Here is a 116,192-nt window from a genome sequence, read left to right as displayed (position 1 = left end):
GCCATTATTAAGCACCCAGGCTGGCCAGGCGCCGTCACCACCCTTTCCTTCCCGCGGTGGCAGCCTTGGCACACAGGGCGCACGTGTGTCCTAGGATTGTGAAAGAGGCAGAGCTGGGATGCGAACCTGGGCCATTTGGCTCTTGCCGGCTGCGCTAGGCTGAGGAAAACGCGTTCTTGAACCAGGCTTTGAAGATTGAGAAGGTTTGATGGGTGGAGATAACTGAGCGAGCTCTGCCCCAGTTCGCTGTAAGACCTTGGGAAGTCGTTTGATCTTTGAGGGCCATACTTTCCTCCGACGTGAAAATAGCTGGACTTAGGAAGACTGAGAACTAATATGTGAGTAGTGCTTTGCAAAGTGTAGAGCACGTTCAAATACGTTGTCATAGATAACGCCTCACAATTAACCCACCAAGGAAGTGTTTTTATTAGCCTCCCTTTATCAATAGATGGAGAAATTGTGTCCTAGAGAAGTTTATAAGATCAAGGAGCAGGGGCAGAGCATTAATGTTGAATAAATCAAAGGCTTGTAGGATAACTGCCTTGGATGAGCATAAAACTCTGAAACTGAAACATCCTGTGACCTCACCTGAGCTCCTAGCTATTAGTTTAAAACCATACTTTTGCTGGATCTGCTTGCCCCTTCCCAACTCCCAACAACTGTGTCCCAGCAACCCAGATCACCAGGCCACAGCAGTTTTAACTGTTATTATTTTTTAAATGGTTCCTGGTTTGGGTTGGACCAACTACGAGGAGTCCTTTAGGCAAAGTCAAAACTGGGAAGTAGTCGGATAGGGGGTTGCCTGAATTCTGAAAATTCCAGCTGAATGTTTTGGGTTTTCTGAGCAACAATTATTTTGAGGGCATTGGTGATAAATAATAATTTGTGTCCTTCCTATTGACAGGTTCACCTTCTAGCAAATTACTGGAAGGAACATGAGAAATGTAAGTAGGGATTTTGAAATCTCAGTTAAAGGAACCGAAATTGTTTATTTGTAGAATAATGGCAGTTAATTTGGTGATACCATTTCTAGGTGTACAGTAAATTGGCAGGTGCTTATCAAATGCCCATTTTTGAGGGGTGTATTTACTAATACATGCAGTGAGGTCTAGGCAGGTGGCAGTCCGTCACCACAGACACTGACAGGTACCCTGAGAGATGCTATTTTTGTTCAGTCCCCATTGGCCTGTGAAAGGGAAGAGGGGCCAGGTGTTTTCTACTGTCTGTGATGTGTGTCAGGTGTTTTCTGGGCTAGGTCTTATCACCTATCATGTAACCTTGTTCTTCCTCACAACAAACTTAAAAGGCAGGAGGTTTTTTTTTATCCTTTTAGAAATGAGAGTGAAGCTTAGGAACGTTAAGTAAACCAGCCCTCTTGGTGCCGAAAAAACTTTTCACTAAACCACACTTTTCCCGTTGTTGATCGATCCAGGTTCAGAGTCTGTGAATATTTAATGAAAAGCTGCTTTTGCCAGGTGTCTTTGAGTATTTTATTGAATCCTCATGACAACCCACCATGCTTTTTGCTCAGTTCAGCTGATCACCTTAAAATCAACTAGGAAGCCTTAAAAAAAAGAAAAGAAAAGAAAAGCCCAACCACTCCTACAGGGCAGGAGATAAGCATTTATAAATCCATGGTGATGTTGTAGTCCCTCTTTCTAAATATAATGTGGTGCTCTGGAGACACCAACAGCAGTAATTCCTTTAATACAATCCTGACATCTCGAAAGGGGTGGTGCAAAACAAAGTGAATTGCAAGAGCACATTCTTCCACTGACAACAATTAAATCTGAAAATGTCACTGGTTTCCTGTGATAAGTGCACTCAATATTGATTAGTGGGACTAACCACTGATCTGACACTTGGACCAATTAGGTGTTACTTATGGAAAAACATCTGGTGGAGATTCCAGCATGTCCAGTAAGAAAGGTGATTGGTAGTTTGTTAAAAGGCCTTTGCCTTCAGGTGCTTAAATCTGAGCATTGAGGGAAATAGTGACAGAGGCAGCCTTCAGTCTTTTTTTTTTAAATTTTTGGCTGCATTGGGTCTTCGTTGCTGTGCGCAGGCTTTCTCTAGTTGCGGTGAGCAGGGGCTACTCTTTGTTGCGGTGCGCGGGCTTCTCATTGCGGTGGCTTCTCTTGTTTCAGAGCACGGTCTCTAGGTGCGCGGGCTTCAGTAGTTGTGGCTCGCAGGCTCTAGAGCGCAGGCTCAGTAGTTGTGGTGCATGGGCTTAGTTGCTCCGCGGCATGTGGGATCTTCCCGGCCCAGGGCTCGAACCCGTGTCCCCTGCATTGGCAGGCGGATTCTTAACCACTGCGCCACCAGGGAAGTCCCAGCCTTCAGTCTTAACCCTCCTCGAACCAACCTCCACAACTCAGAGGTTGTTTTAAAAATATAAGTCTGATCAGGTCATTTTTTTTTTCTGCCTTTACTGGAAAGGCACATATTTTTGTTGTTGTTTTGTTTTTATTCATTCCAGACTTAAAAAAAATTTTTTTTATTGAAATATAATTGATTTACAATGTTGTGTTAGTTTCAGGTGTACAGCAGAGTGATTCAGTTATACACATGTATATCTATTCTTTTTTAGATTCTTTTCCATTATAGATTATTACAAGATATTGAGTATAGTTCCCTGTGCTATACTGTAGGACCTTGTTGTTTATTGGACATTTGTACAGCCAAGAAGTAGATCAGTGGTTGCCTGGGGTGGAAGTGGGAACAGGCATTGACTGCAAACAGACAGGAGGGGTCTTTTGGGGTAATTGAGATCTAAAACTGGATTGTGAGGATGGTTATACAACTCTTAAAATTTACTAAAAATCATTGAATTGTACACATAAAAGAGATGAATTTTTGTAGCATGCAAATCATACTTCAATAAAACTGTTAAAAAAATAAAATCCCTTTTTTGTTCCCCATCTCTTACCCAGTCAAGGCCCTGAATGCTTGGAAGATGTCCACCCTCCAGCCTCTCCCAATGTGCCCACCATGTTCCTTGCATGTGAGCCATTCTGGGCTGATTGCAGGTCTTTGGATAAAGATTTGGTCATGTCGAGGCCTTTGCACATGCTGCCCCTCAGCTGGCCTCTCCTTTCTGTCCTTATCTGCCTGGGAAACACTTTACTCTCTTCCTTCAAGACTCAGCTTGAGCATTTCCTCTGCCAGGAAGCTTTCCCTGATTTTTGGAAGCCAAACCAAGTGACACTGCTATTATTTTAAATTAAAAATTTACACACCTGGTACCCTCACCAAACTGAGCCCTCTAACCATGATCTGTCCATGTCTAGAGCCCAACAGGTGTGACGCATAGAAAGATTGTTGAAGAAATACCTGTGTTGTCAAGATCACCCTTTAGAGCCTACCGTATCCACACATACAGATGGGGAGTGATCCATTTGTCTGTTCATTCGTGAACATTTAGTGCCAAAGTACTTATCCCTCTGGATTCAAAAATGATTAAGATGAGACACTAGTCCTCAAGGAGTTCCCCATCCAAGTCCTGACCCTGCTCTGTCTAAACGGAGTGGTCTCTGGCAGGTTACTTAATCTTATGTAAAATGGGTGTGGAGTAGTACCTGCATCACAGGTATGTTGAGAGGATTAGATGGGTTTTTACTGGTAAAGATCTTCAGGCAGGACCTGGCACAGTAAGTGCTCAGGGAATGTTAGCTAGTCCTACAGGGCGTGGTGGGCTAAGGGATCAGGGGACAGAATCTCGGGGAAGGTATCACCTGAGCTGGGTTGTGAAGAATAAGTAGAAATTACTTTTTTCTCTTTACCCTGAAGCATGTTGAGTGAAGTTTTAGATACTTTGTTAAAAAAAAAAAAAGACTCTCAGCTTTATTGTTAACTGGGAAAGACATGGGGACAGACAGGCTTAAGTCATTTGTACACACACAGGCAAAGATGAAGGACTCTGACCTTGGTGGAGGTACCCATTCCCATGGTTTGCCCCAGCCTCAATTTCCTAAGAAATCCTGTAGAAAAGTGTGATGCAAACTGGAACTTATGTGCTGAATTCAGCCTGCAAAAGTGTTTTGTTTGGCTGGTACTGTGGTTATAAAATTTTTTGAAGTAATATTTAAATGTTACAAAAAATAATCTGGATTTCCAGCTTTTCTTTTTTAAAAAATTAGAATATGTGGGGACACTGGTGCCTACACGGTGGGCAGCACTTGGCTGGGGCTGCTAGTTTTGTTTCCTTTAGATGGCATTTGTCCTCTCCGGCTTGCCAGTCCCCACTGTTTACAACATGCATGCATCTGTGCTGGCATCTGGCCACTGAAAGCATGTAAGTCTGTGACTGCTGCTGGCTTGGAACAAACTCTTGTTATCTATATAGTGTTCATCACCGAACAGAGCTACTGCCCCGGATACCTGTCTCCTTACTTTGTGGTTTAGAATGGACAGTCTAGGGCAAAGGATTCCTAAGAAATCATTTTCTTCTCCCAGTGCCAGCCCCCTGCTGACCAAAGCCATACTTCTTCTTCTTCTTCTTTTTTTTTTTTTTCTACCACCTTTGCTTTATTGCTAAGCACTTCAGACAGACTTACTGATTTTGGCGGTGCCTTTTTTTTTTGGCTCACGTTTTATTTATTTATTTTTTTATTGGAGTATAGTTGATTTTCAATGTTGTGTTAGGCCATACTTACTCTTAAACATGACCCGTCTTTCCAGGGCTTGGGAGCATGTAAAAAACAATGGATATGGAGTAGAAGGCTTGGATCTGTTTTTTTGTTTGCTTTTTTAAAATTTTATTTATTTATGGCTGAGTTGGGTCTTTGTTGCTGCATGCAGGCTTTCTCTAGCTGCGGCGAGCGGGGGCTACTCTTCGTTGTGGTGAGTGGGCTTCTCATTGCGGTGGCTTCTCGTTGCGGAACACAAGAAGCTCTAGGCGCGTGGGCTTCAGTAGCTCTGGCACGCGGGCTCAGTAGTTGTGGCTCGTGGGCTCTAGAGCGCAGGCTTAGTAGTTGTGGCGCACGAGCTTAGTTGCTCCGAGGCATGTGAGATCTTCCCGGCCCAGGGATCGAACCCGTGTCCCCTGCATTGGCAGGCGGATTCTCAACCACTGTGCCACCAGGGAAGTCCCTAATTTTTAAAATTTTTAAAATTCTTCTCCCGTGCCAGCGTGGCTTGCAGGATCTTAGTTCCCCGACCAGGGATTGAACCTGAGTCCCCTGCAGTGGAAGCGTTGGAGTCTTAACCACTGGATCACCAGGGAAATCCCCCTGTTTTAAATTTTTATTATTAATTTCGCTATATCTTTATTTTTCTGATTTTCAAACAATGCATAAAAATACATAAAATGGAAATTTAGCCCCCCTCAAAATCTGTCCCCCCACACCCCATAATCACTATTAGCGGTCTGCTATATTTTTTGCACTTTTTAAAAGCTACTCTGCACTAAGTGCTTGATGGATGCCAGGCTCTTGACTGAGCTCATTACGTATGTCTCTTTTGCTCGTTGCAGCAACCCTATGAGGTTATTATCATTCCATTTTACAGATGAAGACACAGATGAAGACCTAAGATGAGTCTTAGGTTAAGTAATGTATTCAGGGTCGCACAGTGAGGGTGCAGTGGAGCATGTGTGTGTTCCAACACATTTCTTTCCGATTCCAGAGCCCTTTTTCCTAACCATCTCAGGGTGAAGCCTCCCTAAGAAGACCACCAACTAGGAACTAAACATACTCCCCTGGAGAATTGTATTCATAAAAGTCTCCTCCTTCTGCATTGTTCTCCATTCATTAGATGTTTCCTGAATGGTGCTGTGCAGGGGTTTCAGAGGTGCTCTCGGTGCCTGCCCTCTGTGACTTCACAGGTGAAGATTATAGATGGATCAGTGAAGTATTGGAATTATGTGCAATTTACAGTGGTAATAGAGAGGAGAGAGCAGTTCTCGGTGGATGGGAAGGGAGGTGTCAGGATAAGTGATACTTAAGCTGTGTCTTGACAGATGAGTTATTGTTTAACAGGTACATGGGGGTAAGAATACTTTGGCATAGACAAAAGCATGATAAGCTGGAACACTGGTTTAGTTGGTGAACTGAAATAATATAGCATGGCTGTAGGCTAGGACATGGGGAGGCAGGCAGGGTGCCGAGTGCGCAGGGCCTTTGGGTGTTGTTCTAAGACTTTGGGGTTTTGTCTGTAGCAGGGGAGCTGTTGCAGTGATTCTGAAAGGGGAGTGACATGACTGGTTTATGTCCGAGGTAAAGTCCTACAGCAGAGTGAGGATGGATTGGAGCAGGTGCAGCTGGAGGCAGGGAGGCCAGGCAAAGAACAGTTGCAGTTGGTTCATAGGAATGAGTGTGGAGATGTCCAGTAACTGAGCGCAGTGATAACCGCTGACATTCACTGAGCTCTTCCTGTGTGGTCAGATTCTGTGCGAAGTGCTCTGACTGGGTTCTCTCATTTAACTTCCACAGCTCCGCCTAAGCCAAGTGTTGTTGTCCATCCCCCTTCTACAGGGGAGGAAGCTGTGAAGATGGCTTGTATAAGGTCACACACTGGCTGAGTGGTGGAGCCAGAATTCAAATCCACGACTGTCAGAATCTAAAGCCCTAAGGCTGCAAATCTGAACCTAAGCTGCAAATGTCAACACCTGTGACTAGTATGAGGCCGACTGTCCTGAGCTTCGTACAGCAGGACCTTTGTATGAAGTGCAAGTCTGGTTGATTCTACATCTAAGACACATCCCAGATCTGTCCTCTTACGTCTGTCCCTCCCCTCAGATGAAGTCACCCTCATTTCTTGCCTGAAGTCCTATAGCAGACTCTTGTCCCTAAAACCTATTCATACAACTGCCAGACAGATCTCTTTAAAAAGTAAGTCGAACCACGCCGCCTTCCTCATTTAATCACCCCCTTGCTCCTCATCAGTCTTTTTTTTTTTTTAATATTTATTTATTTATGTATTTTGGCTGTGCTGGGTCTTAGTTGCGGCATGCAGGATCTTTGTTGTGGCATGCAGACGTCTTGGTTGCAGCATGCAAACTTTTTTTATTTTTTTTTGCGGTACACGGGCCTCTCACTGTCGTGGCCTCTCCCGTTGCGGAGCACAGGCTCCGGACGCGCAGGCTCAGCGGCCATGGCTCGTGGGCTCAGCCGCTCCGCGGCATGTGGGATCTTCTCGGACCGGGGCACGAACCCGTGTTCCCTGCATTGGCAGGCGGACCCTCAACCACTGCGCCAGCAGGGAAGCCCAGCATGCAAACTCTTAGTTGCGGTATGCACGCGGGATCTAGTTCCCTGACCTGGGATGGAACCAGGGCCCCCTGCATTGGGAGCGTGGTGTCTTAACCACAGGACCACTAGAGAAGTCCCTCTCATTACTCTGAAATAAAATCTGACTCCTTACCCTGCTGACCTGTAAGGGCCTCTACGTGATCTGTCAGCTGCCTGCCTTGCCAGCTTCACTCTGCATCATTCTCTCCCTCTCTCACTGAATTCCAGCCCTACTGACCTTCTTTCTGTCGCTGGAACATGCCAGATCTGTTCCTTGGGGAATTTGCTTTTGTTCTTTCTTTCTAGAATGTTATTTTCCTGGATATTCTCATGTCTGGCTCCTTCTTACCATTTAGGTCTTAGTTTATTTCTTAAAGCAAATTTATTTTCACTACTGGCTTGTTTATTTTTTATTTTAATTAGTTAATTAATTTTGGCCACACCGCACGGCTTGTGGGATCTTAGTTCCCTGACCAGGGATTGAACCTGGGCCCCTGGCAGTGAGAGTGCACAGTCCTAACCACTGGATCACCAGGGAATTCCCCTAGGTCTCAGTTTAAATGTTCTCAGTTTAAATGTTATCTCCTCAGAAGGGCCTTTCCTGAGCCCCCAGGGTAAAGTAGTTCATGAAGCTCTCTATCACATCCCCCTTTTTGATTTTCTTCATTGAACTTACCACAATATAATATTCAGTGTTTGTTTTCTGTCTCCTTCCACTAGGATAAAATTTCCCTGAGGTGTAATAGCTAAAACTTATAGACTACTTACTCTTGTTAGGCACTGTTATAAGGGCTGTAATATATTGTTTTTAAATCCTTATAGCAGTTCTAGGAGGTGGATACCTTTATTATCCCCATTGTGCAGATAAGGAAACTGAGTCTTAGGTAGGGTAAGTAACGTGCCCAAAGTCACACAGCTACTAAGTGACAGAGCTGGAATTTGAACCCAGGCAGTCTAGCTTTAGCATCCATTCTCCTAATCGAGTGAAAGCAGGGACGTTGTCTTTCCCACTTCTGTATCCCAACACCTTGGACATAGTGTGGCATTTAGCAGACTCTCACTAAAAATTGTGGAATGAAAGATTGTAGTCACAATAGAAATGTAATTAATTATAAACAAAAACCTAGGAATTATCCTTGATTCTGCTCTCTCCCACTCACAGATCCATCTACAAGTTCTGACTGAACTACTTCTCACCACAAAACATATCCCGATATGTCTACTTTTCTGCATTCCCACTGCTACCATCCCGGTCCAGTTCACGACTGGCTTTCTCCCAGACTACTCCAAAGACCTCCTAAATCACTGGCCTAGGGTGACTCTTCGACCAAATGATGGATGTCTACTGAAGCAAAGAGCCAGGTGTGTGATTAGGGCAGAAATGTTTATATATGCTGAGTGAAATTTTGCTAGCTGACTTATACCCTAGCAATTACTGATTTGAGTGGGGAATATTTAAGACCCTCTGGTTCTGCAACTATGTGTTGAGGTGCTCTGTGGCATGGCAGGGACCTCTCAGGGGTGCTGAGGGATATTTTAAAATCTTAGAGGAAACCTAGTGTGTTGGTTTGCCGGGCTCCCCTAACAAATTACCAAGACTGGATGGCTTCAACAACACAGTCCTGGAGGCTAGCAGTCCAAGATCAAGGTGTCAGCAAGTTTCATTTCTTCCAAAGCCTTCTCTTTGGCTTGCAGATGGCTGTCTTCTTGCTGTACCTGAAGTGGTCTTTCTTTCGTGTGGGCATATCCGTGTTCTAATCTCCTCTTATAAGGGCACCAGTCATATTGGATTAGGACCCACCCATATGACCTCATTTTACCTTAATTACCTCCTTAATAGCCCTGTCTCCAAATACAGTCATAGTCGGAGGTCCTGGGGGTTAGGACTTCAACATGAATGAATTTGAAGAGGGGACACCATTCAGCCAATAACACAGTGCCGCCTGATGCTGCACTGACTGCTGGCTTGAGGCAGTTTCAGCATTGGCTCACACTGGATTCCTTCTGATAATGTCTTATCTTTGCCAAGCCGAGGTTTTAGAGGTTGTTGTGATAAAAAGCAAGTAATGTGTGTAAGTCAGTGTGGAAGAGGAAAAGATAGTGGGGTGTCCAGTCTGATTTCCAGGTTTGAGACAGTGTGCGGCGCCCAAAAGGCACTAAATTGTTAGGACATAAACACTTACTGAGTTTGGAGCTTCCCTGGTGGCGCAGTGGTTAAGAATCTGCCTGCCAATGCAGGGGACACGGGTTGGAGCCCTGGTCCAGAAAGATCCCATATGCCGTGGAGCAACTAAACCCGTGTGCCACAACTACTGAGCCTGAGCTCTAGAGCCCGCAAGCCACAACTACTGAGCCCACGTGCCACAACTACTGAAGCCTGTGCGCCTAGGGCCCGTGCTCCGCAACAAGAGAAACCACGACAATGAGAAGTCTGCGCACCGCAACGAAGAGTAGCCCCCGCTCACCACAACTAAAGAAAGCTTGTGCGCAGCAATGACGACCCAACACAGCCATAAATAAATAAATACATTTATTTTTAAAAAAAATACTGAGTTTTTTGGGGCTTATCTACTTAATGACAGAACTATTAGGTATTTCTTTAGGCCTAGGGGCATCATGAAGCAATTATTGAATCACTAAAGGCACGTGAGTGGTGGAGATTTGGGAACCTTTACTCCAAATAAGTCAGTGGATCCCGGAGATCAAAAACACCAGCGTTAAGTTTTAAATTATACAGACGTCTCCAGGTGCTCCCCAAACCTACTGAAAAAGCATTTGGGAGTTGAGCCCAGGATCCACTGGTTTAGCCCAACCCCCTCATTAAGGCCCAGAAGGGGAAATCTCTTGCCAGAGGTCATACAGCAAGTTAGTGGTCGAGCTGGGATTAGAATCCAAATTCTAATGGAATCTGTCAGATTCTCCTCCCCTTCATCAGCATTTCTGATGTCCATACCTATAAATGTTGTCACACCATCTGCTACTTAAGCAGACATGGCCCTGACCTCAAAGGCAGATGGCAATTACATGGACAAACTCCATACTGAATACATGAGTGTGCGTATTAAAAGTTTATATCATACAAGACCTAGATGAGGAAAACGACAAAACTCTGATGAAAGATACCAAAGAAGGATTAAATAGTTATTTCCTGTTTATGGATAGGGAGACTCACAATATCACGTCATGATATCAGTTCTTCCTAACGTGATCTATAGATTCAATTCAATCCCAATCAAAATCCCACTAAGTTATTTTGTGGATATTGACAAACTCAGTCTAAAGTTTGTAGGGAGAGGCAAAAGATCCAGAATTAGCCAACTCAAAATTAAAGAACAAAGTTGGAGGACTGACACTACCCAACTTCAAGACCTCCTATAAAGCCACAGTAAATCGAGACAGCGTAGTATTGGTTAAAGAATAGACAGATCAATGAAACAGAATGGAGAGCCCAGAAATAGACCCATATAAAAATAGTCAAATGATACTTGGCCCAAGGAATAAAGGCAATACAATGGAGCAAAGATAGTCTTTTCAACAAATGATACTGGAACATCTGGACATCACATGCAAAAAAAAAAAAAAAAATCTAGACAGACCATACACAGTTTGGAAAGATGAGCTCAAAATGGATCATAGACCTAAATGTAAAACAGAAAACTATAAAACTCCTGGAAGGAACTTCCCTGGTGGTCCAGTGGTTAAGAATCCGCCTTCCAATGCAGGGGACGTGGGTTCTATCCCTGGTCAGGGAACTAAGATCACGCGTGCCACGGGGCAACTAAGCCCACGCACCACAGCTAGAGAGAAGCCCATGTGCCACAACTAGAGAGGAGCCCACACGCCGCAACGAAGAGCCCGTGCACTGCAACGAAAGATCCCGCGTGCCACAACTAAGACCCCACGCAGCCAAAAGTAAATAAAAACAAACAAACTCCTAGAAGATAACATAGGAGAAAATCTAGATGATCTTGGGCTTGGCAATGACTTCCAAGATATAACAACAAAAGCATGATCCTTGAAAGAAATAACTGGTAAGCTGGGCTTCCTTAAAATTAAAAACTTCTGCGCTGTCAGGAGAATGAAAAGATAAGCCACAGGCTGGGAGAAAATATTTGCAGAAGACATATTTGATAAAGGACTGTTATCCAAATTATACAAAGGACTCTTAAAATGCAATAATAAGGAAATAACCTGATTATAAAATGAGCCAAAGATCTTAACAGACATCTCTCCAAAGAACATATACAGATAGCAAGTAAGCATATGAAGAGATGTTCCACAGCTTGTGTCACCAGGAAAATGCAAAATAAAACAATGAGATACCACTGCACACCTATTGGAATGGCCAAAACCTGGAACACTGACAACACCAAATGCTGACAAGGCTGTAGAGCAACAGGAACTTTGCTGATGGGAATGCAAAATGGTACAGCCACTTTGGAAGACAGATTGGCGGTTTCTCATAAAACTAAGCATAATCTCACCATATGATCCAGCGATTTCACTCCTTGGTATTATACAAAGGAGCTGAAAACTTATGTTCACACACAAACCTGCATACGATGTTTATAGCAACTTTATTCATAATTGCCTAAACTTAGAAGCAACCAAGATTCCTTCAGTAGGTGAATGAATAAACAAACTGTGGTCCATCTATTCTCCTCTCTCAGGAGAAGTAACTGAAATTAATGAAGCTCTAGCAGAAAATCCAGGACTTGTCAACAAATCTTGTTATGAAGATGGTTGGCTGATCAAGATGACACTCAGTAACCCTTCAGAACTAGATGAACTAATGAGTGAAGAAGCATATGAGAAATACATAAAATCTATTGAGGAGTGAAAATGGAACCCCTAAATAAACTAATTTGAAACAACTTAACCTAGCATAGTTGTCTTAAATTAGTGGTGGATTTTTAAAAAGCAACTTTTGGCAAAAGAAGCTGCTTGCAACCATGTTGCCTGAAAAAAATACCCCTTAAGTTCCTAATGATTTCAGATAAACACTATGCATCTTTTTCACAACACCCTGTGATTTTAGGCTAGTCTCCAGTTATAATACTCAGAATTCCTGAAATTATCTGTGGTAAAACTAGTTACAAAAATTTTGTAATTCAAGGATAACATTGTTATCTTAACCTTATATAATATTGTAACTTGCTTACAGCCGTCCCTGGATTTGGGTCAAAATACTCAATGAACTTGCCACTGGAAATAAATGACAGTGGAGAAAAGTTTGTTAGTTGTATAGTGTCCAGTGAAGAACGTTACTATCTTAATTTTGCAATATACTGTGTTTGCTGGTGCTATTTTTATACGGTGAAGCAACAGCCTTGCAGGAAAATAAGAAACAGTTTAATAATAAAATATTCAACTTCTTAAAAAAAAAATTGGTGTAATCACCAATGAAGCATCTGGGCCTGGAGTTTTCTAGTGGGAAGGTTGTTAATTATGAATTCAATTTCTTTATTACAGATCTTGAACTATTCATATATTTTATGTTTTTGTATGTTTTGGTAAATTATATTTTTCAAGAAATTTATCCATTACATTTAAGTTGTTAAACATATTGGCGTAAGGTTATTCATAATTGTATCTTATTCTGTAGATTTTGTAGAGATGTCCTGTTTTTCATTACTGTTGTTGGTGATTTATGTTTTCTCTCTTTAATGAATCAAGAGATTCATCAGTTTTATTGGATGCTTATTCCATTTACCTTTAATGTAATTACTCATATGATTGGATTCCAGTCTGTCATGTTGATATTTTTCTTTTTGTCCCCTCTGTTTTTTGTTCTTTTATTTCTCCATTCCTGGATTGTTTGGGTTAGTTATTTTTAAGTAATTCATTCTTTTTCTTCTATTGACTTTTTAGCCAGTTCTTTGATCATTTCTTAAGTGGTTACTTTAGGGATTATAGTATCCGTCCTTAATTCATCACAGCTGATTCACGTTTAACGAAACCTTTACAACAGTATCATTGTATTTACACCTTTATTGTCCTTTGTACTGTTGTCATTTATTTTACTTCTATAAATGATATAAACTTCGTGATCCACTACTATTTTTACTTTAAAAAGGCAATTGATTTTTTTTTAACTTTTTTAAAAAAATTAATTTATTTTGGCTGCATTGGGTCTTCATTGCTGTGCATGGGGCTTTCTCTAGTTGCGGTGTGTGGGGGCTACTCTTCGTTGTGTTGCGCGGGCTTCTCATTGCAGGGGCTTCTCTTGTTGCGTGCAGAGCATAGACTCTAGGCACGCGGGCTTCAGTAGTTGTGGCATGCGGGCTTTAGAGCGCAGTCTCAGTAGTTGTGGCGCACGGGCTTTGTTGCTCTGAGGCATGTGCAATCTTCCCGGACCAGGGCTTGAACCCGTGTCCCCTGCATTGGCAGGCGGATTCTTAACCACTGTGCCAGCAGGGAAGCCCGGCAATTGATTTTTTAAAAAAATTTAAGAAAAGAAAGAACAGTAGTATTTTTATTTACCCACATTTTGCCATTTTCAATGTGCTTCTTTCCTTTTTGTGGACCTGAATTGTTATCTCTCCCTCCAGCCTGAAGAATTTTCTGTAGCATTTCTTGGAGTAAGGGTCTCTTGGCTACAAATTATCCCAGCTTTTGCTTTTCTGAAAATGTCTTTGTTTCATTAAAATTTTTGAAAATTGTGGCAAAAATACACATAAAATTTACCATTTAAAAAAGTTACCATTTTATTTTTTTTAATTAATTTATTTTTTGGCTGCATTGGGTCTTCATTGCTGTGAGTGGGCTTTCTCTAGTTGCGGCGAGCGGGGGCTACTCTTCCTTGTGGTGCACGGGCTTCTCATTGCAGTGGCTTCTTTTTGTTGCAGAGCACGGGCTCTAGGCACGCAGGCTTCAGTAGTTGTGGCACGTGGGTTCAGTAGTTGTGGCTCGCGGGCTCTAGAGCGCGGGCTCTAGAGCGCAGGCTAAGTAGCTGTAGCGCACGGGCTTGGTTGCTCTGCGGCATGTGGGATCTTCCCGGTCCAGGGCTTGAACCCATGTCCCCTGATTGGCAGGTGGATTCTTAACCACTAAGCCACCAGGGAAGCCCCAGATTTACTATTTTAAAGTGTACAGTTCTGTGCCATTAAGTACCTTCATATTATTGTGCAACCATTACCACCATCTATCTCCAGAACTTTTTCATCTTCCCAAACTGAAACTCCATCCTCATTAGACACTCCCCAATAGAATAGAGGGCAGACTAGAGCCCAGAAGTAAACCCATGCATGTATTGAATATGATCATATGAGTTTCAACAAGGATGCTAAGACCATTTTATGGGGAAAGAAGGTTTTTCAACAAATAGTGCTGGAACACAGTATTGTAAATTAACTATACTCCAATAAAAATTAATTTAAATAAATAAAATTAAAAGAAAAAACAAGTAGTGCTGGGAAAACTGGATCTCTACATACCAAAAAAAAAAAGAAAAAAGGAAGTTGGACCCTTACCTTTACATATACAAAATTTAACTCAAAATGGACGAAAGAACTAAGAGACCTCAGAGATGTAACTATAAATACCTAAGTGATCTAATTATAAAGACCTAACAACTAAAACTATAAAACTCTTAGAAGAAAACAGGAGAAAACTTCATGACATTGATTCAGCAGTGATTTCTTGGATATAACACCAAAGCACAGGCAACAAAAGTAAAAATCCATTAACTGGACTACATCAAAACTAAAAACTTCTTTTCATCAAAGGACACAACCAACAGGGTGAAAAGGCAACCTACGGAATGGGAGAAAATATTTTCAAATCATGTATCTGATAAGGGATTAATATTTCAGAATATGTAAAGAACTCCTACAACTCAACAAAAAAACCCCAATTAGCCTGATTAAAAAATGAGCAAAGGAGGGACTTACTTCCCTGACGGTCCAGTAGTTAAGACTCCACACTTCCACTGCAGGGGGCACAGTTACGATCCCTGGTCGGGGAACTAAGATCCCTAGCAAGCCGCGTGGTGCGGCCAAGAAATAAAAAAAAATTTTAAAGTTAAAAAAAAAATGGGCAGAAGACTTGAATAGATATTTCTCCAAAGAAGATACACAAATGGCCACAAGCACATGAAAGAGTGCTCAACACCATCCTTAGGGGAAATGCAAATCAGAACCGCAAGAGGAAATAACAAGTGTTTTTTGAATGTGAAGAAAAGCAGTATGTTACTGGTTGGTAGTGTCTTTTATAGTGCAAAATAAAAATAGTAAAAAGAAAAAAAAGGAAAATAACAAGTGTTGACGAGACTATGGAGAAATTCGAATGCTTTTGCTGCTACTAGGAATGTGAAATGGGGGAACAGCCACTGTGGAAAACAGTATCCATTATTTCGAAAAACTAAAAGTTTCAGGGCACTTCCCTGGTGGTCCAGTGGTTAGGACTCTGCGCTTCCAATGCAGGGGGCTCGGGTTCGATCCCTGGTCAGGGAACTAAGATTCCACATGCTGCATGCTGTGGCAAAAAAACCCCAAAAATGAAAACCCTAGAAGTTTCAGATTTGCGAGATGAAGTGTGTTCTGGACGTTGGGTGCACAACCGTGTGACTGTATCTAACACTACTGAATGATAATACATAAAAATGGTTAAGATGTTTAATTTTATGTTATGCATATTTTACCACATTTAAAAAATATTTGAGAGAGAAAAAGTACACGAATTCCAATTTCCAGTTTTTGGTGATTATGAATAATGCTGCTGCTGCAGACATTCTCATACAGGTTTTTGTGTGAACATAAGTTTTCCTCTCCCTAGGGTAAGTATCTAGAAGTAGGATTGCTGAGTCATAAGGTAAGTGTATGTTTAACCTTACAAGAAACTTGACGAACTGATTTTTGTAGTGGTTCTACATTTTGTCACACCAATGTGTGAAAGTTCCAATTGTTCCACATTGTCACCAGCACTTAGTATTACCGTTTTTTCCGCTCCGTTCTAATGGGTGTGTCGTGATGATCTCATTGTGGTTTTAATTTGCATTTCTTAATGTCTAGTGATGTTGAATCTCTTTTCCTATGCTTATTTGCCATTTGTATGTCTTTTTTGATGAAGGGTCCAGATCTTTTACTCATTTTGAAAAATTGAGTTGTTTGCCTTGTTTCACTGAGTTTTTTTTTTTTTTTTTGCGGTACGCGGGCCTCTCACTGTTGTGGCCTCTCGCGTTGCAGAGCACAGGCTCCGGACGCGCAGGTTCAGTGGCCATGGCTCACGGGCCCAGCCGCTCCGCGGCATGTGGGATCTTCCCAGACTGGGGCATGAACCCGTGTCCCCTGCATCGGCAGGCCGACTCTCAACCACTGCGCCACCAGGGAAGCCCTCCACTTAAGTCTTGAACCCTCAAAGTCATCCACGAGGGTTGGAATCAGTTTCTTCCAAACTCCTGTTAATGTTGATATTTTGACCTTTTGCCATGAATCTTATTGGCAGCTAGAGTGGAGAATCCTTTCCAGAAGGTTTTCAGTTAACCTTGCCTGGATCCATCAAAGGAATCACTGTCTATGGAAGCTACAACCTTATGAAATGTAGTTCCTAAAAATCAGACTTGAAAGTAGAAATTACTTCATGATCCACAGGATGCAGAATGGGTGTTAGCAGGCATGAGGATGTTAATCTCATTACATCTCCATCAGAGCTCCTGGGTGACCAGGTGCATTGTCAATGAGCAGTACTATTTTGAAAGGGTTCTTTTTTCTGAGCAGTATGTCTCAACTGTGGGCTTAAAATATTCAGTAAACTGTGTTGTATACAGATGTGCTGTCACCTAGGCTTTGTTTTTCCATGTATAGAGCACAGGCAGAGTAGATTTAGCCTAATTCTTAAGGGCCCTAGGAAATCCAGAATGGTAAATGAGCATTGGCTTCAACTTCAAGTCATCAGCTGTGTTATTCCCTGACAAGGGAGTCGGCTTGACCTTTGAAGATGTGAAGCCAGGCATTGCTGACTTCTCCTCTTTAGTTATGACAATCCTAGATGGTGTCTTCATCCAATATAAGACGGTTTTATCTGCATTGAAAGTGTTCGGTGTAGCCATTTTCATTAATCATCTTAGCTAGGTCTTCTGGACGACTTGCTGCAGCTTCTACATCAGCACTTGGTGTTTCACCTTGTACTTTTATGCCACGGAGGTGGCTTCTTTCCATTAAACCTCATGAACCAACCTCTGCCAGCTTCGGACTTTTCTTCTGCCGCTTTCACACCTCTCTCATGCTTCCTAGAATTAAAGAGCGTTAGGATCTTGCTCTGGATTAGACTTTGGCTTGAGGGAAGGTTGTGGCTGGTTTGATCTTCTTTCCAGATCACTAACTTTTTTTTTCAAACCAGTAATAAGGCTGCTCCGCTTTCTTATCATTTGTGTGTTCATTGGAGTAGAACTTAAAAAAATTTTATTTATTTGGCTGCGTCAGGTCTTAGTTGCGGCATGCATGTGGGATCTAGCTCCCCGACCGGGACCCCTGCATTGGGAGTGCAGAGTCTTATCCACTGGACCACCAGGGAAGTCCTTGGAGTTAGAACTTTTTAATTTCCTTCAAGTATTTTTCCTTTGCGTTCATAACTTGTCTGTTTGGTGCAAGAAGCCAGCTTTCAGCCTAATCTTAGTTTTTGGCATGTCTTCCTCATTAAGCTTAATCATTTCTAGCTTTTGATTTAAAGTGAGAGATGTGCGACTCTTCCTTTCACTTGAACACTCAGAGGCCATCGTAGGGTTATTCATTGGCCTGGTTTCAATATTGTTGTGTCTCAAGGAATAGGGAGGCCTGAGGAGAGGGAGAGAGACGGGGGAACGGCCAGTCTGTGGAGCAGTCAGATCACATACATTTATTGATCAAGTTTGCCATCTTAGATGGGCACAGTTCGTGGTTTCCCAAGACAGTTACCATAGTAACATCAAAGATCACTGATCACAGATCACCATAGGAAAAAAAAAAATAATACTGAAAAAGTTTGAAATATTGGGAGAATTACCAATATGTGACACACAGAAATTAAGTAAGCAAATGCTGTTGGAAAAATGGTGCTGGTAGACTTGCTTGATGCATGGTTGCCACAGACCTTCAGTTTGTGAAAAAACGTCAGGGACTTCCCTGGTTGTCCAGTGGTTCAGACTCAGTGCTTCCAATGCAGCGGGCCTGGGTTTGATCCCACATGCCACACTAAGACCCCGTGTCGGCGTGGCAAAAAAAACACCCCAAACCGCCAATATCTGCAAAGTGCAATAAAGTGAAGCAAAATAAAACAAGGCAGGGGACTTCCCTGGCGGTCCAGCAGTTAAGACTCCGTGCTTCCAATGCCAGGGACTCAGGTCCGATCGCTGGTCAGGGAACTAAGATCCCACGTGCCACATGGTGCAGCCAAAAAAAAAAAAAAAAAGCAACAAACAAAGCATGCCTGTACTTTCTTAAGTGTTAGGTCTTCCCAGTCTTCTTTTTTTAAAAATAAACTTATTTATTTTTGGCTGCGTTGGGTCTTCGTTGCTGCACACGCGCTTTCTCTAGTTGTGGCGAGTGGGGGCTACTCTTCATTGCAGTGCGCGGGCTTCTCATTGCGGTAACTTCTCTTGTTGTGGAGCACAGGCCCTAGGCGTGCAGGCTACAGTAGTTCTGGCACGCAGGTTCAGTAGTTGTGGCGCACGGGCTTGGTTGCTCTATGGCATGTAGGATCTTCCCAGACCAGGGATCGAACCGGTGTCCCCTGCATGGCAGGCGGATTCTTAACCACTGTGCCACCAGGGAAGTCCCTTCCCAGTCTTCTGATCTGTGAACAAGGATGTCTTTTTGTTTATTTAGGTCTTTAATTTCTTTCAATTATGTTCTATAGTTTTCAATGTACAAGTCTTGCACTTCTTTTGTTAAATTTATTCCTAAACATTTTATTCTTTTTGATGCTGGCCTGTGTGCTGTTTAAGCAGGGTGACTTCATCATGAACATAACATTTCAGGAAACCATCTGTCTAGAGATTAGGTTCTTTGGTTGGAAAAGAAGCCTGGAACTTACCTTTATGATTCCTGTTTTCTCCCCCTTTCAGTTTTTAGTCTGTATTTTGAATTTGGTTGGAATAGGGCCCTGTGTCACAAGGGCTTCTCTACAGTGAGAGAGAGCCAGGATGCGGGGAAGGCAGGCTTTGGAATCCAGCAGACCTTTGGCTTTCTCTGGCTGTGTGAACTGGTACACATCTGAGCTGCCCTTTTCTCATTTGTCAGTCTTTGGAGCTGTTTTTGAGGATTCAGTGAGCTAAGTAAATGAAAAAGCACCTGGCTGCTGCTTGGCCCCCATTGGGCTCATTTCCTAGACTGATGTCTCAGAAACAGCCCAACTGGAAACTTGGGGCTCCTTTTAGCACTTCTGAACTTTTCATTGTGATAATTTTCAAATACACATAAACATCGAAATCACCTTCCTGTATTCCTGACTGTGGATTAATTCACATCTTCCCCCTCCTTAGCACTGCCTCTGGCCTGGCGAGGACAGCCTGTTTCCCCTCCCCATTTAATTTCTGCCCCCACTTCCTCCTTGCCACACTGGGGTGAAAACGTTAACACTTCAGTCCAGCTGTCTTTAGCCAAAGAGCCTAGGACTATGAACGCTGGGAACTTACTGCTTGGAAATGGGTTCGAATCCTAAATATTTCCCTTTTGAGGGCTCAGGTCAACCCTGGGCCCCTAGTTGTGGGGACCATTATGGGGCCCTTTCTGTAACAGGCACTCAGCGTCTTCTCTCTGGTCTCAGTCAAGTGGACCTGAAGCTGGTTTTCCCACTAGGATCTGATTCTTCACTCCTCTGGGCAGGGTCCCTCCTCACCCCTCTCCACCTCTTCCCATTCATCTCCCCCACAAGGTCCAGTTTCATGCTACCCTTCCCGGAAACCTTCCCGATTCCCACCAGCCAGAAGCTTTTACCCCTGCTGCCTGTGTCCCCTGCGTATACCACTGAACACTTTTCTGTTTTATCTTGTTTAAGCATCATTCTGTCTTTTCTTCTAGCTCTCGAGCTGGCTAGCTTGAGGGAAGGGCTGCACCCTGTCCACGCGTGTTGTCTGGCCTGGCACAGGAGGACACAGGTGCTGCACGCACATCTGCTGGGCCACTGGCCTGAGGCAGGCGGACACCTGTTAACATTTTCTGGGGTGGCGCCGATTAATGCTCAGTGTGCGGGTTCACCTCACATGGAGGTACTGGTTATTTTTCCTGAGACAGTGTAAAATAGTGGAAAGGACAAACAGGAGTCTGAATCATGGTACTTGAAGAGAATCTTCTTTAGCCCTCAGCAGATGATCGAACATAGTCAGTGTAAAAGCTCCGTGACAGTAACAAGGAAGACCTGCCAAATGATGCCAAAGCAGCTCACTCACAGTATTCTTCTGAGTTTTCAAACTTGTTCAAAGCCGATGTAATGTTCAGTTCGAGGGAGGACTGGTAACCTCTCTTCAGTGCCCAGCACAGTATCAGACTCTGCGTTGTCATCTCTCTCGGCTTCCTGGGTTTATTTCCACACGGTTTCCTTTCCTACAGCCTCATTCCCCTGACGATTTCCTGACTGGCAGGTAGCAAAAACAAAGTGTAACAGAGAATAGGGATGTACTGTCAGCCCAGCTCCAAGTGCTTTTTCAAGGAGTTACTTGTGACTTAGGCAGATATGACCCCTCTTTCTTAGGTGCTCATTCTTAGCCCTGTAAGATGAGGGTGATTGGAAGACCATGAGGTTATCCACAGGGGACCACAGAAGAAGGACCTGTATCAAGCTGATAAAGGCTAATTAGTATCAATTCCAATTGATAAAATTAACATTTAGCTGGTATTTGTGTTTTCCCCTGAACTTTGGACAAATTTACCAAAATCTGTTTTTTAAAATCTATTTTATCACAAAATCACTTCACGTAACAGTTAGGGAGGGCTGTAAGCTAGTGCTTGCAACCCACCCCCTCACCAACCTGAATCCTACACATCAGGCATTCAGACTGAGGCATTCTAAGATAAAGATGCAAGAAGTGAAACAAAGTCAGGTGTCTGTCTCACACAGTTTATTTAACAATAGGTAATAAGAAATCAAATTTAACAGTCTATACAGTGATCCAAAGTTCATATTTATAAGTAATCAACTTTAATCTCATGATTTACAAGTTGAGGGTTTTTGCTTTCTATTTTCAAGTTTTACAGAAAGTGTGTGTGTGTGTGTGTGTGTTTTGGGGGTGGACAGGGTAAGGAGGAAGAAAGCAAGCAAAGAAGAAACCCCAGGGACATTTTGCATGTTAAAATCATCCCACTGGAATCGTTTCTTACCCTCTTTTTAATTTTTTCCTTTGTTAGATGTAAAAATAACGAAAAAAATTCTTTCAAGAAAACAGAACCACAATATATAATACATCAATTTGGCAGCTGCCCCTGTATATTTTGAAAAAGTCATTTTTCTCTCTACATGTACAAATTACTTTAATACTTGAAGTTTTTACGATCAGACTTACGGAATAGAAAATTTTCTGGAGCACAAAAGTTGACTTGAGGGGACTTTTTTTTCCTTTTTTTTTTTTAAACATTTTTAAAAGAATGAACATCTTTGCACCCAGAGAAAAAAATTGGTATTTTAATATATATTTATATATATTTATATATATATAGAATGTAATTTTAAAGTAACATTAACCCCTTTTGTCCTCTGGTTTTAGAAATGTTCTTTTTTAACTCTTCCATAAAGTGAGGAAAATAGGGAAGAATGTCAACCATCTGCACCAGTAAATAATAACTATTAATATTACATATTTTCATTAATTTAAAAAAAATAATAAAACCTATTGGAGGTGCAAGGCGGGAGCATGTGGTTGGCTTCACAGACCTCAGCCTCCTCCCAGTGCACACTTGAACCAAACACACAAGGGAAAAAAAAACCAGGCTGGTGGGGACCAGCCATAACAAAAATAGATTCTTTGTGTTCTATCAATCACCCCTCAGGTTCATTTCGCATGTTTGCTTTAAACCACAAACAGCTACCGCGCAGTTCTTGTGTGTTCCAAGGAAAATTGTCTTTTAGGCTAAGAAAGATTCAAAAAAATTGTTTTCAGTACAAAAAGTCTTAAGAGAAAATAATTTTTTTGCTCCCAAAATACTACAAGGTGTCTCTAGTGTATGTCTAGTGTACTCTGTGAGAGGTTTGAATTCAAGTCTGAGTTGTCGGTGCTGAGTCCCAGGTCCGTGGCGCTGGCACCATGGAGGTTTGCCATGCCTGGATTGCTAGTCAGCTGAGAGAGCATCGAATTCTGGTCCGGGCTGGCAAAATGCCCTTGTTCCATGGGGTTGCCCTGGGCAGCGACCAGTCCGGGATGTGGAGAACTGGTCTGTGGGGAAACGTGGTGTGGAGAAGGCTGAGGCTGCATCCGTGGGGAAGGGCTGGAGTGGGGGGGCTGGGACTGTGGCCGCGGAGAAGGAACAGGCTGGGGAGACCGCACTTGATTGGAGAGAGATGGGATCTGCTGGCCTGGAAGGTGCGGGGACTGAGCCTGACTCGGGAGCATGTGCTGCTGGGGGCTCATGGGGTTGGGCTGAGCAGGGGACCCCATCTGTTGCTGAAGGAGGCGCTGCTGATAGGCCTGCAGGCCGGCTCCGGCCTCCGCCCCCAGGGCCGGGGGGAGCTGGCCCAGCTGGCCCCCGCTCCCTTGCTGCAGGTGCTGCAGGTGCTGCGGCATCCGGGGCGGCGGCGGCGGCGGCGGCGGCTGGGGGGCAGGGTAGCCCAGGCCCTGGGCTGGCTGAAACTGGCTGTGGCTGGCCAGCCCAGGCCCGACTCCCGGCCCCGCTCCCTGCTGCTGCTGCTGCATCATCTGCTGCCGCCTCAGAAGGTCCCGAAACTGCGCCGGCACGGTGCTGGGATTCATGCCCATCTGCGGAGCCTGGGGGCTCATGCCCCCCATGGGCGGCGGGAGCTGCTGCTGTGGCGCTTGCTGCTGCGGCAGGCCGGCCCTCTGGACGCCCGCCTGCATGGGATTCAAGTTCGGCATGGCGGGACTGGAGTGGACCCCCTGCTGGCCCGGCATGGCGGGGGGCTGCAGCCCTGGCTGGCCCTGGGGCACGCCGGGCTGCCCGGGGAGGGGCTGCGGATTGGAGTTGGCGTACTTGGCAGCCCGCTGCTTGATGAACGCAGCCAACAGCTGGGGGTTGGCGTGAAGGATACTAAGCACCTGTTGCTGCTGCAGGGGGGAGCTGGGAGACCTGAGAGTCCGCAGAAGGTTTTGTAAGGCTTGTTGAGACACAGTGCCCGGTTTGAGAGGGCTCACACCTACCTGGCCCAATCCCGGTTGGGGAGCCATGTTCAGGGGCTGACCATGCTGTGACACTGACATCATGGCTGGCCTGGGCATCCCAGGCTGCAGGTGCTGGGGCTGAGGCAATCCTCCTTGGGCCCATGGTGGTGGCTGCTGCATCCCTGTGGGCCCCACCCCTGGCTCCAAATGCCCGCCGGGACCTCTGGCCATGGGGGGTGCGTTCATACCCATGGGGGCCATCGGAGTCATCTGGGGCATCTGGTGCTGGATCGGCCTTTGAAAAATTTGCACATGGGCCATCTGGCGCTGCGTCTCGGCTGCCCTCTGAATCTGCATCGCCATTTCCACCGCTGCAGGAGGGGGTCCTGGGAGGGGTGGCTGAGCAGTCTGCGGAGGGGTCGGGGGGGTGACCTGGCCGGCTGCCTTGCCCTGGGACACCGGGCCAGCAGCCTGAGTCCTGGGCAAGTAGGGCGGCATGCTGGCGGGAGGGGTGGGCTGGGGCTGGGAGGGGGGCTGGGGCGTCTGCGGGGTGGTTGGTTGCTGGCCGGTGGGCGTGGTCGGGGTCGCAGGCGTCGGGGAGGGCAGGCCCTGCTGCTGCCCCACCACGCCAGCCCGCTGCATGCTGGCCATCCTCCTGCGGAGCATCTGGGCTTGCTGGAGCCGGTGCTGTAGCTGCTGCTGCCGGAGCTTCTGCTTGATGTTGAGGCAGAAGGGCACGGGGCACTTGTTCTCCTGGCAGTGCTTGGCGTGGTAGCAGCAGAGGGCGATGAGCTGCTTGCAGATGGGGCACCCTCCGTTGGTCTTCCGCTTGCAGCCCTTGGTGTGCTGCACAACCCGCTTCATCTTCTGGCAGGAGGGCAGGGAGCAGTTGGCATTTCGGCACTGGCAGGCGTGGACCAGAGACTGGATGCACCGCTGGATGCTCAGGCGGCGGGAATCCCCCGGGCTCTGGGTGGCCGCGGCCTGCTGGTTGTTGCTCTCGTCATCTAACCCGAGACCAAGTTTCTCCATTTTGTGGTCATGGTTTTTAGTGTTATAGCAGGTGATACACAAATCATAATCCTGGGGGAAGACACAGGTGCAGGTCAACTCTCCAGGATTAAAGTCATTCAAAAGTAGTTACATACTCTGCTTGGGCTAAAAAGCCCCGTTTTAGAGAAAGTCTCTAATCAACTACTCAGATTTGAGACCAGGCCCCACCCACCCCGTCCTGTTACTCACCAGTGGCCCCGGAGCCCAGGAAGGCCCTCCAGGCCTGCATAACCTCTGTCTGAATTGCATCTCAGGCACCTGGAAGCCCCCCCGCCCCTCCCCCGCCAGGGGCCTACCTCGCACACGGTGCAGTGCCAGCGCGTCTCCACGTGGTGCTTGCACTCATTGCAGGTGTAGACGAAGCGGTCCTGGCTCTGGGTGTGCAGCTCCACCAGCATGCACATGGTGGACCACTGGGCTCTTCGGAGTGAGGAGAACTCCAGGTGCTTGTCCCTTGCGAGGGTGAGAAAGGCATCCCGCCCGTCCATCAGGTCGCAGGGGATGAGGGGGTCGGGATCAACGATGGGAGGCAGGGAGTTGGCGGCGGGGCCGGCGATGAGACGGATCACAAAGAAGACCTGCAAAACAGACAGTCTCATCCTGACTCTGGCGCTAGAGCACCACGGGGCACTGGACCAGATGCCACGGACGGGTGGGCCAGGCTGTGCACCTGGGGGGCCGGGACGCCTGGCTTAGTTTTATGACCACCTCGCAAGGTTACATGACATGGTCCTTTTTCTCCTGCTTCACTACCTCTGTGCTCTTCTCTGGGACTTGTCTACGATGGGACTAAAGAATCTACATCTTACGTTTTCTACATCATTCAATAATTTCTTCAAAAGAAGACTGGTCGGGTACAGCACTGTACAGTGGACATTCTACCTCAAAGTGGTCTACTTTAAGATACAATCCATGGTTTAACCTGACTCTAATCATAAGGAAACAGAAAAATCCAAATTGAGGGACATTCTATAAACAATTGGCCTGGAGTCTTCCATGTCATGTTAAGAAAGTAAGGCCAGGAACCAAAACATGGCGACTCGGCATGGAGCAGGAGAAGCAGGCCCGAGACGGCAGCAGCGGGCGAGGTTCCTGAGCGTGAAGCCACAGCGCGCTCACGCAGAAAACGCCCTCCTTCCTAGAAGGGACTTGCTGCAATGAAGATAAAGAAAATGTAGCAGAATGTTAACAGCTGGTGAATCTAAGTGAAGGCTATGGGAGGGCATCTTCTATATAACTTTCCTGTAAGTTTGGAGGAAAAAAAAAGTTGGTAGGGGTGGGAAAATTAAAAAAGCAAAACCTCCTTCGTCCTTGCTACAGAAACAGCAAAAGTTGAAGTTTGTTCACTGAAGTTTAAAGACACACAACCACCATTAATTCCCATAACCACTGGTGTAAAGGCTGCAAGAGGAAGCTCGGATTATATATGTAATAATAAAATGTAAAATGGAACCTTCAAGAGATCAAGAACTTGTAACTGCTGTATTGCCCACTATATTCTACCAGTTTTTCAGAGGCTGAAAATCTGTGCAAACTGGCAGTAACATTTGTTATATACGTGGGCAGCAATGCTGGCATAAAACAAGAGTCTAGAAAAAGAACACAGGGACTTGCCTGGCAGTCCAGTGCTTAAGACTCCGTGCTTCCACTGCAGGGGGCGTGGGTTTGATCCCTGGTCGGGGAGCTATTAAGACCCTGCATGCCACACAGTGTGGCCAAAAACAAAAACTTGAAAAAAACAAAAAAAAGAAAACATAGGACAAGAGTGCACACACCGACTAAAGACATATAAAAACAGATGCCGAAAGTTAAAAACATCAAGGGAGGACCGTGATGTGTGTGTGACCTTGTGGCTCAAAGAAAGCACTCATAAAGCAAGGAAGAGCATTTTTTTTTTTTTTTTAGGAAGAGCATTTTGAAAATGTGATCATACACAGGAAAGTACTTGATCTAACAAGTAGGGAATGTCTGCAGCAACCCATTCAAAAGAGGGGCAGATAAAACCATCTGGTGACTCCCTAGGAAATCTTCACTATGGCCAACCATCCAATAACAACCATTATGACTGATTCCACTGTATGTCACCCTAGAGCTAAGACAATACTTGGATTTAACCTAAATTAACGACCTTAGATTCTAACTCCTAACAGGTGACCACTACCCACATTTTCTTCAGATGATGTATCTACAACTTAAGTCACACCTATTATGACATACTCTAAGGGCTTTCCCCAACTGCTGTTATGATAGAATTCTGTGACACTATATATTGCTCAAAACAGCTGACAATCATTATCTAAGTGAGGCATCCACACCTTAAACCAAGACTTCAAGTCCCCTCTCCGCATAATGGCCTCTTCCTATAAGAACTCGACTATGATGTCTGAACAGAGTCATACATGTTAAAAAAAAAAACAACAACAAACTGACATGAATTACCCTTCAAGACTCCTCATCTTAGCAATGATGACGTTGGGGGAAAAAGTCCAACACACCCAGTTTTACTCCCAAGCTACCTACAACAATAAATAAGCAATTTAAATAATGAAATAATTCAAAGTTTTAACTTTGCTGAGAAGGTGTTACAGGTGCATATATGAAAGTTTAACTTTTCTTCAATTCTCTACACTTCCCAGTTCCCTTTCAGGAAGGCAAATATTCATTCATTTTGCCAAAGTTCCATTACAGACAAAGTGGAGTGGCCAAATGGAGTTCTAAGGAGCTTGGTCTAAAACAAAACAATAAAGATACCCAACAAGCCAATCTCCTGAACAATGGACAGAAATACAAACATAAAAGGATCACAAACAACAGGGTCAGACAAACTATGCTTACACTTTCCCAGCACCATCTAGCTTTATAAGAGCTACAAATCAAAGACGGCTTACGTTTCCTATTCTCAGCACCCACTCTAGCCATCCTCTTTCTGCCTTCTTTCCCCTCAAATGATTTTCTTCCTTCTGAATTTCAAATGGTCTGGTGCTCACGTCATAAATACCAACCACGGTGGAGAGCTTTTGAGAAATCCTGCCCTGTTCTTTTCCATGCTTGGTGGCTATATCTTACCTCTTTATGCTTCTCCATGGTGGCATACAGTTTTTGCGAGAGGTCATTGGATACATTGGGCATGCCTGGCTTCTTCTTATTGCCCCTACTCAGGCTGCTCTTGTTTTTGCTAGTTTTCTTATTATTCTTCTTTTTAGCATTTTTGCTGTCTCCCTTTGTCACCTGCAGGTTAGCACAAGAGGACGAGAAAATGTTAACTGTTTGTTAAGAGAGTTAAGAAAAAATAATGGTAAAAAGACTCCATTTTTTTTTAAGACTCCATTTTTGAAACTAGAGTTCATAACCTTCCACCTTACACCATCTGCTCTCTTCATTCATGCTGTCTTTTTTAAAGCTGTTATTTACAGTAAACTAAAGTTTACTAACGTTTTTGCACGTATTTTCTCCCAGTGAAGAATGTCTCCACTAATGTCTCTTCGTTAAGACAATGGCAGCCTTAGCTTTTTGGCCAGCCTTAGCTTTTTGGCCAGAAGAACCCTGCAGACCAAGGAGACACCTCAGGTAGACCCAGGCTATCCCAGATTTGAGGACAAGAACAAGGAGTGAGTGGCAGTGTGGGGTAGTGAAGTGCACACAGGAGCAGGGAGCCAAAGGCCTTGCCTACATTTCCTTCTGCTCACTTTCTAGAATTTTATGGGCCTACTATTAAAAAAAAAACCTTGAAAAACGTTCAATCGAGGAGTTTAAACTGCAGGCTGTAAAGGGTGTTTATTAGACTATTTAAGGGTGACTTTATTAGTTCAGACTCAGTAAGGGCAATCTAGATAAACTATGGGGAAATAAATGACAAGGAAAAGCTCCTCAGATGATCCGTCTACAACATAGGTTCTGTTTGGGGACTGGCAAACTCTGGCCCAGACCTGTTTTTGTATGGCTAAGAATGATGGTTTTTATATCTATAAAGTGTTGTTTAAAGAAAAAAAGAAAAAGAAAAAACAGAAAAAAAGAATGTGCTGGAGACAATATATCTGCAAGGCCCAAAATATTCATAATCTAGACCTCTGCAGAAAAAGTTTACCAACCCCATGCTCTAGATGGGTAATTTTCTCAGTCTTCCATTACTAGAAATCCAAGATTCCATTTAAAAATGAGGTCTGGTACTTCCCCGGTGGTCCAATGGCTAAGATTCTGCGCTCCCAATGCAGGGGGCCCGGGTTCGATCCCTGGTCAGGGAAGTAGGTCCCGCATGCCATAACTAAGACTCTGTGGAGCCAAATAAATAAGTATTTTTAAAAAATGAGGTCTGGGACTTCCCTGGTGGCACAGTGGTTGAGAATCCGCCTGCCAGTGCAGGGGACAAGTGTTCGAGCCCTGGTCTGGGAGGATCGCACATGCCGCAAAGCAACTAAGCCCGTGTGCCACAACTACTGAACCTGTGCTCTAGAGCCTGCGAGCCACAATTACTGAGCCTGCGAGCCACAACTACTGCAGCCCGCGTGCCTAGAGCCTGTGCTCTGCAACAAAGAGAAGCCACCACAATGAGAAGCCCACGCACCGTAACAAAGAGTAGCCCCTGCTCACCGCAACTAGAGAAAGCCCGTGCACAGCAACGAAGACCCGAAATCAGCCAATCAATCAATTTATATATTAAAAGAAAGAGGTCTGATGCTAAAAAAGGCTTAAAACCACTCAACTAGAACCACAGTAACTTATCTACGCCAATATTTCTTGCCCAACTTGAAGAACTGAGAGCTTTAAGACCATGTTGAAAACTTAAGCTCACTTCTGGGTTATACATGAGAATAGGTAGGCTGGAAAGGGAAATGCAAAGCCCTCACATCTGTGCTTTCGTTGCTCGTGTTCTCCTCTCGCTTTCTCTCTTCCTCCTCCTGTTCCAGTTCCTTAATGCTCTCTTCCAGTACATTGGGCCAGAAATCACCTTCAAAGTAAGGCAATTCCTTCGCGCTTGTTAATCGATCTTCAGTAGCTTGTTTAAAAATATCCTGTGAAAATATCCGTGTACAAATAGGAATTTATATATTAAAAAAAAAAAAACACGTTTATTACAGAAGCAGTCATAGCTAACGGATGCAAGAAACATGAAGAATCAGATGTGTCTTCTGGAAGATGGCAGAGATTTTATACCCAAGTCTGATGTCCGGGGAGACATTTAGTGTCACAAACAGTGAGAGGTCTGGTCTGAAATCAGTATTTCTGGTTCCTCTTTCCTCTACCCACGAGGACAGGGAAATTATCCGCCTTTACATAACCAAATGGCAAACTATCCTGTCAGGAACAATGGCAAAGGCAGCATCATTCACACCGTGGCTTCTACCACTCTTGAGACAGAACGCAGTGCGACGGGAGGCACGCCCGCCTTGCACACACCCTTGAAGTATCAGCAGTTCCTACTGAGAAATATGTTCAAAACAACCCCGATTACAATTACTGGAAACCACATGGTTAAAGAATGATTTGCTGGGCTGCTTAGGAAAACACCCATTTCATGTTTTCCTCCCCATCAGTAAAAACAGATAAGATACTTAGTAGTTCAAGTTTCTTAACATGAGATACCCTACAATCACAAATGACTATTAAATATTTTGCCAGATCCACTCATCTTAGTAATTCAGGAAAGAAAATACCTGCTATCAAATTAGCTTAATTTTACAAATTACATGGAAGAGGGAGAACAAACAGAAGATTTCTGTTAAGATAGTAAAAAGAGCAGAATACAGAGCAGCAGGATTAGTCAAGCCACAGTTCTATCATCCCCCCCACTCCTGACCTTGTAGTCGTGGACAATTCGCTCGGATACAGCCTTGTCGAGCATCTTTTTGTACCACTCCTGCAGTCGCTTGGGCTTGGGTATCTTCTGGTCGGGGGGGTGGCAATGGAAGATGTAGTCGTCTCCTTCACTTGGGGGGCATGCCCAAATATGCCCTGTTGTATATCTAACAACACAAAGAGAAGGAACATTCAAGAGAAAGATCACCCATCCTAGAAAGAATGTTATACTTTAAACTACAAAGTGGAGTCAGTACAGAAACCAATAATTTCCCAGAGATAACATGAAGTGTGCAATCCACATCAGACCAAAAGTCTTAGGCCAGGGACTTCCCTGGTGGCACAGTGGTTAAGAATCCGCCTGCAAATGCAGGGGACGCGGGTTCGAACCCTGGTCCTAAAAGATCCCACATGCCGCGGAGCCACTAAGCCCATGAGCCACAACTACTGAGCCTGCACGTAGCAACAAGAGAAGCCACCGTAATGAGAAGTCTGCACACCGCAACGCAAGAGCAGCCCCCGGTCGCGGCAACAAAGACCCAACGCAGCCAAAAAAAAAAGCCTTCCAGGCCAGAACTAGGCATAACCCTGGATCAAAAAAATCCCAAATTTGCATTTAAAGACCAAACAAAAGCTACAATGCAAAGGAAAACGAATCCATGTCAGCAGGAGGGCTAAATGAAATGCAAACTGTTGAAAGGAATAACCTGCAAGGTGAGGTGGTGAGGTGCTAAATATTCTCAAGTACATATATACCTTGAAGGTAAGGAACCAGTCTGATGAATTTTTTTTATCTCCAGACCTTAGTGTGATTTTGGTTTTGATACTCAGGTGCAAAAGGACCAAGTGCAGGTTAAGGTTCTGGCCCTTCAAATCAAACTGTACCTAATAGCTTAACTGAACAAAATAAATCTGGGATGGGTGCAACTACGGTCAAAATATTAAATTCTTTCCCACTGGCAAAATTAACCAACGGTCTCCAAATTATAGTTCCATTAGATGAAAGCCAAAGTTGAGGAAAAAAGACCAAAAGTCACATATTTGCATGTATTATATCTCACCATAATATCAGTGGTGATTAGTTTAAAACTAATTAAGTTGTTTTGCATTTGTTTTTATGCTTACCCTAATTTCTTGACGTATTCCAAATACCCAATTAGAATTTCATGATAGACTGCAGTCCTCAAGCATTTAGGACGGAAGAAATGAACACTGTCCAGGTATGATATGTATACTCTCCTATACCAAACAAGGAGAAAGAAGCCAGGTCAAGTCACGCAACGAGTTCCTACTGATGTGGCTAAAAACACCTTCTCTCTTTTCTGTGCCCTTTGCTGACCTTGTCATTTTTAATGCTTATCACACAATATTACAGTTATTTAGGTAAATGACTAGATTGTGAACCCGTCGGGGGGTTTTGTGGGCCTGTGGCTCTATTACAGTCTCAGCACCTAGCAGGGCCTGAGACACAGTATAATCAGTCAGTATTGAGCAATCCAAACATTCTGGCAGCACTCTTATTCTGGCCTTTATACTATTTTGGAATGGAGAATTCTAAAACATATTCTACCTCATTTGTATGACATTCTTTCACGTACATCTCAGCAAGGTACTTGAAACAACCTAGACTTAATTATATTTTCTGAAAAGTCGTCAGTTTGTTTCCTATTTTGTGTTTTAGGCTGCTGTTCACATCCCTTTCCCTATTACTGTGACCACACAAGAGCAGTATTTTCTAGTTTTGTTTTCGTGTTTTGTTTCACTTCAATACTACACACTTGAAAACCTGCATTTCCAAAACAAGCACATCAAATATTTTTCTTGTCCATTATGCTTGTTTACCTTACTATAACTTCAAACTCCCACGCAAATTAGAAAGTAGCCATAGTAAAGTCTTACCTCTGGTTGGGCGGGGGGCAGTCAGAACCATACTCTTGAACGTGCATGCCAAAGAAACACAAGTCAACACCATCAATCTCCTCAAAGGCAAAGAGGGCTTTTGTTCGATATGGAAAGGATTCTGCCATCTCTCCACTGTCTACAAACCTATACAATTCATGTTGGAGGGAAAGACCACAACGTTTCATTCAGATTAGATTCATCAACAGTAACTGTGTATGAGCAACTGTGGATCCACAGAGAAGAAAAGGGGAAATTATTAGGTACCTTGCTTTCATGCCTGGTTTGACTTCCACAGTTTTGTCAGAAGCATGAACTACTCTAACGGTGACCTCTCCTGACTCAGGGTGATTTTGTCGCCTCAGAAAGTCATTCACACGATTCTCCAGAAAGGTGCCAAGCCTGGTAGATGGCAACCCTAAGAATTTAAAAGTTAAAAGTTCAGTAGTATCTAAGGTGCAAATTTATTACTATCAGTCTTAAGTTTCAATACCAAATCTCATTTCTGCTTTTTCAATACTAACAAGATTACTTGCTAGATTTTGTTAAGTTAGCAATCTAGTTAATACTTAAAAAAAAGATTTAATGTGGAACACTTCATGAGTCTATCATCCGTACAGAGCGCCATGCTAATCATCTCTTTATCATTCTGATTTCAGTATATGTGCAGTTAAAGCAAGCAGGGTAGTTAATACTTTTTAAATGTTATTTTCCCCAACTTTTTATTTTGAAAAATTTTCCTTTTCAGAAGAGTCAAAAAACAGAACAAACACTCATATGCACTTTGCCTCAATTGCAGTAATATTTAACAACTGTCGAGTGCTTTGATAAGCTTTAACAGAGGATTAAAAGCAACCTGTAGATCAGGAAAAAACTGCAAAGGCATCATTCTACAAAACTAAAACTGACTGCCATCCCCACCCAACTGAAAAGATCAGACAGGTCTAAATGCAGTCCCGACTAAGGGAATACACAAAACTGAGGGAATCATTCATGAGATGGCAATTCTGGGAAAGTATTTCCACATCTGGCCTCCATCAGGATACGTGCAGGAACAAGAAAAACATATATCCTCCTTCTTATAAATAACTAGATCTAATGATTTTCACACCAAAAAGTACATTACAGTTCAACTTTAAGTACATCATGGAAAAATTATTTGGTTTTAACTTTGGTTAAATATTTCAAATAGGGGCTTCCCTGGTGGCGCAGTGGATAGGAATCTGCCTGCCAATGCAGGGGACACGGGTTCAATCCCTGGTCAGGAAGATCCCCCATGCCGCGGAGCAACTAAGCCCGTGCACCACAACTGCTGAGCCTGCACTCTAGAGCCTGCGAACCACAACTACTGAAGCCCGCGCGCCTGGAGCCCGTGCTCCGCAACGGGAGAGGCCACTGCAATGAGAAGCCCGCGCACCACAATGAAAAATGGCCCCCACTCAGAAGCGAAGACCCAATGCAGCCAAAAAATAATTTAAAAAATTTTTTTAAATTTCAAATAATGTTGAAACAAAATAATTCATTCTGGATGTTTATTTTTAACTATGCTTCAGTGAAGCTTTGCCAAATTTTACCTGTAAGAATGAAACTTACTTTTAGCAGAAAACTTATTTTCTTTTCTAGTTCGTGCAGTCTTCTTTAAACAGCCATCACAGACAAATCTAAAATGTAAACCAAGACTTTGCTTAAACAACTTAGAGAAACACTTGAAGTAACATATGCTATAGAATCTATCTTATGTATGTGTAAGGTTGAAATTTTTAAAAGACAACCTGGGAGCAATATTTCTAAATACACAACAAAAAGTTAATGTAACCAATATACACAGAGCTTTTAGAAAACATTAAGAGAAAAAGGATAAAAAACCTAACTGAGGGCTTCCCTGGTGGTGCAGTGGTTAAGAATCTGCCTGCCAATGCAGGGGACACAGGTTTGAGCCCTGGTCCGGGAAGATCCCACATGCCGCAGAACAACTAAGCCCGTGCGCCACAAATGCTGAAGCCCGCGCGCCTAGAGCCTGTGCTCTGCAACAAGAGAAGCCACCGCAATGAGAAGCCTGCGCACCGCAGAGTAGTCCCCCAGCTGCCACAACTAGAGAAAGCCCACGCGCAGCAATGAAGACCCAACACAGCCAAAAATAAAAAAAAAAAAAAGAAATAAAAAACCTAACTGAGAAATAGATAAAAGACATGAAGAAATGTGAAGGGCATATAAATTGGCATACATGCACAAAGATGTTGAAGAATCACAGATTAAAGCAGAAAATCTGTGTTATGGCCAATCACATTGGCAAAAGTCTATATGCTACCGGTGGGAATGTAAATAAGTACGTTTTGAAAGCAGCACTAATATTTTTTTAAAAAAATATTTTTTGACTGCGCTGTGGGATCTTAGTTCCCTGACCAGGGATTGAACCTGTGCCCCCTGCATTGGAAGCCCAGAGTCTTAACCACTGGACTGCGAGGGAAGTCCAGCACTAATAGATTTTAAATGTACATTCTCTTTGTTTTTGCAATTACATAAGGATATGTGCATAAGTAGAATTTAAGTACTCATCAACGCCTGGCTGACCTTCAGTTGCAAGGATCATTGCAACTCCCTTAATTATCCTTACCCACTCTGTAATTAAGGAAAGCACTAAAAAGGCCTATCTAAAGACAAGCCATATAAACATCAACTACTGCGCTTCTCCTTAGTGTTTTTTTCTGGAAATTTGTTAATTAGCCTCTTCTTTCCTGTGACCTCCGAACTAGCATCAACAGTCAGTCCAGGGGACTTTCCTGGTGGTCCAGTGGCTGAGACTCCACGATCCCAGTGCAGAGGGCCCATGTCCGATCCCTAGTCAGGGAATTAGATCCCACATGCCAAAACTAAAGATCCTGCAGCCAGAGTTCTTGCGTGCCGCTACAAAGATCCCACATGCCACGACTAAGACCTGGCGTAGCCAAATAAAGAAATGAATGAATATGAAAAAAAAAAAGTCACTGGAGGGAAAGCAACCTAGAAAATAAAGCTCTTAAAACAACAACAACAACAGTCCAGGAAAAGAGCAGAGAGTAGATATCCATTCAAATGAGTCATTTAATACACAGATACTCCCCCAACCCTTCCCTTGGAACAGAGCTGGGATCAGCCCCATTCCTGGAGAAAGAGAGGTAGCCCATAGCAGTAAACACATAAGTGTCACAATGGACAAAAATCCACCCACTGCCCATGAAAGGCACTGATGATGTGCACCCTGGGTAAATATGTGGAGAATATTCAGAAACAGAACACGAGGCCCAAGAATACCTAGTTCATTGAAGTCTGTATCTAGTCATTTTCATGCAACTTTGCCTTTCACTGGACAACACCTAGTTAACTATTAACCAACTCCCCAAAAGATTTTATGTTTGCTTGCTTGCCTGTTTATTTATTTATTTATGGCTGCGTTGGGTCGTTGCTGCGCGCAGGCTTTCTCTAGTTGTGGCGAGCGGGGGCTGCTCTTCGTTGTGGTGCACGGGCTTCTCATTGCGGTGGCTTCTCTTGTTGCGGAGCACGGGCTCTAGGCGTGCGGGCTTCAGTAGTTGTGGCGTGTGGGCTCAGTAGTTGTGGTGCATGGGCTTAGTTGCTCCACGGCATGTGGGATCTTTCAGGACCAGGGCTTGAACCCATGTCCCCTGCACTGGCGGGCAGATTCTTAACCACTGTGCCACCAGGGAAGTCCCCTGGTTAGGATTTGATTTAAAATCTTTTGGGGGACTCTCCTGGTGGCACAGTGGTTAAGAATCTGTCTGCCAACACAGGGGACACAGCTTCGATCCCTGGTCTGGGAAGATCCCATATGCCTCAGAGCAACTAAGCCCGTGTGACAAAACTACTAAGCCTGCGCTCTAGAGCCCGCAAGCCACAACTGAGCCCATGTGCCACAAGTACTGAAGCCCGCGTACCTAGAGTCTGTGCTCCGCAACAAAAGAAGCCCCTGCTCGCCGCAACTAGAGAAAGCCCGCGCACAGCAACGAAGACCCAATGCAGCCAAAAAAAAAAAAAAAAATCCTAACCACGGTCACCATTCAGTATGCTGTTCAGTGCGATGTTCTCTCAGAGGCAGAAACTGCGGTGGCTCCTTGGCAACCTGCATTATCCATACCGTCTAGTTTTTCTACTGCAATGTAAGTAATGTTCAAAATCTAGCAGGTTTAACTGTGTCTAACATCTCCTTGCTGGTTTCCAGGTGCTACAGACTTCCTGTTACCCTCTACTGATAAATCTTTTGTATTTACTTTTGATGCACAATGACCACTAAAGAATTTAAAACAGAATAAAGTATTTGTATATGGATTAAAACAATGCAAATAAGAGAAATATCTATATTTTTGGATTCTAGGTTATTTAGTATTTTAAAACTGGATTTTAATGATCTTTTCCCAAATCAGAATAATTCTAAGGACTTCCCTGGTGGCGCAGTGGTTAAGAATCCGCCTGCCAATGCAGGGGACACGGGTTCGAGCCCTGGTCCAGGAAGATCCCACGTGCCGCAGAGCAACTAAGCCCGCACGCCCCAACTACTGAGCCCGCTCACCTAGAGCTCATGCTCTGCAACAAGAGAAGCCACCGCAATGAGAACCCCATGCACCGCAACCGAGAGTAAACCCCGCGCACCGCAACCAAAAGTAGTCCCCGCTTACCGCAACTAGAGAAAGCCCGCTCGCAGCAATGAAGACCCAACACAGCCATAAATAAATAAATTAAATTAATAAATATTAAAAAAAAAAAAAAAAGAATCTGCCTTCCAACGCAGGGGACATGGGCTTGATCCCTGGTTGGGGAACTAAGATCCCACGTGCTGCGGGGCAACTAAACCTGTGCGCCACAACTAGAGAGCTTGTGGACTGCAACTACTAAGCCACAACTAGAGAGAAGCCTGCACGCCACAGCAAAGAGCCCGCCCACCGCTACTAATACCCGACACAGCCAAAAATAAATAAACAAAAAAAAGAATGATTCCAAGAGACAGTAACTTTGAAGATAAAATATAATCATTGCAGAGAAGACAAACTTCCTAAAATTCACAACAAAGAAAAAGTCTAGGGAAAATACTGATGTCTCACCCAGATGGCCAGATGATCTCATGATGAAGGACACAGATCTGATGCATCTTTCTTCCACACTCCGTACATTCAACAAACCTGGAAAGGAAAAGTCAAAATTCAAGATTAAATCCAAAAATTTAACCAAATCAAAACTTCCAATATTTCCCAATTTCTGACAATTCAAAAGATAGCCAAAATCACGTCCAAAGAATTGAAGAATAGGTTTTAAAAGCTCTTTAGTGTAACAGGTAGAGCAAATCTCAAAAGCAGTTTAGTCATTAAATATGAACTGTGACTATGGAATAAAAAGTGAAAGATCAAGATGACTGCTGCTTAAACTTCCAAGTGAGTCTGACACCATCATATCCATTCCAGGAACACCTAGAATACCAGTACATCTCTGTACCTCTGAATACTTCTGAAAGGCCTCACTGTAAAGGAGGGGATTATGAACTGGTTTGAAAATACAGAGGACAACAGGGCTGGAATAATGGCACTGAGCAGAGGTAGCTTTGTGCTTCACTCAAGCCTATAAAACACCAAAATATTAGGTAGATTTAGTGAAATGTAAATGAATACTAACCATATGTAAATTTTAGCACTTCTACCATCTCTGTCAGATGTATGTTATAGATTTAGTCCAAGAATACAGAATCATCTCACTGGCTGTGCAAACCAAGAGAATGAAAGGAAGAAGGAAAATCAAAGTGTACTAACTACTCAAGGGGAACTACTTACAGTTCAGGATCCAGAGTGTCATTTTTTCTCTTCGAAAATTGTTCTTTATTTATTGTACTAAGGAAAAGAAGAGGGACACAATGAGAACAAGCAACATAGAAAGATCAGCAGTCTGACTACTGTTCTAATTACCAAAGGGCAAAAACCCCACCCTGTAAGTGGATTATTTAAATCTAAGAATATACCAAGGATACAACAGTACATTCTTGGCTCCCACAAAATGCACATTTACATGCCTATGTTTTTGGAAAGGACTTTATAGTAAATCTGTTCCCATTTACAGGAAGAGGAGAACCCAGTAAGAACTAAAAACATGAATTTGTTCTTCTTTTCCTTTTAAAATCTTGCCTACTACTCTTAGTGTTAGGTATTTACACCTTCTAATAGTTTAATGTTCCTAGACTGAGCTACGTATGAAAGATACTGTGTATAGAGGGAGCCAAACCACTATTTATAAAAAATACTAAAATTTCAGGAGTCTAGTCAAACTCTTTATATTAATAAAAAATTTCAATGTTGAGAATGCATATTTCAGGTTATTCATTAAAAAATTTCCACATGGCCTCCTACCCTGAAATCTAGCCTACCACACTGCTCATAGCCTCACAAATACAGGAGCTAACAGCCTTATTCTCTACCTAGAACAAACTGCAGGGGGCCCAACTTTGACTACTGTGACTCTACCTCACAAAAATGCAGAATGAGGACATTTCCCCATTTAAACTGTTTTCTATTAGTTACAGGCTAGAGATTCATCACTACCTGGCCTAAGGTCTTGCTACCCAAAGTGTGTTCTAAAGACCAGCAGTCTAGAAGGACCTGGGAACCTGTTAGTACCGCATACTCCCAGGCTCACTGCTGACCTGAGGAACTGCAAGAGGGGTTTCTACACTCTTCACAGTCAGAGCGGTGCTGTCCTAAGGTACAGAACATGTGGTAAGCCACTCAGTAGTACCCATGGTAAGGCTGCCTCCCTTGGCTGCATCAGACCTGACTTCCCTGGTTTAGCCAAGGTCAGAAAAATCTCTTAAGGCTCAAGGGGACCCAGTATCTACCCCAAGACCAGTACCAGACCCCACTATATTATATGTCAATGGTGACTGAAGAAAAAGTACAACTTGAAAACCCAATTTGAAAACACTAACCAGTTTTTCTCAGAAGCCCTGTTTTTACTAGTAACATAACAATTCCATACTTTTTGGGGAAATGTTCTGAACTGACTGTTTATTATAGGTTAAACCGGAAGAGAAGAAGCTGGCTGAAGAATATTAAAAGGACACCAAATAGTTCTTTCTTCCTAAAACAGTCCAAATTTGTGTGTGTAAACTAAATCTTAGAAGTACTATGAGGCAGTTTAGGCTATGTTTAAAAATTTTTCTTGGCATTTACCAAACCACAAGAGCATGCGAGATTGTGAAAGTCCAACCAAGTCTCTTTCTAATCACTCTCACAAACTCCTAAACCCCTAATGATGTTAAATGACACTGACGATTATAATGACTTTGGTATCGTTAACCTTTATGAGAAGGCTGTAAGGTGGTTATATTTGTTCAATTCCTCTCAAACTCAAAACAGTTAACAATGAAGTTCCCTTGCACTACAGCCTTTCACTTTTTAGGAGAAGCTGATTATTTCCCTATAGAAGAAATATATCTAAAATGACCATCCAATATTGATGTATTCCCTAGATCAGTACCGACACAACTCACTGCTATGATGGAAATGTTCTCTATCTGTGCTGACCAATATGGCAGCCACTAGCCACAGACTGTCTACTGCGTAACTGAAATTGGGGATTTTAAACTTTATTTACTTTGAATTAATTTGAATTTAAATAGCTACCTGTGGCTATACGATACTGGACAGCATAACCCAAGGCCACTTAGAAGCCTGAGCATAATCACCTGACAACAAACTGAGAAATAAGAGAGTACTTTCCAAAATAATATAGTTACTTACGTTTGAGGCTGGGAAGGGTCATCCCCCAAAGAAACGCTCTCCCCTTGGATTTCATTGAAACACTTCTCACAGAAATGATACCTGTCGGCAAGAAGGCCATACTGGGGTGAACTGTTCCGTTCACACAACACAGCCCAAGCCAAGCAACGAAGCCACCAATCACAGCAGGCCAAGAGGGGGACGGGAGCAGAGAGCAGGTCATCAACGGCGACAAGGACATTCAATGATGCAGATTTATGGGCACCACAGTTTGGGTTTTGTTTTTGGTTTTTGTTTTTTGCAATCAAAGCCAAGTGCAGACAACGACAAGCATGAGGGAGGAAAAAAAAAAACACAAAACAAACGAAGAAATGAGGGATTGCAGGACAACAAAAAACATAAAAGCAAGACAAGACAACACAAAGCAGAAAGCCAAGGCAAAGCACAGATTAGCATTAAATATCTCAATGGGATCACAAGTAGCAAATGATTACAGCAAATACAACAAACAAGTCTCACACAGACCTACACCCTTTCATTTTAGTAATTTATGCTGCTTGATGCAAATAATCGAAAGTAGGATAAATATACTGTGGAGAGAAGAACTACTACTCAATTACCTAAACATAGCAAAGAAAAAACCCTCCCCACTTCCAAAGAAAAAAATCCACTATGGATACAGTACCAGGAAACAATCATCTAGAAACAACTGTGGTCTGAAAAAACACCCCAAATTTCCTTTTGATCCCAAGGAAGCCACATAAGTACAATAAAAAGTCTGCACAAGCAGTTAAATACTGATTGTAGCCACCAACTGACATAGTTTAAGAGGGAAAAGGCAGTGGTGTATGCAGATACACGATTATATATTCCTGGGCGCTGTAGATTGGTGCTTAAAATCCGAAAAAGGTACATAAATGCCAAGATTATAGCATGAGATTATATAGCATGCCAGCTGTCACTTGCTTTTTTTTTTTTTTTTTTTTTGCGGTACACGGGCCTCTCACTGTTCTGGCCTCTCCCGTTGCGGAGCACAGGCTCCGGACGCACAGGCTCCGTGGCCATGGCTCACGGGCCCAGCCGCCCCGTGGCATGTGGGATCTTCCCAGACCGGGGCACGAACCCGTGTCCCCTGCCTCGGCAGGCGGACTCTCAACCACTGCGCCACCAGGGAAGCCCAGTCACTTGCGTTTTTGAACAACTTGAACCCCACTTTTCCTAGGTTTTAAGGAGTAAAACACTATAGATTCTTATGACTACAAAGCATTAGGGGAGTGCACCTAACTTTTTGTAAATAAAACAAAAAGCTTAAGTAACTTTTTCAAAGCTAGAAATACATCTGTAGCACACAAGTTCAGCAAAAAACGACCACCATGGGTTTGGGTCATCAAAGTATTGACTGTCCAGCCTTGCTTTTTATTTACATCCCATGCCAGCTATACTGTTGGCTGATTACACAAAATAAGAGACAAATCATGATTAAGATAGATTAGCAAATCCAATTTGTGTGATTACAGCCCTTATTTGAGCAGGAGAAAATAAGGCAGAAGTGTCTAATTTATTAGAAGCCTACCGTCCATGGTCATATGCAAATTTTTGTAAGGAACAGTCTGGTACAGAGGTCTCTTTAATGTGCCCCACAGAGGCAAAGCAAATACCCTGGGATCCTTTGTTTTTACATACTCCAAGAAAAACTTAGGTATCAGCTGCACACAAAAAGGAAACATTTCCGAAAAGATACAGCTGGCTAAGAAACTTTTGGTTAAAGTTTTCTGGGTGGTTTTGGGAATGGCAATAGATGGCAGCAATTTCACAGGGAAATTTTTTTAAAATTTTTTTGTTTTTGCCTGAGGCTGTGGTGAGCTATACAAGGACAGTGGGAAAAAAATATGGGGCCTGGGACGTAATCCCAGGTATGCCACCAACTCATAAAAGTTGCTTAACTTCTTAATGCCTTGGGTTCCTGCCTTATAAAAATAAGGGCCCAGACAACTGATACCAGAACTTGTGCTGTACAGTTGTTTTCAAGCAAGTTACACATGAACCATGACTGTATGTGTGCTGGTCCATCCGCATGCACTCCCTGGACACGCGGACACTCTGACCATGGTCCACACAGGTCGAGCTTACCTGTTCTGGTAACTGTAGTAAGTGGCATCACGAGGGATTGTGCATAACTGTTTGCCATAGCAACAGAGTGTCTGTGGAGAGAACTCCAACTGCAAAAGAAACCATTTGTTAAATGTGGTTTGAAGGGCAAGCTAAAATATTTACACTGGCAAGTAAATCAGAAACAGAAGTTAGTGAAGCCTTACTTCTCATTATGTCTCTTATAATGGGTTATTTCAGTTTCCAAGACAGTTCACTGAACTAAAACTAATCTAGTTTGCTACTGTTTTATTCCACCACTCTGAGGTAAGCTTAACAGTCATATCCTTCCACCATTTACCAAAGAGCTGAAGAGGACAAGAGGAGCTCAATGTGAATTGCCATGTACAGGAAAACTAGTACATGCCACGCCCCGTGCACCACAGGTAAATACGACCAAGTCCCTACCCAAGATGAACTTACAATCTGATGACTCAGGATTCTAACTGGCAAGTTTTCCATGCAGTTCTTATCTGTGCAAACATTTCTTACCTTTCTGCCACAGCAGTATCCAAGGCTTTGCATGACTGGGTCAATTTCTTGTTCGAAGACCTCAGACAGCTTGGAGCAGTATTTGTACACCCGTGATGTTTTCCGATTATATAACCAAGCATTGTTGAACATAAGCCAAATGTCATCCACATACTGCCAGGGCTCCTGATACTGTCCAGTGTCTAACTTCCTTTTGATAGTAGAAAGATCCATGGGGCTCTTCACAATATCAAAGTAATCCTAGAAGGACAAGTGACACCAAACAACATTATCCAAAAGTCTCACTATATTCAAGGTCCACAGCATATCTTGCTATAATCATTATAAATTTTCTGGATAATGTTGAGTCTTTGATGTGTATTTCCAAAGAAATGATCGATGCCCATCACTTTTTTAAATCATTAGTCTACAGAGATATGAAGCAGCCAGGGGCAGAGAGAATAACAACTACTCTAGATTTTGTAGGAGCAAGCTGATCGTCTACAGGAGCGATTCTAGATACTTTACCATAGTACATGTGTGATCAACTTAAAAGACCAAGAAATCAAAGACCCTTCACATTTTAGTACTAGATGCAGCCTACAGATGAAACTAAGCCCAGAAAATATTGGTGATCTATCTAAGGCCACAGAAAAATATAGGGAAAAAAAAAAAAAGATTCGAACAGATTTTTGCCCCTCGAAGCACTCCAATGACTTATCCAATACAACTTAAAATACTCAAATGAAACCTCCCGGCAGCCTGGTATATAAAGGCAACTTTAAAAGCAGATGAAGCTAATTTGGATCTATCTTTTCCTATCATGAACTACTGCTACTCAAGTGATAAAAATAAATAAACCATATGATCCAGCAATCTCACTCTTAGATATATACCCAAGAGAAATAAAAAGATACACACACCAATTTGTATGTAAACATTCACAGGTGTGCTATCCCCAACAGCCAAAAAGTATAAACAACCCACATGTCTATCAACTAATAAATGGATAAAGAGAATGTATGCACATCCATATGTTGAAATATTGCTGGGCTGTAGGAAGGAATGAAGTATTGATTTGTGCTACAATATGGACAAACTTTGAAAACATTATGCTAAGTGAAAGAACCCAGTCACAAAGAACCACATACTGTAAGACTCTCTTTGATGAAATGTCCAGAAGAGACAAATCCACAGAGGCAGAAGGCAGACCAGCAGTTGGTTGGTAGTAGGGGCTGTAGGTGGAAATGGGGAGTGACTGCTTATGGAAATGGGGTTTCTTTTTTGGGGTGATGAAAATCATCCAAAACTGACTGTGGTGATAACTGCACAATTCTGTTAATACACAAAAACCATTAAACTGTGCACTTTAAATGGGTGATTTGTACAATATGTGAACTGTATCCGAATAAAGCTGTTAACGAATTTTAAAAGAAAAGAGAAGTACCACCATATACTTACAGGGATTCCTAGGAGCTGGGGGTCCACAGGTTGACGAAAGGGAAGGGATTCTGGATCCTGTCGGTAAAGTGCCTCCAATGTCGGCATCAGTGCCTGTCGTAACTCTTCAGGTTTGAAAACTTAAGAAGAGTATATTTGAAATTAGTTACCAATTAAGCAAAAGAGGAAAAAAGCTCAAGTCGAAACTATAAAATATGTCTTAAGACTCAGAAAACACAAAATTCTCTACATTGTCCCCATGAAATATCACTAAGGGTGTTTCTATTTCCTGGTTCAGAGAGATCCTTTATAACACCTTGTCGAGGGGCTTCCCTGGTGGCGCAGTGGTTGAGAGCCCGCCTGCCGATGCAGGGGACACGGGTTCGTGCCCCGGTCCGGGAAGACCCCACATGCCGTGGAGCGGCTAGGTCCGTGAGCCATGGCCGCTGAGCCTGCCCATCTGGAGCCTGTGCTCCGCAACGGGAGAGGCCACAACAGTGAGAGGCCCGCGTACCGCAAAAAAAAAAAAAAAAAATCATCTTGTCTAGTCACCTTTAAATACCCTTCATGGCTCAGATAATTTCTCAGTCAGAAACCCAGTTAAGATAGTCTTGACCAAGTAGAAACAGAATGCTAAGCCTTCCAAAAATTTATGAGAAGACTTGTCAGAATGTTCCAAAAGATACGACAGGCGGGGGATGCTGTGAAGCAAAAACGGAAGAAGCCCTCCTTCCTGGTATCAGCATGTAACAAGTCAGAAATTAGACCTGGTATTGTCTTATTGCCAAAGGAATCAGAGCCACTGAAGGCCAAGAGTCCATTGAAATGTTTGATGTTTTAGAGCTTCAGCAGAAGACGTATTTACTATTTTAATGGCAAATATTAGGTTCCAGTCTAAAGAAAGAACTAAATTGTTATTGCCAGAATGATGGACTCAGTTGATCAAATTATGCTCAAATGTGTTCTCAGTATGTCTCCCAAAAGTCAGGAAAGATTTGCTGGCATGCCCCAAATGGAATTAATTTAAACTACCATTTAAGAAGATGGCCATTAAGGGTCCAGTTTCAGCTTTGAATCAGTCTGAGCAGAGAGGCCTTATTATTTCTTCTATTTACAAATTAATTTTATCTTCAAGGGGGTATATCTGTCAGTACCTTGAGTATTTTTTCACCACATGGTGGGGGCTGACATGAAAAAAATCAGACAGACTGGAGAATCTTCTTTGTCTCATACTTTGTTGTGCTTTGAGCAAATTTGTGAGATTAGCTGTTTTAAAAGCAGATTCCTAATATTAAGATTGGGTTTGTTGCAGCCTAGATCAAAATAACATCTCCATATATAACAAATATTTATTCATTCATTCATTGGCCATGCCATGCACATGCAGGATCTTACTTCCCCGACCCGCGGGGGATCAAACCCATGCCCCTGCAGTAGAAGCGTGGAGTCTTAACAACAGGACCGCCAGGGAAGTCCCAACAACCTTATTGTTAAATGAAAATAATTTTTTAACCCCATCATTTTAAAGTATATTGTATTCATGGAGCACTTTTGTATACGTCATCTTCAGGAACCAGCAGATTCCTCTTTGAGATAAGTCCTACCTGTGCCACTGAAGGGGTCACTAGAGCCACGAGAAGTTCCAGTCCTAAATTAGTTAGTAAACTAATTTCTGTGGGAATTGTTTAACACTCTCTGCTAAGCATTGCTGCTTGCTTGGCTTGACTCATTAATATTCAGTAGTGTGGTTCAGAGCAGAGACTCTGAATCAGCCTGCCCGGGCTGAGTGAGCTGGGAAGTGTTACTTGACCTTGCTGAGCCTCAGTTTTCCTGCCTGTAAAACAGTGATCAGTAACCTCACAGAGGGGCTGTGAAGTTCTTAGATGAGACACGGCAGGCTGTAGCACAGTGCCTGGTGCACAGCAGGTTAACAAAAAATATTATTATTGCTATTATTTCCTGCATTTTAGTCAAGAATATTATTTAATAATTTCTGTCCTCTAACAAAGATAAATTTGAGAAATTGTTAGCCACCCAGTGACTGTAGGATGCACATATACCTAAAGGAAAGAAAATTTCTTCTCCAACATTAGCAATAATGAAGAGACCAGGCCAAGGGCTCCAAGCTTAATGAAATCACATTAAAATTCAATTCCAAGGCCCAAGAAATCCAATCTCACTCTACTAAGGTCTTTGGTTTTTACTCTGTCTCCACAAACACAGAGCCTAAGAGACTCACTCTTCTTTTTTGACTGTCCTGGGGCTGGAGATGACTGGGCTGCTGAAGTACTTGGCTGGTCTTCCTCCTCTTTTGTTTCAGTTTTTAATTCAGCGCCTCTCTCTTCTGTTTCTGTAGGTTCCACTTTACAGTCTTCTGCTTTAGTCTAAAAGGAAAGGTAGGAATTTTTGGTTTTCTAAAGACATGTAACTGAGAAGCAATAACATCATTATCTTACTTACTCTCCCCTGTGAATGTAGCTGAAGACCCTTTTTCATATGGAAATCAATAAAATAAGACCTAATTATAGAATACTTTCCTGTAACATGTTTTAAGTTCCTAGACAGAGGTCCTAAACAAACAACAGCAGTAACTGCCCTACTCTCACCTCTGGAATATCCTCTGGCTGAGTATCTGCTGGTTCTGGTGCATCCACTTCCATTTTAGCCTCCATTTTCACTTCCTGTGAAGGCTGCTTCTCAGGAATGGCCTGAGAATTCACTTCCGTGCTACTAGTAGATGGAGGGTTTGATACCTGACCTTCGATGCTTACAGCTGGCTGGGAAAGCTGGGTAGAAAGAGGGGGAAAAACAAAAAGTATGCCTATTACACACAACAAGATGGCATGATTAACTACCTATCTTTAGGCTAGTGTCATTACACCCACTGATGGTGCTTTCACTTACTCAACCTATTTCGCCCCCTTGAAGTAAATTACACTCAAGAATAGGAGACTGAGGACTTGCAAATATAGGTTGGCTGGTTGTAGATAAAAGAGTAGGCAACTGTTTCTTCAGTAACTCATTCTGTGGCAGTGTGCCTGGGAGGGGGGTTTCAGAAATGACTACCTCAGAGGAGTTCATGTTTATAGAAAAATGGAAAGAGAACAAGGATGACTGGCAATCTTTTCTTTTCAACTTCTCATTAGAAAAGGTTTCAAATGTACAGGAAAGTAGAGAGAATACTATGAACTCCCACAATAAGCAGCTGTTTTGAATCATCACACTCTAATGGGATAACGAGCAATCTCTGTTTTTCCCCTAAGTCTTCCAATAAGGTATCTCATAATAAGAAATTAGTATTTTCAGAAACTATCCTACATAGAATTAAGTTTCCTTTCTGCATCCTGCCTTTCCGTACGTATCAGAAGCTAAGATGAACCAGTCATGGATAAGCAACGTTTTATGAAGTAGCTATAACTCATGGGGATCCTCAGTTTGCCAGTATGACAGAGAACTGAAATATTAGTATCAGTGATCAAGTAGAAAGTTTTAGATTGTGACACATAGAGTTCTATTAGTAAGGATGCAAGTATTAAATGCGCACTTGGATCTCTACTATATAGATAACAAGCCTTTCACAAGGAAGCTACCGGTTTGTTTCAGGCCCGTAGTTTTCTAATCTCTTACATGATGAATTTTCTAACTTTGGCTAGTACCACAGACACTCATAAATCGATGATTTTGTTCATTTGCTCTTGAGTACATCAGTTCATACTGTATGAAAAAATTCTTTAAATATCTGTAAAATTCACGTGGGGTATTAAATGTACTGTCGATGCTCTCCCTTTGTCATCTCTCCTTACATGCCTTCAGGCCTCGTAATACAACATGACCATGGTCAACATACAATCTAAACAAAATCTTTTGAGCTCCTCCTATGTTAGGTACGACAGCAAGAAAAAAGAGAAAGAAGGTCTGTAACTATAAACAGATTCTAGTCTAACTGCGGAGACAACAATAAGAGAAGAAACAACACAGAAGAGAAACAGCACAGAATTCCCTGGCAGTCCAGTGATTAGGACTCGGCACTGTCACTGCCGTGGGCCCAGGCCAGGATCCCTGGTTGGGGAACTAAGATCCCACAAACCGTGTAATGCGGCCAAAAAAAAAAAGGGAGAAAAGAATAAAGAAACAGCACAGAAGCAGTGTAAAACTACAGCACAGCTGACACGATCCTGCTTAAAGCCCCATCTCTGCTTACTGGAGTTGCCGGCTGCGGAGGCAGCAGTGGCGCCGTCGGGGTGGGCACAGAGGCTGCTGTACTCTGCTGGGACAGAGGCTGCTGCTGCGCCTGGTCAACTGAAGGAGCAGCAGGAAGTGAAGGCTGCACTTGGGGAGGAAGTTGCGTTGGTGGCGGTGTAGGCGTCTGTCTTGGAGGAGGATGTAGAGCCTGGGACTGTGGCCCAGGTGGCATGGCTGGAGGTGTAGGAACAGGGGCTGGAATTGCTGTTGCTGGTGGCTGCTGAGCCCCTATGCTTGGGGGAGTGTGGTGAGGGGTTGGGGTACGACTAGGTACAGGTGAGGGTGAGTTCTGATGCAGAGCTGGTTGAGGGAGAGGGGGACAGTGAATGTGGCTCCCTTGAGACCCAGGAGGCATTATAGGAGAGTTCACAGGGCAGGAAGAACTGGACATTTGTGCCTGTTAAAATGAAAAACATAGGACGCAATTCAGAACAGAATTGAAAATCCAACCAATACAGTATGTAATTAAGTAGACTTAGTAATAGTTTCATGTTCAGAATACCATGTCCATAACTGTTCTTATTAAAAGCTTAATCATCTATTTCCACCCATTATTTGCTGTCACCCTTCTCTGTAAAAACCCAAATTAAGAGAAGTTCCAGGAATCACGGAAACAAGTTTAAAAAAACAACAACAACAAAAACCCATTTGTGAGACATACTTGAGACACTGGTGCTTGACTGCCAGACGGAGCCAAAGGCATATTTGTTACATTCATTCCCTGTGTTGAGAACTGAGTCTGAGGAAGGAACTGGCTCTGGCTGGAAGGCTGCTGCATGCGAGGCCCATAGCCCATAGGCTGTACACACATACAAAAACAAAAACAAAAAAACACAGAGCACCAAATTGCTTTTTTTCAGTTATTCTACTATAGCTGGAATTACCAATTGCTCTGGCTCTGCTATGGGGAGGGTGGGGTAGGAAAGGAAGAAAGTGGTGCTACAACAGCTGACGCTCATGCCAAGATAATGGAGAATAGCCTCACAGCTTACCTAAGCCCACCGTCAAGAAATTCCACAAATGCATCTAGAACGAGGTACATGGGTAACTGCCTATACACTCCGTTTGTTTTATAAGTGAGGAGAGCGAATCACAATTTCATGAGGTCTTTGTTTACGTAGGTGGTATTGTTAAAGCACAAACTATAAGACTCCATAGTGAGTAATTATGGATACCAAAGGCCAGGAACTTCAAAGTCTAAGAAAGGTATTTGTTTCATAGGTTAAAACGAAGAATAAGACCCCTCATTAAACACAGCAGACTGGTGCTAGACAACTCCAAAAAGGCTTAACAATTGATAGTACTAACTAACTCTGAGAGGCAGGGTAAGGGTTGGGGACAATATTGAAAGCTGGATGACAGGTTTAGAATTTGCACAAGGAGCAGTGAGATGCTCAGAGGCCATCTTCTTCACTCTCTAAAATCAGGCAACTGCCCCTCCATCACCCTTGACAGTTTCCTGCCTGGGTAGGTTCTGTGTTTGGGGAAGAGAGGTGACTGTGTCAAAGTATGCAGACTACTCAACACTGAGACTCCAGGCAGTGGCGACTGGCTGCTCTTACAAGCTTTCTAGTACTGTGACTATATATGAACAGTATTTGGAAGGAAATCTTTCTTTTAGTGTTTATTTTATATAAATTATAATCAAGAAAGTCCTTAACGATACAGGATCCTATAATAAATATACTTTAGACACCTGCTTTTCCTACTTAAAGCTGTAAACACCTTTCATGCCATCATATAAATTCTGAAATTATTGCTTATGAAGCATTCCAATTTACAGATGTACTGTAATTTAAACATAATCCCTTACAGTACATTCAGGCTATGGCCTTTTCCTAAAACACAGTACATAACGTAGCATCCTTAATATGAATTTTCTTCAAATTATATCTTTTTTTTTGGCGGTACGCGGGCCTCTCACTGTTGTGGCCTCTCCCGTTGCAGAGCACAGGCTCCGGACGCACAGGCTCAGCGGCCATGGCTCACGGGCCTAGCTGCTCCACAGAATGTGGGATCTTCCTGGACCGGGGCACGAACCCGTGTCCCCTGCATCAGCAGGCGGACTCTCAACCACTGCGCCACCAGGGAAGCCCTTCAAATTATATCCTTTTAGTATCTCAAGAATTATTTCTGTAGGATAAATTTCTAAAAACAACGCATACAGGTAAAAGAGGTAGGTGAAAATTAAGGACTTTAGTATTCTCTGCCTAATTGTGGTATATGGTTTAGTTTTAATTATTTAATCATGTCTATATTAAGGGCAAATACAACAGAATTATAGAAAAAAATCAGCGTTAAGAATTAATTATGTATAGTTAGCTGTTTAAGCAAGTGTGAGAATTTGTTCTCTGAAAGAAAAAAGGATTTTAAAAATGTCAAGTAAAGGCCAAAGATTACTCAGAGGTCAAACTTACCGGGTTGAGAGTTCCAGGTTGAGCTAACTGTCCATGGTGCTGAAGAGGAGAGGTTTGCCGGGGTCCAATAGGGGGCTGGGGCATACTCATCTGGCCAAATTGATTCAAACCTGTGAGTAAGTGTAAAATATTAGATCTGAACACCTTCATGTAATTGGAGAATAAAAGAGTTCTTATTTATGATTCTATGTCACTGTATCAGGACAAATAAAGGCACCTGCTTCCAACTGTGAATCTCTGTTTAATTCACAGCAGCCACAGAAGGGCACTGTTAATGATTGTATGGTCTCTGAACCAAATTTTACAATCTGGAATAAATTTCATCTTGGCTAGTTGTTTTTAAAATGGATGCTTGATCATTTAATGTCTTTTGCCCCTTGACCTGTCAGCCAATCTGCTCTTCACCCTTCCTTCCTCCCTGGACTCCTACTCTAATAAAAAGGCTTTCTGATTTCTCAGGCAGGTAATTATGATAGCTGCTGCTGGCCTGCGGCAGGTGTAATCTTGTAATACACTAGGAACTCTGTTAGAAAAAAGCCATGGTTAAGTACACCGATTTCCCTCATAATTTACCAGGTTGTGGAGTTATCCGAGGCATCATCTGGTTTGGCACACTGCCACGGATCATAGATGGATCAGGTAGAGGGCCATCTAGAATGGAATACAGAAATGGTTACAAATGCATCTTTTAGGCAGCAATTCCCCTTTAAAAAATAAAGTATAACTTACAGAATTCAGTCTGAATATCAAAAAAATAAAGCTATGAACTAGACAGGAACCTGAAGAAAATGTTATTTCTGGAACACAAGAAAATGCCTCCAAATGGTTTTAGTACATTTCTTTATGAACCAGGGTGCTTTCAGCACTGACAGGACAATAATATAAAAGCTCATATTTAAACAGACTAATACAGCATTTAATATGCTGTTATTTGATCAAGCCTGATTATTTCATTGGTATGAAGAATACCTCTACAGACAACAGCCACAGATTCTGTCCAGTCACCAAGTTTGACTGTGTACCCCAATAATGTGTTTTTATGCATACAAGCCCACTGTGAACACTGACTTTAAATAATACATATTACACTGCACTTTATCTCATCACGCAGCTCTTAAAACAAATACAAAAATAGAAATAACTAAGAATGATGAAAATATACATATGTATATACATAAATGTATATTAAGGAAACTAGCACCTTTAATATGAAAATAGTTTCCTTGGTTTGCTCACTAATTATGTTTATGGTATCTTCCGTTTTTTCTTCTTTCTTTAAAGCTTCCAGGTAGGGCTTCTTTGGTGGCGCAGTGGTTGGGAATCCGCCTGCCAATGCAGGCGACACGGGTTCGAGCCCTGGCCTGGGAAGATCCCACATGCTGTGGAGCAACTGAGCCCACGTGCCACAACTACTGAGCCTGCGCTCTAGCGCCCTCGAGCCACAGCTACTGAGCCCACGTGCCACAACTACTGAAGCCCGTGTGCCTAGAGCCCGTGCTCCACAACAAGAGAAGTCACCGCAATGAGAAGCTTGCACACTGCAATGAGGAGTGGCCCCTGCTCGCTGCAACTAGAGAAAAGCAACGAAGCAGCAACAAAGACCCAACGCAGCCAGAAACAATAAATATAATAAATTAAAAAAAAAAAAAAGCTACCAGGTAGTATTTACTTTAGAGACCTTTCTCATTTCATTTTATATTTGCTTCAGTATTCTCTGTAGTACTTTTGATTTTTTGGTTTAAAGTTTAAAAAATTTGGATTCTTCTACAATTAATTCCTGTGTATGGGGTAAGACAGGAATCTCAGTCTATAAACACATACTTAGGGCTACTCCGTTCCACTAATATTTGTCCCTACCCTACTGCACCAGTACCATCCTGTTTTTATTTTAACGTAACACTACAGTTTAACATCTGATAAACTTTTAAATTGGCTCAAATTCCTGAAGAATTCAAGTAAATTCTACCACACCCAAGTATCTCAAATTTGTCTACTTGTCTCTGTATCTTAGTTACTGCCCTAGTTCAAACCATTAGCACTGAGGCAGTGTCCACAACTCTAGTCTTGACTTTGTTTCTGAACAATTGTTCTTGTACCTACTCAAAAAATACCTGCATTTTTCCCTTGCTAGTGGGGCCTCTGTGTATGCTGTTCCCTCTGCCAGAAATGCTATTCTCAATTCTTTTCACATCATGGCTCAATGAGAAAATATATCTAGCACAACACTGCAGTTAACAAACGAGGCTGCTAAAAGTTCTCCATTTGACTACTTCAAGGCCTGTGGGGGGTGAATTTCTCAGCCCACTTATAATCCACTAATGGCCTAAGAGTTGGTACCTGCTGGCTCATTTGGCACTATCTATAGGTAGCCAGTTTTCCCTGACTCAAGAAACATAGGTTTTCCCTATCATAGCCTTTCACACATCATTTAAGTAGCCTGTATTTTTCCTCACCGTTGTGTACCCACACCATATTTCACTGCTTGGAACCTAATAATGAGTCAATAAATGAATAATGGAATGCATGATCATCTTGGCTATCCAGTTAATTCATTAGGTCAAGAAGGCTGAAACTGTCAAGATGAATTTCAAATGATGCTTCTAAAAAATAAACAGTTCTTAGACTTTGAACATATTGGGTCAAGAAGAAAGTGTGACAACGTAAGTAACATATTGTTTAGGATGTATCAAAGCCAGTAAGGCGTTTGAACCTGCTCAGTCTACATCTATTGGCTGGCTGCCTACCATATGCAAATCAGTGAAAACCTGTGGACTATCACTTCCTAGGTGTCACTATGACAGAATAATATCTTTGGCACTAAAAATGATGCCATATTGTCAAGTCATGTCCAGAAATTTCAATATACTGTTCAGCTTACTGTTTTTACTAGAGAATGAATTATTTTCTTTGAAAAGGCAAAAAAGAGTCATTTGAAAGCTCTAGAATAGTTACACAAGCTAATGCAAATTAGTGAATTTGGTTAGGTACCGTTTTATTTCAGTTTCTCCCCAAAATAAATATAATAAAAAGCACTTACTAGAAGTCATTCCTGGTTGTGGCTGCCCCATGTTAGGCCCTGGGTTCATGGAAACTGGCACCATGCTTGCAGCACTTGGTAGCATGTTCTGTTTTTGTAGTCTAGTCCTTCGTTTTTCTTCCAGTTCTTTCTGGATCTTATAGATCTTCTCAGCTAGCAGGTGGTAGTATTCCGCCTTTTTGAATTTTGAAAATAGAGATGAGGAAAAAAGAGGGACTACCATCAGGTAACAAAAAATGAACTAAGAACAGACATTAGCTTCATTTAAAAAGGTAGGCAGAAATGAAAACGGAGAAGAGTAAATCTAATCTACTTTCCTACAACATTAAAAATATGAGCTCATGTTTGGAATGATCATATGAATAGCTGCTATATAATGAACCTACATAGTAAAGCATGACTTTTCAAAGTAGGTTTACAATTTACAGCATGTGGGAAGAATATGCTACATTTTGAAAAAGTGCCAATTTAGGGAGGAAGGTTCAACTGATACAGAAATACTACTTGAGATGAAAATACTAAGCAGCTGATTCACCATATTCTAGTGAAAATAGCACAGAGCTGGTAACAGCTCAACCACTTTTTAGCTGACAGAAGGACAACCCAGATAAAGTGCCACATGAGTACACTGTATTATTAAGAGGAAAAATGTAAGATTCTTGACGTACACTTTAAGAAAACTGCTTTGTTATCGTGACTCCACAGTGAGAATAAGACAGGATGGCTAAAGGGTGTCCTCTAAAGTATAGTATTCCGTGTACGTGCAACTAAGAGGAATAAACTAAACAGCCAGAAGAGGTCCACTTTTGCCTTGAGTAGAAAAAAACAGATGCTCACTCGATTGTTCGCAGATTCATACATGTCCCCTTCCACTTTCCGGGCATATGCAACCAGGTTTTCCATCCGTCTGTCTTTTAAAGCAGCAGGATCCGGAGTAGGAAATATGGCTTGAACACTAGGAATAGAAAATCCTTCCACTATTATATCATGTCAGCATTTTTTTTACTCACCATATAAGTACACAGTATTTTAAATGTCTTCCTGATTAGTATTTACTCATTTTTATACAACGAACACTTTAGGTAAAATTTTAAAATGAGGTATGAGATGTCTTCAAATATAAATTACTGACCAAAATGAAAGTGTCTCTCTGTGGTAATGAAAGGGTTTTCCTGATCAGAATTAAGAAATGACTCCATAAAAATACTCTCTGGTCCCAGTCACTCTAACGTAGAGCAAAAAACTTATACTGTGGGACTTCCCTGGTGGTACAGTGGTTAAGAATCCGCCTGCCAATGCAGGGGACACGGGTTTGAGCCCTGGTCCGGGAAGATCCCACATGCTGCGGAGCAACTAAGCCCGTGCGCCACAACTACTGAGCCTGCACTCTAAAGCCCGTGAGCCACAACTACTGAGCCCACGTGCCGCAGCTACTGAAGTCTGTGTGCCTAGAGCCCGTGCTCCACAACAAAAGAAGCCAACGCAATGAGAAGCCCATGCGCCTCAATGAAGAGTAGCCCCCGCTCGCTGCAACCAGAGAAAGCCCGTGCACAGCAATGAAGACCCAACGCAGCCACAAATAAATAATTAAAAAAAAAAAACTTATACTGTGCTATTTGCATAAAGGAAGTGAGAAAACCTGACCTTTGCCAAAGTACCAAGTAACAACAGCCTTAAGATCCTTCTACTCTCTTTATTCAGCTTAGTAAAATAAAACTGAATAATCTCTACAAAATCTTAAATGATCAAAAACTTAAAGTGAAGGGAACAAAAATGCATAATAATTCTGCTAAATTCAATGTCTTTTGCTCCTGCAAAATGCTTGGCACTAACTTTCCTGAAGGTTGACAAAACGTGATGTCAGCTACTAATTTTATCATCTGGACATCTCATGTTCAGTTATGTATTATACCTGAAATAACCAAGTGGAGAAGAAATAAATGGAAAACCCGAATTAGTAAAAAATTTGCAAGCACATAATAAACATTTAACATCAAGTCAGATGATCAATCCCAAATAATCTATTGTGATCACAAGATAAGTTTGTTTTGGTTATTCCTTATTAATTCAGTATTAAAATCTCAGAGTTTTCTCCTTGTGTCAAATTCCATTACTGATGCTATCATTTGAGAACTCCTAAATGAAGCTCAAGTTGAATTAGTAGGCCAATGTAACATAAAAATAAGAAGATAAAAGACAGACCACATGGTTCTAAGCCAATACAAAATTGGATGAATTGAAGGAGATCCCTCTATTAAGTGTAAGGGCAATGAAAAAAGACTGATTCTTCCAAGAAAAAAAAAAATGCTGCATTTTGTTTGAAGTATAAACTCTCTAATCAGTAAGGGCTCTATCTTTAGGATACTGGGCACATTACATTTTACCACTCTATATGCCTTCCCCCTCTTTCATCCAACAAGACAGTGCTTGTGAGGCAGTGTGCCTGGCATACATAAACTTCACACCAAACAGTGCAGGGGTATTTCACAAACTACTACAATGTGCACATTTGGAGGACCAGAAGACCACAGAGAGACCACCCAAACAGATTCGATTTGTCAAGATAATAAAAGCTTTACCAAGGATAACAACAGAAGACAGTGTTGCCTCTACCATTCTAATGATCTAAGACCTAGATTTTCTTTTAAAATATGAGTTTTGTAAAGATAGTATTAAATGAATTTTTTTTTTTTTTTGCGGTACATGGGCCTCTCACTGTTGTGGCCTCTCCCGTTGCAGAGCACAGGCTCCAGACGCGCAGGCTCAGCGGCCATGGCTCACGGGCCCAGCCGCTCCGCGGCATGTGGGATCCTCCCGCACCGGGGCTCGAACCCGTGTCCCCTGCATCGGCAGGCAGACTCTCAACCACCTAAGCCCTAAATGAATAGTTTTTAACTAATATATATTGATTATTGTCGCTAGGCAGAATCATTCACACATCATTAAAGGCTGAAAGACTCCTAACAAATGATGGTAAAAATGTTGAGAAGCAGAGAATAGGAAGCAGGAAAGCCATAGAAGTAGCAGCAGCAGCAGCCAGGCTATAGGAAAATCAGTGATATTTCTCTTGTGTTTAAGTGCCTGGCAGATTGGTAGCATGTTGACCTGGTAACTCCTTATGAATAAGGCAAGCCGACAATCTTACAGTTTGTGAACAAGATGATTTCGAAGATCCTGAGTAATATCTTCATGCCATTGTTTCCGAATTCCAGTACTGGATGGTTGAGCTGCTGTTGGCATAGGACCCAGGGAGGCCACACTGGCATTTTCACTCATCATTGGGCTTTTAAAAGGAGTGAAATAGTTTTAGTGAAGAAGGGCAGGAGAAGGAGGATCTCATTTAAGTAGAGCTGACAGTGATGACTGCAACAGGACCAATACACTATGACAAGTCTATTTACACATAAAGAGTCTGGGGGAAATGGTGTGTATGTATTTGTACTTGTGTGAGGGAAAAGAGTTAAACCCACAACATTTCTTTGTGTGAAGGGGTAGATGATGTCTTGTGTTTAAAAGACTAAGTCTTGTGTTATAAGACTAAGCTGTCACTTTGACACAGCTTATCCCAGGGAATCCACTGGGCAATGGATTAATTGTTAACACTGGGATAGAGCAAACTCGTTTTTTAAGCAGCTGCATTTGGAACTTGCTACTGTATGTGGGAAGGTGTCAGTTACCCCAAATAATTGATACAATTTCTAAAGAGGTTATAGAGAGCCTAAAGAATAAACTCAAACATATTATTTGTCTTCATTCATCAAGGATATCTTCAAATCAAGCAAACTAAAAAAACTCAAGGAATTCTAACAAGTGTCTGAAATCTGACAAAGGGCACAACCCAAGATAAAACTTACTTTTGAGAATTTATGGCTGAATGCAACATCGAGTCAGAAAGAAGATTCGACGTTTGAACCCCTACACCTCCATTTACTCCCATAGGACTAGCACCTAGGTCAAAACAAAAAGCAAGACAGAGTATTTTAAATACCAACAACGACAATAAAAACAACAAAAACGGATGAAGAGAAAGGAAAAGCTATGAAAGTACTAGAAGAAAATATCACAGAAATTTTTATCCTTTTAAAGTAAGACCCAAAACAGAAGTCTTAAGGACATTTAGAAATTTGAGTAATAAGTAAAATAATCACCATAGACAAAGTCAAGAGACAGAAGACAAATCGGGGGAAAAAATGCTAGCATTGTATATAATAAACAATCATTTGCGATATAATTAGCAACACATATATAAAGGCTAATACACAAAGTACCTTTACAACCCAGTGAGAAAAAGATGAAGAATCCAAGAGGAAATAGGCAATTTACATAAAAAAGAAATACAACAGCTTTAAAAGTATGCAAATATGTTCAACTGCATTTAAAGTAAAACTTAAAGTAATATATTTTTCATGTACGAAAATATGAAAACTTTTTTTTTTCTTTTGGCCGTGTGGCTTCAGGGATCTTAGTGGCTTATGGGATCTTAGTTACCCAGCCAGGGATCGAAACTGTGCCCCCTGCAGTGGAAGCCTGGAGTCCTAACCACTGGACTGCCAGGGAATTCCTGTGAAAACTTTTTTATAAAGTCTGAGAATACCAAGTGTTGAGAAAGGTTTGGGAAAAGAAGCATTTTCAATAAAAATTCATAGATGTGTAAACTGACCCACTCTTGGGAGAGCTATTTGGTAACTGCTAAACAAATGAAAAAATGCATGCATATATTCATTGACTTAGGATTTCCACTTGATATTGTCTTACAGTTATATATGTATGGACAGACATAAGAGTAATGATGTTAAAAGGAGCTAAAAAACTAGAACCAAAATTGTTTAGGGAACTGAGTTAATATATGCAGGTGCTTTCAAAAGCACAATCTATGTATGATGACCCCTAGGGAGGGGAATGAAAAACAGTGTTTGGGTTAAACATTTTTAATTGAATACTCCTTCAAATTGGCTTGAATAGCTCTATGTACATATATTAACTTTTTCGATTAATGATTTTAATGAATATTATTTCTTTAAAAACAAACAATATTTACACTAAACCAGATTTTCATGTGGTTAAAAATTTTTCTGATATACAATTTTATTAATATACCCTCCAAGATATTAAAAAAAAGAAAAAACTTCCGTAAAATGAAAATAATTGACTAGATTTCTAGACAATGGCTAATAAAAATCCTGCTGCCTTCTTTCATCATGCTTCCCAAATGCTTAGGCAGAACTCTGCTTCTGACATCATCAAGGCAGGCTCTAAAATGCAGTTGCTGGTAGTGGTCTACTTGTCACTATGAACACTCCACGTGTGAATACTCATTTTTAGAAAAATTACGTACCCTTAACACAGATTTGTTTTACTGGTCGTAAGAATATGAAGGTAAAAGAAAAAGTGATTACACTATGTATCAATTTGCTTATCTTACTGCCTTCTGACGGCGCATGAAAACACAGCCAAACATTCCCTCTGAAGTATCCGGGTCCATTACTGCAAGTAATGGCTCCATAATAACTTGAGAAGGATACCCTTATATAGGTTCGCATTCAAGACCCTAAGAGTGAGCATTCACTTGAGAATACAAAAATGTAGGAAGACAGACACTACTGGCACTGAGAGAATAAGTCAGAAAGAAAATGAACAAAAAAAGAATTCAAGGCACCTAATATTCAGTGAGTGTGTGTGTGTGTGTATATATATATATATTTTAAAGCCCTAGGGGGAATCCTAAACCATAGGAGAATACGTATTTTTTCTAAGCCCTAACACAATCTTTACAGAATAAGTGAGTTCAATAGAAACCAGAAGATTAAGAATGTGGTCAAATATGGTCATGGTAGGCTTACAGTAAAAAGCTCTAATTTGGTGTTCTGGAGTGGATTCCCTCTTGCCCTCCCTGTTACAGAGTCTCTATAACCTGATACACGTAGTAGAGATCTTGCTATTTTGCCTATTTAGTCACTTACCTGCCCATCCAAACTAGAGATGTTTCAAAAGTAGGGATCATGCCCCCTTTAGTATGTTTTTTTCAGCACACAGCACATCTAAGTGAATGCTGTTTTTATTCAAATGCCCTTGTCACTCACAGGTACCTAAAATTTATAACTCTGAGAATGTCCCTGCATTACAGGACTCTGGTATAAAAGGAAAAATTACTTCAAAGGAGGCCTTTGACTATCTGGCTTGTGCCTGAAGAAAAGAAACCATGATGACATTTTATGTTTGTTTTACACCAGTTTTCAAGATGGGCTCTGACACAACAAAGAAATATCTGAGGTATTCTAAAAGTACTGGCTCACAATGATGGTTATTATCAAAAAGGCACCGTTAACTCAATAACAAGAAATGGAAAAACCTGATTAATCTTAATCCTAAAAAATTTTTTAAAAAGACACTGAGAAAGGGGGAAAAAGAAATCCAAGAAGCTAGTTAACTTTCAAATAATCTTGTGGGTATATATAAATGTACATACAAATACACAGATGATACAAGAGAAGATGACAAGAACTAAGCTGGTAATTATACACAGAAACTTGAAAAAGTAATGGGAAACAACCAATTACAAAAATGAAAATCTAGGCCAGGGGTAGACAGCTGCATTGGGTCAAGATCCTAAAGCTCAAGGAAGATGCACTCTACATAACTTCCAAAGAGAGAGGAAAAAAGCAATCGTAAGTCGGAGAGGGAGAGGGGGGAGAGGGAGAGGGAGGGGGGAGAGGGGGAGAGGGGGAGGGGGGGCGGGAAGGAGATGGAAAAGGGGGGGAATGAAGTCCTCAGATCTCTCTTTTAATAAATAAGAGCTTGAAAACAAGCCTGAAAAGGCAGGAATGCTCTTCATTCCGGTTTCTAGTCCAGTTTTTAAAACTCCTTTCTCAATAACTGTTTAACAAGTTAGCATTGCTTGTTATGAAATAGTGTACATTTCCTTAAGTTAAAAATAAAAATCAGTAAGATTTACATTCTTACAAGAGTAGTGTGCCCAATTTTCTCATTTAGAATCAAACAGTTTGCAGAAACTAAAGCCTACTGCACTTACTAATAGAGGGATGAAAATGGGTTTCAAAGGAAAAAGCATGGTAGATTATTCCAAATTAGACAGTTGTCTAATTACAGAAGAACTTCATCATCAAGAACAATTTTAGAATAAGAGGCAAATAATTAAAAGTTATGGGCTTACCTGTGCTGGGCATTTAACAATTTATATAAAATTGCTTAGATGTTCAACTGCCTGACAGTAAAGGGATAGTCGTAGGGCAAATCTCCTTTATTTTACCATACAATTAGAGAATAAAAACTACCCCCATATCAGGATATTAAAACACTGCTCACACTTCCCCTTCCCTCTCAGTTTTATTATAGGAAGAGGTTAGGAGAACAAGTGTATTGGATAAACTATTTCAAAGGCAAACGACTACTGCTGTCAGATATGCAGAAATCTATATTAACAATAACCAAACATTTCAAATCAAAAGAATACTACCAAAAGAATACTTCGAGCCAAAACAGTTTCTTTGTGGCGTTTAAAATATCAAAAAATTTGGAAACTTAAATGTCCACCTGTAACACACTGTTCTATGCGACAAAATACTATACAAGTATTAAAAAGGATACATTAGACATGGGAACGGAAAGATGTCCACATTGTGTAAAGAAATAAGTCTGTTATAACACATGGGATCACACTTCTAGAAATATAAACTAATATAACAGGATTAAGAAGGATATAAACCAATAGCAGTTGCCTCTGGTATGTGGATTACAAGGGGATTTCTACACTATAATCTTTTAAAAGTTACTTCAAAAAATTAATCATGTAACAAAAAAAGTAAGAGAGGGAGACAGGGAGAGAAAGAGAGACAATAAAAGAGATAGACACACACACAGAGACTAAAATAAACAAAGAAGTTAACCTTGCATATTACATGGTATTTACACACACAATTGGTATCACATCTGTCACTTAGGAGGACACAGACTTACTCATGTTGCTCATGGGCCGCATCCCCTGGGGAGACTGTCCAGATTGCTGGTTCTGCTGGTTCTTTGCTTGCACCTGGGGCTGTGTTGGCATCTGATTTACTTGATAGGGTAGTCCAAGGGCTGCATAAGCCCTTTCTATAGAGCTGGGATCAATCTGACTAACAGTGCTTAGGCTGGGAGTAGACTGTTGACCCACCCCTAGAGAGCTAGTATTTCCAAGTCCAACTGGTGCTCCAGTCAGAATTGCTAGAGAAAACAAAAGAAACAGTATTACAACATTAAAAATGGTGAGAAAGAAAACACTAGGATGTCTGAGTGAATTTTAAACACAAAATTATTGTTACGTGATTATGAAATACACACATCTTGTTTCCCATTATTTCCTTGAAAAAATTTCTAGATGCAGAACTGATTGGTCAAAGGGGATCATTGGCATGAAAAGCTTTTGATCCAAAATACCCAAAAGCCTTCCCACAGGCTGTATCAATATTCCCATCAGAGTGTATGAAATGCCTCAGAGCCACACAAAAGCCAACACCAGGTAGCATCATTTCTATCAATGTGACAGGAGAGAAATGGTACTTTATTTCATTCCTTAATTTAATAGGGAACTTGTTGGTATTTCCTCCCTCTAGTGAACTATTTTCTACTCCCAATTCTCTACTGGGCTATTTATGATTTCTTCATTAATTTATGGAATTTAATTACTTTTTAAAAACATGCTATATATACAGTTCCAAATTTATCTTTCAATCCTAAATGCTAAATGTTTTGTTTCTAAAGGAGATGTGGTGGCTGCACTTTCTACTTTTGACTTGTCTTTCCTCTAAGAAAAGCTCATCACCCCAGGCTTCTAAAAATAATCTCAAACTTTCTTCTTTCTTTTTACATTAATTTCAAATTATCTAAATATTTAGATCACAGGTATAAAAGAGTAACTTGCCCAATGTCAAAGCAATGATCTTTCTGGATCTTATTTTAGGTAATAAGTACTTCCATTCTAATCTTATTAATATGAAGTTAGTGGTAAGTGGAAATAATCTAGTATGATAGCACTAGGCAGTCACAGGAACTTCACACAATCAAGAGGTACTCTACCATCTCACCAAGTTGTGCTGGTGAGTCTAAGAATACTTTTGATATAAAGCTTCAAAAGATTTAGTCACTTACACTGTTGATTTCTCTTATCTCCAGCATTTTTAAGGGGTAGACACACAGGACAATCATGCCTTGTACAATTCTTCCAGTGTGAAATGATTTGTCGAGAAGATGCACAGTGTGCCACTAAAAAGAAGAAAAATGATTATTTTTTCAAATGCAGATTATATTTTTATATTACTGTTAGCTAACTTATCGATCACATAATGAGTGCTACAAATGCTATTAACTCATTGCATATTCATAACACCTCTATAGGGTAGTTATTAATCCTCCCACTTTATAGTTGAGAAAACAGGCAAAAACTGGTTAAGTAATGTGTACAAAGTCACAGAGCACCCAAAATGGGATTCAAACTCAAGTGGTCTGGCTTCCAGAGCCTCTATTTTTCACCACAAAGCTGTGCAATCTACTTTACATTATAAAAACCTGGGGACTTCCCTGGTGGCGCAGTGGTTAAGAATCCGCCTGCCATACAGGGGTCATGGGTTCGATCCCTGGTCCAGGAAGATCCCACATGCTGCAGAGCAACAAAGCTCGTGTGCCACAGCTACTGAGCCTGTGCTCTAGAGCCCGTGAGCCACAACTACTGAAGCCCATGCTCCTAGAGCCTGTGCTCCGCAACAAGAGAAGCCACTGTAAGGAGAAGCCCGCGTGCCACAAAAGAGAGTAGCCCCCACCTACCACAACTAGAGAAAGCCCCCGTGCAGCAACAAAGACCCGAGACAGCCAAAAATAAATAAATTAAAAAAAAACCCCTATAAAAACAGATTTCTCTTAAAAAAAAAAGAAATGGTACAAATTAACTTATTTACAAAACAGAAATAGAGTCACAGGTGTAAAAAACAAACTTATGGTTCCCACGAGGGAAAGGGAGGGGGGGATAAACTGGGAGATTGGGATCGACATATACACACTACTATATATAAAACAGATAACTAATAAGGACCTAGTGTATAGCACAGGGAACTCTACTCAATACTCTGTAATGACCTGTATGCGAAAAGAATCTAAAGAAGAGTGGATATATGTATATGTTTAACTGATTCACTTTGCTGTACAGCAGAAACTAACACAACATTGTAAATCAACTATACTCCAATAAAAATTTTTAAAAAAACAACACACAGATTTCTAATGACTCTATAAACATACAAATTGTACTAAGTTGGGTAACATTCTTTTAGTATTGGCCTACATGATAGTTAGCAAACCCTCAATAATATTTAAAGCTATGCTGGGGCAAATAAAAGTCAGTATCACCCCAAAAGGGAAGAATCTAAAACTTCCTCTCCTGCCACATCTCTAGATACTCATTCACAAAATGATACTGAATTTTATCATAATTAAATACAGAGTAAGGCATTATCAGTAAGGAGTCTCAAAAGAGAAGAGAGAAAATGTGATCAGCTCTAACTGTAAAAAAAAATATTAATTGCTGAGCACAAAAACCCTTTGAGCCCACTCACCTTGGCAGGACTTGCCTGACTGGCAGTGTGTCATGTGGTTAAGGACGTTCTTCATTGTACGACAGTGGGGAAGGTTGCACTGCCTCACTTCCCCATTGGCCTGCTCTCGCCGCTGGCACTTGTGAGCGTGCAAAAGGAGAACAAGCTGCTGCTGGATGAGCTTGCGCTTCTCTGGATCAGCTGTGTGTGCTCCAGAACCCATCCCTTGGGCCACTGGAGTCACCAGGCCTGGCTGCTGGACCTGCGGGGTCTGCTGCTGGCCCTAAGGGATAAAACAATAAAAATGCATTTGATGTTAGGTGTCATAGTTTGCTACCTCCTTAATAAATACGGACTTGGAGATTTTCAATGAAAACCTTTAAGGACAGTCTACCATGTACCAGACCCAATTTTTTGACACAGGGGATTCTACGATAAATGATGACTTCTACCAACAAGAAGCTCAACTTAACAAGAAAACAAATTGCTATGTTAGCAAGCAATATAATCAAAGTATGTATAACATACAGAGAGCAAAAGAAAGAGAAGGACAACTGTAAAACAACTATACTCCAATAAAAATTTTTTAAAAATGTATATTTGTATTTGGTTGCTCTGAAGCAACTCTTCTGAAAACAGAAAGAGAAGGACATGGTAAACTCCAGTGCGAGGGGGGGAAAGGAAGGGATCTGTTGTGAAGAGCGTGTTCAAGTTAGGTTTTGAAGAATAGTAAAGAGCTTCTTGGGAGAGCTGGCAGGGGCCTTTCAGGTGGGTGAAAAATTAGTTTCTGTAAACCCTGGAAGAAATTTGGTTTTTCCTAATAAAAAAGTAAACATTTCTGGAGGCAGAAATGACATGTTTTGTTCATCTTTGTCTCCAGTACTTAGTGAAGTATCTGAAATATAGGCATTCAATGACCATGGGACACAAAGCAAAAAACCTAAAACATCTGAAAAGGAAATAAAATTCCTATAGGACAATTTTTTCCAAAGATGGACATGGACTACCTGACACATTTACAAATGGAGATAGTTTTACTTTAGAAAAATAGCGATGTTAGAAGCTTTGGAGATTTTACCATAACAAAAATCACTGTTAAAAACAATCTGTAACTTTGAAAGGGAAGTTACTTCTGTGTTATAGCATCAGATACAAATCAGTAGATGTGGTGATTGAGAGTTGGAATCCTTTTTCAGAGTCCTTCCCAAGAGGAAAAAGGTTCCACTTTTGTATCCTACAAAAAGAATTGCTCACAAGGAGAAGCTGCATATGGCAGGACCCCAAAACTTTCAGTGTAGCAGCCCCATTTGCTCCTATTTGGACAGCATCCTTACTGGTCAATACTGCAAGTAAAAAAACACCAGGTGAAATGGAAGGAAGGCACAAGCTTCCTCTATCACAGGGGCCATCCATTACATCCTAGTGTGTATAGTATAATAGAAGACATAAGAGGTTTAACACAATTCTTCTGTTGAAGTGTCAGATGGAAGACAAATTTGTAAACAGATTACTACCCACCATGTTGGGCATTCCTCCACCAGGAACTGCCTTTTTGTCCATTGCAAATGGAGATAAGCTATTTGGTAGTACAGACTTTGTCGGAATCTGTAGACCAAGGCCACTGGCTCCAATCTGCTGTCCAGAATTCTGAGTGTATGGTGAACCGTAAGGATTAGGGTTGTTCATCATTCCCATCTAAGAACAAGAAACAGAAGAGAAATTAAATCTTATTCCCCACACTAATAGGAAATTACTATTTCCTTTCCTTTTCCACTTCCTAATTTACAAAGACAATTTTAAAAGAAACTCTCTGTATACATAAACAGACTATAATCTAGGGGCCTGAGGTACAGTAAATTTAGAGCTGTTTGCTGTAAATATGCAATAAACGTTTTAGAAAAATGTATAAGCGTCTTCATTTAGCTATATCTACTAAGCAGGCTCTGCCATTCATCTCCACTTTTAATGCACTAAATAACTTTCATTTAATGTGCAAACTATAACTTAATAAATTCAATTCAACTCAATAAACCATCTAATCCTTAAATATATTACAGAACTTGATATATCAAAATGCTTATTCCAGCATTTTGTTTATATAAAAGGTAGAAGATTGGTAGCCTGGGGGGATATGTACTTTTTAACTTAGGAACAGGGTAGAACAGTGATTTTAACACTTTTTCAATCTGAATCCTTTAGGTATAGCATGCAAGCTTCAAAGTCTGCACCATTTCTTGCTGTCTTACACCTAGCTGCTTTATTAAATTGCCTTCTTGGCTCTTAAAGTAATCTGAGTGTATGTGCAATCCCTATGTACTTTAAAAAGTAAGTTTCGGGAATTCCCTGGCAGTCCAGTGATTAGGACTCCACGTTCCCAATGCAAGGGGGCACAGGTTCGATCCTTGGTCGTGGAACTAAGATCCCACATGCTGTGCAGTATGGCCAAAAAAAAAAAGAAAAAAAAGTAAGTTTTTTCCTGTGTTTATGTAAGTCCATGTGGAACCATCATACTGTATAATGATTAACTTGAACAGAGCATTAATTATTCAAAAACCAAATGTTTTACTGATACTAATGATGCAACTTACAATTCTATCCTTCCACATAAGACCCCACTGTAAGTCAATCATCACCTACTAGCAAGCACTCAGAATGAAAACTAATGACACTACAGCTACTGTCCAATTAAAAGGAGTCATAGTAGATTTCTATATCCTTCTCAGAGAGATCCAATTCTATCAAAGGGTCCTTCAAATTCTGCCTCTAGCCACCCAATCCCCATCATTCCCATGTATACATGCCCACTGTCACTGTCCTAATACAAAGCTCTTCATCACAGCTTTTGTAGACTGTGACTAACAGGTTTTCTTGCCTTCTGTCCTCACTTGTTTCTACTCATAAAGGGGGAAAACCACGGTATACCAGACCTTTCATGATCTTCATGAGAACTGACTACTTCTCCATGGTATCCTATCTCCTATACCCATTAACTTGCAAACCTGAGAGCATCATGCTTCTTGAATCGCCAGCATTTGCTTAAGATCTTCCCTTTCCCTACAACTAGGCAGTTGAGTGGCACACCCTCCTTTCCTATTTTTTACTCCTGAATGCTAACCTGTAAAGGAGATAAAATATTAAATTCGCAAAGAGGCAGGGATGATGATAGGGAACGAGACTGAGGGAAGTGGCATAGTGTGGGTGAAAGCATAAAAAAATGAGGCAGCATGAATGGGAAGCAACCAGAGTAAAAAATTTATTCAGTCTCCAATAACTGGAATTTCCTACGTGAATCTGGCCAGAAAATCAAATACAAAAACAGGCTTAAATGCAAAGTTCAGGTTTCTTTTGGTAGTTTCCAATGTGGCTGGGAGTGCTGCTGCTACATATTGCTTTTTTTTTTTTGCGGTACGCGGGCCTCTCACTGTTGTGGCCTCTCCCGTTCCGGAGCACAGGCTCCGGACGCACAGGCTCAGCGGCCATGGCTCACGGGCCCAGCCGCTCCGCGGCATGTGGGATCCTCCTGGACCGGGGCACGAACCCGTGTCCCCTGCATCGGCAGGCGGACTGTCAACCACTGCGCCACCGGGGAAGCCCTACATATTGCTTTTAAAGTACTAATATTTATACTAATATAGTCCCAATAGTATGGTCACCTACACCTGGAGGAGTATTTTACTTGTATTTCTTATTAGCATGGAAATTCATGGTAGACATAAAATGAAAGCCATTTAAGAGTCCATAATTTATATAGATAAAATGCTGGGATTTGTAAGATGCCTTGATGTCTCCTGTTAATAAACTAATGCCTTCATCAAACACATCCTAGTAGAATCTGGTCCTTCACACATTTGTTCACATGGATATTGCCTTGACTGCCTACACTAACCGAGTTTCAACCAATTCCTGACACTGCTTGTTCCCTCAATCACAATGCATTACCTAGAAACTCCAAGTTCACTCTGTAGCAGACTATGGTCTCAAATATACAGATTGCACTAACTGCGGGTCAGCTGGCAGTAATTCACTCCTGACACTTCTGGTCACTCTGACCAACAAAGACTCTCTCGGGCTTTTTGTTTACCTATCTCCCTCAGAGTTCTGCTGTCAGTGTTAGAAAATGAAATGCAACCAACCCCTCCCCACCGCTACCCTTTCTATTTACCCACCCCCCACTACTCCCCCGCGAAATAGAATAGGAAGGGAATATACTGTACTTAATTTCTGCTACACTGTAGTTAGTTATTTGATCTTGTTCCCTTCTCTATAGCTAATGGGATCCAGATGTCCAACTAGTTAACTACCACCTACCTGAACAGCAGCGATACAGATCTCCACCTAAACTGAAAAGGCAGAGGACCAGGAAGCCACAGTCCTAGGCAACTAAAACCAAAGGGCCTGCAGGGGACTATTTTATCTTTCTTTAAAAATAAATCTGACACTACAGGTTGTTTCTTAGTGTTCAATACATTAAAAGGGAACACAGGAACACATAAGACACACCATGGTACCAAACACTGACAAATAAAAAAGTAGTGCCCAATATACAACAAATATAACAGTTTAGGAACATTTAACATAGGGACAAAAATCCCTTAATAAGACTTGCAGGCATCAACAGTAGTTCACACCGATACTAAATGTGAAAATGTGACTCCGTGATTCACCAAATAATAACAAATTAAACTACATCCTGACATGTCCTCCAGTCTATCAGATTTGATAAATACATCTATATCCAAGTCATTCACCAGGCACTATGTTAACCATGGCGGGGGCAGGGCAGCATGTACAATGATAAACAAGGAAGACTACAGGGATCTCTCAGAACAGAACTGATAACCAATCTTAAACGTTTTCTAGACTCAGTCCTATTACTCTTATACCACCGCCTTAGTTCAGGGGGGCGTCATCACCCCACAGGGACTATTTTTCAAATTGATACTGTACACCTAAAACCACACCCATCTAGATTGTAAATTTGGGAATAAGATCCTCCTCTTTAGAACCCATCAGGATATGGCATTAAGATCTGTCTTTTTCTCTCTCAACATGGATTATTCCTCCCTGCCTTATACTTAATACCCTCTTAACTGGCTCTTCCTACCTGCTTCACTCCTTGCCTATCCAAGAACACACAAGAAAGACAAAGATGCAACATATCAATCACTGCTCTTACTTTAAAATTTATAGGTTAAACACTCTTTAATATCACATGCCAAAGCGCATCACAAACTGATGTTAATTTTAAGAGAAGAGCTCCAAAAGTAACAATTTACATCAACTTTCAAATATAAAATATAGGTGGGATTTCCTTGTTTCATTTAAAACAAGGAAATATTTTAATAATTAAGTTTTTATATTTGAATTGCCCCTTTCCATGAAAATATAAGCTCCACAGGGACAGGGATTTTTGTCTGATTAATTTACTGCTATATATCCAGTCCCTGAAACAATGTTGATACAGGAATTTGTGATTTAGATTAGAAGTAGGACAGTGCCCCACTCTCAACCTAGGCCTTCTCCCAATGCGCCTTTCCTTCCTTTATTTTTCTTCACAGCACTTACCTGGAATACTATGAATTTATATCTTATGTGTACACTAGAAAGTAAGTTCCGGGCTTCCCTTGGTGGAGCAGTGGTTAAGAATCTGCCTGCCAATGCAGGGGGCATGGGTTCGAGCCCTGGTCCAGGAAGATCCCACATGCCGCGGAGCAACTAAGCCCGTGCGCCACAACTACTGAGCCTGCGCTCTATAGAGCCCACGAGCCACAACTACTGAAGCCCAATGTGCCTAGAGCCCGTGCTCCGCAACAAGAGAAGCCACTGCAATGAGAAGCCCGCGCACCGCAACGAAGAGTAGCCCCCGCTTGCCGCAACTAGAGAAAGCCGGCACGCAGCAATGAAGACCCAACGCGGCCAAAAATAAATAAAATGTATATAAAAAAAGAAAGTAAGTTCCATGAAGTGAGTTTATTCACTGCTCTATCTTCAGCATCAAAGCTAGGACTCGGGGCTTCCCTGGTGGCACAGTGGTTGAGAGTCCGCCTGCCGATGCAGGGGACACGGGTTCGTGCCCCGGTCCGGGAACATCCCACATGCCGCGGAGCGGCTGGGCCCGTGAGCCATGGCCACTGAGCCTGCGCGTCTGGAGCCTGTGCTCCGCAACGGGAGAGGCTACAACAGTGAGAGGCCCGCGTACAGCAAAGAAAAAAAAAAAAAAAAAAAAAAAGCAAGCTAGGACTCAGTAAATATTTGTTCAATCAGTGAAACTTTCAATGTCTGTCATCCCTGCCCCCCCACCCCCCCATATAAACATCAGGAGGGCAGGGACTCTTCACAGGCAGGTTCCTAGAAATCTAGAAGAGGTACCTAATAAATATTCTACCTTCTTGTTTCTGGTTCTCACTCCAAGTGTTCTAAGTAAACCACATCAAAACAGCAACATAAAAGTGCCAGAAAGGGAGAACCTATAGAGTAGATAGTGATGCCAAACAGAATTTTTTCCTAAGTCAAGATGTCAATATTCTTTATCCTGTAGCAAAAAAAAAATATTTAAGGGCTTTCATTTATCTACATGTGACCTCAGTGCCCCCACTCCCAATTCATCCGTATGTCTTCATTTCATCCTTGAACTCTCACCATCATTATTCTCAGGAATATAGAAGTCCCAATGCCTGCTCAAATTATTCCTCTTACAGAGCAAGCTTGCTCCTGACTCCTTGTGAAAATCTCTCCCATCTCTAGTATCACCTTCCAAGCGAAGCCATCTCTTTCATTCAACAAGTATTTACTAACTACATGCCAGGCACTGGCAACCATAGTGTGATACCATTTTAAGAAAAAGGAATAAAATGTGTATGAAAAATATGGTGGAATAAACATCCAACATATGCTTAGAACATCTTAATTATACATACAGAGTACACATTTAAAAGGTTTTAAAAAATATATTTAGCATTCTCTACTTAATAAGGCTAAGAGAGTAGGCTTTTTAAAAAAGAAAAGGCTTTCGGACTTCCCTGGCAGTCCAGTGGTTAGGACTCCGCGCTTCCACTGCAGGGGGCATGGGTTCGATCCCTGGTCAGGGAACAGAAGATGGAGCAAGAGAGCCAACACAGCACTCAGGATAGGCCCAGGGATGGGGAAGGCCAAGAGAACAATTCACACCGCATGGCCCCTCTATGAAACACAAAACCTATTTTTCTCTAAACCTTTCAAGTAACAGCCAAAATCAGGATAATTGGAAGATCTGGAATGTTGGTTGAGGCTTTATAGTAAACTAATGCACCTTAATTTCCATCAACCATTAAGAAAAAAAAATAACACATCTCTTAAAAAACAGGGACATCCCAAGCAATGGGAACAAATAAAGTCTACCTGAAGATTATATAATGCTATCTCAAAACTGTGTTTTTTTTTTTTTTTTAAGGAAGGCTATGAAGGCTAAAATGAGATGAATTAGAAATGAAATGAAAATATTCTAATACTTGTGCCACAGGGAACAGGAATTAGCTGGCAATCATTTGTAAAAAAAAAAAAAAATATGTATTACTTACATTTAATATAAGAGCTTCATAAAACTTGTGACAACACAGTAGATCCCTGGCATATAATATGTGGGAAATGATACATGATGTAAGAAGATTAAACATGAACAGTAAAGAATAAATGAATAACTGACCTCAAGCCCTCCTCCTCCATCACTGGAGCACTGAAAAACATACTGACGGTACACAGAAACCAGAACTGCACTTACCTTAAGAGGCTGGGGCCCTCTCAATCCTGTTTGTCCTCCCATCTGGGGAGAGCCTTGCTGCAGTGGCTCAGTCATTAAGTTGCCAGCATTTCCCATGCCTGGGTTTGGGTACTGCATATTAGGTCGCCCCCGGCCTGCTCCAATTGAACCGTTCATGACTTGATTAGGCATCATCCCTTGTCCATTGCCTGCAGTCAACATTCCAGGATTCATGCCAGCATTCATCCCTGTGTTCATTCCCATGCCAGGTTGATTTACTGGACTGTTCATCATACCTGTTGCAGATGGTGTGGGACCCTGATTTGGTCCACTAGTGCCCATCCCCATGTTGGGAGAAGTCAAGCCTGCCTGTGCCATTGGGCTTTTGACCATGCTATTTATCAAACTTAATCCAGGACTGTTCTGTTGGGCCTGGCTGGCCATGCCTTGGCCTGGGCCACTAACCCCCATGTTGAGGTTAGGGGAACTACCAGAACGTAGCAATTCTGACAGTTGTTTATGTTTAGAGGCTGCATCTTGTACCATGCCAAGGCTCGTCTGAAGCTGACTAATATCACCACCATTGGTTAGTCCCAATTCTGTAGAGTTGATTAATTCATCTGGTAAGTCATGCTCCAAGTCAAATAGAGAGCCAAAATCTAAAAACAAAGAGGAAAGATAAAGGTTAAAGTATGACAGAGTCAAAATTACAAAGTTCTCTATACTTTGTTCTTGATAAGCATTAAATATCATTTCTAAACCTCACTCCATGGAATACTATCTATTTGTATTAGTTTTTCAGATTATACTAAAAAAAAGGTGTTATATATATATATAAAAATATATATAAATTATTGTCATGCCAACAGGTTTGAACACTTATAGACTGTAACTAAAACAAGACCAGAGAAAAGGGGAATACATCTTACATGGGGGGAATACACCCCCATTACATGAGTTGCCAAAAGTTTGTACTGACAGTCATGCAAAAGATACACAACTAAGTTGTATGCCAGACTTCCCTGGTGACACAGTGGTTAAGAATCCCCCTGCTGGGCTTCCCTGGTGGTCGAGAGTCCGCCTGCCGATGCAGGGGACACGGGTTCGTGCCCCCCCGTCCAGGAAGATCCCACATGCTGTGGAGGGGCTGGGCCCGTGAGCCATGGCCACTGAGCCTGCGCGTCTGGAGCCTGTGCTCCGCAATGGGAGAGGCCAAAACAGTGAGAGGCCCGCATACGCAACAAAGAGTAGCCCCTGCTCGACGCAACCAGAGAAAGCCCACGCACAGCAACGAAGACCCAAAGCAATAAAAAATAGATTAAAAAAAAAAAAGGTGTATACTATTTCAGAATTCCTTAGAAGAGCTTAAAATAACTTATCTATACACAAAATAAATTCAGAACAAAAGATTTAAAATATAATAATAATAAAAAAAGACAACTGATAAAAAAGATCTCCCCTTTGTAAACCATTCAGTGTAAGCTCCAGGAAGACAGGAGCTGCTTACCACTCTTTACCAAATTCCCATCACACAGTGCCTGCCACAAAGCTGAATGAATTTGCTTTGACCTGACTTCAGACTACAGATTAGTTTTCCTTAACCAAAATCTAGCTGAACAGGATACAAAACCATGCCTCTAGTTTCTTCAACGACTGACAAACCACTACCATTCCACCTCTGCCCCATCCCTGAGAAAGAGGATGCAAAAATTATGGATTAACCTAGGTTTCTCATCCTTGGCACTATTAAACATTCTAGGCTGGATAATTCTTTGGGGGGAGGGGGAGATTGCCCTATGCACTGTAAGATACTCAGCAAATCCCTGGTCTCTCCTCTTAATACCAGTAGTAGCTCTAACCCATTTGTGACATCAAAAATGTCTCCATATATCACCAAATGTTCCCTGGAGGTGCAAAATTGTCCCTTGGTTGACCTGTTGACAGTACTAACTCATTATACAGATTGAGGTATTTTGAGTTTTAATTCTCCAAGTAGTTTTAACATTAAAAGGACACTTCTGGGTATTTAAAAATTAAATATATTTGAATCTACAACTGATAATCCTATTAAAAATAACCCATCCATCAAAGACAAGATACCACTCTAATAATGATCGTGTTGGTCCAATTACCCTTGGTTCATAAGTGCAATTCTTCCTCTATGTGTCCTTCCTGTTCTTTTGCATTCTATCATGGCACTGAAATTAACATGTGTGTCTATCTTTCTCTCCTCCTCTCCTGCCATCTCTTCCCCATCACCACCCCTCACCCCACCTATGCACCCAGACTGTAAATCCGGGAATAACATGTCTTACCACTTACATACCAACTCCTTGCCTAATGCCCAACAGAGATAAGCAACTGGTCATATTTTAGTTGAACTGAATTATATCCCAGGATCTCAGGACATGATTTAGAGTCCAGATTTTTACAGAATTATTCTCCTTCCTTTGGAAAAATCATGTGCCCCTCCATCATAAAAATAAAATGTCTTATGAATAGTTGTGGAATATGAATAAGGTTTCAAATAAAATTTACCTGACATCACTACTCAAAAGGCAACTGCTTAATATCAATATAATGATACATTTCCTTCATTATTTCCTATTTACATAATTCACAATACTGGAATCATATATACTTTTTAAAAATAAATAAACAAATAAATTTATTTATTTATTTATTTTTGGCTGTGTTGGGTCTTCATTGCTGCTCACGGGCTTTCTCTAGCTGCGGCGAGTGGGGGCTGCTCTTAGTTGTGGTGCGTGGGCTTCTCATTGCGGTGGCTTCTCATCACTGAGCACGGGCTCTAGGCGCGGGGGCTTCAGTAGTTGTGGTACGTGCCTCAGTAGTTGTGGTTTGCAGGCTCTAGAGCGCAGGCTCAACAGTTGTGGCACACAGGCTTAGTTGCTCCGCAGCATGTGGGATCTTCCCAGGCCAGGGCTCGAACCTGTGTCCCCTGCATTGGCAGGCGGATTCTTAACCACTGTGCCACCAGGGAAGTCCCCATATATACTTTTAAGTGATTTTGCATTCTACTTTCCCCCTGGAGTATACAAGGAAACATTCTATCATCAGCATATTTTTAGTGTTAAACATTTAGGAAAAAATAAAAATAATCTCTACCTATTTAGAAACTTAAAAAATACACATGGGGTATTCCCTGGCAGTCCATTGGTTAGGACTCTGTGCTTTCACTGCTAAGAGCCTGGGTTCAATCCCTGGTCAGGGAACTAAAATCCCACAAGCCATACAGCACAGCCAATAAATAAATAAATAAATAAATAAAATAAATAAATAAAAAATACACAGGGACTTCCCTGGTGGCCCAGTGGTTAAGACTCTGTGCTCCCAACACGGGGGGGGCCCGGGTCCGATCCCTGGTCAGGGAACTAGATCCTACATACATGCCACAACTAAGAGTTCACAAGCCACAACTAAGGAGCCCACATGCCGCAACCAAGGAGCCGGTGAGCTGCAACTATAGAAGCCCACCTGCCACAACTGAGACCCAGTGCAACCAAATAAATAATATTTTAAAAATTAATAAAAAATAAAAAATAAAAATACACACATATGTAAGTGATAAAGGAGAAATCACAAACTGAGAAATAATAAAAATACTACATTTCAAAACTTAAAGGTTTATGTTAGAAAATAAAGCTTGAAAGTAACAAGTATCCAAGTTATTATGTTAAAAAAAGAACAGTAAGAAGAAGATGATCAAATATAAAAGCAATTAAAAAAAACAGAAAAATGGAGATAGAACTGAGAGGTTATTAACAAAATCAGAATTTGGTTCCTTGAAGAGAGTAATAAAAGATAAACTTCTGGGAAAGTTAAGGAAAAATGACAATAAAAAGAGAAAGTGGTCCTACTAATCAATTTCACACAAAAAAACTGAAGAGAGAAAAATGAATAAATTCCTCATAAAATACTCAATAGGGCTTCCCTGGTGGCGCAGTGGTTGAGAGTCTGCCTGCCGATGCAGGGGACACGGTTTCGTGCCCCGGTCCGGGAAGATCCCACATGCTGCGGAGTGGCTGGGCCTGTGAGCCATGGCCACTGAGGCTGCGCGTCGGGAGAGGCCACAACAATGAGAAGCCCACATACCGCAAAAATAAAAAATAAAAAATAAAATACTCAATAAACCTCAATCAAAAAGAAATTATATAGGATAAGTGTCCTAGCTTCTCCAACAAATCAATGGCATAAAAGGGGGAAGAAAAAAAAAAAGAGAATGAGAGAAGCTGTTATCATTCAACAACCAAACATACCTCATTTGGATCCTGATTCAAACTAACTGGAAATACATTTTAAGAGAATCAGGATAATACAGACTGAATAGTGGGTAATATTAAGAAATTATTAATTTTGTTGGGTATGACAATAGCATAGTTAAGTTAAAATAAGTCCTAAGAGACAAATATTTAAGTATTTCTACTGAAATGACAAGTCCGGGATTTGCTTTTAAAAACTCCAGCAGAAAAAAAAAAGGGTGTGGGGGGTGGTGGACAAAATGATCAGTAACTTGTAGTAATAGGTACATGGGAGTTCTTTCTACTGTTCTACTAAATTGAATTATCTCATTTAAAAAACTTTAAAAGGAGACAGAGAAAACCTGAATAATCTTATTACTATTAAAGACTTATTGGTTAATTTTTCCCATTAAGACCAGAACTAAATATTTTTACAGGCATGTCCTACTGAACTTTCAAGGAAAAGACAATTCAACCTTATACAAACACTTCTAGAAAACAGAAATAGTCTGAAAACCACACATGGCCAGTAAAAGAAAAGGAAGTCATGAACACAGAAGCAAGAATCCTTTAAAAAAAAAAGAGAGAGAGAAAAGAAAAAAAAGAAAGAAAAAAAAAAGAAGAGCAAATCAAGTTTATCAGTGTTTTATAGATGTAATATCATGATTGAGTTGGGATCATCTCAGGAATCCAGAAGGAGGGGGTTTGCATATTCACCGTAGTAACAAAGGAGAAAGAAAACAATTATACCTATCTCAATGACTATAATAAAAGCACTGGCTAAAAGTCAATACCCAATCACAATTTTTTTTTTTGGCTGCATTGGGTCTTCGTTGCTGCACATGGACTTTCTCTAGTTGGAGTGACGGGGGCTACTCTTCCTTGTGGTGCACAGGTTTCTCACTGTGGTGGCTTCTTCTTGCTGTGGAGCACAGGCTCTAGGCACGTGGGCTTCAGTAGTTGTGGCACACAGTCCCTAGAACAGGGGTGCTTCAGTAGTCGCGGCCACAGGCTTAGTTGCTCCGTGGCTGCAACTACTGAGCCTGCGCTCTCGAGCCTGAGAGCCGCAACTACTGAGCCCGTGCTCCACAACAAGAAAAGCACCGTGATGAGAAGCCTGTGCACTGCAATGAAGAGTAGCCCCTGGTCATTCCAGCTAGAGAAAGTCCATGCGCAGCAACGAAGACCCAATGCAGCCAAAAATAAATTAATTAATAAAAAAAAAACTGATGGGAAGAAGGAAATATGTATATGTATAACTGAATCACTTTGCTGTACACCTGAAACTAACACAACAGTGTAAATCAACTATACTCCAATATAAAATAAAAATTAAAACAACAAAAAAAAAATGATGGGGCTTCCCTGGTGGCGCAGTGGTTGAGAGTCCGCCTGCTGATGCAGGGGACACGCGTTTGTGCCTTGGTCCGGGAAGATCCCACATGCCGCAAAAGCGGCTGGGCCCGTGAGCCATGGCCGCTGAGCCTGTGCGTCTGGAGCCTGTGCTCCGCAAGGGGAGAGGCCACAACAGTGAGAGGCCCGCGTACCGACAAAAAAAAAAAAAAAAAAAATGATGGGAACTTCCTTAAACTGATAAAAAGGTCTCTTCCAAAACCTAAAAACTGACAGCAAATATGGATAATGGACCAACATTAAAAGTAGCCTCTTTAGCATCGAAACAAGACAAAGATACCCATAACAACCACTTCTATTCAGTGTGAACTGGAGTCTCTAGCCAAAGAAATAATATAAGGAACACTCATGAGTCAAGATTGAAAAGGAAGAAACACAACTTATTGTATGCAAATGATGTAACTGTCAACATGGAAAACCCAAGGCAAAGAAGCAGAAATAGTGAGAGGGTAGCCAGGTGATTGAACATACCACAAATACAGACAAATTAAATTGCACTTCTATTCATGAGCAAAAAATGATTAGAAATAAGTTTTAAAAACACAATAGGGGGAAAAAGATCTGACAACGTTATTAGAAACTGTGAAACTAAAGACCACCTAAACAGGACTTCCCTGGTGGTGCAATGGTTAAGAATCTGCCTGCCAATGCAGGGGACAGGGGTTTGAGCCCTGGTCCAGGAAGATCCCACAGGCCGCAGAGCAACTAAGCCCGTGTGCCTAGACCCCGTGCTCTGCAACAAAAGAAACCACCGCAATGATAAACCCACGTACCAAAACAAAGAGCAGCCCCTGTTCACCACAACTAGAGAAAGCCTGCGTGCAGCAATGAAGACCCAAAGCAGCCAAAAAAAGACCACCTAAATAAATAAAATAACATCACAAAATCACAAGTGTCTGGATACAAATCCTCAATGTTATATAAAGACTTCAATGCTTCCCCAATATTGATCTAGATTCAATGCAATGCCAATCAAAATTCTAACAGTTTGGACTTCCCTGGTGGTGCAGTGGTTATTCATCCCCCTGCCAATGCAGGCGACAAGGGTTCGATCCCTGGTCCGGGAAGATCCCACATGCTGCGGAGCAACTAAGCCTGTGCACCACAACTACTGAGCCTGCGTTCTAGAGCCTGCGAGCTACAACTACTGAGCCTGCATGTCTAGAGCCCGTGCTCCGCAACAAGAGAAGCCACTGCAATGAGAAGCCTGCGCACCGCAACAAAGAGTCACCCCCACTTGCCTCAACTAGAGAAAGCCCGCGTGCAGCAACGAAGACCCAACATGGCAATCAATCAATCAATAAATTCTAACAGTTTTTCAAAGAACCAGACAAGATGATTCTAAAGTATACACAGAAGAACCTAGTTTCCACCTCTGTGTAACAGGAAAAGTACCCACTTCACAGGTTATTTGTGAGAATTCAATGAGTTAATATAAGTAATTGGAACAGTGCCTGGCATATATTAAGCACTATGAAAATGTTACCTCTATTATTATTTAGTGGAATCATCACTCTATTAGGAGATAAGACTAGCTCATAATAATAAGAACAAATTTTTTTCAGGCACTTTCAATGTGTCAGGCATTGTCTCTGTGGTTCCTCAATAACTGTATTATTCTCAATCCTCTAACAACCTCAGAAGTAGTTAACAGCCACATATATAGAGTCCATTGAGGAAAAATCAACTTCAGTAATACCAAAGTCTTACTCCAGGCCCTACTCTTGAGGACTTTAATTTAACCTGTACTACAGCCAAATCTGCTGCACTTGGTTGTTGTTTCATGCTTATTATGCAAAACATTTAACATCTCATTACAAGGTTAGGCTCCATTATGAAGCAGACAGGAAGGCTGGCATTGGTAGACCTTGACAATAAAGGTTATAGGGTTGTTTTTTAATGGCAATTCTGTATTTTCAACAGACTTAATTGTAGTGTCCACTACAAAAGATCCACTCAGGTTTCAACTCAAAGGCAGATTCAAATACTATTTCCTAAGATGGCTCACTTTGTTACAACCTCAACTATGCACTTTGTATCTTCTATCTTTTGTTATAGCTAAGTATTTGTGTGCATCTTACTTCTTTACCAAATCATAAGTATCTGAAAGATAAGGGTCTCATTTAACAGATATTTACATTTCCCATAGCACCTAGCACATGCTCAAGGAGTAAATTTGATAATAAACATTTCCAGCAATTCTGCAATTGCATACTATAATTATTTATATCTGATTGGCGGTTCACAAATTTATAAAAGTTCTCTTAACCTTTCCTTAAAACTTGTAATTTTCAATGACTATATTAATTAGATTTGGAAGATTATATAAAAAAGTCATATATACTTTGACCCATGATTAAGCAGACCTTATTATTTCATTTGATATCACTGACTGTCATTATCACTCCTAAGCTGTTATGATTGTGCCTCAAAGTTCTGGACATTTACGATTCCTAAATGCCATCAGCCATCACTGGTATCTAACCTGGCACAGCTCAAAGGGTCCAAGTACCTGGATTTAAACCCAATTCTACAAGCTGACTTCATTTACCAGTTACTTTCCAAATGTGAGCTCATGTTACTTCTTCTATCAGAAGGCAGTAAAACTTATTCTACTTCCTTCATGGAGTTGTTTTAAGAACCAATGAGATGGGTCTTAAATATTTTAATAGATTCTAAAGCATATAAATTATGCGTCTATAAAAAATGTGTAAATTTATTAACCCCCTTTTTAAAAGTTATATACACCAGGTGGGACAGAGCAAAGGATCCTTTAGGATCATCTAGTAGTGTTTATTTGGAAACACAGACAGAATAAAAAGCAGAACCATATTGGGTGAGGAGGAATTGGGAGAATGAAGATGGATTTTCCTCAGGCTTCTTAGAACACTGCCCCTCCCAGGGAGGGCCCAAGTTTGAAAATTACTGATTCTCTCATATTATAGATGCAGTAACTGATGCATCACTAGCTTCCCTAAGATTGTACTATTTTGTTATTGAATATGGACTCTATTATAAAGTCCCTGGATCCCAGTAGAATATTCTTTCTATGTAAGTAAGCAAACAGACTTCATTTTTAGCAGCTGTTTTAGATTATTCAACATTATGAGAACTATAACGTTTCTAAACATTTTTAAACTGAGAAAACAATTTTTTAAACAAAATTTAAGTATTTCCAGACTAAGAAAAACTACTCGAACTGTAAATAATCAATTCTATACTGGTAGGATTAAGAGTACTAAAGCTCAAAAACCTAATATGTGGATTTTATTTTAGCCATCAAATTTCCAATCTTTCCCCATTAGGTCCTTCTGCAAGGGGCTTCCCAGAAAAAAACCTGGCCGCAAGCTCACGAGCAGCATACTGGAAAAAGGCTACTAAAAATAAGAGACTATGTATTTAACCAGTTTGTCATAAATAGCAAATAAAACCCAATGGACTAAAACTAGTAGAAAAGCAAGTCTCAAATTAAAAGCAATATGTATGAAGATGCAAGGGAAAAATAATTAGAAATTTAAATGCCATAATTCAAACAAATCCTACTGAACAGTGGGTTTTAGTACTGACCAGCCTCAATCCACCCCTCTTACTAAGCTCCTCAGGTTCTTCCTTTTTGTTCAAGGAAAGGGAAAAAATAAAGGTTCAAATAAATCACCTTCTCAGGCCCCCATCTCAACTTGCTCTTCATAGGGATTAGTTCAGATCAGTTGAATAAAATTTACGTGTTCAACAAATAAAAGAAGCAACCTAGAGGGTCCTACACATAATAGCTTGGGATTTTTACTGTAGAGAGAAAACTGATCTACTAAAGAATTTTAAGCAGAAATATGATATGAACAAATCTGCATTTATTAGAGTCCACTGAAACAAACAAGATGAAGAATAAATTGGACAGACAAATCTAGAGTCAGGGAGACTGGTGAGGAGGCTGCTGCTAAAGAGGCCAATCAAAAGACTCTCTGACTAGGGCTTCCCTGGTGGTGCAGTGGTTGAGAGTCCGCCTGCCGATGCAGGGGACACGGGTTCGTGCCTCAGTCCGGGAAGATCCCACATGCCGCAGAGCGGCTGGGCCCGTAAGCCATGGCCGCTGAGCCTGCACGTCCGGAGCCTGTGCTCCGCAACGGGAGAGGCCACAGTGGTGAGAGGCCCGCGTACTGCAAAAAAAAAAAAAAAAAAAAGACTCTCTGACTAGAGTTAGGGAGTTAAGGAGAGAAAAAAAGAATGACTCCTAAGTTTCTGGCTTGGATAACCTAAGAGTACAGTTATCCATATGGGCAATCAGAGGAATACATGGCAATGTGAGAGAGAAATGTGGAGCTTAAGTCACCATCAGACATTAAAGGGACCACTGGAAATGCCAGTATTTAAGGGACATGATCTTTTTTTTTTTTTTTTAAGGGACATGATCTTAACCTGCAAAGGATGCTAAAATTCAACATTCCCCAGCCCATCCACCAGGAATCCTGGAAATCAGTTTCCAAAAGGAAATGTTAGTGGTGTTCCATGCTCAGCAGAAAATTCACTAAATATAGGTAATAGGAGATATTTAGTAAACTAGGTAACAACAAAAGCCAGACTGCAATGGACTGAGAGGTAGGAAGTAGAAAGTAAATGACAGCGAGTACTTCTTCTAGGTATTAAGGTGAGTTCTTACATATTTGATTTGCTGACCCCCCCTTTCTCTTTGATTAGACATTTACAAATCTGAAATTTATCCCATTACTTTTAAACTATCCTATGACAAACATTTCAAGACAGTATCGGAAACAACTTGAAATGAACAAACTCACACTATCTCCAGTAAGACATTTCCTGCTTACTTTCTAAAATATCAACTAATTAACATCATCGGCAGGCTACTTCTACCAAATAGTTTATTGAGAAATTCCCATATATGGTTCCCAGATGCTCAAACACAAAATGACTTTGAGTAAAATGTTTCTTCAGGACTTCCCTGGTGGTCCAGTGGTTAAGACTCTGCTCCTACTGCAGGGGGGCACAGGTTTGATCCCTGGTCAGGAAACTAAGCTCCTGCATGCAGTGCAGAGCAGCCAAAAAAAGAAAAAAAAAAAGAAAGTTTCTTCATCTAAGTGTACATTCAGTCCAAACACGGTGACACGAAATGTGACTGACAGGACAGAATTAAATCTGATTTGAAAAGTTTAGCATAATACATTAGGCTTATCCAATGAACTGTGTATTAGAAATGTGATAATTTAAACAAAAACGAATTTGGATTGAGCATGTGGGAAACCAGTATTGAGTCAAAACATCCTTTCATTATTACATACTGATTCTGTAGGTCACCCTTGGTGTCTTCTTAGTTCTGTGGTCTTCACAGCAGATTTAGCTATATCATCTCTTGTAAAATAAATACTCAACTCACTTAGCCTTTCCAAAAAAATCAAAAGATCAAGACAATTCCACGATACATGAGAAATTACACAAATGTTCCCCACCGTGAAATATATAAGTGAAGTATAACCTTCAAAATTAGGATTACTAACAATATAATCCCAAATACTGCACTATCTGAGTATAAAAAAAGATTTTAAAAAGTTACAAACTAGGATGCAGAACTGAAATAATTTTGGTTCAAAATCTAATTCTAGGGCTTCCCTGGTGGCGCAGTGGTTAAGAGTCCGTCTGCCGATGCATGGGACACGGGCTCGTGCCGTGGTCCGGGAAGATCCCACATGCCACGGAGCAGCTGGGCCCGTGAGCCATGGCCGCTGAGCCTGCGCGTCCGGAGCCTGTGCTCCGCAACAGGAGAGGCCACAACAGTGAGAGGCCCGCGTACTGCCAAAAAAAAAACCAAACTAATTCTACTGCATAACAGTACCTCTTTCAGTTACAATTTTTTTTCCCATTTAGAAGGCTCAAACATCATTTGCTGAATAAACAGGCTTATTTTTGTACTTCAGGTAAGCTGAATTCAAATAAAAACTCAGTTGGGTTTTAAACTGTGTACATTAAGCAAAATACCCATACGAATTATTCTAAAACTAGTCAATTCTCAAGTATCCGCTTAAAAGACAGAATTCATCCATCAACTCTCCTCCTTTCAGTTAGTTTTCTCTGTGGCATTAAAAATGCTTTTTAAAAAATGAACATTCCAGATCTCAAAACCTTTCTTTCATCCCAGTGGTGAGACCAGAGGACGAGTAGGAACTAGACAAGTGAAGAGTGGAAAAAAGGAGGACAGGTGAACAACTCAAGCTGAGCCACAGCAATTGAAGTAATTCAAAGGAGGGGGAGCCAGGTGAGTGATGAGGTGGGCAGAGATCTGAGATTTAAAAAACTAAGGATTAGAGATTAAAGTCAAATCTACAGAACTTTAATAACTCTTAAAACAGTTTGGCTAGACATGAAAACTATCAATCTCACAAAGATCTCTCCTTATTGCTTTAGGGCACTTCTACTCTTACATTAACTCAGCTGTTTTGGGTGCTTAACAAAGTATGACGTTTTAAAACACCGTGGCCTTTAAAATGAGGCAATTTTGTAAATTTCATGAACTTATCAGGTTAAAATAACCATCCTAACTTTCATCCAGTACTTTATTTCAGAAATGGTATTTAATACTCTGTAGATGAAGCAGAATTAACCTAATCATAAAAAACCCACCTATCAAGGAAGTAAAGGTGCATAAACACTTAAAACTACAATATTGAATTTGAAGGACACTACGAAAATGTAACGAGGGCTTCCCTGGTGGCACAGTGGTTAAGAATCCACCTGCCAATGCAAGGGACACGGGTTCGAGCCCGGGTCCGGGAAGATCCCACATGCCATGGAGCAACTAAGCCCATGTGCCACAACTACTGAGCCTGCACTCTAGAGCCCACGAGCCACAGCTACTGAAGCCCGTGCACCTAGAGCCCGTGCTCCTCAACAAGAGAAGCCACCACAATGAGAAGCCCGCGCACTGCAACGAAGAGTAGCCCCCACTAGCTGCAACTAGAGAAAAGCCTGCGTGCAGCAACGAAGACCCAACGCAGCCAAAAAAACCAAAACCAAAAAACAACTGGTAACAACCTGTGGGTTATATACAAATTTGATCGAAGATGATAATCAATATTAAGTTTCACAGGATCACATAGCTATGCATGTTGGCAGCTGGTGAACTGTGAAAGCTAATAGAGCCAAAGGGCAAAAGTACAGGTTAATTTTCAAAATATGCATTTAAAAAAATTAATTAATTGGTTGATTTTTGGCTGTGTTGGGTCTTTGTTGCTGCACACGGGCTTTCTCTAGTTGTGGCAGCGGGTGCTACTCTTCGCTGCGGCGAGCAGACTTCTCATTGCAGTGGCTTCTTTTTGTTGCGGAACACAGGCTCTAGGCGTGTGGGCTTCAGCAGTTGTGACTCATGGGCTCTAGAGAGCAGGCTCAGTAGTTGTGGCACACGGGCTTAGTTGCTCCGCAGCATGTGGGATCTTCCCAGGCCAGGCTCGAACCTGTGTCCCCTGCATTGGCAAGCAGATTCTTAACCACCGCGCCACCAGAGAAGCCCGAGTATAGTAACATTTTGAGAGAAGTTTTGCAGTGAGGGTTGGATTTGTTTGCCTAATTGGGGTTTGCTCCAAGGGAATGCCTGTAGGGGATCCTAGATGGTGAAACTATCGTACCATTTCTTAAAAAAAAAGAAAAAGTCTCCTAGAAATTGTATATCTGTAAAGAGAAAGGGGAGCGTGACTTTTAAAAAAATCTGCTACATTTTCTACATGCATGAAAACTGGTAAACAAAACTTGGATCTTAAGAAAATAAACAGTTCACTTTGTTAACTACAATTTACCAAAAACTTCAAAGACAAATGATAAGTACATTTCAAGAGATAAATGACAGACCCTAAGTCTTCCTGCCATTAGCTTCCCTCCCTGCTACTGATCCTGTGCAGTGTCACTAGCATTACTCTTTCCCTGACCATGTCACTCTTCTCATAAAATTTTTATCCAGATGGTGAGATGAATGTCAAATTCCTTAGCATATTTGTCTTTCCATATTAGGACCCTAACATCCTTTTCTATCTGTCTCCCATGAAAACATTCCACCGTATGGTCTGTTCCAGTCACATAAAAACCACTTGTATTTGTTCCACCTGAAATACCACTCCAACTTTCCCTACTTTTTTTTTTTTGGCTGCACCGCATGGCTTGCGGGATCTTAGTTCCCAAGGAGGGACTGAACCCGGGCCCTCGGCAGTTAAAGTTCTAACCACTGGACCACCAGGTAATTCCCAACTTCTAAGAAAAGGTAGGTCATGCTCTCCTATCCCCATTTTAATATACATTTTCTATATGAAGTTTCCCCCCAATACTCCAAACCCATCCTGTCAGAAATAATCCCTATCCTCTGCCTTTATCTAAAACATTTAAAACTTATCAGAGTAGGTCTTCCCTGGTGGCGCAGTGGTTGAGAGTCCGCCTGCTGATGCAGGGGACACGTGTTCGTGCCCCGGTCCGGGAAGATCCCACATGCCGCGGAGCGGCTAGGCCCGTGAGCTGTGGCCGCTGAGCCTGCGCGTCCAGAGCCTGTGTTCCGCAACAGGAGGGGCCACAACAGTGAGAGGCCCGCATACCACAAAAAACAACAACAACAAAAAACCTTATCAGAGTATAACTCATGGGAAAACTGTGTGGATATGTGTACTACCAACTCCACCAGATCCTAAAGGCTTTGAGAGCAGAAACTGCACCTTGATTCATCTTTACATTCCAAATAGCTAAAACTTGGTGGGTAGTCATGTTTCTTGGCTTGAATGAAAGGTGCTCCAAATGAAAATAGTGACTACCCAATTCAGGAGAATCACACAACTTCAAAATACGCAAATTTAACTCATCACAACCCCTCCCCTCATCCATATCCATACACAAACACTTCTCTAAGTATTGAATAAATGACATCCTCACCAATTCTGCTACCCAAGCTTGAAACTTGGGAATTACCCTTGATTCCTCTATGGCAATATCCTGACACTAATTAATTAATCCCCAAGCTCTGCTGACCACCCATGTTCTGTCAAACCTTTTCACTTCTTTCCGTGTACTAATCCAGGCCACCCTCATCACAGCTGGAATTCTGAAACAGTCATCTCACTGGTCTCCCTGCCTATCTTCCCCTGTTCCTTTCCAAACCATTCCTCGCTTTAGTCAATCATCTAAGGTACAATTCTGTCCATCCATTTAAAAGAGCTAAAAAAAATTTAAACTCCAATAAGCAGTAACTCCAATAAATCCTCCAAGATTGGCCCCTTGCTCACCTCTACAGTTATATTTCTTGCTATCCCCCAGATAGACGAAATTTACAGATTCCATGACAGACCATCTCTTGTTTTCAACCTGGGCTCACTCTTAGAAACCCTTTATCCTTCAAATCCCAAGATCAGACACCGATTTCCTCAAAAAAAGCCACTAGAGCAACAGTAGCTACAGGTTAGGTACCCGTTTCTCCCACTGTACACCGCGCAAATACAACACTGTACACTGTACATATACAACACTGGTCACACATCAGACTTGAATGTCGTTCTTTCCCCTTATCTACAAACCCCAGGAAGGAAGGGCCCATGTCTTTCTGGATCACCAGAGTATTCCCTGTTTTGAGATGAAATGCCGGGCATACAGGAAACGTTGGTCCAATACAGGACGTTGGTCCAATACAGGACAACTGGCAGCCTGTCAACTCTTTTAAACTAGTATTTTTCAAATTGTGAGTCACAAGCCATAGTGGGTCATGAAATCAATATAGTGAGTCACAACCACCACTTTTTTTTTTTTGGCGGTACGCGGGCCTCTCACTGCTGTGGCCTCTCCTGTTGCAGAGCACAGGCTCCGGACGCGCAGGCTCAGCGGCCATGGCTCACGGACCCAGCTGCTCCGCGGCACGTGGGATCTTCCTGGACCGGGGCACGAACCCGCGTCCCCTACATCGGCAGACGGACTCTCAACCACTGCGCCACCAGGGAAGCCCACGACCACCACTTTTTAAAACATGAAATGCAATAGAAAATATCAGAGTATTATAAGTAGTAAGGCTAGGTAGGATAAATATTGTTTGCTCACTTGCTGAGACAGGGTCTCTGGTTCTCCATGTAAAATGTAGTTCTTACTTGGGTGTGGTCAAAAAATATTGAAAAGCTCTGCATTGCCCCTTCTACTTTTCTTCCTCCTCCTTTAAGAAAGTCTTCTTTTAAGACCCAGATAATGCACTTCCCTGGTGGCACAGTGGTTAAGAATCCACCTGCCAATGCAGGGGACATGGGTTCTAGCCCTGGTCCAGGAAGATTCCACATGCTGCAGAGCAACTAAGCCTGGGCTGAGCCCGCACTCTAGAGCCCGCAACCCACAACTACTGAGCCCGCATGCCACAACTACTGAAGCCCGCGCCTAGAGCCCGAGCTCTGCAACAAGAGAAGCCACTGCAACGAAAGGCCTGCATAACGCAACGAACAGCAGCCCACACTCGCCACAACTAGAGAAAGCCCGTGCACAGCAACGAAGACCCAACACAGCCAAAAATAAATAAAGTGATTAAAAAAAAAAGACCCAGATAAACAAAAAATAATGCTCAACCACATGATTCTTTAGAAAAAAGCCATTCTTATCTTGATCATTTCCAATAAGAATAATCTTATTTCTCATTATGCCTTAAATATTTATGTTCATTTCAATTACTTACATATACAAGACTCCCCTATGTGACAATATATATACTTTTATTTTAACCTCTGCTGCCATATTCTTATACTCTCAAAAAACTTAATCTTTGAGTAGATGATGTATACGCTAACTCTGCACCTTAAAAGTAAGGCTCTGTAAGCCTTACTTTTAAGACCACTCCCAACTTCATACATTTTGTTTTCTCTTTACCCAATCTATCTGTGTACCCATTAAAAAAATCCAGCAGTGCTTTTTTGGGATATATTTAGCAGTAAAGTTAAAAACAGTTAACACTTAATGAAAACATACTATGCTGCAGCAAGCACCATCCTAAGTATTTGACAAAGAATTCTCATTTACTATTCCTTACCACAATCCTACAAGGTGGGTCCTACAGGTGAGGAAGCTGAGATAGAGAGATTAAGTAACTGGCCCAAGGCTCACAGGTAATAAAGGCAGGTCTGGGATTTTAACTCTACTAGTCTGACTCCAAAACAAATTTTCTCACCACTCACTTTTTTCCAGCAGTTTAAATTTTATACTCTCTCTCAATTACTCCTAATTGCCTTTTGGGGCATTTATTTAAAAAGATCTACATCTAGGGACCTCCCTGGCGGTCCAGTGGTTGAGGCTTCACCTTCCAATGCAGGGGGTGCAGGTTTGATCCCTGGTCAGGGAGTTAGGATCCCACATGCCAGGTGGCCAAAGAGCCAAAACATAGAACAGAAGCAATGCTGTAACAAATTCAATAAAGACTTTAAAAATGGTCCACGGGCTTCCCTGGTGGTGCAGTGGATAAGAATGTGCCTGCCAATGCAGGGGACATGAGTTTGATTCCTGATCCGGGAAGATCCCTCATGCCGCAGAGCAACTAAGCCTGTGTGCCACAACTACTGAGCCCGTGTGCCACAACTACTGAAGCCTGCGCGCCTAGAACCCATGCTCTGTGACAAGAGAAGCCACCGCAATGAGAAGCCCACGCACCGCCATGAAGAGCAGCCCCCACTCGCAGCAACTAGAGAAAGCCTGCGCGCAACAAGAGATCCAACGCAGCCAAAAATAAATAAATAAAATTAAAAAATAAAAATGGTCCACATCAAAAAAATCTTAAAAAAGAAAACAAAAAGATCTACATCTAAAAACAAATGATATCCAAATTGTTCAGAAGAGGCTTAAAACCTCAGTGTTTATTCTCTTAAACATTTTTTGAGACCTGAGCAATAAAATATTTTACCATTAAAATTTCAGAAGAAAATTACCATCCATTTCATGAAAAAAAATCATCTGCAAAAGCCAATGTTTTAAATATTTTACACGTGGCATAATTTAAGTTTCAACTTGCCCATTAATTTCTCTAATGCTTGCCACACTAAAAAAAATTCAACTTCAGAAATTCTCTAAAGAGGGACCCTAAAATTTCAAAAACACACAAAACAAGTTGTCTTATTTTTCCATTGATTGTTGGGTGTAAGAACTGGCAGAATAACTCTTGAATTGTTTTTGTAAATATACCAGGAAGAAGCATTTTATACTTCCACTTGTATCTGCAACATTCTTCCTACTCGTTTTCTTTCTTATTTACCACTTAATGTCCTTACAAAAACACCACAAGGCACTAATTTTCAACTTCTCGTTTTAACCCCCCCCCCACTTTATAGAATAGACTAAGGAAAAGGTAGAAAGCAAAGTAAAACAGAGAAAACAATGTCGCAACCAAGGCAGAAACCTTTTCCTCCCTCCCCATCATCCAAACACTGGACATGCGAATACATTTCTTACCTCTGTAACAGAATATGAACTCCAGCTGAAAAAGGGAACCCTTGTTGTAACACATACAAGATTTACAACGTAACAAGTCACCTTAACTTACTATCCACCACAGATAGCTTTCTTGAAGCCCTATAAATGAACTTACAAAGCCTTGAGAGTAAGCAACTGCCAGAGTTCGAGACACTTAGTAAAACGTTTTGCAATTTAGCAGAGAGGTCGGCAATACCTCGCTGGACCAAAGAGCGGTAACTCAAAAACTTCAGAAGCAGAACTCTCATGTAAACGCTAATGCCCGAAAAATAAAATTAAAACACAGTATCACAGGTTTAAGAGCTAACAAAGAAATGATCTCCAAAAAAAAATATTCTAGTTACATGACAAACCACTAAGACACAATGGTGTTGAGAAAGTAAAACTGACATTTAAAAAATCCTTGCCAATGGAATATCACTCAGCCATAAAAAGAAACGAAATTGAGTTATTTGTAGTGAGGTGGATGGACCTAGAGTCTGTCATACAGAGTGAAGTAAGTCAGAAAGAAAAAATACTATATGCTAACACATATACATGGAATCTAAAAAAAAAGGTTCTGAAAGTGTAAAACATAGCTAGTGGGAAGCAGCTGCACTGCACAGGGAGATCAGCTCGGTGCTTTGTGACCACCTAGAGGGGTTGCACAGGGAGGGAGACGCAAGAGGGAGGATATATGGGGATATATGTATACATATAGCTGATTCACTTTGTTATACAGCAAAAACTAACACAACATTGTAAAGCAATTATACTCCAATAAAGATGTTAAAAAAAAATTCCTGTCACAAAAAAATCTATTGTGTACACTAATCTAGTGGTCAAAATGCAGATGTATCTGCCCTGTGCCTTCAAAATGAAAACGGGCATAAAATCCAAGCCAATTTTGACACATGGGTACACAGCAGGGCCACAAAACCATACCAAGACCAGAAGAATCTTTTACCCTACTAAATATGCCAGATCCTAATGCCGTCACACTTCTTTCCAGAGTCTGTTCTTTCAGCCCATACAGCATCAAGTGTTCACAAAGCAGTGACAAAACATGTCCTGTGAGCAATGAAGGCAATATATCATCCTCATCATTCCATCACACATGTGATTATCAAAAACAGGTTCAAGAAATATTTGAAGGACAATGTATTAACTATTCTGGTCAATAATTTTACCAAAAAATTTTTGCAAATGGTTTTTATGATGGGGTGGTAATGGAGGTGGCAGGACAGAAAGGCATTTGATTCCTCAAACAGTTTTGATCTAACCATGCCAAGTTAAATAGTATTTTCAATGTATCAAGTGCAAAGATTGAAACAGGAACATAAAAATGCAAAAGTGGTAAGTCTTTCTCCCCATTCTAACATGTAAAACTTAAATGTAATTCAAATTATTTTTATCAACCTAGAAAATTTTTAGAAGAATCTTTGAAAATTAAATAAGTCATTTTTATTCTGCATCAGTGGATAACCTTAGAAAATCAAATTTTAGGATTTAAGTACTAATTTGTTTTGTAACACTTTAGTTTAGCATGTCTACCCAACTGGGTTCTAATTTTCTTTCCTATAAAACTGGAACATGCAAACACTCTTGGCAGGTACACTTACACTACTAAAACTGCAAGCCTCAATCATTTAAAAAAAGTTTCTGGAGTCTAGAATTTTGGGATAATTTTGAACAGTTCTAAATAAAATTAATCAAGTACGAAGGAATAATTTACATTCACATTTATAAAATATGCGGCAACTCAGAAGTAAAAATGTAGAAATTACAAGTTTAAAATGTAATGTTTTAAAAAGTGAAGAGTCTCTGTTAAAAGTTGACTGCAAACTTATACTACACAGTGCTAGATGCAAATAAAAATCAAAATGTAATGGTGCCCAACTTGAAGTTCACAGGGGGACAGTATATTCTTAATACTCATTTCTCCCCTTCCCCCATCAAAAAATCCAAACTGGTTAGCATTAAAAATTGGATACCAAAGAATTCCTGGAGTAGAATCTTAAGGGGGGTGGGGGCAGAAAAATCAACCTACACTACAAAATTTAGAGAAAGATAAACTCTTAGGACTAAGACTGAATTAATCTCAGTGCTGAGGGTTTTATATTATAAAAACCCACTTGATACATTTAGCACTGTTACAATGATTCAAAGATATTTCAAGTAGCAAAACAGTTTCTGTGCATTAGTCAGGTGAGACAGCACCAAAATGAGTTAAAGTTACCAAATACACAGATCAAATATGGAGACTGCAGCAGTGCACCTGAACAGAGATATTTGAACAAGAGAGCACAGCCTCCCTTTCAGACCTTGCATTACTCTAAGACTAAACTGTTCAAATCAGGAGTCATCAGAACAGTACAAGTAAAAAGTTTTCTCTACAATATTCCCAGTCACTGGCTAACTCAAATGTAAAATCCATTACCATATTACACAAAAACTAAAGAAACAAAACAAAAATCTACAGGTGAAAAATGTGTCTAAAGGTGATCTAAAAGTCCTACCAAGTGACATTTTAGTAAGTACAAAGGAATACAATACTCCATATGTGTATGAATTCTGAGGAAAAAACACAGGTTTTAAAAAAAAATCCCTGAAGACTACAGAAACTTCAAGGAATGAGGACAGATCAAAGTTCATGTACTGCCAACGTTACAAGCCTGAAGCAGAGGAACTCTGCAAAAATCCTCAATCTTTGCAGGTTACCTTAAACTCACTATACATCTTTCTTATAAAAGCAAAGAATCCAAAGCATTTGCCATATCCTTACGTTTTTCACCCACAGAAACGAGCCTACTTAGAACCACACTTCTTTAGAAGTTCTCTACAAACTCAAAGGGTACATTTAACTCCATTATGCACTCTCACTGGCAGATGGAGGAATGACGTTGAGCCTGATTTCTCAGGGAGTTAAAGAGATGCTCCGTAGTAAGGGGGAACATCTTGTAGACTGTCAGATGGCCAGCCATTCTTCATCTTCATTACCCTGGCACCTCAAACAACTAAGACAGCAAAAGAGAAGGTCGGTGGCCATCAGGATAGCATCAAACTAACTGTAAGAAGGGAATGATGGAAAGAAGTCTCCCTGAATTTCTCTTGACAAAAGGGCTAGTCCACAAATGAGTGAAGTAAAAAATTTGAAGAGCTTTTTAAAACTAAAATCTGGATCTCCACATATGTTTAAAGTGTAAAAAAGACAAAACACACAAATACAAAACCTACTGCACATTTAAAATTCTTGTATTATCAGTTCGTTTGCAGTTCATGATTGGGACTCTTTCAACTTTTAATTTTGATTTCCAAGTACATAACTCCATAAAATCAGTTAGTCCCCCATCCAGCCCTCCCCAAAGAGAAAGTAACTGCAAACTGCAAAGAAAATGCCTCTGTCCTCTCTCCCAACCTAAAAACCCCAGAGTTTCAGACGTTTTGGTCTGGCACCAAAGAAATGAGATGGAAAATGAACAGCGCTCCATATTGATTTTTAAAGCGTGTGTGGGGGGGGGGCGGCAAAAAAGCTGGGAATGGTAGATAAAATAATTCATACCAAATTTCGGGTTTGACGTTTAACTTCACGTCAAACCTGAAATCCTGGATCACACACACACAAATAAATAAAACCAAGATTTTTTTATATCCTCATCCTCAACAGAAAATCTCATGTAAAGAGAAATTCTTGAAGAGTAGAAAGCAGAGGAAACGGGACAAGTACGATCAGGAAGAAAAGATTCACGATTCCTCATTTATCAACAACAGAAAAAGTAAAATTGCAAAAAAGGCCCTTACACTCAAATGCACTGGCATTTCCAAAATTAAACTGAATGGGAACAACAATAAAGGCCATTTCTGCAGCACCACTCAATACCTCTAATTCCAGAACACATAGCGATATGACATAGTATTGCAATAAATGTATTAGGAAGGAAAGAAAATGGTTGGGCTACTGGACGCCTTCGACCAGTTCATTCAAACATCTTTAAAATCAATCAAGAGGCAGAGAACTAGGAAGAGAGAGAAAGAAAATATGGACGAATAAAGCTGCGAGAAGAAAAGATTAAGGAGGAGGTGGAAGGCCAGGGTTCCCAAGACTAACCTGTGCCATCGCTGGCGGACGCCGAGAGGGCCGGAGATGAGAGTTTAGGCCGCTTGGCTGAAGGCGGCCCCGGTTCCACCACATTCTCGGCCATTTTTAATTCTTTCGGAGATACGGGCGAGGAAAACGAGAATCCCCGGGAAATCTCTTCTTCAGGCCTGGGTCCCCGCCCGGATCCCTGGGGTGGGCTTGGGGGGCTCCGCCGGCCCCCGAAGGGGGTGGGGGAAGTTCCTTTTTCTCTTCGCCGAATCGCGGTGGCTGAAGAGGGATGCGGGCTCGATAGAAAAGGTAGGGGCAAGTGCGAGGGGCCGGGCCTGAGCCCAGGCCCGGAGGAGGGCACAGGCACACAAATGCGCCGAGCGCGTCCGCTGCGGCGAATCCCCGAGAACTCGCGGCTCTAGAGGCGCAGTCCCCGGCCCGCCACGGCCGGCCCCTGCCCAGCCGAGGTCTCTCGGAGCTCCGCCGCCGCCATCAGCTTCTTCCTCCTCGGCGCTGTCCTCCTCCTTCTCATCGCCACAAGGAGGCGGGGGCGAAAAGGGGGGAGAGGAGGAGGCGACGAGAGACACTCACCTCCTCCCGGTGCCCCCTCCCGGACCTGAGCCCCCACCCTCCGAACCCTCCTCTTGCCGCCGCGCTCCGCGCCGCCGCCGCACCGGCCACTAATGGCCGCAGAGAGCTCGCCCGAGCCGAGAGCCAGGCTGGCGCCGCCGCCTCACATCGCGCGGCGGGCGGCGGAGGCGCGGCGAGGACGCCGGGCGCGGAGCTCGCCGGCGCAGAGGGCCGAGGGGGCCGGGCCGAGCAGCGCCGCCAGCCCGCGCCGACGCCGAGGCCACCGAGGAGGCCCCGCTCTGGCGGGCGGCGCAGGCGGCTTCCTCTCGCGCCGCGCTCTCCTCCTTCGCACTCCCTCCCGCGGAAAATAAATAAATACGGCCGCCGCTACGGCCCCCACCCCCGGCGGCCAGATGCCGGGAGCGCCCGCCCCCCGGGGCTCCGCTCGGGGCCGCCCTCGGCGGCGGGCGAAGGCGCCGCGGGGCGCGGGGTTATGTAATGGTCCCCCCTAGGCGTCGACGCCGGCCCGGCTCCCGGGCCGCGGTGGGGGTGTGTGCCGGCGGGAGGGGGCTGGGGGTCGCCTCAACCCGTGCGCCCCGGGCCCCCTGCCACTGTCTCGGCCCCTGCCGCCTCTCTCCGTCCCGGCTCTCCTCCGAACTCTCGCTCCCGCAGTTCGCACTCAGCCCGGAACCCCGCTTGCCCACTCTCGCCCGCTCCCTCTCGCCCTCTCTCCCCCCGAGCCTAGCACACAAACAAGATGGCGGCTGTTGTTTCTTCCCTCTGCCGAATCCTCCTTACAGGCTAGCGGTAGCAGCGGCGGCCGGAAATGAGCCAAGGGGGGGGGGGGTGAAAAAAAGGGGAGGGGTTGGGCCTCCAGAGGGAGGTGGCAGTGGGCGGGGCCTGGGCCCGAGCCGCTCTCACAATGGGGGAAGAGGACCCGGGGGCGGGGCCGGCTCCAATCACGGGATCCGCCCAAGGCCCCAACGCGGTTGGCGCTTCCGCAAACTCCCCCGGCGTCACCCGGTGGCTCCCTTTAAAGGGGAGGATTTGAAGGGGGGGGGGTCAGGGGCGGGCTCGGTATCTATTTTAAGTCGGTGGACACTTACGGGGGACTGTGTCTGGGTTGGGTCTCTGCGTAGGAGATCGGTGGGAACTGGGGGTGACGGAGCTGGCAGCTACTCGGGGAGGACGACAAGTCGCCGCACAGGTGGCCGAATGGGAACGCCGTGGGGATGGCCCTGCGCCCCGGGCCCTTTGGCGGCCTGACTTCCGAAGCCGGTTGAATTTACCAGGCAGGGGAAACCCCGCCGCCCGGTATTCCAGGCCAGAGACAGTGCGTTCCTCTCCATCGCTTTCCCAAAGGGAAGGGCTCACATCCAAAAATCACACCAATTACGAGTTGTTTCCTTTTTCTCTTAATTTTAGTTTTTTGACAATGGACATATATTATTTTGATAACCAGGAAACAAAAATCACAGCAGTGGGAAGATGTTTTAATACCAGATCTAAATTCATTTCTTACCCACCGTGTATCCACATTACCCCTACCAGTTAGCACTCTCACCAAAGGAGCCTTGAATTATTTTTGTGAACCACATCCAGGACCTGATGACATTTTAGGGTGTTTCTTTTAACCCACTCTCAAACCAGCTTAAAAAAAGATCATGTTTAGGCAGTGCCTTAAAGATAACGTAATTAGGGGAAAAAAGCAAAAACATACTATGCTAAAGGTAATGTAAGGATGGAAAAAATCAAAAATGTAACGATGAAGGAAAATGCTTGAATATAAATAAAATGTGGTGTGTGTGATAACAGTTTTGCAGAGGAGGGCCTTGCCAGCATTCTTTCACATTCCTACAGGTTACAGGATTCCTCTGTGTTTGGCCTTGGGTAAATTGGTGGCAAGATCTCCCCAAGGAAACCCCCAAACCAGTATCTATGGAGACAGTTAATAGCTTTTAAACATATTTCAAATCTCATTGTCCTTAGGTGATGTATGCTTGTCGTCCAGGATACTTTGGTTTTTGTTGGTGCTGTTTATTGCCTTTTAAATGAATGAATAGGAGAATAAATAAAAACCTAGGAGTGAAAATCTTAATGAAGCAACTCAGGTTGCCAGCAAGGATGAATTCTGTCCTGTGATTTCAGGCCTAATTCACCCCAAACTGCAGTGGAAAACCAGGCAAATTGAAAAGGACAGTACCGACTAACCTTAAAGTTGTTACAGGATGGATTCACCATGTTGGGCTAAGGTCAGAACTGGCCTTCAGGAATGATTCAATTATCTTTAATAGTTTATACCCACATTCACAGTAAAGAGGACAGAGGAAAGAAATGTGAACAACACCTGGAAATTTTGCCTGTAATTTCCTCGTGGGAGGTGGCTCATCCGATTTTTTGAAGAGTTCCTGACCTTTGGGAAAAGATTTGCCTAGTTTTGCAGAGGATGCAGCTTGAGGCTAAACAGCATTCAAACAGCCCTGGCCCATCTAGCCCCAAATACTGTGGGACTAGGTATGGGAAACTTATCAAGGAAGATCTGAGGAACATCTCATGAGAAAATTCTGCAGAGAGGAGTCAGGGGCCATGGACCTGCCCGGAAGGGAAGGCTCTGCCTGCTGTGAATGGGGAATTCTGAAGCATGGCACTCCTGCTTTACCCTGAGTTTGACACTGAAGTCAGTCCTATTGGGAGTAGCTGGAGGAATGTTGTCAACACAAAAGGCAATCAAGGTGAAACTGCAGATGTTTTCAAAAATACAGAATTGAATCTTCAGCTTCGATTATATCTAGCCTAATCAAATGAAAATTTAATCAATTGTGGAGTGCTACGTGTAGGTGAAGAGAGCATTCCTGATGAACGGTGCGGTGGCTGGGTGGTGGGAGAGAGTGGGGAAGGGAGACACACCAGACAGTAGAGCCTGGCAGGTAAGAAGTCAGCCAGGACTGGGTTTAAATTCCGGCTCTGTCACTTGGCAGCTGTGTGACTTGGCTCCTCATTGGGAAAATGTATTTCTTGATTAGACCTACTTTACTGCTGTGAAGACTAAACAGGATGATTCATGAATAATGCTTAACACAGTGCCTGGTATACAGTAAGTACACAATACACCTTAGTTGTTTCTGGTCATTCCTTCTAAAAGGGAAAAGGTCTTACCTAACTCAGAGAGTTGCTAGGAGAATGAAAATGAGATCACTGCATGTAAAGTGATTAGCAGTGCCCAGAGCCTGGCGATTGCTCCTGGGCTACCATACTGGCCTCTCCATAGTCAGAAGGAAACATCTCACAGGGTCGTCCAACTCCTTTAAGACATTATCTGTTCACCTCGAAACATCTGATCACTAATCCAGCTTCCCAGGTACCCTGATTGCCAAAAGGAGACCCCTAGAGAGTGGCACAAGAATAGGAGAAGAATGGTATCACCCCAGGGTGAATCCATCAGTTGCGTCTGGTCGAGATGCTACCCATATGACCCACTGGTACGATAGCCTTAGTTCATCCCTGCCCGCTTTCCCCAGGATCTATACCTCTTGTTTTGTGTTTCTTATTCCTATGTCCCTCTGTTTGTCCAGCTGGATATCTGGGGACCATCCATGAATCCACATAGTCCTCCCTATTCCTTCTTCCTCACACCCAGTCAAGTCCTTTGGATTCTACTTCCTGAATTACCTTCCAAATCAAGGATGTTGAACCATGTGCAAGTATTGCCTATTCACAAAAATTAAAAAAAAAAAAATACTCTTGCTCTTCCCTGGTGGTGCAGCGGTTAAGAATCTGCCTACCAATGCAGGGGACACAGGTTCGAGCCCTGGTCCAGGAAGATCCCACATGCTGCGGAGCAACTAAGCCCATGCGCCACAACTACTGAGCCTGCACTCTAGAGCCCGCGAGCCATGACTACTGAGCCCACATGCCGCAACTACTGAAGCCCACATTCCTAGAGCCCGTGCTCCGCGACAAGAGAAGCCACTACAATGAGAAGCACACGCATCACAATGAAGAGTAGCCCCCGCTCGCCACAACTAGAGAAAGCCGGCGTGCAGCAACGAAGACCCAATGCAGCCAAAAATTTAAAAATAAAATAAATAAATAAATGAATCTTTAAAACACAACAAAACAAAAAAAAACCTTTTATAGGTGTGGCCTCAGCAAAGTTTTTCCAAAGCGCTGTCATCAAGAGAAAATTGGTTCATGAACTTGGGTTGCTCCTGCAGATGTGAACGTGGACAGGATTGTGAAAGTGGCCCCACATCCTTCACAAGGAATTATTGATTTATATATTATATACTCTTGTAAAGTGTTGCCGACATTTGCAAGAACACTTTTTTTTTTTTTGTGGCCGCGCTGCACGGCATGCGGGATCTTACCCTGACCAGGGATTGAACCCTGTACCCCTGCAGTGGGAGCACAGAGTCTTACCCACTGGACCACAAGGGAAGTCTCCACATTTTTTTAATATCACACATTTAATAAGATCTGTTCTTTTTTTTTTTTTTTTTTTTTGCGGTACGTGGGCCTCTCACTGTTGTGGCTTCTCCCGTTGCGGAGCACAGGCTCCGGACGCGCAGGCTCAGCAGCCATGGCTCACGGGGCCTAGCCGCTCCGCGGCATGTGGGATCTTCCCGGACCTGGGCACGAGCCCGCGTCCCCTGCCTGCATCGGCAGGCGGACTCTCAACCACTGCGCCACCAGGGAAGCCCCTGTTATGTGTATTTTACCAACGTTTATTTAAAAATTTTTTAAATGGTTAAAATGATAAATTTTGTTTCATATATATATTTTGTTTTAAAATATAGATGTGTATATATATATTTTTTACCACAGTAAAAAACAAACAGCTTTACAATGATGGGGTATTATGCAGTCATTTAAAAACTAGTAGGTAGATATGCAGTACCATAGAAAGATATCCATATATTGCTAAGGACAAAGAGAAAATTATAGGACAGCAAGTAAAGAATGGCTCTATTTTTACAAATGTAATTAATAATAATAATGGGTTAGAAACAGAGTGAATATGTACCCAACTGTTACCAGTGTCGGGGTGAGAGCAGTGATCTGGGGAGATTTCATTCTACATTATGAATTTTGTGGTGTGTGAAATCAGAACCAAAAAGTGTTTTTTCAAAAACCTTCAATAGTTCCTCTTTGCTGTTAGGGTAAAGTTTCATGTTCAAGAAATGGCCCTTGCCTACCTGTCTCATTCCTCTCAACTTCCTTCCTTGCAGGCAAGTGGAATTATTTTTATTCTGTTGTGCCATGCTTTCTCTGTCCCTGGGACAGTCACACGTACATTCTTTCTGTCTGAAACACTCACCGCCCTCATCCCTTTTCCCCACTTAATTCCCAATCACTCTTCAGGTCTCAGCTCACACATCCCTTTTCCTGGAAAGTCCTCCCCCATCCCCCTGAGTCCAGGTTACCGACTCCTCCCATGCCCTCCCATGGTGAGCATCCTACACTTCTAAACTGCCCCCCATTTCACACTGTGACAGTCCCTGTTGGCCTTTCCCTGTGGCAGCAGGAAGGGTGACTATGTGGTCCATCTCTCTCTCCCCAGCTCCTAATTTAGGACCTGATGCATAGTTAGAACGCAACACAAATTTCTTGAACAAATTAATGGATACCATTGACTTGTGAATCTGGTCTGGGTTGGTGGGTCTCCCTGTCCATCCTCATCTGTTTTTCTGCAGTGACAAGGATTTTCTGGCCTTGAAAAAGACATGGTCTTTTTTCTCTGTCCATCAGGGTGCCAGCCAATCTTCCTCTCTCCTGAAATCTTTAATGTCTTGACCTGGATTGTTTATAATTACAACAGAAGGAGAATGTTTGTATTCATTAATGGTCTGGGAAACTGGGGCTCTAAAGCAAGTAAAATGTCCTTCATGAGACCCCAAACTGAGGCAGAGGGAAGGCTTGAGCTCAGGTCTTCCAGCATCACATACAGGCCTCTTAGCATTGAACACTTAGGGTGGGAACAGCTTCCTCATATCTCCGGCACCTCATACAGGAACTGCCACAGAATTCATAGCCAATGAGTGTTTGTTGAATGAATGAATAAAGGAAGAAGAAAGTTCTATACATAAACACACACTCATAGTACCTCTTCTATAAAATCAGAAGACAGAGTGCCAAAGCCACAAAAGCAGCCACAGAACTTGTAATTGTCCATGTCATTAGGCACAGTGTCCCACCATTAAGACTGAAGTGGACGAGCATAGTCTAAGGTAACTGAGGAACTTGCGTTCCTTATACCCTGAAGCAACCTTTACTGAGCATCTTCTCTGTGCCCAGCACTTTGCTGGATATTGTGAATTCCAACATGGGAAAAACACTATTCCTCTCCTCTGGGCACACTATCTGGTTGGAAAGAAACTCATAGAGGTAAAGTTCCTGGACAGAGTGATAGAGGCTCTCTCAAGGCAAACAAGGATGGTTAATTCATGAGCGAAAGCACTTGTCACATTGGTGCCTCTACGCTGCTCACCAAGGCTGGAGCATATGCTAATGGGAACAGCCAGGAAGGATTGGATACCAAAAAAGTGGGCTTGGCCAGGCCACAAAGGACCCTGTGTGCCATGCTGGGAAGTTTGGGCTGAGACCTAAGTCCTGATTTTTTGTTTGGGTTTTGTGGTCATTTGATCTATAAATTAGCACATCTGCACAGTAATTCAGTGAAATATTAAAATATGTTAGTAGTATTGCAAATAAAAATTTGATTGACTGCAAAATAAGAAAAACGATGACCTAAAATTTGCTACTTTGTATTCTAAAAGGGAGCTCCAAAGGATGACAAAAGAGACAGATATACAAATAAGATGTCTTCAATGCCTTGTCCTCCTAAGTTGAGTGTAACTATTACCAAAACGTGTGGGTTTATCAGACTGTGACGCTACCTAAAGGACCTCAAAATAACTCTGCTCTGCGTCTGCGGCAGAAAAGGTTCTGCTCTATTCGGCAGTAGCTCATTCTTTACTATTGTTGCTATGTGACAAACTATTGGCTCTCAGTGTTAATCCAAGCCTGCTAGAGAAGGAGGGGGGGCAGAGGGCTCTGAGAGAAGCACCTTTCCCAGAATCTAATGTAACAGATGTGTCCTGAGCATTTTCAAGTTTCCCGCATGGCCCCTGGCCCTGAAGATACAGATATCCAGTTCAGTTCAGTGACCATTTATTGAATAACTCCTATATGGGAGGCACTGTGCTGGGCTCCAGGGATAGAAAGATAAATAAAATTCCCATGGTTTTGCCCTCAGTTGCTCACTATTTAATGGGAGAGATAGTTTTGTGAACAGGAAACTACAATCTAACATACAAGATGCAATGAAAGAGGCTTGGATGCTGTACAGACACTCAGAGGGGGTGCTTCAGGTGAGGTCAGCTTTGGACATGGTGATGTGCTTGTGGGAACCCATATGGAGATCTCCCATGGACAGCTGGATGTACAGGTTTTTAGGGAAATCAAACTCCGTCCTTGCCCTGGAGGGTCTTGCTATGGAGTGAAAGAAACAGAAATGTGAATATAATAGATCAATTATAATACTCTGTAGTGAAGGCTAACACAGGGGTTCACAAAGTTGATGGTATGACTATCTTGGCCTGGAAGTTGTGATGTCCCTCTAGGAGACAGCCTAGGAGGAGCTGAGTCTTGAATGATTCAGAGTGGTTATCCTTGTTAAAAAAAAAAAAAAAGGAGAGGCTTATGTGAAATAATTGAGCAGCTCCTCTTTGGCTCTGTAGTCTAGGCACAGGTAAGAGGAGAGTGCCCAGAGCTGGCACAGCAAACATAAAGCTTAGAAGCTGGACAATGGCCACTGGTAAAGTGGCTTACTGGGGAGCTGAATGTATCACCTGGTGACATAAGATGTTTTGGGGTGTTGAGGTCATTAGAGGCGGACAAGGCAGCAAACCCAGTGTCCCCCACTCTGCCAACCTACAGATATCTCATTCTGTAGGACTTCAGGTACACGTCCATGAGACTCAGGTGAAATACCTGCCTTGTTCTCCTACCTGCAGCCTCATTGCAGGTTTATTCTTTGCACTACTTCTTTGGCTCATCTTGGCATAAATCATAGTCAGAGCAATTTCAAGTCAAGTCCAAATCAATATTCTCACTCATCCTTGAACATTAATTAAATTCTGTGCTTTGACCCAACTCAGCTTTCTAGGTAAGGGAAACAGACTCTGTAAAGGCCTGAAGTCACTGTTGCCATAGCTAAAAGTGTGTAGAGTAACTAATAGGAGATTCGTGAAGTCATGTATTAATTTATCAAAATTGTTTGAATTGGCACCTCATGTGGCAAACAAAGGGTTAACGTATCCACAGGGCTCTTGCAAAAAGATAAAGGAAAAAAAAGTAGAAAAACATTGGGCAAATAACCCTCCCCAAGCAATAAACAGTTGTGGCTGACAAACCTTAAGGTGACTCCCAATAATTCCCACCTCCTGGTGTCCATGCCTCTGTGTAATTCCCTCCCCTGAAGTGTGGGCAGAAGCTGTGGCTCACTTCTAACCAGTAGAATATGGCAAAGGTAACGGGATGACACTCCCAGATCATGCTGTGTTACATATGACTGTATCAAGAGCAGCCACGTTGAGGAAGCTCACCTGGCAAGGGACTCTGGGTGGTCTCGAGGAACTGCAGGAGGCCATCAGCCAACACAAAGCCAGGGCGTCAGTCATACAGCTACAAGGAAATGAATTCTGCAACCATCTGAATGAGCTTGGAAATAGATTCTTCCTCATTTGAGCCTCCCAATGAAAATGTAGTTCAGTCGACACTTTGTGCGGCCCTGGGAGACGCTGAAGTAAGGACCCAGCTAGGCTATGCCTGGACTCCTGACCCACATAAACTGTGAGATAATAAATATATGTACTGTTTTAAGCCACTAAATTTGTGTAACTTGTAATGTAGCAGTAGAAAACTAAAACAATACAGGAAAGGAAATACCAACAGGACTTTTTTTATGCAAATGTATGTATGTATGTATTTTTGTATTTATTTATTTATTTAAGCCTCGCTGCGTGGCTTGTGGGCTTTTAGTTCCCGAATCCTCGGCAGTGAAAGCGAGGATCCTAACCACTGGGCCACCAGGGAATTCCCCATGCAAATGTATTTTTAAGTAGGTAATATATTAACATGGTTTAGCACTGTAAAAGACAGCTTTTTCGTCCTACTCTTGTCCCCCAGTGACAATCTTTGTTACCAGTTTCTTCCGTATGCTCCCAGAGCTAATCAGTGCACATATGAGGAAACAAATGTATATTTCTTTGCCTTTTTAAAACTATTTTCTTTTAGTTAAGTGGTATTATACATATGCTATTCTGAACCTTTATTTTTATTTTTATATTGTGAAATACATCATACCCACAGAGGAGTGTATGAAACATATACATACATTTTAAAGACAAAGCCAACACATTGTAAAACCGTCATCCAGGTAATGAAATAAAATAAAGCCAGTATCTTAGCAACCCTACCCCTGGCTGGGTGGCCTCTCCTATCACAAACCCCTTGCTTCTCAGAGGACGTAACCACTACACTGACTTCAGTCATTATCATTCCCTAGTCTTTTTATTTTATTTTATAAATTTACATTATTTATTTATTTATTTTTGGCTGCGTTGGGTCTTCATCGCTGCATACGGGCTTTTTCTAGCTGCAGCGAGCAGGGGTTACTCTTCATTGCAGTGCGCAGGCTTCTCATTGTGGTGGCTTCTCTTGTTGCAGAGCACGGGCTCTAGGCGCACGGACTTCAGTAGTTGTGGCATGCGGGCTCAGTAGTTGTGGCTTGCAGGCTCTAGAGCGCAGGCTCAGTAATTGTGGTGCATGGGCTTAGTTGCTCCGCGGCATGTGGGATCTTCCCGGGCCAGGGCTCGAACCTGTGTCCCCTGAATTGGCAGGCAGATTCTCAACCACTGCACCACCAGGGAAGTCCCCCTAGTCTTTTTTTTTTTTTAATTTATTTATTTTTGGCTGCGTTGGGTCTTCGTTGCTGCTTGTGGGCTTTCTCTAGTTGCAGCGAGCGGGGACTACTCTTCCTTGCGGTGCGCAGTTCTCATTGCAGTGGCTTCTCTTGTGGAGCGCGGGCTCTAGGAGCCCGGGCTTCAGCAGTTGTGGCACGCAGGCTCAGTAGTTGTGGCTCGTGGGCTCCAGAGCACAGGCTCAGTAGTTGTGGTGCATGGACTTAGTTGCTCCGTGGCATGTGGGGTCTTCCCGGACTGGGGAACAAACCCGTGTCCCGTGCACTGGTAGGCGGATTCTTAGCCATTGCACCACTAGGGAAGTCCCCCTCCTAGTCTATTTAATATAGTTTTTCCTCCTATGTTTGCATCCTCAGACACTGTACAGTAGTTTAGCTCCACCCATTTTTGACCTTTATATAAGGAGAATCATTTGTGACTTATTTAGCTTGCTTTTTTTTTGCGGTATGTGGGCCTCTCACTGTTGTGGCCTCTCCCGTTGCGGAGCACAGGCTCCGGACGCGCAGGCTCAGCGGCCATGGCTCATGGGCCTAGCCGCTCCGCGGCATGTGGGATCTTCCCAGACCGGGGCACGAACCCATGTCCCCTGCATTGGCAGGCGGACTCTCAACCACTGCGCCACCAGGGAAGCCCTAGCTCGCATTTTTATGCACCTCGGCCATGAGGATGAATGAAGTTGTGAGTTGTTCATTCTATTGTTGTATGGTTTTCCACTGTTTTTAACAAACTACAGTTTATTTTTCCATTCTACTATGGATGGACATTTAAGATTTTACATTTTTGTTCCATTGGGAACAATTCTGCTCTGAAATTCATTTACATAACTCCTGGTATACATGGGCAAGGCTTTCTCAAGGAGTATAGATACCAGGATTGGAATTTCTGGGATATAGGGCATTCATATCTTCAGCTTTTCTGAGCAGTTTATCAGTTTATACTCCTGCCGGCAGTGTATGAGAGTTCCTATTGCTCCACAGTGTATGAGAGTTCCTATTGCTCCACATCATTGAGGACATTTGGTATTGTCAGACTTCTTAATTTTAGCTACTCTGGTGGGAATGCAGTGCAGTCTTGGTGTGATTTTAATTTGTATTTCCCTTAATGCCCATTAGGAGTTCTTCTTTTATGGAGTGCCAGTTCAAGCTTTTGTTCAATTTTCCATTGGTTTGTTTGTCTTTGTCTGATTGATGATTTGTAATTTCCCACTTTGTCGTTGTCCTTTAACTTTGCAAATGGATCTCAAGTATATAGGATGTTCACCTTCAATTATGAAAAGAGATGATAAAACTATGATGGCGTTCTTTTTGTTATCAGATTGGGCAAATATCAAGGAGTTTGATAATATTCTTGGCTGGCATGTGAAGAATGTATAGTAGTACATTACAGACGGGTGTGTAAATTGGTGAACTTCTATGATATCAGCATGGCACACCTAACACACTTTGAAATGTATGTATGGTTTGACTCAGCCATTTCATTTCTAGGAATTTATCCTGTGATATACAGCTGTTCCCCAACTTACGATGGTTCAACCTTAGGATGGTGCGAAAGTGACAGTCATTTAGTAGAAACCATACTTCAAATTTTGAATTGGATCTTTTCCTGAGTTAGTGGTATTTGGGAGAATTGCTCTCTCAGGATGCTGGGCAGGGCAGCAGCTATGGCTCCCAGGCAGCCACGTGATCACGAGGGTAAACACCCAATACACCTACAACCATTCTGGACCCAGACAGCCACTCTGTTTTTCACTTTCAGTACAGTATTCATATAATGACATGAGATAGTCGACACTTTATTATCAAATAGGCTTTGTGTTAGATGATTTTGCCCAACTGTAGGCTAATGTAAGTGTTCTGAGCACGTTTAAGGTAGGCTCAGCTAAACTTGATGTGTTGTAGGTTTAGGTGTATTGAATGCATTTTTAAAAATAAATTTATTTATTATTATTATTATTTATTTTTGGCTGTGTTGGGTCTTCGTTGCTGCACGTGGGCTTTCTCTAGTTGTGACGAGTGGGGGCTACTCTGCTGCAGTGCACGGGCTTCTCATTGCCGTAGCTTCTCTTGTTGTGGAGCACGGGCTCTAGGCACACGGGCTTCAGTAGTTGTAGCGCATGGACTTAGTCGCTGCATGGCATGTGGGATCTTCCTGGACCAGGGCTCAAACCCGTGTCCCCTGAATTGACAGGTGGATTCTTAACCACTGCGCCACCAGGGAAGTCCCTTGAATGCATTTTTGACTTATAGTATTTTCAACTTATGATGGGTTATAGGGACATAACCCCATCTTAAGGTCGAGGAAGGTCTGTATTCGCTTATGTGTGAAATGACACATTCAAGGTTATTCAGGGTAACATTGTTATAATAGCAAAAGATTGAAAACAACTTAAATACCTAGCAGCTAAGGACTGCTTCAATAATTTATGACGCATCTTTACAAAGGAAGATGCAGATTTAAAAAAAATTTATACAAGCTGAAAAGGAATATCTTTCAAGATACATTGTTAAGAAGGAAAATAGCCAGGTGTAGAATACTGTGTATAATATGCTACAGCACCTACAGTATATATGCACATATGCTTGTATTTGCAAAGAATATCTTGAAAGGATCCTCAAGAAAATAGGTATAGTGGGTGATTGGGGAATTAGGGTGGAAAGAGACTTTTTTTTACTGTATGTCCCTTTGCACCTTTTGGATTTTCTACTAGGTGCACATATCACCTAAAAGTAAGTTAAATAATTTTAAAATGTATTGAGCTCCAATTATGGGCCAGTTCTGTGCTAAATCCTAGAGATATGGTGGTGACCAAAACAAAGACTTTGCCTTGTGGAGCTCCTCGTCTAGTGATGGGTGACTGTCCCTGAAACCATCATTGGGGTGATATGTGATGAGTGCTATAATAGGGGACATTGAGGCACTTTGGAGGAAAGTGACACAAAGCAGGGACGTCTAACAGAGCCTTGCAGGTGAGCAGGCAGCCTGATGTTTACGTGAGGAGCAGAAAGAAGAGGGAGCCAGCCTGTGGAGGTGGCTTGCAGAGACCACAGGCCCCAGCAGAGGAAACAGCATTTATGGAGGGAGAGCAGAGCTCTGTCCATTTGAGGAACTGAAAGAAGTTCGGCTCAGCAGGAAGTTGACAAGAGCAGAGCTGGTTTTCAGAAAAAGCCACAGTAGAAGTATGGGGAAAGGATTGAAAGGGGACAAGAGTGGAGTCCAGAAGACTGGTTAGGAAGCTTCTGTCGTCATCAGGTGATAGAGGACAGGTGGCTGGATCAAGATGGTGGCCGTGGGGATAGAAAGGATGGGACAGATTCCAGAGATATGGAGAATATAGAATTTACAGACCTGGTGGTTGGATGACAGGGTGAAGGAGAGAGAGGATCAGTATAACAATAAAGGCTAATATTTGGTAAGGATTTACCACGCGGTAGTACCTGCCCAGCACTTGGCGTGACTCCGTCATTCAGCCGTCTCAGTGATCTGGAGAGGTAGGTCTGCCACGATGAGAGTGTACAGATTTAAAGGAGGTTAAGGAACTTGCTTGAAGTCACATAGGTACTATGTAGCAGAATCAGCATTTGAAGCCATATATCTGGCTGCCAAGTTCATGCTCTCGACCCACCTCTTAAGGGTGACTCCCAGGTGTCAGGTTTGGGCAAATGAGTGGCTGATGACTCTATTTATTGAGAGAAGAAGGTTTGAGGAAGAAAATGGACATCTATTCTTCTAAGTTAAGGTCCCTGCAAGACCCTACCTGAGTAGGTTAAGTACAATAGGCAGTTTTACATATAAAACTGGAGAAAGTTCTGGGCTGGAAATTTGGGTATCATCAGGATACAAATAGTGCCTGAGGTCAAAGGAGTGGATGAAAGCAGACTGAGACAAACTAAGTAAGAGCAAAGAGGAGCCAGTACAGTTTTTTTTTTTAGCAAGGAAGTCACATAATTAAATCTTGTTTATAGGAAGATAACTCTGGTAGCAATGTAGAAGATTGGCTGATTTGGAGACATACGTAGTAGAAAATCCAATACATGTGTTCATGTTATCATTTAATCATCTACCAAGCATCACTACACACTTTGTACCAGGGATCACCAAGCCCAGGGAACACAGAGACAAACCAGACCCTGTCCTTGACCTCGTGAGACTTTGGGGCCAGGAAGGAGTGAGATTAGTGAACCTCGTGTTACAAGAGGAGTAGGCGGGCACAGGGTGCTGTGGGAGCACAGAGGAGGGAGAGGAGATCTAAATCCACCTTGGGCAGGGGGTTCCATAATAGAAGACATGGCTAGGGGTTTCCTTGGTGGTCTAGTGGTTAGGACTCAGCACTTTCATGGCCAGGTTCAATCCCTGGTTGGGGAACTGTGATCTCACAAGCTGTGCGTCGTGGTGAAAAAAAAAAAAAAAAAGAAGACGAAGAAGCAGAAGAAGCAGCAGAAGACATGGCTAGAGGTTCATTACTTCTTGATGAACAAGTAAGAGACACCTAGATGAGTAACAGGCAGACCATTGCAGGCAGAGCCAGCAGGGTGTGTGAAGGTACCACTAACTTAAAATGCTTCGTTCAGTAACTTCATGGGATTAAGTGAGACTGGGGCAATGGGTGCCTGTGTGGAGAAGGGAAGTAGATAAGGCTGGAGACCTGGATAAGCTCCTAAAAAGCTGGGGTGCGCTTAAAGAAGGAGATTGAATTTTATCCTGAAAATAGTGGTAAAACTTTGGAGGTAAGCAGGGAGGTTATGTGATCAGATTTGCCCTTTAGAAAGATCCCTGTGGCTGCAATGTGGGGAATGGGCAGGAGGAGGCCAGATGCCCAGCAAGAAAGATAGCTGGGAGGATGCTGCGGTGGGAGTGGGGAATGGTGATAGTGATCCAGGTAGAAATGATAAGGACTTGAATTCAGGTGTATGTACTACTCAGCTCTCTCTAAGTTATGCTGCATAACAAACAACTTTAAAATCTCATGGCAGGGCTTCCCTGATGGCGCAGTGGTTGAGAGTCCGCCTGCCGATCCAGGGGACACGGGTTCGTGACCCGGTCCGGGAAGATCCCACCTGCCGCGGGGAGGCTGGGCCCAGGAGCCATTGCCGCTGAGCCTGCGCGTCCGGAGCCTGTGCTCCGCAACGGGAGAGGCCACAACAGTGAGAGGCCCGCGTACCGCAAAAAAGGAAAAAAAAAAATCTCATGGCATATGGCAACATATACTTATTTTTCCCTCATGTAACATGAAGGTTGCAGGTTGGCTATCCCTCTGCTAGATGCAGCTGCACAAATCTTTTCTTTCTGGAACCCGGGATGAAGGAACAGCCACCTTCTGAGACATGTTGTTCTCATAGCAGAGGGTTGGAGAAAAAGCCCCCCGGTCAAGCCACACAATTGCGTTTAAAGCTCTGCTCAGTTGTGACAAAGGTCACATACACTTAAATCCCACTGGCCAAAGCATATCAAGTGGCAAAATCCAAAGTCAGTAGGCCAGGGAAATTTGTTATGTGTTGGAGGGAATGAATGATTGTGAACATATAAGACAGTTGATAGCAACCTGTCGTTGAGGACAGAAAGGAAAAATTGATTAGAATCTTGTCATTTGGTGGATTTGATTGGATGTGCCAAGGACTACCTCAGGTGGTTAAGTCAAAGGTGGTACCACTCAGTAAGAAAAGGGATACAGGAAGAGGAACCTTGTAGTAGATGATGCTCAACATCAAATCTGCCTTCTTGTGATAATGGTACCCTGGTTTTGCTTTAAGGGAACCATTCCTCCCCCACTTTCAACTGTTATGCTTCGGGTGAAACCTCTTCCAGCCCCTTACCAAGGGTGGAGCATGTGACCTAGTCTTAAGCCAATAAGAACATTCTGTACCCTTGAACACAATAATTGGTTCAAGATGGGTTCATGACACAAATCTGGTCAATCAGAGCCAGTGAGGCTCAATTTTAGGTCTTTAATTTGCTGACTTGAATGAGAAAGGCCAGAGTTATGGCAGCACCATGGGAATGGAATAGAGCCTAGGAATAGAGTCAGCACAGAGGAAGCAGGGCAGGGAGAAGATATGAGACTGGTTCCTGGTGATACCACCTGAACTTTGACCAAGCCATATGTGGAGCAATCCCAGGGAAATACGAATTCTAAGCATCAGAAACCCAGAGGGAAAAGCTAGAGAATGAGTGGCTCATGGAGGTAAGAATAATCCAAGCAAGAGATAATGTGGAATTGAAGTAAGTCAGTGGCTTTGGAAATGGATAGAAAGACTGAGTGAGAAACATGTTTGAAGACCATGGAATTTGTCGGCTCACAGCACATAGGGGTGAATGGAGAGAAAGGTGAAGATGATGATGTACTAGTAGAGAGCGAGAAATATTTGGAGAGATGGTGAAAGCATTGAGATCAAGAGTACAGGGCTTCCCTGGTGGCGCAGTGCTTAAGAATCCACCTGCCAATGCAGGGAACACGGGTTCGAGCCCTGGTCCGGGAAGATCCCACATGCCGCGGAGCAACTAAGCCCGTGCACCACAGCTACTGAGCCTGCGCTCTAGAGCCCATGAGCCACAACTGCTGAAGCCCGCGTGCCTAGAGTCTGTGCTCCGCAACAAGAGAAGCCATTGCAGTGAGAAGCCCGCGCACCACAACAAAGAGTAGCCCCCGCTCGCCGCAACTAGAGAAAAGCCACGCACAGCAACAAAGGACAAAAGCAGCCAAAATAAATAAATAAATTTATTAAAAAAGAAAAAAGAGTACAGAAAGTGGGGCATTCTTGAGGGTCAAAGAATAGGTTCTATTTTGGACACGTTCAATTTGAGGTGCCTATTGCGGACAGAAAGGCTGGTATGGAACATGGTAAACAATGGGTCAAGAATGGAGATGTAGGGCTTCCCTGGTGGCGCAGTGCTTGGGAGTCTGCCTGCCGATGCAGGGGACACGGGTTCGTGCCCCGGTCCGGGAAGATCCCACATGCCGCGGAGCAGCTGGGCCCGTGAGCCGTGGCCGCTGAGCCTGCGCGTCCGGAGCCTGTGTTCCGCAACGGGAGAGGCCACAACAGTGACAGACCCGCGTACCGCAAAAACAAAACAAAACACACAGAAAAGAATGGAGATGTAGACTCAGAAAATGTCAGTATATAGTTAAGAGTAGAAGCTAAGGGGTAAGTGAGCTTTCCCAGAGAAAGCTGATAAAATTGGAGTGGAAGAGAGTCATAGGCCTTGAAGAATCACATCCTTTAAGGAACTGGCAATGATGGTGGAGAAGTGACAAGACTGAGAGGCATGACTTGGGAAAGGGAAGGGCAAAGTGCTGCCAGCACCAGGGACTCGGGGAGTCCCCGGAAGTAAGGGGTCTTTCCTAACACCCCCCTCTCCCACACAATCTATACTCAATCCATTGGCAAATGTGATCAATTCTATTTTAAAAATAAATCTCAAATCTCTCCCGTTGTCTCTTTCCCCACTGCCAGCATGTGGTCTAAGCCACCATTTCACCTGCATAAGAAGACGCATTCACTGGTCTTCCTGCTGCTACTTTTGCCCCCTGTCAAAGTAGTTCTTCCACGCAGAAGCCAGAGTGATCTTTTCAACACGTTAATTGAATCAAATCACTTCTCCAAGCCCTCCAGTGGCTTCTGCTGTGCTTCGAACGAAGCCCACAGATGACAGGGAACCAGCGGAGGGCTTTAAGTAGGGGAGTGACACAATCAAATTTTTGAGAATTTGGAAAGCATCTGAAAGTTACTGTAATAGGTTGGCGGAGTGAAGAAAGAACAGAAGCAGAGACTCCAATGAGGAAGCTGTTATACGACGAAAGAAAATGTAGAGGGGATGGATTTAGGGAATATTTAGGCAGTTGAATCTGTAAGGTTGGTGGTTGAATGGCTGGCTCCTTGAGGGCTTGAGGTTTCCTCAAGGGGACAATAGTGCTATTAGCCAGGAATAGGAGACAGTGGTGCATCTAGGCAGCTGTATGCTGCAGGGGCAAACTGGTCTGGCTTAAAATTCAGGGTCACCCATCTCCCTGGGCCTTCAACAATGCTGAGAGTATTACCAAGCATCTCTGGTCAGCTCTCTCTCCAGGTCTCCACAAGACTATTGCTAATCTTTCTTTTTTTTTTTTTCTGCTAAACTATGTACTCCTTTGCCTTCCCGTTTTACTCTCAGTAGATGGCCTTGCTTCCTACCACACAGAGCAAAGATAAAGCATCAGAACACAACTCAACCACATCCTTAGGCCTGGTGTCTACCCCTTCTCTGGTTTCAATACTATGGCAGAGGGCTTCACTGGTGGCGCAGTGATTAAGAATCTGCCTGCCAATGCAGGGGACATGAGTTGAAGCCCTGGTCCGGGAAGATCCCACATGCTGCAGAGCAACTAAGCCTGTGCGCCACAACTACTGAGCCTGAGCTCTAGAGCCTGCGAGCCACAACTACTGAGCTCATGTGCCACAACTACTGAAGCCTGCGCGCCTAGAGCTCGTGCTCCACAACAAGAGAAGCCACCGCAATGAGAAGCCCACGCACTGCAATGAAGAGTAGCCCCCGCTCTCTGCAACTAGAGAAAGCCCACGCGCAGCAACAAAGACCCAACACAGCCAAAAATAAAAATAAATAAATAAATATATTAAAAAAAAATACTATGGCAGAATGGACAAAACCCTCCCTAGATTAGAAGAGAAGTTTGGGAAATCAGAGATCTAGTCCAGAATGATGCTATCCTTCCCTGGTAGCTCAGATGGAGGCATTATCATATATCATTTTTATGAAAAAAATCCCCAGGAGGAAAGCAAATGCGTTTTGGGGACAGAAAGGCTAAGGAATTTTTATCATTTCTTAGGGAAAAGGGCAAAATCATATCAATCAGAGGAAATCGTGTTTTTCACTGGACTAGACAGTGTGGAGTTGGAAGAAATGAATTCTGTGGTGAGAAGGTGAGTTTGCCGTTTGGTAACTGAGGAGCGAAACAGCTACAGCTATAGCTGATACAGAGATTCAGCTGAATGCCTAAGATTTTACATCCCTGTTAAGAGTCCAGAGCACTCCCCCACTACCCTTAATCCCCTTGGAAAGTAGTAGACACCCAAGCAGAAGAAGGTTCCACTGACATCCAACTGGAACGTGACACCAGAAGAGCTACTCTCATGCCTGGAGGGATGGGGAGTCCCAAGAGGCAGGAACGGGGCTCAAAGTGAGGAAGGGCTTAGGGAAGAGGCTGACCGAAGATCCAGAGGAGAGCATGAGGGAGGATCCACTTGACAGAAAGGGAGCCCTTCACTCCTCCCCAATCTCATTTTCTGGGCCCTCCTCCTCTGCCTTCAAAATGCTGAGTGGAGGGACTTCCCTGATGGTTCAGTAGGTAAGACTCCGCTCTCCCAATGCAGGGGGCCTGTGTTTGATCCCTGGTCGGGGAACTAAGATCCTGCAAGCCACGTGGTGTGGCCAAAATAAATTAAAAAAAAAAAAGTGCTCAGCTCCCCAAGACTTAGACCTTGGCCACCTAATACCACTCTCTATCCCTGGGCAGCCTTTCAGTGCCATCTCTACATATGTCCAGTACATGTTTGTTGAATGAATTGTGCATAAATGAAGGTGAAGATTTCTGGAGCAAGATGATGTTATGGGGTCAATTTTGTTCCCCCCAAATTTGTAAAGTCCCAATGCCCAGTATCTCAGAATGTAGCTTATTTAGAGAAAAGCTCTTTAAAGAGGTGATTAAGTTAAAATGAGGCTGTTAGGGTAGGGCCCTAATCCTATATGACTAGCCTTCTAATAAGGAGAGGCAGAGACACCAGCGATTGGAGCACACAGAGAAAAGGCCATGTGAGGACACAGGGAGAAGGGACTGTGATACTGTGATATAAGAAATATATATTTGGTCTTTGTCTCCAGTTCATGGCACAGAATTCCTAAAACCCTGAGTGATGGGGGGAGAGGAGTGTCTTTTGTTATTCATAATAAGCTCCTTTCAATCATACCTGAGTTTATGCTAATGATGTACTCTTGGTGGGCCCCCTGGGTAGCTTCAGGAGCTACCAGAAGCCCACCAAGCTTGGGTAGCCCCTTACCAGAGGAGCCAGCCATGGGATTAGAGAGTTGGAACTTTCAACTCCATCTTCACCCACCCACATCTGGGGAGAAGGGAGGGGCTGGAGATTAATCACCAAAGACCAATGATTTGAGCATGGTTTGGCTGTGTTGGGTCTTTGTTGCTGCACGTGGGCTTTCTCTAGTTGTGGCGAACAGGGGCTACTCTTCGTTGGGGTGCGTGGGCTTCTGATTGCGGTGGCTTCTCTTGTTGCGGAGCACGGGCTCTAGGCACACAAGCTTCAGTAGTTGCAGCACATGGGCTCAGTAGTTGTGGCGCAAGGGCTTAGTTGCTCTGCAGCATGTGGGATCTTCCCGGACCAGGGCTCGAACCCGTGTCCCCTGCATTGGCAGGCGGATTCTTAGCCACTGTGCCACCAGGGAAGCCGGAAACATTTGTTTCTTGAAGTTTCTGTAGGTTAGGAATCCAGGAGCAAATTAGCTGGGTGGTTCTCTCTCAGAGGCTGCAATTAAGGTATCAGCTGGGGCTGCACTCATCCCAAGACTTTACCAGGGTCAGGGGTGGGGGGAGAGGGATTTGCATCTGAGCTCATTCATGTGGCTATCGGCAGGCCTCAAAAGTTTCATTTCCAAAAAAAAATAAAAAAAAAACAAAAAATGAAAGATCCATTTCCAAATTCCCTCAAATTAGGCTCTGCACGAGACAGCCTCACAACATGGCAGCTGGATTTCCCCAGAGTGAGCCATCCAGAGAAAGAGAAAGAAAGCACCCCAGACAGAACCACCATCCTTTCATGAACTAATCCACTTCTCCTGTATTACCTTCCCTAGAAGTGAATAAGTAAATCCAGCCCATGCTCAGGGAGAGGGTGTTACACAAAGATGTGAATACTGGGAGGCAGGGATAACAGAGAGTCATTATAGAGACTGCCCACCACAGGGGGAATGTGCTTACCTCTTTACTTTTTCCTTCTGCCTGATGGCTAGAAGACAGAGATGGTGGCTGGAACTCAAGCAGCCACCTTGTACTGTGAGGTGATCTTGGAAGTGGAAGGTGTAAATGGCACAGCAAAAGGATAGAAAAAGAAGCCAGGGTCCCTGTCATTGTGGAGAACCATTCCCTCCATGTGCTGTGTGTCTCTCAGTTTTTATTTAGAGAAAGAAATACTCTTATGTTGTTTAAGTCATTGTTATTTTGGATTTTCCAACTGCTGTTAGCCAAACCTAATCCTAAGTGATCCAGGTTCTCTTTGGTGTGGCCCTGGAAACTACTCCAATTAGTAAAAAGGGCTGGTTTCTTATTATTTCAATGCTTTAGATATGATCATTACAAGGACTTGCTCTTATTTTTTTTTAATTTATTTATTTATTTATCTTTTTTTTT

General features: G+C 42.5%; 1 protein-coding gene and 1 pseudogene across 5 annotated transcripts; both read right to left on the bottom strand.

Moving 5' to 3' along the window:
* Nucleotides 1-21,246: 21,246 nt before the first annotated feature.
* On the bottom strand, nucleotides 21,247-95,507 carry EP300 (EP300 lysine acetyltransferase). 5 transcript variants are annotated; one of them, XM_089921362.1, is made up of 32 exons: nucleotides 94,251-95,505; nucleotides 72,054-72,691; nucleotides 65,816-65,992; nucleotides 64,319-64,580; nucleotides 62,862-62,975; nucleotides 61,692-61,937; nucleotides 57,572-57,665; nucleotides 56,863-57,000; nucleotides 54,555-54,672; nucleotides 53,718-53,892; nucleotides 51,254-51,331; nucleotides 50,681-50,790; nucleotides 48,925-49,062; nucleotides 48,223-48,660; nucleotides 46,628-46,807; nucleotides 46,261-46,405; nucleotides 44,043-44,161; nucleotides 43,733-43,816; nucleotides 42,603-42,842; nucleotides 42,093-42,181; nucleotides 39,984-40,094; nucleotides 38,025-38,081; nucleotides 37,305-37,382; nucleotides 33,808-33,875; nucleotides 32,482-32,632; nucleotides 32,215-32,361; nucleotides 31,441-31,554; nucleotides 30,317-30,482; nucleotides 29,367-29,531; nucleotides 27,589-27,750; nucleotides 24,819-25,100; nucleotides 21,247-24,552 (listed from the first exon to the last, which is right to left on the bottom strand). In XM_089921362.1, the coding sequence occupies exons 1-32, from the start codon at nucleotides 94,342-94,344 to the stop codon at nucleotides 22,354-22,356; spliced, it is 7,377 nt and encodes a 2,458-aa protein (XP_089777488.1). In that variant the 5' UTR covers nucleotides 94,345-95,505; the 3' UTR covers nucleotides 21,247-22,353. The 5 variants fall into 5 exon arrangements, with proteins under 5 accessions (XP_089777488.1, XP_089777489.1, XP_089777491.1 ...); XM_089921363.1 differs by having other exon boundaries at nucleotides 39,984-40,064; XM_089921365.1 differs by lacking the exon at nucleotides 27,589-27,750 and having other exon boundaries at nucleotides 94,251-95,507.
* On the bottom strand, nucleotides 32,796-32,893 carry LOC149748078 (U6 spliceosomal RNA; annotated as a pseudogene).
* Nucleotides 95,508-116,192: the final 20,685 nt, after the last annotated feature.

The sequence above is a fragment of the Delphinapterus leucas genome, chromosome 11, assembly GCF_059928025.1.
Source record: "Delphinapterus leucas isolate spDelLeu-1000000601 "Yukka" chromosome 11, BTC_Dleu_Yukka2, whole genome shotgun sequence".
Taxonomy (NCBI): Eukaryota; Metazoa; Chordata; class Mammalia; order Artiodactyla; family Monodontidae; genus Delphinapterus; species Delphinapterus leucas.
Note: the sequence above shows the minus strand (reverse complement) of the source record. Positions and strands in the feature narration are given on the sequence as shown.

Excerpts from the sequence above, each read along its gene's own strand:
- EP300 (XM_089921362.1), bottom strand. The coding sequence starts at position 94,344 with ATGGCCGAGAATGTGGTGGAACCGGGGCCGCCTTCAGCCAAGCGGCCT. Across the intron at positions 72,692-94,250 it reads GTCCGCCAGCGATGGCACAG|ATTTTGGCTCTCTATTTGAC; the intron begins GTTAGTCTTGGG and ends CTTTGTTTTTAG. Across the intron at positions 43,817-44,042 it reads CCCAGCTCCTAGGAATCCCT|CCCCTACTACCAACCAACTG; the intron begins GTAAGTATATGG and ends TTCCACCTACAG.